The following is a 141,417-nucleotide window of genomic DNA, read 5'->3' on the forward strand; positions in this document are numbered from 1 at the left end:
TTTGGCCCTGTCCGGGGGTATCATCGGATGGGGCCACAGTGTCTCCTGACCCCTCCTGTCTCAGCCTCCAGTATTTATGCTGCAGTAGTTTATGCGTCGGGGGGCTAGGGTCAGTTTGTTATATCTGGAGTACTTCTCCTTTCTTATCCGGTGTCCTGTGTGAATTTAAGTATGCTCTCTCTAATTCTCTCTTTCTCTCTCTCGGAGGACCTGAGCCCAAGGACCATGCCTCAGGACTGCCTGGCATGATGACTCCTTGCTGTCCCCAGTCCACCTGGCCGTGCTGCTGCTCCAGTTTCAACTGTTCTGCCTGCGGCTATGGAACCCTGACTGTTCACCGGATGTGCTACCTGTCCCAGACCTGCTGTTTTCAACTCTCTAGAGACAGCAGGAGCGGTAGAGATACTCTCAATGATCGGCTTGAAAAGCCAACTGACATTTACTCCTGAGATTCTGACTTGTTGCACCCTCGACACTACTGTGATTATATTATTTGACATGCTGGTCATTATGAACATTTGAACATCTTGGCCATGTTCTGTTATAATCTCCACCCGGCACAAGCAGAAGAGGACTGGCCACCCCTCATAGCCTGGTTCCTCTCTAGGTTTCTTCCTAGGTTTTGGCCTTTCTAGGGAGTTTTTCCTTGCCACCGTGCTTCTTCACCTGCATTGCTTGCTGTTTGGGGTTTTAGGCTGGGTTTCTGTACAGCACTTTGAGATATCAGCTGATGTACGAAGGGCTATATAAATAAATTTGATTTGATTTGAATGGGAGTGGAGCAAGGCACTGCAGGGCCTGGATTAACCTCTACATCACCAGAGGAGGAGTAGGATAAGGGTACGGCTAAGGGCTATAAGAACTGGTCGTCTAGTACATTCGGAACAGAGAGTAAAAGGAGCAGGTTTCTGGGCGCGGTAGAATAGATTCAATACACAATGTACAGTCGTGGCCAAAAGTTTTAAAAATGACACAAATATAAATTTTCACAAAGTCTGCTGCCTCAGTTTGTATGATGGCAATTTGCATATACTTCAGAATGTTATGAAGAGTGATTAGATGAATTTCAATTAGTTGCAAAGTCCCTCTTTGCCATGCAAATGAACTGAATCCCCAAAAAACATTTCCACTGCATTTCAGCCCTGCCACAAAAGGACCAGCTGACATCATGTCAGTGATTCTCTCGTTAACACAGGTGTGAGTGTTGACGAGGACAAGGCTGGAGATCACTCTGTCATGCTGATTGAGTTCGAATAACAGACTGGAAGCTTCAAAAGGAGGGTGGTGCTTGGAATCACTGGTCTTCCTCTGTCAACCATGGATACCTGCAAGGAAACACGTGCCGTCATCATTGCTTTGCACAAAAATGGCTTCACAGGCAAGAATTTTGCTGCCAGTAAGATTGCACCTAAATCAACCATTTATCGGATCATCAAGAACTTCAAGGAGAGCGGTTTAATTGTTGTGAAGAAGGCTTCAGGGCGCCCAAGAAAGTCCAGCAAGCGCCAGGACCATCTCCTAAAGTTGATTCAGCTGCGGGATAGGGGCACCACCAGTACAGAGCTTGCTCAGGAATGGCAGCAGGCAGGTGTGAGTGCATTGGCACGCACAGTGAGGCGAAGACTTTTGGAGGATGGCCTGGTGTCAAGAAGGGCAGCAAAGAAGCCACTTCTCTCCAGGAAAAACATCAGGGACAGACTGATATTCTGCAAAAGGTACAGGGATTGGACTGTTGAGGACTGGGGTAAAGTCACTTTCTCTGATGAATCCCCTTTCCTTTTGTTTGGGGCATCTGGAAAAAATCTTGTTCCGGAGAATACAAGGTGAGCTCTACCATCAGTCCTGTGTCATGCCAACAGTAAAGCATCCTGAGACCATTCATGTGTGGGGTTGCTTCTCAGCCAAGGGAGTGGGCTCACTCACAATTTTGCCGAAGAACACAGCCATGAATAAAGAATGGTACCAACACATCCTCCGAGAGCAACTTTTCCCAACCATCCAGGAACAGTTTGGTGACGAACAATGCCTTTTCCAGCATGATGGAGCACCTTGCCCTAAGGCAAAAGTGATAACTAAGTGGCTCTGGGAACAAAACATCGATATTTTGGGTCCATGGCCAGGAAACTCCCCAGACCATAATCTCATTGAGAACTTGTGGTCAATCCTCAAGAGGCGGGTGGACCAAACAAAAACACACATATTATGACAAACTCCAAGCATTGATTATGCAAGAATGGGCTGCCATCAGTCAGGATGTGGCCCAGAAGTTAATTGACAGCATGCCAGGGCGGATTGCAGAGGTCTTGAAAATGAAGGGTCAACACTGCAAATATTGACTCTTTGCATCAACTTCATGTAATTGTCAATAAAAGCCTTTGACACTTATGAAATGCTTGTAATTTTACTTCAGTATTCCAAAGTAACATCTGACAAAAATATCTAAAGACACTGAAGCAGCAAACTTTGTGGAAATTAATATTTGTGTCATTCTAAACTTTTGGCCTCAACTGTACAGGTGTTTACTCTACATGACAGCTGCATCTCCACCCACTGTTGTGGTCTGAGGAGAGGGGTCAATGTGTTTTGGGTTACATACAGCTGTTCACCCACCATTGAACCACAGAGCTAGTAGGTAATGTTCAATTGAAGTGTGTGTGTGTGTGTGTGTGTGTGTGTAATTACTTCAGTATTCCATAGTAACATCTGACAAAAATATCTAAAGACACTGAAGCAGCACACTTTGTGGAAATTAATATTTGTGTCATTCTCAAGACTTTTGGCCACGACTGTGCAGACAAAGGTATGGTAGGATGTGAATACAGTTCAGGTAAACCTAGGCATTGAGTGACGATGAGAGAGGTATTGTCTCTAGAGACATCAATTTAACCAGGTGAGGTCACCGCATGTGTGGGAGGTGGGACAAGAGGGTTAGTTGAGGCATATTGAGCAGGGCTGGAGGCTCTACAGTGAAAAAATATAATAATCACTCACCAAAACAGCAATGGACAAGGCATATTGACATTAGTGAGAGGCATGCATAGCCGAGTGATCATAGGGTCCAATGAGTAGCTGGACGGGCTGGAGACACGGCGATTCAGACAGCTAGCGGGCCGGGGCTATCAGGCTAGCAGAAGGGCCTTAGAGGGACATCGCGACGGAAGAAGTCTGTTGTTGTAGCCCCCTCGTGCGATTACGCCGGCAGACCAGTCGTGATGGATCAGCAGGGGTCCGTGTAGTAAAAGGGTTCAGGCCAATTGGCAGAATAGGTATAGTAGTCGGAGACCTGGCCGGGTGGTGCCAGAATAATTCTCACAAGTATATTCCTATAGTTTGTCCACACAATCAGTTTAGCCTCGATATTAAATACTTTTTTCCAAGTGGAAATTAAGAAATGTCTATAGAAATTATGGGACAACTGCAATTAGAAAGAAAAATATATTAATTAGAAAAAAATCTAGGCACCTTATTGGGTGTCTATTAGGGCTCCCGAGTGGCGCAGCGGTCTAAGGCAAGCGATCTCAGTGCGAGGCGTCACTACAGACACCCTGGTTTGAATCCAGGCTGTGTCACAACCGGCCGTGATGGGGAGTCCCATAGGGCACAATTGGCCCAGCGTCGTCCGGGTTTGGCTGCTGTAGACCGTCATTGTAAATTAGAATTTGTTCTTAACTGACTTGCCTAGTTAAATAAAGGTTACAGTGTAATTTCAATGTAGATTCACTCCAGTTGTCAATGGTAAGCTAAAAAAAAATACTCTTCAGGATGCAGGCAGAGTTTTGAAAAACCTTTGCATTKTTTTTTTTTTACTCATTATGACATAATTGTGACGTCATATGGGGGACACCTGGTGCATTCAAAACAACTTGGGAACTTGGAAACCTCCAACTTCAGTGCATTCAAGACTGTGAAAAAACKGTGAAAAAACAAGCCCTGACTTTCTGACCTGAAGAGGTCATGATTTGACATCATATTTTTCAGAGTTCCTAGTTGTTTTGAAAGCACCAACTTTGCCTGAATTTGGAATTTCAGTAGATACTGTGCTGTGTGCAGTTCCCCCCCTTAGACATTTGATTCTAAAATAGCCTACATGTAGAAAACGAACACTTGAACAACTGTTGAGTGGTTGTTAATCATCATTGTGCATCCCTCCACATAATCATGGCATTTGATGCAGCTTATGATTGTTTCCATGAAAATGAAAATTATATTGGGCTCTCCCTGGTGGTCTTCTGTGAGTATTTTGTCCTTGCTATCTGGAATCCTTGAGACGTCCGTCCGTCCCACCGCCCCCCCCCCCGAGTTTATTTCCGCCTGCATCGATGCTTATCAGATATCCAGTAGACCTAAGCAATATAACATGATTATAACAGCTGAATGGTGGCCAATTGAATGGCAACATTACAGAATAAACACACTTAATTCGTTTCAAATGAGGACTCTTATTTGGACGTTTTTACAAACATTAGTTTTGCCCCAGGAAGTGCTTGGCCGTGTTCTCGCGTATTTACAAATATGAACGGGAACAGATTCTTGTTTTGGAAGGCAGCTGACTAGCAACAAAAGCGTGCTGTTTTTCGACAATTGACCCGACATGACTGCTGCCAGACCGCTCGAGATGGAGCGGCCAAGGCACCGTCCGTTTCTGATCGGTGTTAGCGGAGGAACTGCCAGTGGCAAGGTAGGTAACGTTAACTAGCTACACAATAATAGCTATCTAGCCTGCTGTCAGCTAGCTGTCGTTTCAACAATCAGTAAAGTAGCTAGCTAACGTTAGCTAGTTTTCGTTTTCCCAATGAACTGAAAGCAAACACTGAAAGCAGACACATCAGGATGTCACTTGAAACCAAGCCATCTATTAATTTATTGTCTTGTTTTCTGTCTGTCTGACAATTTTGAAATGTGCCAGCTACTTCACTCTGCTAAGGCTATGCCCCAACCTTATCATCAAACTGAAATTATGTTTCTGATTTTTAGTCAACAGTATGTGCAAAAATCATGGAGTTGCTGGGCCAGAACAAGGTGGACCATCGTCAGAGGAAAGTGGCCATCATCAGCCAAGACAGCTTCTACAAAGTCTTGACACCTGACCAGAAGGCCAGGGCACTCAAGGGCCAGTACAATTTTGACCACCCAGGTACTACAGGCCTGTATGGATATTGTAATAACATAAGTATAATTGTTGTAATAACATACGCTCTATCAGGCACTTATCACTCACTAGATTACATTAATTCAATTAATCAAGCAATGGCAAATGTTCTAACTAGCTGCAATGTGAAAAATGTAGGTTAACATAAGTAATCATTATTATAAACATAAAATAAATGCATATCTGGATGGAAAAAGTGAATAACGTTGAAATGTTTATTACAGATGCTTTCGACAACGAGTTGATGTACCAAACCCTGAAGGATATTGTGGAGGGGACAGTGGTGGAGGTGCCGACATATGACTTTGTCACGCATTCGAGGTGAGGGAAACATTCCATATGGAAACATACCATTTCAGTTGGAAATGCCCTTCTTGAATTCAGACAGACCGGGTCAAAAAGGCCCACCCTACACATTCCAGAGCTCAGATAGTTGACTCTTGAACTAAGACATGACCTTTGACCTAAGATGTCTCTAACCCAGCTCATCTGCAAACACACCGAACAAAAATATAAATGCAACATGTGAAGTGTTGGTCCCATGTTTCATGAGCGGAAAAAAATACATAAAAAAATTAATAAGCACATAAAGCTTATTTCTCCAAAATGTTGTGCACAAATTGGTTTACATCCCTGTTAGTGAGCATTTATCCTTTGTCAAGATAAAGAATCCACTTGACAGGTGTGGCATATCAAGAAGCTGATTAAACAGCATGATCATTACACAAGGGCACTCTAAAATGTGTTTTGCCACACAACAAAATGCCACAGATGTCTCAAGTTGGGGGAGCGTGCAATTGGCATGCTGAATGCAGGAATGTCGACCAGAGCTGTTTATTTATTTATTTAACCTTTATTTAACTAGGCAAGTCAGTTAAGAACAAATTCTTATTTACAATGACAGCCTACCAAAAGGCAAAAKACCTCCTGTGGTGACGGGGGCTGGGATTAAAAATAAATAAAAAACATATAAATATAGGACAAAACACACATCACGACAAGAGAGACAACACAACACTACATAAAGAGACCTAAGATGACAACATAGCAAGGCAGCAACACTTGAGAACAACATGGTAGCAAAACAACATGGTAGCAGCACAAAACATGGTACAAACATTGGGCACCGACAACAGCACAAAGGGCAAGAAGGTAGAGACAACAATTCATCACGCAAAGCAGCCACAACTGTCAGTTAGAGTGTCCATGATTGAGTCTTTGAATGAAGAGATTGAGATAAAACTGTCCAGTTTGAGTGTTTGTTGCAGCTCGTTCCAGTCGCTAGCTGCAGCGAACTGAAAAGACGAGCGACCCAGGGATGTGTGCTTTGGGGACCTTTAACAGAATGTGACTGGCAGAACGGGTTTTGTAACCAAGTCTAGATTTTAACTTTAGACTGCAGCTTTGATATGTGCTGAGAGAAGGACAGTGTACTATCTAGCCATACTCCCAAGTACTTGTATGAGGAGACTACCTCAAGCTCTAAACCCTCAGAGGTCGTAATCACACCTGTGGGGAGAGGGGCATTCTTCTTACCAAACCACATGACCTTTGTTTTGTTGGTGTTCAGAACAAGGTTAAGAGTAGAGAAAGCATTTATTACAAACCTGGGGAGGGTCCAGCTGAGTATAAGACTGTATCATTTGCATATAAATGGATGAGAGAGCTTCCTACTGCCTGAGCTATGTTGTTGATGTAAATTGAGAAGAGCGTGGGGCTTAGGATTGAGCCTTGGGGTACTCCCTTGGTGACAGGCAGTGGCTGAGACAGCAGATTTTCTGACATTATACACTGCACTCTGAGGTAGCTAGCAAACAAAGACCCCTCAGAGACACCAATACTCCTTAGCTGGCCCACAAGAATGGAATGGTCTACTGTATCAAAAGCTTTGGCCAAGTCAATAAAAATAGCAACACAACATTGCTCAGAATCAAGGGCAATGATGACATCATTGAGGCTCTTTAAGGTTTCACTGACACATCCATAACCTGAGCGGAAAACAGATTGCATATCAGAGAGAATACTATAGACATCTAGAAAGCCAGTCAGTGGATTATTGACAAGTTTTTCCAACACTTGATAAACAGGGCAAAATAGAAATGGGCCTAAAACAGTTAGGATCAGCTTGATCTCCCCCTTTAAATAAAGGACAAACTGTGGCTGCCTTCCAAGCAATGGGAACCTCCCCAGAAAGGAGAGACAGGTGAAAAAGATCAGAGATAGGCTTGGCGATGATAGGGGCTGCAACCTTAAAGAAGGGTCTAAACCATCTGACCCAGATGTTTTTTTGGGGTCAAGTTTCAGGAGCTCCTCTAGCACCTCGGACTCAGTGACTGCCTGCAGGGAGAAACTTTGTAGCGGGCAGGGGAAAAAGAGGGAGAAGCATCGGGGATAGTCGCATTAGAAGGGGTGGGAGATGAGGAAATGTTGGACGGGCAAGGAGGCATGGCTGAGTCAAATGGGAATCCTGACTTAATGAAGTGTTGCTTGAAGAGCTCAGCCATGTGCTTCTTGTCAGTAACAACCACATCATCAACTTTAAGGGACATGGGCAGCTGTGAGTAGGAGGGTCTATTCTCCAGGTCTTTAACCGTTTTCCAGAACTTCTTGGGGTTAGACCCACTGCTCCTTAAAGTAACTCACTTTGGCCTTCCAGATAGCCTGAGTGCACTTATTTCTCATTTGCCTGAACGAGAGCCAGTCAGCCTGAGTATGTGTGTGCCGAGCCTTTCGCCAAATGTAATTGTTTAGGTGGAGTAACTCTGCAAGATCACGGTCGAACCAGGGGCTGAACCTGTTTTTAATTCTCATTTTCTTGACGGGGGCGTGTTTGTTAACAATATAACTGAAAATATCAAGAAAGAATGTCCAAGCGTCTTCGACAGAGGGGATCAAGCTGATTCTATACCATTTTACAGAGGCCAGTTCATGAAGGAAGGCTTGCTCATTAAAGTGTTTTAGCAAGCGTCTATGACAAATCAGGACAGGTAATTTCACTGAGCAGCCATTACGAACACAGGCTGTAAAACAGTGATCACTAAGGTCATTACAGAAAACACCAGACTGATACCTATCAGGATTATTTGTGAGGATAACATCGAGGAGAGTAGCCTTTTCTGTGTGTTTGGAGTCATACCTTGTGGGATTGGGAATAATCGGAGAAAGATTTAAGGAGTCCCATTGCTTTAGGACTTGGGCAGGTGGTTTAAGCATGTCCCAGTTTAGGTCACCTAGCAGGACAAATTCAGACTTGGTGTAAGGGGCCAGGAGAGAGTTTAGGGCAGGTAGGGTACAGGCCGGTGCTGATGGAGGACAATAGCACCCAGCATCAGTCAACAAAGAGCTATTTGAAAGTTTAGTACTTAAAACCAGCAAATCAAATTGTTTGGGGACAGACTTGGAGACAACCGAGCACTGAAGGTGATCCTTGGTAAAGATTRCCAATCCCCCACCTATGGAAGTTCTGTCTTGCCGAAAAAGGTTATAACCATTAAGGTTAACATCATTATTCAAAACACTCCTCCTTAACCATGTCTCAGTAATGACCAACACATCTGGATTGGAGCTGTGAACCCACACTTTCAATTGTTCCATTTTAGGTAATAAGCTTTTAGTGTTAACGTGCAGAAAACCCAGGCTTTTACGAGAGCAGAAATCAGTGAAACAGATATCAGAGCACAAGTCAGAATTGGCGCTAGCAACTGTAAATGGGCCAGGGTGTTACATGCACATTTCCAGATATCATCAACAGTAATACAATACATCTGTTCCCAGAATTTAATGTTAATTTCTCTACCATAAGCTGCCTCCAACATCATTTTAGAGAATTTGGTAGTATGTCCATCCGGCCTAACAAATGCAGACCACGTGTATGGCGTCGTGTGGGCGAGCGGTTTGCTAATGTCAACTTTGTGAACAGAGTGCCCCATGGTCCGGGTGGGGTTATGCTATAAGCTACGGACAACGAACACAATTGCATTTTATCGATTGCAATTTTAATACACAGAGATACCGTGACGAGATCCTGAGGCCCATTGTTGAGCCCACTGCCGCCATCACCTCATGTTTCAGTATGATAATGCACGGCCCCATGTTGCAAGGATCTGTACACAGTTCATGGAAGCTGAAAATGTCCCAGTTCTTCCATTCTTCTTATACTCACCAGACACGTTACCCATTGAGCATGTTTGGGATGCTCTGGATCAATAACATGTTCTAGTTCCCGCCAATATCCAGCAACGTCACACTTCTTGAGGTGTATGGTGGTCACACCTACCTTTTATTTTTTTAAGGTATCTGTGACCAATGGCAGAATATCTGTATTCCCAGTCATGTGAAATCCATAGATTAGGGCCTAATGAATTTTTCAATTGACTGATTTCCATATTTGAACTGTAACTCTTTGAAATTGTTGCATGTTGCATTTATATTTTTGTTCAGTAAACATACCAATCATGCGAAAGTTATTCTGTCTATAGATGTGTCTTTGTGTGTACTAAATGTGTGTGTTCCAGGCTGCAGGACAGGATAACAGTGTACCCGGCTGACGTGGTTCTGTTTGAAGGGATCCTGGTTTTCTACTCTCAGGAAGTGAGGGATATGTTTCACATGAAGCTCTTTGTGGACACAGACTCTGATGTCAGACTGTCTCGCAGAGGTACTACTGACACACAAATTAAGAGGATGTACCATCTATAGATTGTCATATGCACTTCCATACTCATACTTTACTCTAGCATCTTTGATATACATATTTGTCACATCTTGGTCCTGATCTGCTTGTTGTGGATTTTACCTGCAGTTCTGCGGGATATGAAGAGAGGCAGAGACCTGGAGCAGATCCTCACCCAGTACACCACATTCGTTAAGCCAGCCTTCGAGGAGTTCTGTTTGCCTGTAAATGTCCAGTGCTGCCCCACTTACAATACACAAACAGATAATGGACACTAATTCATTATTAATAGGCCTAATTATGGACACAATATGACACATTTAACACATTCAGTCAGCTGATTTACATCAGTGAGACGTTTAAATGACTCAATTACAAATGTGCGCAAAGCTGTCAAGGCAAAGGGTGGCTACTTTGAAGAATCTAAAATGCATAATATATTTGGATATGTTTAACACATGATTCCATATGTGTTATTTCATAGTTTTAATGTATTCACTATTATTCTACAATGTAGAAAATAGTAAAAAATAAAAACCCTTGAATGAGGTGTCCAAATTGAGAATGGTCCTTTTTTTCCAGACCAAGAAATATGCAGATGTCATTATTCCTCGAGGAGTTGACAACATGGGTAATAATAACGCTCATGAATCATGAAGAATCTCCATCCCTCTCCTTTCCCCTCATTAATCTGCCTTTCTTTCTCTCCGCAGTGGCCATCAACCTCATTGTGCAGCACATCCAGGACATCTTGAATGGGGACCTCTGTAAGTGGCACCGTGGAGGAGCGGTCAACGGGCACAGCCGGGGCTTAAAGCGGGCCGCCTCGGAGCAGGGGGACCTGGCCAACTTCCCCCCAGGGAAGAGGGTCCTACTAGAGCCCAGCAGTCGCCCCCACTGAGACAAAAATCTGTGTTTACTGTCTGTCAGTCTACTATATATATATGTGTGTGTTTTGTAGTATGTATTTAGAATTGAGGGTTGATGCTTTTACTGACTAGGTCTGGGATGGGGGAGAGCTGGGGGGGGGACTAGCTCCTGTAACTCACCTGCAGAGCATCCAATCAGATAGGGAAGGCTTGAGAATACATCCAAAATAATTCATTAATATATCACAAACAGTTAGAGCAGGTATGACACAACTCTTTTTGAAAAATGACTGTCTTCCATGTGTAMATTTTTACCCTGCAGTGGTTTGACTACCTCCGGCTGACAGGAGTGAGATGGTGGAATAAAAACTTTTTTCTTTTAAATGTCTGTTTTGATTTTGGCTTTGTTTGCTGCTTAAAATGTGTTATATTGTATCTGAACATGTGAAAATCAGATAAGTATAACATTTATCACCTGATGTGTGCACTTCAGTAGGCTGTTTGGATTGTGAAATATCTGCTGGATCATCCCTTGATGCCATGGTAAATTCATGCCTTGTGAGTTTATTTTTTAAAGCATTTTCCTAATGACCATGATATTTAAGAAATAAAATATATTCACTATCAGAGGCTTGTGGTTATTTTCTACCCTAATGTGCGAGCACAACAAGCCTCCCATTGACATCAATGCATGATAATGTAAAAGTTACGAGTGCAGGTCTTGTTGGGATTTGGCCCATAAGGAGGAAGTAAGTAGCATAGTATGACAAACCTCTTCCATTCAGCAGACAGTGATGTATAGAAACTGAGCAGTTTTATTGGAGTTGGAAAGCACAGTGTGATGAGTTGGATGACACCATTATTCCAAAGGAATAATGACTAACTACAGCACACAATGGACTGACAAACACAGATCCCACCCAGACACACACCCCCTCTTTACTGGGACACACGCCTGGTTGCCTGACAGTTCTCTTACTCAAACATGGCACACGATGATTGAATATGACAGATAATAGATCACAGCATCTTTAGTACTTCTCTTTTTGAGTGCACATTTGTATGGCACTTCTCTTAATAGACAATCCTTTTTAAGAACAAAAGGAGCACTGTATATAATAAATCATAACCATATATGATTCATAATATTAATAATCTTGTTACAAGTCTAGTCCCTTTGTGGTCCTCCACCTCGCCTAACCCCTCAACTGACCATTTCCAAAACCACACTCCTGCCCAGTCAAGTCTGCATTGTGACAGAGTTCATGGCAGAATATAGTCCGGAACACTGAGGAGGATTCCATGGATACAAGGAAGTTCCTCTTCCTTCCATGTTTGAGGGAAGTTAAGTCAGGAGAGGGAGCAGTAGGGACTGACCCAAGGATGGCCCACACTCTGTAGGGTGAGGGAGGGAATATCTGAGCGTCTAGAGGAGCTTTCACCTCACACACTCGCTGACACACACATTTATACATTAAAATGGGAGAGGACAGGGAGCAGTCTCTTCCGTTGTTCGACATCTCCACCTCCTCTCCTTATATGAAGTTTTCCTCTTCTCCTTGGCACCAGTCTTTTTCCTCTCTCACCTCCCGTTGGTTAGGAATTTCTCTCCTGCCAACTGCAGTTCTGGGTGGGGAGAACCCAATGTAACTCCAATCATAACCTCCCCATAATCTCCCAGTGTCTCAGAGCAGCACAGTCACTGTAAACCATGGCAGTCTTTCCCCCCCCTACTAGCCTACTGTATATCCTCTGGTCTGGTCCAGCCCTAGTCAGTCTTTCTTCCCCTGTTAGTGAGGTCCAGTTGATTGTGTCCATCCATCTATCCATCTGTAGCACAGTGGAGGTCCCTCGGCGAGCCCTGGCTGTGGTCTCGGGGCCACGCCGCACCGCCAACCCCCCCCCCCCCCCCYMMSYCTTCTCCTCGCGCTCCGTCCGCCGCCGGGTGATGTTGCGAGGCTTGATCTTCAGTGAGAGCTCCCACAACGCCTCCTCGGCCAGATGGTCGCTGAAGTCGTTGAAGAAGCAGACTATGTCGTCGTTACGCTTCGGCTCGTAATGCCTGGGGTGGGTGGGAAAGACAGAACGAGTCGATCAACGAGATGCCTATATCTTTCCATGACAGACTGACCAGGTCAATTCGGATGAAAGCTACAGTGTAGATGAAGGGGAGGTGACAGGTTAAAGAAGGACTTTTAAGCCTTGAGACAATTGAGACATGGATTGAGTATGTGTGCCATTCAGATGTGTGCCATGTATGTGTGCCATCCCAACGCTGCTGTGTTTTTCATGTTCAACAGTTTCCTGTGTGTATCAAGAATGGTCCACCACCCAAAGGACATCCAGCCAACTTGACACAACTGTGGGAAGCACTGGAGTCAACATGCGCCAGCATCCCTGTGGAACGCTTTTGACACCTTGTAGAGTCCATGCCCCGACAAATTGAGGCTGTTCTAAGGGCAAAAGGGAGGGGGGGTGCAACTCAATATTAGGAAGGTGTTCCTAATGTTTGGTATCCTCAGTGTCAACCTTCTGTTGTATGGGGGTTAACATGGAGGTTGTAATGTACACTGTGGATAATTATTGTAGTCTTATTGAATTACATTAAATATAACATATTCATCTATCATAATGTGAGGTTACCACACTCTCAATCTGTTTGGAGATTTGTGGATGCTTTTCTCATGGGACAACAGTTCTACTCACACTTGGCCCCTCGTATCAATGGGTCTCAATGGGACTTACCTGCTTAAATAAAGGTTAAATAATATAAATACTCACACTTGCTGGAAGCGCCTCATACTGTCCAGGATGTTGAACTGCTGCCAGCGCTTGGAGAAGTTGACCTTCCCGTCGATGAGGTCGGGGTTCCCCAGGTGGACGAAGGTCAGGTCCTGCAGGATCAAACCGCTGGAAAAGGAGAGGAGAGAAATGGAAGAGAGAGAGATTAGGCTAAATATAGACAAACAGTCCTAGGAAGAATAGGCAAAACACACAACCACATACACACAAACACTTTCATTGAACATTACCTAGCTCAGTTGCACATGTACCGAAACACAGACATAAAAACAGACTTACAGGTATGGGATGCACGGAGGCTCCACGTCGGCCAGAGCCGCCCGGTACGCTCTGAAAGACGACGAGCTGTCAATCAACGTACAGTATTCCTCCAATCCCTGTGAGAGAACAAGTGTGTTACAATGTGTTACACCCATAACACACCCCGATACCTGAGTATATTAAAAGTGAGACTCCATAGAAAGAATTGAAACACGACTATGAATATCTAGATCTCTGTGTGTCAGACTTGACCCACTACTGTCTGACTGACCTCTGAGGTCTGTTTCTGCCACTCCAGCCTGCGGATGGGGGCCGAGTCCAGGGCAGACAGTATTGCCAAGTAYGAGTTGAAATTGTTCAACTTCCGTAAGTGCTACACGGGGAAAAGAAAAACAGGACAAGAACAGTCGTCCAGAGAGTTAACCATCAACTAAATATACTAGTTCAAATCAATTTATATAGCCCTTCTTACATCAGCTGATATCTCAAAGTGCTGTACAGAAACCCAGCCTAAAACCCCAAACAGCAAGCAATGCAGGTGTAGAAGCACGTTAAGAGGAAGAGCTGTGGTTGTATAAATGTCGAGATTGGTTACCTTCATGATCTTGATGAACTTGAGAAGCAGCTTCTCTCGGTCCTGGGCTTTCTCCTGCTGAATGATTAGAGAGCGCACCCTAGAGGACAAACAAACAGTGTTGCATGTGAGAGAAGTAGAATTAGGATCTGGCTGAAAATACTTGAATCAGTTATAGAACCCATTGCCCTTTATGGTTGTGAGGTCTAGGGTCCGCTCACCTACCAAGAATTCACAAAATGGGACAAACACCAAATTGAGACTCTGCATGCAGAATTCTGCAAAAACATCTATGTACAACGCAAAACACCACATAATGCATGCAGAGCAGAATTAAGCCGATACCCGCTAATTATCCAAATCCAGAACAGAACTGTTAAATTCTACAGCCACCTAAAAGGAAGCGATTCCCAAACCTTCCATAACAAAGCCATCACTTACAGAGAAATGAACCTGGAGAAAAGTCCCCTAAGCAAGCTGGTCCTGGGGCTCTGTTCACAAACACAAACATACCCCACAGAGCCCCAGGACAGCAACACAATTAGACCCAACCAAATCATGCGAAAACAAAAAGATAATTCCTTGACACATTGGAAAGAATTGACCAAAAAACAGATAAAACTGGAATGCTATTTGGCTCTTAATAGAGAGTACAGTGGCAGGCTACCTGGCCACTGTGACTGACCCAAAATTCAGGAAAGCTTTGACTATGTAAAGACTCAGTGAGCATAGCCTTGCTATTGAGAAAGGCCGCCGTAGGCAGACCTGGCTCTCAAGAGAATACATGTGCACACTGTCCACAAAATGAGGTGGAAACTGAGTTGCACTTCCTAACCTCTTGCCAAATGTATGACCATAGAGACACACATTTCCCTCAGATTACACAGACCCACAAAGAATTTGAAAACAAATCAAATTTTGATAAACTCCCATATCTATTGGGTGAAATACCACAGTGTGCCATCACAGCAGCAAGATTTGTGACCTGTTTACCACAAGAAAAGGGCAACCAGTGAAGAACACCACTGTAAATACAACCCGTATTTGTTTATTTATTTTCCCTTTTGTACTTTAACTATTTGCACATCGTTATAACACTGTACATAGCCATACTATGACATTTGAAATGTCTCTAATCCTTTGAAACTTTTGTGAGTGTAATGTTTACTGTTCCTTTTTTATTGTTTATTTCAGTTATTTTCATTATCCATTTCACTTGCTTTGGCAATGTTAACATACAGTACCAGCCAAAAGTTTGGACACACCTAATTTTTCTTTATTCTCATTATTTTTTTAAACTATTTTCTACAGTGTAGAATAATAGTGAAGACATCAAAATTATGCAATAACACATATGGAATCATGAAGGAGTTCCCATATATCTGCAGCTCAACTCATCCCAAACCATCTCAATTGGGTTGAGGTCGGGTGATTGTGGAGGGTCATCTGATGCAGCACCATCATTCTCCTTCTTGGTCAAATAGCCCTTACACAGCCTGGAGATGTGTTTAGGGTCATTGTCCTGTGGAAAAACAAATGATAGTCCCACTAAGCGCAAACCAGACGGGATGGCGTATCGCTGCAGAATGCTGTGGTAGCCATGCTGGTTAAGTGTGCCTTGAATTCTAAACAAATCACAGACAGCGTCACCAGCAAAGCACCATCAAACCTCTTCCTCCATGCTTCACGGTGGGAACCACACATGTGGAGATCATCTGTTCACCTACTCTGCGTCTCACAAAGACACAGCGGTTGGAACCAAAAATCTCAAATTTGGACAGATTTCCACCGGTCTAATGTCCACTGCTCATGTTTCTTGGCCCAAGCATGTCTCTTCTTATTATTGGTGTAATTTAGTAGTGGTTTCTTTGCAGTAATTCAACCATGAAGGCCTGATTCACACAGTCTCCTCTGAACAGTTGATGTTGAGATGTGTCTGTTACTTGAACTCTGTGAAGTATTTATTTGGGGTGCAATCTAAGGTGCACTTAACTAATGCACTTATCCTCTGCAGCAGAGGTAACTCTGGGTCTTCCTTTCCTTGTGGCGGTCGTCATGAGAGCCAGTTTCATCATAGCGCTTGATGGTTTTTGTGACTGCACTAGAAGAAACTTTCAACGTTTTTGAAATTTTCCGCATTGACCTTCATGTCTTAAAGTAATGATGGACTGTCGTTTCTCTTTGCTTATTTGAGCTGTTCTTGCCATAACATGGAATTTGTCTTTTACCAAATAGGGCTATCTTCTGTATACCACCCCTACCTTGTCACAACACAACTGATTGGCTCAAACGCATTAAGCAAAGAAATTCCACAAATTAACTTAATAACTGTTAATTGAAATGTGCATTCCAGGTGACTACCTCATGAAGCTGGTTGAGAGAATGCCAAGCGTGTGCAAAGCTGTCATCAAGGCAAAAGGTGGCTACTTTGAAGAATCTAAAATATATTTTGATTTGTTTAACACTTTCTTTGGTTACTACATGATTCCATATGTGTTATTCCATAGTGTTGATGTCTCCACTATTATTCTACAATGTAAAAAATACTAAAAATAAAGAAAAACCCTGGAAGAGTAGGTGTGTCCAAACCTTTGACTGCTACTGTATGTTTCCCATGCGAATAAAGCCCTTTGAATTGAACTGAAAGCGAGATGGTGTGTGTGACAAAGAGAAAATGTGCCATTGTGACTGATCATTACRAAGCTAGGTGATTTATATGGTGGGAGTTTGGTAATGCATTGACAGGCTGTACGTATAGGCTCAGGTCCAGCTCTCACCAGTAGCTCATGTTGTTAAAGTGCTCTGTGAACTGAGTCAGATTCGGACTCTTCTCCTCATTCTGCTCCTTGGCCCAAAGCAACACCTCAGGAATCTATCAAAAAAGAACAAATAAGGAGAGAGGAGAGATTGAGTTAAATCCGTCACTGGAGCAGAATGTCAATTTCTCTGCAGTGAAGGTGAAGAAAAGCAGAGATAGTTAGGGGCTCTCTGGTACCTCAATTTTGTAGAACAGTTCTGCATCCAGTAGTGTGAGCTGATCGGCAATCTCATGGCTGCGGAAGTCATGCAGCGTTCCGGGCCTGGAGTAACACACACAATCAATTTCCATTCAAAATCCTATTTTCCCTAACCCCTTACCTTAATTCTAACCCACTAAGCTTAGACTATAAAATACAAAAGTTCATGGACAACCCTTCAAACTAGTGAATTCGGCTATTTCAGCCACACCCGTTGCTGACAGGTGTATAACATCGAGCACATCGCCATGCCACCTCCATAGACAAACATTGGCAGCAGAATGGCCTTACTGAAGAGCTCATTGACTTTCAACGTGGCACCGTCAGAGGATGCCACCTTTCCAACAAGTCAGTTCGTCAAATTTCTGCCCTGCTCAACTGTAAGTGCTGTTATTGAAAAGTGGAAACGTCTAGCAGCAACATCGGCTCAGCCGCCAAGTGGTAAGCCACACAAGCTCACAAAACAGGACTGCCGAAGCGCGTAAAAATGGTCTTTCCTCGGTTGCAACACTCACTACCGAGTTCCAAACTGCCTCTGGAAGCAATGTCAGCACAATAACTGTTTGTAGGGAGCTTCACAAAATGGGTTTCCGTGACTGGGTAGACGCACACAAGCCTAAGATCCCAATGCGCAATGCCAAGTGTCGGCTGGAGTGGTGCAAAGCTAAGGCTCCTTAGTTCCAGTGAAGGGAAATCTTAAAAATACACCATACAATGACATTCTAGACGATTCTGTGCTTCCAATTTTTTGGCAACAGGTCCATACAGAAATAGTTTGTCGAGATCGGTGTGGAAGGACCTGGCTAGCCTGCATAGAGCCCTGAACTCAACCCCATCTAACACCTTTGGGATGAATTAGAACGCCGACTGTGAGCCACGCCTAATCACCCAACATCAGTGCCGACCTCACTAATGCTCTTGTGGCTGAATGGAAGCAAGTCCCCGCAGCAATGTTCAAACTAGAGGTCGACCGATTATGATTTTTCAACGCCGATACCGATTATTGGAGAACCAAAAAAGCCGATGCCGATTAATCGGCCGATTTTTAAAATGTATTTGTAATAATGACAATAACAACAATACTGAATGAACACTTATTTTAACTTAATATAATACATCAATAAAAATCTATTTAGCCTCAAATAATGAAACATGTTCAATTTGGTTGAAATAATGCAAAAACAAAGTGTTGGAGAAGAAAGTAAACGTGCAATATGTGCAATGTAAAAAAGCTAACGTTTAAGTTCCTTGCTCAGAACATGAGAACATATGAAAGCTGGTGGTTCCTTTTAACATGAAACTTCAATATTCCAAGGTAAGAGGTTTTAGGTTGTAGTTAATATAGTATTTATAGGACTATTTCTCTCTATACCATTTGTATTCCATATACCTTTGACCATTGGATGCTCTTATAGGCACTTTAGTATTGCCAGTGTAACAGTATAGCTTCCGTCCCTCTTCTCACTCCTACCTGGGCTCGAACGAGGAACACATCGACAACAGCCACCCTCGAAGCAGCGTTACCCATGCAGAGCAAGGGGAACAACTACTCCAAGTCTCAGAGCGAGTAACGTTTGAAACGCTATTAGCGCGCACCCCGCTAACTAGCTAACCATTTCACATCGGATACACCAGCCTAATCTCGTGAGTTGATAGGCTTGAATTCATAAACAGCAGAGCTGCTGGCAAAACGCACGAAAGTTCTGTTTGAATGAATGCTTACGAGCCTGCTGCTGCCTACCATCGCTCAGTCAGACTGCTCTATCAAATCATAGACTTAGTTATAACATAATAACACACAGAAATACGAGCCTTTGGTCATTAATATGGTCGAATCCGGAAACTATCATTTCGAAAACAAAACGTTTATTATTATCGCATATAACCTGACTCTGCGTGCAATGAACGCAAGAGAAGTGACACAATTTCACCTGGTTAATATTGCCTGCTAACCTGGATTTCTTTTAGCTAAATATGCAGGTTTAAAAATATATACTTCTGTGTATTGATTTTAAAAAGGCATTGATGTTTATGGTTAGGTACACATTGGAGCAACGACAGTCCTTTTTCCGCGAATACGCACCGCATCGATTATATGCAACGCAGGACACGCTAGATAAACTAGTAATATCATCAACCATGTGTAGTTAACTAGTGATTATGATTGATTGATTGATTGTTTTTTATAAGATAAGTTTAATGCTAGCTAGCAACTTACGCGAATGCCAAGGCTCCTCGTGGAGTGCAATGAGAGGCAGTTGGTTAGAGTGTTGGACTAGTTAACTGTAAGGTTGCAAGATTGAATCCCCGAGCTGACAAGGTAAAAATCTGTCGTTCTGCCACTGAACAAGGCAGTTAACCCACCGTTCCTAGGCCGTCATTGAAAATAAGAACGTGTTCTTAACTGACTTGCCTAGTTAAATAAAGGTGTAAAAAATAATAATAATAAAATCGGCCAAATCGGTGTCCAAAAATACCGATTTCCGATTGTTACGAAAACTTGAAATCGTCCCTAATTAAATCGGCCATTCCGATTAATCGGTCGACCTCTAGTTCAAACGTCTAGTGGAAAGCCTCCCCAGAAGAGTGGAGGCTGTCATAGCAGCAAAGGAGGGACCAACGCCATATTAACGCCCATGATTTTGCAATGAGATGTTCGACAAGCAGGTGTCCACACAGACTTTTAGTCATGTAGTATAGCCTTTGTCCTCCATGAGACGTGGGAAATGTTCCCCACGAGGGAGAATGTTCCTTGTTTTACTGTCCTTGTGGATAAAATAACCAACCCACCCACCCACACAAATGCTTAATGACAGAGAAAGCAAACATATCAATAGTACAAGCAAATGCGAGAAGAGGTTGCTCTAGCCCCCTCCAATACTCTCCTGACCCTTGACCCCATGTCGATCCCTACCTGGCGGACACGCCCCGGGCAGCCAGCGGCTTGAGGGAGTTGGTGCAGCGCAGCAGCTTCTTCTGCTCCACCTGGACGACAATACGTTTAGAATTGCGTTTCTATTTTATCTACAGTATATAGTATGGTGCTTTTCATTTCCAAACAAAATGTCAAACAGAAAACAGACCTTGTCCAGGATGTTCTTGCGGAGCACGCGGGCCAGGCTCAGCTCGCCGTTACACACCAGCCTGAACACCAGGTCCATCAGTTGCTTCAGGATGTCCTCCGTCAACTCCACCAGACTGGGCGGGAAGAAAGAGCGGGAGGAAAAGAGCAGGGGATAAGTGAGTCAACGCCTCCACATCTGGACATMGCCATCTATCACTGTCATATATATTTGTTTAATAATGTGTCAACTAATCCTGTAAGACCAACTTGACAGTTTGACAATAAATAAATAACTCCTTCAAAATGTCTTCAATCTGGCTACAGGCCAGACAAACTGTTGGCGACCCTTGGGACTTTCTTGGAGTAAAAAGCCATTTGTGTGGCTCTACGGAGAGAGAGGGTCACCCATACTCACCACAGCTCATCCACCACTCGAACCAGCACAAAGAAGGTGTTCTTGCTGACCCGCTTCTTAAATGTGTCTGGACTGTGACAGAACCTGGTGTATGTGCTTGGTGGTGAAGGAGAACACATATTTTGAACTCATTCTCCTCGTAGTAAATACACACGCACACATTTTCCACTGTCTTTCCAACACACACAGTATCGAGCCAGCGAGACACTCGAGGCGACCAACACATGTCCAGTGGGTTTTCAAAGGATATCTGTAGTGCAGCTTCTTAATGAGGTCCTCTGGGCTAATGAATGTCCTGTATGTGGTCAGGAAGGCTTCACAGTACAACACCAGATCTGTCGGGGAGCAGAGGAGAACACCGCCCCTTTAAGTCTGAGGTCGAGGAACTAATGATGGATCCTATGAACTTTAGAAAGCATGGAGAGAGGACATGAATAGATAGGCAATAGGTCATCTCCATTCTGACAGAGAAAAATTATCTGGAAAACAGGAATGTTCTATCTATCTATCGCGAGATAGATCTATTCTATCTGTTCACATGTCAGAGTGAAAAGAGAGAATATACTGACATCACTGTACTGTATAACAATTTGACAGAAAGTGTGATCGGATCCCGTCCAGTTTGAACACACACACACCCACCCTGTGCCACTGACCCAGAACCACACATTCTAACGGGGGCTGCTGTCAAACGGTGATAAACGCGACCTACCTTTGCGTTCCGTCTCTGTGGCGTGGACTAACAGAATATCCCCTGATCCAGCACGCACGTCAGGACCATCATCATTCTGAGAGAGAGAGAATGAGAAAGAGAGATGGAGGGAGAGATGAATAGATGGAGAAAAAGAGCACCAGGGGGCATAGAGGGATAGAGAGAGGAGGGGGGTGAGGTAGAGAGAAAGAGGGTTAGGTAGAGAATTGATGAGGATTAGGGCAAAAATGCAGTCTAGCCCAAAATGCAGCTCTCTCCTCTCTTGTCCATGCTCACCCTCCCTCCCTTCCAGCCCTGCACCAGCTCCACTGACGAGTGAGAGAGGTGGAGAGAGAGAGAGAGAAAGAGAGGACTGGCATACGCAGGACACAGGCTGATCACACAAGCTGACAGATCCCCAACAATAATACCCTTGTTTACCGCTACAGCTGTCCTTTGTTGTTTAATCAGACCTCCCTTCTCTTATCCCCTTTCCTCCCTCCCTCTCTTTCCCTCTTGCTACATCTGACCTTGCAGAGTGGGGACCACCATTTCACACAAATCACACACACGCACACACAGACTCTCCTGCCTGTCAGACTGCACCAAACAGAAAAAAGGAAAGGACATTTTAATGGAGAAACGTGCCCTGCAGTTCCTGAGAATTTATTCTAGAGGTCAGTAGTGGACAGAGTTTTCTGATTTGGAGTTTTCTGTTTCAGCGTCTCACTAACATTATGTAACATGAATACATGGGACCACGCATTCTTAAAATGCTTAAAACGGATGACTAACTAGTTTTGAATAAAAGTGTCCGCTAAATGGAATATATTATATTGTTATTATGAATAGAATCCCATTGAAAGAAAGCGCAGTAGCCAAAGACAAACACATACTTTTCTCTATACAATGCTTAGCCAATAGACATTGGTGGTAATACTGTTAGTGCCGTAACGAATGAGGGCTATGTTACCTCTTGTTTTAGTGTAATCCTGGACATGATCTCTTTGTGGTCAATGAGAGAGAGCTCGTCCACTTCCTCGTCACAAGGCGCAGAGTCTGTTGACTTCTGCCTCCTACTGACACAGACAGACGGACGGACGGAAGCACCATTAGATCAGTTTACCTGGATTTATATACATAGAAATAGAATGACTACCTATAATAGAATTGTCACCCATGAAAAATGTTCCATTCAAATTGATGAATGGACTTTGTCTCTTCAAATAATTCTCTCTATGCTTACATATAGAATTGGTCGTTAATCAGTATCCATTTCATTCAATTGGCGTTTAATCTTCGAGGATCACCGGATCAAGTAATGACGTAACGGCCGAAGGGGAGAGTGTTTATGCAATGTGACCCTAGTGGCCACTCAATCCCTTACCTGTCCTTGTCCAGAGCCTCCTTGCTATTGGAGGAGGGCATCTGTGGAGAGGGGTCTTGAAGGACGTTGTCAGCAGAGTTGGGCTCCTGTCGGGGAAGAGTAAGCTCTGTCAAGGTAGGATGAGGAGCAGGAAACAAGGGACACCACCACATCATGTACACAAATGGTGTCTTCATAAAATAACTGTTGGCACAGGTAGAAGATATTAACCACTGATACAGGATCAGATCTTTGATCATCCCCCCTAATGGTTACTGTTAGGATTGTGGGTAGAATGATTTGATCCTAGATCTGTGGTTAGGACATAAACTCAGCAAAAAAAGAAAAGTCCTCTCACTGTCAACTGCGTTTATTTTCAGCGTGTAAATATTGTAAATAAATGTGTAAATATTTGTATGAACATAACAAGATTCAACAACTGAGACATAAACTGAACAAGTTCCACAGACATGTGACTAACAGAAATAGAATAATGTGTCCCTGAACAAAGGGGGCACAAAATCAAAAGTAACAGTCAGTATCTGGTGTGGCCACCAGCTGCATTAAGTACGGCAGTGCATCTCCTCCTCATGGACTGCACCAGATTTGCCAGTTCTTGCTGTGAGATGTTACCCCACTCTTCCACCAAGGCACCTGCAAGTTCCCAGACATTTCTGCCCATAGCCCTCACCCTCCGATCTAACAGGTCCCAGACGTGCTCAATGGGATTGAGATCCGGGGCTCTTCGCTGGCCATGGCAGAACACTGAGATTCCTGTCTTGCAGGAAATTACACACAGAACGAGCAGTATGGCTGGTGGCATTGTCATGCTGGAGGGTCATGTCAGGATGAGCCTGCAGGAAGGGACCACATGAGGGAGGAGGATGTCTTCCCTGTAACGCACAGCGTTGAGATTGCCTGCAATGACAACAAGCTCAGTCCGATGATGCTGTGACACACCGCCCCAGACCATGATGGACCCTCCCTCCAAATCAATCCCACTCCACAGTACAGGCCTCGGTGTAACGCTCATTTCTTCGACGATAAACGCAAATCCGACCATCCCCCATGGTGAGACCAAACTGTGACTCGTCAGTGAAGAGCACTTTTTGCCAGTCCTGTCTAGTCCAGCGACGGTGGGTTTGTGCCCATAGGCGACGTTGTTGCCGGTGATGTCTGGTGAGGACCTGCCTTACAACAGGCCTACAAGCCCTCAGTGCAGCCTCTCTCAGCCTGTTGCGGACAGTCTGAGCACTGATGGAGGGATTGTGCGTTCCTGGTGTAACTCGGGCAGTTGTTGTTGCCATCCTGTACCTGTCCCRCAGGTGTGATGTTCGGATGTACCGATCCTGTGCAGGTGTTGTTACACGTGGTCTGCCACTGCGAGGACGATCAGCTGTCCGTCCTGTCTCCCTGTAGCGCTGTCTTAGGCGACTCACAGTACGAACATTGCAATTTCTTGCCCTGGCAACATCTGCAGTCCTCATGCCTCCTTGCAGCATGCCTAAGGCACGTTCACGCAGATGARCAGGGACCCTGGGCATCTTTCCTTTGGTGTTTTTCAGAGTCAGTAGAAAGGCCTCTTTAGTGTCCTAAGATTTCATAACTGTGACCTTAATTGCCTACCGTCTGTAAGCTGTTAGTGTCTGAACGACCGTTCCACAGGGGCATGTTCATTAATTATTTATGGTTCATTGAACAAGCATGGGAAACAGTGTTTAAACCCTTTACAATGAAGATCTGTGAAGTTATTTGGATTTTTACAAATGATCTTTGAAAGACAGGATCCTGAAAAAGGGACGTTTCTTTTATTGCCGAGTTTATGATCTAGGTTGAGTGTTACTTACTCTGAGGCAGAGTGGCAGCTCCAGCTCCCCGTTGGCCTGGCTGGATGAGTAGAGGTTGACATACTCACCCTCTCCACCCTCGTCCACACTCTACGTGAAGAGAAGAGGGACGACCATGGAATTAAATAGAACAGATTTTATCTCTATGAGGACAGCAAGCTCAGAGGTAAGATGAGGCTTGGAGAAGCACTTCCACTCAACTACATTGTGTTGTATGGTTTCTACTGTACGTAACTGTCAATAATTGGCCACCAGGTGGCACTGGTGATTAGTGTTTAGTCATGTACAGTATTTCAGTAAAATGTGTGTCTGTTACACATGATAGTGAATAGGAGAATAGAGTCACAAGTTAGGATAATAAAATAGCCAAAATATAAGGTCTGGGAGTTAGATTTGTCTGTCTGTCTGCCTGCCTGCCTTTCTGCCTGCAAGCTCACCACGGCCGAGGTGTGGAGGAGAGAGTCAGTGAGAAGAGAAGTGGTCTCAGAGGAAGGAAGACAGACGGCCACAGAGCCCAATAGGTCGGCCAGGGAACAGTCGGGCCCTTCCCCGCTGCCAGCCAATAGGGTGGCATTGGCCAAGGCGACCTGGTCCGAGCTCTGCGATTGGTGGAGAGTAGGAAGGGAAACCAGGAAGAAGGAGAAAAGAACAAGGTAAAGACAGCAGAGAGAATCAGGTCAAAGTTGAAAAGGAAGTGAACAGTTGAAAGTCTCCAGCACCTCCTAAGCTCCTACTAACTTGGACTAATGTCATTCAACATACTATAACAATACATGGAATGATATCACATCTTTCTATGCCTTTCACATAGCCAAGAACACACCTGAACATACAACACACCTGAAGCAATGATTTCACCATAAAAACATTTCACCATAAACACCACCGGATGAAGGTATATTTACAATGCACAAATGTGTGTCTGAGATTGTGTGTGTGAAACGTTGTGCATATCAATCCCGTCATGTTCCTGCATACATACCAGCACACACAGAGCAGCCAGCACATAGATCACTGATAAACACCACACACACTGGCATGCGTACCCCCCCCACACACTACACTTACAGCACCTAGGGTATGCAAAAGAGGAGGGAGAACGAACTATGATGTTTCCACTGAAAACTTAAGGACAGCTTATTTTCTTTCCATACCCAACATTTTCTACATACTATTCTCCACAAACATACAACCATAAAATATACTTGACAACACAGGTCTGCGCGCACACACAGACAGACACATAGAGACAGACAGACACACAGAGACACAGACATACAGACAGAGATACAGAGACAGACAGAGATACAGAGACAGACAGAGATACAGAGACAGAGAGACAGACAGAGACAGAGAGACAGACAGAGACAGAGAGACAGACACAGAGACAGGAACAACAGATTTACAGAGACAGACAAACACAGGAGACAGAGAGACAGACAGACAGACAGACAGACACAGATAGACACAACACAGAGACAGAGCACAGAGATAGAATACAGAGACAGAGATAACAGAGATAGATGAGATACAGAGACACAGAGATACAGACGCAGAGGACATACAGACAGACGCAGAGACAGACCAGACGCATAGACAGACAGACGCAGAGACAGACAGACGCAGGAGAGAGACGACGCCAGAGACAGACAGACGCAGAGAAGACAGACGCAGAGACAGACAGACGCAGAGACAGACAGACGCAGAGACAGACAGACAGCAGAGACAGACAGACGCAGAGACAGACAACAAACAGAGACACAAAGAGAGAGCGACAGACGCAGAGACAGACACAAACAGAACACAAAGAGAGAGAGAGAGACACAGAGACAGACACAAAACAGAGACACAAAGAGAGAGAGAGACACAGAGAGAGACACAGAGACAGACACACAAGAGAGAGAGAGACACAAGAGAGAGAGAGAGACACAAAGAGAGGAGAGAGAGACCACAAAGAGAGAGAGAGAGAGACACAAAGAAGAGAGAGAGGACACAAAGAGAGAGAGAGAGACAGAAGACAGAAGACAGGACAGACAGGACACAGACAGACAACAGACGAGACAGACAGAGACAGACAGGACACAGAGAGAGAGACAGACAGAAAGAGAGAGAGACAGACAGAAAGAGCAGAGAGACAGACAGAAAGAGAAAGACAGACAGACAGACAGAGACAGAACAGAGACAGACAGAAAGAGAGAGACAGACAGACAGACAGACAGACAGACCAGACAGACAGAGACAGAGAGAGAGAAGAGAGAAGAGAGACAGACAGACAGAGACAGGCAGGACAGAGACAGAGCAGGCAGACAGAGACAGGTCTGCGCGCACACACAGACAGACACATAGAGACAGACAGACACACAGAGACACAGACATACAGACAGAGATACAGAGACAGACAGAGATACAGAGACAGACAGAGATACAGAGACAGACAGAGACAGAGAGACAGACAGAGACAGAGAGACAGACACAGAGACAGAGAGACAGAACAGAGACAGACATAGAGACAGACACAGAGACAGACACAGAGACAGACACAGAGACAGACAACGAGACGACACAGATTTACAGAGACAGACAGAGACAGACAGATACAGACAGAGACAGAGACAGACAGATACAGACAGAGACAGAGAGACATACAGAGAGACATAGACACAGAGACAACGAGAGACATAGACACAGAGACAGACAGAGAGACATAGACACAGAGACAGACAGACAGACAGACACAGAGACACAGACATACAGACAGAGATACAGAGACAGACAGAGATACAGAGACGACAGAGATACAAGAGACAGAGAGACAGACAAGACAGAGAGCAGACAGAGACAGAGAGACAGACACAGAGACAGAGAGACAGACACAGAGACAGACATAGAGACAGACACAGAGACAGACACGAGAGACAGGACACAGATACGAGGACAGACAGAGACAGACAGTACAGACAGAGACAGAGAGACAGACAGATACAGACAGAGCAGAAGATACAGACAGAGACAGAGAGACATACAGAGAGACATAGACACAGAGACAGACAGAGAGACATAGACACAGAGACAGACAGAGAGACATAGACACAGAGACAGACAGACAGACAGACCACAGAGACAGACACAGAGATAGAGATACAGAGACAGAGATACAGGAGATAGAGATACAGAGACAGAGAGACAAGACAGACACAGAGAGACAGACACAGAGACAGACACAGAGATAGAGATACAGAGACGAGATAGAGATACAGAGACACAGAGAGTACAAGACAGAGCATACAGACAGACGCAGAGACAGACAGACGCAGAGACAGACAGACGCAGAACAGAACAGACGCAGAGAGAGACAGACGCAGAGACAGGACAGACGCAGAGACAGACAGACGCCAGAGACAGACCAGCGCAGAGACAGACAGACGCAGAGACAGACAGACACGCAGAGACAGACAGACGCAGAGACAGACACAAACAGAGACACAAAGAGAGAGCGACAGACGCAGAGACAGACACAAACAGAGACACAAAGAGAGAGAGAGAGACACAGAGAGAGCACAGAGACAGACACACAAAGAGAGGAGAGAGAGACACAGAGAGAGACACAGAGACAGACACACAAAGAGAGAGAGAGAGACACAAAGAGAGAGAGAGAGACACAAGAAGAGAGAGAGAGAGACACAAGAGAGAGAAGAGAGACACAAAGAGAGAGGAGAGACACAAAGAGAGGAAGAGAGCACAAAGAGAGAGAGAGAGACAGACAGAGAGACAGAGACAGACAGACAGAGACAGACAGAGACAGACAGACAGAGACAGACAGACAGGAGGACAGAGAGAGACAGAAAGAGAGAGAGACAGACAGAAAGAGAAGAAGACAGAAGAGAGAGAGGACAGACAGACAGACAGACAGAGAAGAGACAGACAGACAGAAGAGAGACAGACAGACAGAGAGACAGAGAGACAGAAAAGAAGAGAGAGACAGAAAGAGAGAGAGACAGACAGACAGGACAGACAGACAGACAGACAGCACAGCGACAGAGACAGAGAGAGAGAAAGAGAGAAGAGAGACAGCAGACAAGAGACAGGCAGACAGAGACAGGCAGACAGAGACAGGCAGACAGAGACAGGCAGACAGAGACAGGCAGACAGAGACAGGCAGACAGAGACAGGCAGAGAGACAGAGCATAGAATAACAATTTTCCACTGAAATGACATTGTTGGCAATAAATCAAATTCCTTTAAATGACTCCCATCTCAATGACATCGCCTCAAAACATCATGCCCCGAGGACTTGAGGAATGTGAACATTCCACTGGCAAACACACAGGGTGGGGGGGGAGGCAAGATATGTGTATCAGATAGAGGAGGGAGATGCTGTGATGTTGAAATGAAACTAGAAAAAATGTTGGATTTGATTTAAGGGGCAGAAGAGGGCAGAGGTCAGCAGGAAGGGAAAGAAAGGGGTAGAGCAGGAGGTGGTAGAAGAACGAGAGAGGACGAAGAGAAAGAAGAGTAGGACAGGAGGAGGAATCTGTTTTACATCAGGCCAGGTCCAAATGGCATGCATTCCTCTAGATTCCAGAGGAAGATACACACCACTTCTCTCTGAGAGGAGGGGGTCAAGCTCACCCCTCCCCGACCTCCTCAGTGTGCCCCTCACACCCAGGGGTCACACGGGGTCAGGCCACACCCTAAGACCAACATCATCCGCCTCCTATCGAATAGAGGTTTGAGGTTATGAGATGGAAAACAGTGTTAAGTGTTAACTCGGTCATGAGCTCAGCTACCCACCACAACCTCCTTCATCACCAGGTTTCTATCTGCTATAGAGGTCCCTGCTTTGTAAGATTGACATTTTGGGCCTCCTCTTTGACTCCACTTGTTCCACAGTACACATAACCAGTTCTGTGTCGGTTGTTTTCAGGAAAAATAAAAAATCCCATCAGAAATGCATTATTTTGCATCTTATGATACCAAACCTAAGTATTACAACACACGGCATTAAATGCACACGTAAGTGCACACACACACCATGTGTGTGACGATAGCACACCGCCATGGTCATCCATGTCGGAACCATGCCAGGGACAAACAACAACACACAGGGATCATGTGCCATTCAGTAGAATCACAACCACACCACGTGGATCCAGGGATATCATACAGGCAGTTCCACACAACACACAAGATCACAGCACCAAACGGAAACAGAACACACGGGAGGCCCAGCCTCTGGGCCACCGGGGMCAATCAGGTAGACTCACCATGGGCGTGGTCAGCGAGGAGTGTCCACTAAGGTAGGAGGAGCTAGAGAACGATAGGCCGAGCCCCAGGCCAGAGCCCACCTCCTCTGCTGCCGCCACCAACGAAGGCTGGAGGTGGCGCGGCAGAGAGGAGGATGAGGAAGAAGAGGGGGAGGAAGAGTGGGAGGCCTGAGGAAGAGAGAACGAATTAAAAAAAGGAGAGGGGATAGACAAATAAGAAGAGAGGGGCAGTGAGAATAGGAATTAAAGAGAAGATGAGAGAAAGGTAGAAGACACAGAAAAAATAAAGAAGACGGAACTTTATCACACTAAGAAGAGGAAGCAGAAGCAGTTTAAGATCAAATCCCGTTTCAGAATCAGAGCGATGAGAAAAAACAAGAAACCCCCACAGTGCTCTTGATAGTATCACCGCTCTTTAATAAGCTTTACGTATCGGCCTCACAGCCTTCATCAGAGCTATAAAAGACAGAGTTAAAGAGAGTTAAGTTGATAGCATTAGTACAAAATGAAGTATTGTGAATGTAGACATGCAGAAACTTCTACCACAGAAGAAGAAAAACACAGAAGACGCCTTGTTGCGGATACTGGACATGAAGCCAGCCACACGGTCAGAAAAGGTCATTGCTAAGTGTCATCTCTAAGGGTTAGAACACACAAAAGAGTCAAGACCTGTTTAGCCCATCGCTCAAACAGTGTTTGGATCTGACCATATTAAACCTAACGTCTTGCTCTCTGAACTGTTTTGCTTCAAAGAAACCAGGTCAAACTACACACCTCGAAACAGGAGAAATATGACTTTCGCTTTCTCTCTTTTTCTCTCGCCATCTTATTATCTGACTGGCAGACCATCTAAATTGCTTTTATTTTCTCAAAGCCGTGTAAAATCAGAGTTTTTAAAGCCTGTAACATGGTGGCTTACTGGAAGGCAGGACGAGGACTAGGAGATACAAACAGGCTTATCCAACCCAGGCCACAACCTCTTCAAGCCCCCTACACCACCAGCCAAGATTACCAGGAGAGACTGAGGAGGAGGAGCAAGGAGAGAAATACAGTTGGACTGTACAGTTGTGGCCAAAAGTCTTGAGAATGACACAAATATACATTTTCACAAAGTTTGCTGCTTCAGTGTCTTTAGATAATCTTGTCAGATGTTACTATGGAACACTGAAGTAAAATTACAAGCATTTCATAATTGTCAAAGGCTTTTATTGACAATTACATGACGTTGATGCAAAGAGTCAATATTTGCAGTGACCCTTCTTTTTCAAGACCTCTGCAATCCACCCTGGCATGCTGTCAATTAACTTCTGGGCCACATCCTGACTGATGGCAGCTCATTCTTGCATAAGCAATGCTTGGAGTTTGTGGGTTTTTGTTTGTCCACCCGCCTCTTGAGGATTGACCACAAGTTCTCAATGGGATTAAGGTCTGGAGGGTTTCCTGGCCATGGACCCAAAATATCGATGTTTTGTTCCCAGAGCCACTTAGTTATCACTTTTGCCTCATGGCAGGGTGTCATTCATGCTGGAAAAGGCATTGTTCATCACCAAACTGTTCCTGGATGGTTGGGAGAAGTTGCTCTCGGAGGATGTGTTGGTACCATTCGTTATTCATGGCTGTGTTCTTAGGCAAAATTGTCAGTGAGCCCACTCCCTTGGCTGAGAAGCAACCCCACACATGAATGGTCTCAGGATGCTTTACTGTTGGCATGACACAGGACTGATGGTAGCACTCACCTTGTCTTCTCAGTAAAGCTTTTTCCCGGATGCCCCAAACAATCGGAAAGGGGATTCATCAGAGAAAATGACTTTACCCCAGTCCTCAGTAGTCCAATCCCTGTACCTTTTGCAGAATAGCAGTCTGTCCCTGATGTTTTTCCTGGAGAGAAGTGGTTTCTTTGCTGCCCTTCTTGACACCAGGCTATCTTCCAAAATTCTTCGCCTCACTGTGCGTGCAGATGCACTCACACCTGCCTGCTGCCATTCCTGAGCAAGCTCTGTACTGGTGGTGCCCCGATCCCGCAGCTGAATCAACTTTAGGAGATGGTCCTGGCGCTTGCTGGACTTTCTTGGGCGCCCTGAAGCCTTCTTCACAACAATTGAACCGCTCTCCTTGAAGTTCTTGATGATCCGGTAAATGGTTGATTTAGGTGCAATCTTACTGGCAGCAGTATCCTTGCCTGTGAAGCCCTTTTTGTGCAACGCAATGATGACGGCACGTGTTTCCTTGCAGGTAACCATGGTGGAATGAGGAAGAACAATGATTCCAAGGACCACCCTCCTTTTGAAGCTTCCAGTCTGTTATTCAAACTCAATCAGCATGACAGTGATCTCCAGCCTTGTCAACACTCAAACCTGTGTTAACGAGAGAATCACTGACATGATGTCAGCTGGTCCTTTTGTGGCAGGGCTGAAATGTATATTTGTGTCATTCTCAAAACTTTTGGCCCTGACTGTACAGTATAGTAGAGTAAAGTGTACAACAGAAATCATCAAACTAAAAGGCTGTGAGTCTTAAAATGTGGTTGGCGGTTTGCAGAAGGAGAACAGCAGACCAGGCCACTAGAGGATTATGACCCCCTCCGTCTCTCAGTGGTAGGTTATGTATAGTATTGTACTGTAGTGAGTGAAATCCAGGCATGGAATTGGAATACATACACATATCTCCCACAGACATCCATGCATGATTTACATACGTCTAATCCAGCAGGGTAATTTCATTTTCTGGTTTTCTAGTTGTGGATAAATCAGGCACTAAGTGCAATATCCACTCAAGAGTGCACAATCCATTGCACCCCTACTGGCTCACAGTCAATAGCCCATGAGTCCATTGGGCAGTTCCAGTAGCCATCTAGTTTCTACCCATGTGTAGTCTTCAGCAAAATGGCTGACAAACCACATGACACCAGTGTGTAACTGGTTAAACAAAAAAAGTTCACCTCCACAGGTTAAAGCAGAATATAACCTCTTTTATACCTCAACCCTCAGCCAAGTTGAACCAATCCCCATTAACCTGAAGAAGTTTGGGCCAATCAAATCCATCTGACCTCCCCCTGACCTCATTAGCCCCTCCCCCTGGGTTCCCCCCTCCATTGACTGATTGACCGACCGGACTGTCAATTAGACAGACGTCTCAATTAACCTAGGGCAACCAGGATTAAGATAAGATGACTGGATTTAATAGAGAGAATGATATTGAGAAAGACAAGTCTCATCTTCTCTGGTAGGCGTTACCACTGACATACACCACTTAGAGCGAGAAAGAGAGAGACTAGGCAGACTGAAGAGGACTGGGGGTAGATGGAGAGATAGAAAGAGAAAAAAGAACGAACAAGAGACTTGTTAGACTGATCTGAACAGAAGAGGGGAGAGATAGAGAAAATTGATGAGGAATGGATTCCTGCAGGAAGGGAGCTCTGGAATTACTATCCTTCCCAGCCAACCCGCCTGCAACYACTACACTAGTGCAAGTTACCTCAGAGTTCTTATTCTGGCTCGTGTTCATCAGGCCTCAAACGGATTAAAAAGGACTATAACAGGATAGGGACTACCTAGAATTGTCCAATAAGAAATGCTCAATTTAATTGAACTGTTTTATGTTGCGTGCCCTCATGAACACAACCCTGCTTCACATTCACCTCCATAGGGGGTAGTTTTGTTTTATTAGTCGTACGGGATACACATGGCATATATCGTCCAACTAGAGGCTTACTTGCAGGTTCCTTCTCGGCGATGCAACAACAATAAGAAATAAAACATAAGAAAATGAACATAAAAGTAAATGACTCAGCAGAAAATAATAAATATTTTGGCTTAACTATAACACAGGAAGGCACAATTTGTAGTCCAACATTTACATGTTTTGGGGTAGGGGGATTTGGGGGCAAGTGTTTAAATAATTTATAGTTGACACATGTTCCACACCACTGGTTGCCAATGACCTATAGACAGGGGTCAACTGTCCTCTGGGGTGTCATCCAGCATATGACCACCGTGGGAATCGGACCTCTCACCTTTGACCTCCAGGAAATAACTACTGTTGTGATCTCCACAGCATGCAGCACCATGACCTCACTGTTTCACCACAGGGGGCTTAAACTGTCACCTTTAACATTTCCTCATTTAATTGTTGATTTAAAACTAAGTTAAAAGTGTTAAATCACCGACCTTAAACTCCTACAAGTAAAATATTTAATAATTCAGCACTCAGCCATGACTGCATGGATGTCCACCTGGAAAGGAGACCTTACACAAGAAACCTTTGGATCCAAATTCTCCATGCTTTCCCAGTGTGCACTTGCACGCTACACCATCATAACCAGTGCATCGATCTCTACGGAGGATTGCGAAATTCCACTGGTGAGGTCTGAGGCGGGGTGGTCAGTAAGGGTAAAATAATGTGTGATTGGGTGGTGAGGACTTGAGGAACACACACACACACACACACACACATAGACACTCACCAGCTGCCTCTGCTTGGGGGGCAGGGCGGGAGGTGGGAAGAGGGGTATGGGCAGGGGCTCGTGGACTGAGTCTGTGCTGCTGAAAGAGTCGTTGAAGCCGTAGACCTCCTGGAAGCGCTTGTTCCTCTGCTCGTAGATGCTCTCGCTCTGCGGCGTCTGGTAAAACACTGAGGGCTGGGGCTCCGAGTAGTCCTCCACAAACTGCATGTAAGCCAGGACTGGGGGGGCGGCGAGACATAAAAGTTATTTCAAGTGAAATGTTAATATGCACACTACCATGCATCAATCATATGTGATGCAGGGAATTATAACTGCAAGAATAAGCGTAATTATTGAAAAGATAACTCCCTTAAACACAATATTAGCTCTGCATGTTCCTAAGATAGGAGTGATGTAATGTTAAAAGGGGTCAGTTTGACAAGAAATGGCATAGCTTGACAGGAAGTGGCATCATAGTTCAACAGTCACGAGTGGATCAGTTGGTAGAGCATGTAGCTTGCAACGCCAGGCTTGTGGGCAATGTTCCCTCAAACATTTTTTGGCACTGAGCAAATTTTAGGTCTGCTGAGCGCAAAAATGATGTGCAACTTCCAGCGCACATTTACTGTGAACACTGAGGCTGTACCCGCTTTAAGTTACAGTTTTAACAGTGGCCAAGTAGGCTACTGTGGCTACTTGATCATAATGTAAGTCTACCAGAGTGGCCTACCATCAAAAACTATGGAGAAAATGCATCTCATAACATTTTAACATGGAAATAGCGGTTCTATAATTCAGCCTACGTGTGGTGTTCAATGTAGGCATGAGACTTTTGAAAAAAAATCATGCAGGGCTTGACATTAACCTGCTTATCCACTTGTCCTTCAGACAAGGAGGTGACTGAAAATGATATTGTGTTGTTTTGTTTGATGCAAGAAACCATTTTACAAAATAAAATGCATTATTATTCCCATACCATTATTAGAGAATCAGACAAATTATGCTACCCTATGCCTATTGGCAACTTAGCTTATGCAAGCCTGTCTCAGAATACAACACTGTCCCTTTTAAGACAAAAAATAAGCTCTTTACCTGATTCGCTTTTCAAAGATGTCAAGAAATGTATATGTTCTGTTCTCTTGTAGGAAGCAATCACTCCTCTATTACTGACTACAAATAATCTATAACTGGGCTAATAACTCACTAACTAGCAAAGGATATGAACAAAATATGCACACCTGGCTACATGCAGCTCTCGCTTTGACCTCAAAACAAGTGCATCTACCCACGACCGCTCATGCTGTTAACACAGTCCAGTTCAAAGTAAACGGCAGAGATCCATATATGTGTCACCGGTGTCACCGGCGCCGAAAAGAGATGGCCGCCTCGCTTCGCGTTCCTTGGAAAATATGCAGTATTTTGTTTTTTTATGTGTTATTTCTTACATCGGTACCCCAGGTAATCTTAGGTTTCATTACATACAGTCGGGAGGAACTACTGAATATACGATTAACGTCAACTCATCATCGTTCCTACCAGGAATATGACTTTCCCGAAACGGATCCAGTGTTTTGCCTCCACCCAATACAATGGATCTGATCCCAGCCGGCGACCCTGTGCGACGCCGAAAAAGGGGCAACGAGGCGGTCTCGTGGTCAGGCTTCGGAGACGGGCACATCGCGCTCCCACTCCCTAGCATACTACTCGCCAATGTCCAGTCTCTTGACAATAAGGTTGATGAAATCCGAGCACGGGTAGCATTCCAGAGAGACATCAGGGATTGCAACGTGCTCTGCTTCACGGAAACATGGCTAACTCAAGAGACGCTAACGGAGTCGGTGCAGCCAGCTGGTTTCTTCACGCATCGCGCCGACAGAAACAAACATCTTTCTGGTAAGAAGAGGGGCGGGGGTATGCCTTATGATAACGAGACGTGGTGTGATCATCATAACAACACACAGGAACTCAAGTCATTCTGTTCACCTGATCTAGAACTCCTCACAATCAAATGTCGACCGCATTATCTACCAAGGGAATTCTCTTCAATCATAATCACAGCCGTATATATTCCCCCAAGCAGACACATCGATGGCCCTGAACGAACTTTATCTGACTCTTTGTAAACTGGAAACCACACACCCTGAGGCTGCATTCATCGTAGCTGGGGATTTTAACAAGGCTAATCTAAAAACAAAACTCCCTAAATTCTATCAGCATATCGATTGTGCTACCAGGGCTGGGAAAACCCTAGATCATTGTTATACTAATTTCCGCGACGCATATAAGGCCTTCCCCCGCCCCCTTTCGGAAAAGCTGACCACGACTCCATTTTGTTGATTCCAGCCTACAAACAGAAACTCAAACAACAAGCTCCCGCGCTCAGGTCTGTTCAACGCTGGTCCGACCAATCTGAATCCACGCTTCAAGACTGCTTCGATCACGCGGATGGAATATGTTCCGCATCGCGTCCAACAACAATATTGACGAATATGCTGATTCGGTGAGCGAGTTCATTAGGAAGTGCATTGACGATGTCGTACCCACAGCAACGATTAAAACATTCCCAAACCAGAAACCGTGGATTGACGGCAGCATTCGCGTGAAACTGAAAGCGCGAACCACTGCTTTTAACCAGGGCAAGGTGACCGGAAGCATGACCGAATACAAACAGTGTAGCTATTCTCTCCGCAAGGCAATCAAACAGGCTAAGTCCCAGTACAGAGACAAAATCGAGTCGCAATTCAACAGCTCAGACACAAGAGGTATGTGCAGTCTACAGTCAATCACGGATTACAAAAAGAAAACCAGCCCCGTCGCGGACCAGGATGTCTTGCTCCCAGACAGGCTAAACAACTTTTTTGCCCGCTTTGAGGACAATACAGTGCCACTGACACGGCCCCCTACCAAAACCTGCGGGCTCTCCTTCACTGCAGCCGAGGTGAGTAAAACATTTAAACGTGTTAACCTTCGCAAGGCTGCAGGCCCAGACGGCACCCAGCCGCGTCCTCAGAGCATGCGCAGACCAGCTGGCTGGTGTGTTTACGGACATATTCAATCAATCCTTATCCCAGTCTGCTGTTCCCACATGCTTCAAGAGGGCCACCATTGTTCCTGTTCCCAAGAAAGCTAAGGTAACTAGCTAAACGACTACCGCCCCGTAGCACTCACTCCGTCATCATGAAGTGCTTTGAGAGACTAGTCAAGGACCATATCACCTCCACCCTACCGGACACCCTAGACCCACTCCAATTTGCTTACCGACCCAATAGGTCCACAGACGACGCAATCGCAACCACACTGCACACTGCCCTAACCCATCTGGACAAGAGGAATACCCATGTGAGAATGCTGTTCATCGATTACAGCTCAGCATTTAACACCATAGTACCCTCCAAACTCGTCATCAAGCTCGAGACCCTGGGTCTCGACCCCGCCTGTGCAACTGGGTCCTGGACTTCCTGACGGGCCGCCCCCAGGTGGTGAGGGTAGGTAACAACATCTCCACCCCGCTGATCCTCAACACTGGGGCCCCACAAGGGTGCGTTCTGAGCCCTCTCCTGTACTCCCTGTTCACCCACGACTGCGTGGCCATGCACGCCTCCAACTCAATCATCAAGTTTGCGGATGACACTACAGTGGTAGGCTTGATTACCAACAACGACAGAGGACGGCTCTACAGGGAGGAGGTGAGGCCCTCGGAGTGTGGTGTCAGGAAAATAACCTACACACTCAACGTCAACAAAAAAAGGAGAGATAATTGTGGGACTTCAGGAAACAACGCAGAAGGAGCAGGCCCCCCTATCCACATCGAGCGGAGAAGACAATGGAACAGCTTATCTTCCAGCTAAGAATGAAGGGTTAAGGAGGATAGGAAGTTTTTTAAGTTCCTCCTACTGGATGGACACATCACGAGACAGAACTGAATTGAGTCCAGCGCCCACAGACAGCGTTGTGAAGAAGGCGACAGCAGCCGGCCTGCTTCAACCTGCAGGAGGCTGACAGAAAGCGTGGCTTTAGTCATCATTAAAAGCACTCACTACCTAACTGTTTGTTACAGAATCTGCACCAATCGTAGAGCTATCCTGCGGTCGGGCTGTATCACGCCATGTCCGCATCCCGGAGCAAAGGCTGCCTACATAGCCCCACCAACCGTAAAGCTCTCCAGATGTGGTAGCTGAGTGAAGGTCATCAAACGCATCACCAGGAAGGCAAAACTAGCCGTGCCCTCCAGGGACACCTACACCACCCGATGTCACAGGAAGGCACTCAATAATAGAATTCACTCTGAAGGACAACCTGAACCACCCCAAACCCACTGCCTTGTTTCCATCCCACGCTATCCATCCCAGAAGGCGAGGAGCGCTCTCCTTGAGTGACAGGTGGTTGCATCAAAGCCTCCCCAGAGGACCGAGAGACTGAAAAAACAGCTTCTATCTCAAGGCCATCAGACTGTTAAACAGCCAACTAACATTTAGCGGCCGCTGCCAACTACTGACTCAACTCCAGCCACTTTAAAAATCGTGCAATCTGGGACAATAAACATTATCGTAATTGAGAGAATCTATAAAGAACAAAATAGTTACATTTTAGCCACTTTAACCCCAACAATGGATTGCCCATTCTTCTACCCACATTATGCCACTAATAAATGTTTACATACCCTACATTACCCATCTTCATATGTATATACTGTACTCTATATCATCTACTGCATCTTGCCATCTTTATGTAATACATGTACCACTAGCCACTTTAAACTATGCCACTTTATGTTTACATACCCTACAGTACTTCATCTCATCATATGTATTATGTACTCCTATACCATCTACTGCATCTGCCATGCCGTTCTGTACCACCACTCATTCATATATCTTTATGTACATATTCTTTATCCCTTTACACTTGTGTGTGATGTAAGGTAGGTAGTTGTGAGATATTGTTGTTTAGATTACTTGTTGGTTAGTGCCCCCATAAATGTCGGAACTAGAAGCACAAGCATTTCGCTACACTCGCATTAACATCTGCTAACCATGTGTATGTGACTAATAAAATTGGATTTGATTTGATTTGATATGGCAATGGTCTATTTGCATATAGGCTTACCGCAGCTCTGATTTTTTTTATACTTCACCGGTCTGTGTAGAGTATGGGCTGAGTAGAGCATGTCAATGCAATAGAAATCCTACTCCGATGCGTTTTGCCTGCGACAAAATCTCTTGCATAGTTTGTTTTGTTTCGGTATGTTGTATTGAAAGTGACTCATATTGCGTTGATTCGATCACTATTGCCACAGTAAAGGGAAACGTTGATAGTGTTAACAGGGAAAACTCAAGAACAGTGGTCACCAACCTTTGAGTCAAGATCACTTGGGAGTCAAAATGCAAACAGAGATCTACCACTCAGATTATTTTTTTTACATGACTTAAAAATGTAAACCTATGCAACATTAACCAATTAAAAACAGCAATGAGGTTTGTGCAGTGAGCTATAGGCCCAAAACATAATCACCGCACATTGGCTTTGCTTGAATAGCCCTGCCAATGCATTCTTGTTCGAGGACATTTTTTTTTATGATTTCAAAATTTGAGGTAGGCTATATGATCGCACTGGTAATTGATCTGTTGTATTACTTGTGAAGCACAGTGAGTGAGCATACATTTAAAGAATTGGCTTTTTATTTTATTGGGCTGATGGTGCCTGCATCGAAATGGTCAGTCTCAGAGGAGGGAGAGAGCAGCAGACCTCTCAACATCCCTCCGCTATACCTTACCAAAAAGGGACAGAGTCTACCAGATGATGGCAAAACTAGAGTCGCACGGCATTATTTCTGCCTCATGCACAAATTCATGTTGTTACTCCAATGAACTGAGAAAGGGAAATATTCCTCAATATTAAAAAAGACCCCGGCCGCTAATAATAACAACACAAGCCTATAGATACACTTTCCTACTCATTCATTATTGTTGTAGCGCTGAGTGAAAATAGGAAGAAAACGCATTTTATGGTTTAGAACTGTCAACACTTTTCTGAGTAACAACTTAAACATGAACTACCTCATAAAAACAGCATCTCTTTGCTGTATTCGTTGACAGTCTCTCCCCAGACATGGTTTTAAACGTTTTGAAATCTCACAGTATCAACTTTGCTGTAGCTTTCTTTTATGTCTGCTACATTACTGCAGACATGGTCATCTGAGCCATCTGATTGGCCAGCGGTAGGCCTATAGTGCACTTGATTTGCACTCTGGGCCCGCCGGGAAGGCAGAGTTAAAATGGGTCAAAATGGCAACAGTTCGCCTACCTGGCGTGCACGGCAGCTGAATCGGGTGCATCTACCGTTTTTTACAGAAATGTTTTGCGATCTACTAGGAATGCCTTGGAGATCGACCAGTCGACCGGTTGGTGACCACTGAACTTCACTCAACTTTCTGGAGCAATCTCGTGCTTCTCTCTGTGGGCTAATATTTCTGCGGGGCTACTGCGCCCACGCAGCTTATAGGGAACATTGGTTGTGGGTTCGATTTCCGCTCTGGAGCGTCCACTAAATGACAAAAATGTAAATATAAAAATATTCAACAGGAAATGACATCATAGCTTGGCAGGAAGTTACATAATTGCGACCTCTGTACCCAACTGCCAGTGGATCAGGAGTCCATTGTGCTTGTCCTGGAGTTAAACTTCCTCCCTCTATTCTCTGTGGCAGATTTCCTAAACATGAGTCATGCATGAATGACACTGCAGCTAAGTTAACACTCTAACCACCTCTCTCCCTCAGTCTTTATCCTTTCCTCCCTCAATCTTCCTCTTGTTTAATTTCTCTCTCTCACAGTGTTTTGCTCAATTATCTCCCTAAACCATCTCCTTCCCTTCCTCAATCATCCTCCTGCTCTTTTTCTTTCCTTCTCCATCTCAATTTTCCTGTAATTCTCTCTCTTCCACTCCTTCTATCCTTTTCTCCCCCACACCCCATTCTCCATCTCTCCATCACTCACCGTGCTTGTTCCTCTTCTCGGGCAGCGGCGGTGGACTAGAGGGAACGTCTGCGTTCTCGCTGGCCAGGTACTGGGCCACAAACACGCCCCCGTTGCTCTGGGGCATGGGTGAGATGGGCGTGAAGAGGGGGAAGGGGGGCGTGGGGTGCAGCAGCTCCTCTTCCGACAGGTTATCGTACTGCGAGGGGAACCTCTCGTACAGGGGCCCCCGCGAGGAACCACCCCAGCACCCGTCCGGATAGGGCGACACCTGAGCGCTGCGCCGCTTCTTCTGGGGTAACGCTGGAGGCGCGCTGAGGCGGCAAGGGTGCAAGGGGCTGATGTGAGAACCGGGCTGGGGGGTCCAGTATTCGGAGTGGGGAGCGGGTGGGGAGCTAAAGCGGGTGGGAGGAGGGACGGGGGAGGATGACTCGCTGTGGGACTCAGGGAGGGGCGACAGAGAGGTGACCCCTGAGGGGGCGAGGGGGTCCCCAGTGAAGACTGAGAGGTCCTGGTGGAGGAAGTCATAGTCCGGGTCGTAACTCTCAGTGTTGTCTGAAGAGAAACAGAGGAGAGATCGAGAGAAAGAGATAGAGGGAAACAGTCTTTGAAATGCAGTATTGGTGGTTACGGTTAAGCTGTTGACATTTGAAGTGAGTATTTGAAAAATAGAGTGCTCTCGTGTGTGAGAGAATATGCCTCTGGGTATGATAAGGGCACACGTTAAAAAAATGCCCCGCCCCCAGAATTTGGGGCAACCAAATCGCAGCGCTCCGTTAGATAGTAACTGTCTCTAACCAGGCTCGTGTCCGTCATCCTCGGACAAGCTCTCGTTTCAAATGCATGGAAGCCAAACAGCTGTTTGTGTGTGTGTGTATAACATATGCGTGTCCCTGACCAGTTAGTGTGTGTGTTTACATGGGTGTTTATATATATATTTATATATATATATCRGAAGTTTGCATACACCTTAGCCAAATACATTTAAACTCAGTTTTTCACAATTCCTGACATTTAATCCTAGTAAAAATTCCCCGTCTTAGATCAGTTAGGATCACCACTTTATTTTAAGAATATGAAATGAAAGAATAATAGTTGAGAGAATTATTTATTTCAGCTTTTATTTTTTTCATCACACTCCCAGTGGGTCAGAAGTTTACATACACTCAATTAGTATTTGGTAGCATTGCCGTTAAATTGTTTAACTTGGATCAAATGTTTTGGGTAGCCTTCCACAAGCTTCCCACAATAAGTTGGGTGAATTTTGGCGCAGGCCAGGGCTTTGTGATCTCATCTCTAGGAGGCAGAACGCGTCTCCTTCCTGAGCTGTATGACGGCTGCGTGTTCCCATGGTGTTTATACTTGCATACTATTGTTTGTACAGATGAATGTGGTACCTTCAGGCATTTGGAAATTGCTCCCAAGGATGAACCAGACTTGTGGAGGTCTACAATGTATTTTCTGAGGTCTTGGCTGATTTCTTTTGATTTTCCCATGATGTCAAGCAAAGAGGCACTGAGTTTGAAGGTAGGCCTTGAAATACATCCACAGGTACACCTCCAATTGATTCAAATGATGTCAATTACCTATCAGAAGCTTCTAAAGCCAAAACATTTTCTGGAATTTTCCAAGCTGTTTAAAGGCACAGTCAACATAGTGTATGTAACTTCTGACCCAATGGAATTGAGATACAGTGAATTATAAGTGAAATAATCTGTCTGTAAACAATTGTTGGAAAAATGACTTGTGTCCTGCACAAAGTAGATGTTCTAACCGACTTGCCAAAACTATAGTTTGTTAACAAGAAATTTGTGGAGTGGTTGAAAAACGAGTTTTAATGACTCCAACCTAAGTGTATGTAAACTTCTGACTTCAACTGTATGTATATATATATATATATAATATATATATTTATATATATATATATATATATATATATATATATATATATATATATATATATATATGCGTGTGTGCGTCCCTACCCAACGTCTCACAGCTAGTATTTTGGGAGCACTGTCCGCTGTCCTGTTCCATGGAGCAGAGATGCTCGTCAGACTTGCTGAGCTTTCCCATGCTGCTGCAGGGTGAGAGGCGCGGGGAGTTGCCCCTGTACGACTGGCTACCGCCTGAGAAACGCCTTTGGGGGAACTCCTGCTCATAGTCCTGCTGCTGCAAAGACACAGAGACGGAGACAGACATGCAGGTGGACAGACAAACACAATGAAAAACAGGCACAGATGTCAGCAACAGTTTCAGGAAATAATAGAGAACTTTGTGGAGCTAGAATCTGTTAATGGCTGGCCTAATCAAGTCTGATCACTAGTCTGTATCGGCCCATTATAGTCTGGTAATCCACCCTAATCAACAACATACTCTGACAGTTTCTCTAGACCACTGTACTACCATTACCATTGGACAAGTGGAATATGTGGGTGTTACTCAACAATAACCGTACAAAGTACTGGTATGTGTCTCTGGTGAGGTGTGTGTGTTGGTACCCGTCTATGGACGCTGCAGGGCAGGCTGGAGCCACGGCTCATGGGGGTCACTACTGCCACCCGGGTGGGCGACGGGGCCGACTGGCGCTTCTTTGGGGGCAGGGCCGGAGGAGGACTGGAGAGAGAGAAGTAGGATGTAGGACCATCAGTGAGAATGGAGCTTTTTCAGCAGGGTTGGGGTCAATTTGAATTTCAGTTACTTTATGAATTGACTGACTTCAATTCAAATTGACCACAACCCTGTTTTTCAGGCTTCTGATACACAACCAGCTCACAAATACAAGTAGGGGCATTGGTACACACACACAGTTTACTGCTCCTTGAGCTGGATGACAGTAGCTACATTTCCATCCAATTGGCGACAGATTTTCATGTGAATATACTACAATCCGCATAAAAACAATACGCTTCCATTAAAAACAATAAAAACAATACGTTTCCATTAAATTGACCTGTTGCGGATAAAATCCTCTGCGTAATTACCTAGTGCACATAAAAAGTTTAATGGGTTTCCATCGTATTTTCAACTCCACTGATGGTTTTGTCAAAAATAAATGTTGTGTATATGCCCACTCTGGTCTTGGCACGTGTGCTCTAGCCAACAGCTCACAGATACAGTGCGGGTGGGATAGCCTACACGATGAGATTATTATGGACAAAAGAGAGAGATAATTTTTATTTGTCAAAAGGCAGCCAAAGCATCGATCATCATGACACTAGAATAAGACCCTAGATATTTATTGGAAAGCAGCAATAATCACTGCATGCACTTTCACCACCTTGTGCAGTTCATAACTTATTGAATCTATAGCCTAATAAACTGCATTCTTTATCGAGTCGTAGTGGGAGCACCACACAACATATCATCGCGTGAATCCAATTTTACTTCGCTATGACGGTTATTATATCAATATTTGCACATAAAGGCATTTCCATCGCCATCTCTCGCGTAATACATTTTACAGACACAAAAGGATCCCACCTTGTCTAGCGTATTTTGTTTTGTCGACATATGGAAAGTTTACTAACAAATGTGCTGTTTCCAACATGTACTTTGCTCGCATATCGCATAAAAAGGTTGGATGGAAACCTAGTTACTGAGGGGTTATTATGGTAAAATCCAGAGGTGGGACCAATTCACTATTATTCGAGTCACAAGCAAGTCTCAAGGTCCAAGTCTCAAATCAAGTCCCAAGTAGAACCGGTCCAGTCTTGAGTAAAGTCCAAGTCGTGCATACTAAGAGCAAGTCAAGTCAAGTTTTTTCAAGTCAAGTAAAAAAATAAATAAAATCTATACAGACAATGACTTGTTCAACTACAAATCTTTGTCTATTTATTGAGGCTACCAAACAGCCCTTTCATTATTTTGTCTACAACACATTGATTATTAATTTAAACATATTCCAATTGCAAGCTTCATAAGTAAATTATACATTTCAAGCAATTTTGACATACCAAAAGACTAGTAAGCCTACGCTAGTAATTGTTGCTTGACGCCCCATTGCTGGTGAGCTTGCAAAGTAATGGGTTCATATTCTTGAGCACCTCATTTATTTGGAGCTGAATATTAATTTATGGCAAGTCTCTCTCCCTACAATTTTACGTTTGCGCCGTACCCGATCCTACAGATAGCTGTACAGCAAATCAGCAATCTGTTCGGTAGTTCAGTGGTTTTCAAACTTTTTGACCTGGGACCCCCAAAAAGCAGTGGTTCAAAGCTTGCGACACCCGCGCATGCACATGCATGCATGTGCACAATCACTGCCAAATGTAGCCTGTCATTTACAGCCATAAACGCAGATGCATTTTCAAAACGCAAGATACAGAAATAAACTGTGTTTTACACCTGCATTTTTTAGCTTAAAGTCATTCATGTTAGCAGTCAATATCAACTAGGGATATCCTGTCACATTGTCACTTCTCTGGAGTCCAGAGTAAAGCAGGATTATACGGCCTACCTGTAGACCTGCAACTCTTTGGTTCTAAAGCACAGATAAGATGTTTTTTTTAAATAAGAATTTGGTCCAATGCCGTAGGCCGATGTTAGTGACCAGATCGAATAAGCAAAGATATAAATATAAAATACAAATGGTAGTCTATATGTAGACGATTAAAATAACCTTCTCAATGCGCTAGCTTGTTGATGGACAATTTGCTGGTCAAATCAGAGAGCCGAGTATGCGTTTCACTAGCCAATACATTTTTCCCCCAAATGTGATACGGTCTCTGGCTGCGTGGAGAGTAATCCATGGAGACTCTGTGCCACAAAAAGAGTGACAAAACCTGGCCAGATCATTTAAAGCCATCAGTCTCAAGTCAAAGTCAAGTCCCGTGTCTTGACACTCCAAGTCAAGTCTCAAGTTAGTTTATTTTCTATCAGGTCAAGTCATCAAATGTAGCTCGAGTCAGACTTGAGTCCAAGTCATGTGACTCGAATCCACACCTCTGGTAAAAATCTGCATTACGTGCTTAATGCCTCGTTTTCAATGACATCTGGAATACCCCAACAGAAGTTGGTCCTTCCAAGTTATCACACTGCAATCACCACAAGTCAATGTCAGGTTAAAGGCACAGCATAAAATCAGCAAGCCATGGAGACATGGGGACCATGACAGGGAAAGTAACAGGGTTGGGGTCAGCTTCATTTAATTTCCAGTCAATTCAGGAAGTACACTGAAATTCCATTTGGTGTACCTTTTTAATGTTACACATAGGATTCGTTTGAAATTTTGTATTGTAATTTCAGAAAATGTCCATTATATATGTGGTGCTAATAGTGAAATGATAGTGTTTCACAGTATTATTTCCACACCAGTATTATGGGCATTCTCTGAAATGAAGAAAATCTTGTTTAACACCTTTAAATGGAATTGACCCCAACCCTGGAAATTGATGACGTGTACACACCATAGACATACATATATACAGTTGAAGTCGGAAGAACAACAGCAAATTACCTTGTGAAGATGCTGGAGGAAACGGGTACAAAAGTATCTATATCCACAGTAAAACGAGTCCTATATCAACATAACCTGAAAGGCCGCTCAGCAAGGAAGAAACGACTGCACCAAAACCGCAATAAAAAATCCGGACTACGGTTTGCAACTGCACATGTGGACAAAGATCGTACTTTTTGGAGAAATGTCCTCTGGTCTGATGAAACAAAAATAGGACTGTTTGGCCATAATGACCATCGTTATGTTTGGAGGAAAAAGGGCGGAGGGCTTGCGGCCGAAGGACACCATCCCAACCGTGAAGCACGGGGATGGCAGCATCATGTTGTGGGGATGCATTGCTGCAGGAGGAACTGGTGCACTTCACAAAATAGATGACATCATGAGGAAAATTATGTGGATATATTGAAGCAATATCTCAAGACATCAGTCAGGAAGTTACAGCTTGGTTGCAAATGGGTCTTCCAAAAAGGACAATGACCCCAAGCATACTTCCAAAGATGTGGGCAAAATGGCTTAAGGACAACAAAGTCAAGRTATTGGAGTGGCCATCACAAAGCTCTGACCTCAATCCTATAGAACATTTGTGGGCAGAACTGAAAACGCGTGTGCGAACAAGGAGGCCTACAAACCTGACTCAGTTACACCAGCTCTGTCAGGAGGAATGGGCCAAAATTCACCCAACTTATTGTGGGCAGCTTGTGGAAGGCTACCTGAAACGTTTGAACCAAAGTAAAAAAAAACTTAAGGCAATGCTACCAAATACTAAGTGTATGTAAACTTTTGATCCACTGGGAATGTGATGAAAGAAATAAAAGCTGAAATAAATCACTCTCTCTACTATTACTCTGACATTTCACATTCTTAAAATAAAGTGGTGATCTTAACTGACCTAAGACAGGGAATTTTTACTAGGATTAAATGTCAGGAACTGAGTTTAAACGTATTTGGCTAAGGTGTATGTAAACTTCCGACTTCAACTGTATGTATGATTACATGACATCATTGGTACACAATCATGCACCAAGCTTTCCCCTGATTGGACTTGGGCTTCATTGTATGCCATGAGGCAATTACGCATAATTAGGAACTCAAACGTGCAAGACACAGCACTCCACCAATCAGTTCCTCCAGCAATCAAGACACTTCCGGGATCCGGATTGGATAGTTATAAAGGGGGCGGGATTTCATGATGCAGGGGAATGACCCTATAGGCTAACATACGTGTTAGTCTTTGTGGATCTCCTTTGGGCTGCTACAAAGTGGTCAGTAGCCAAGTGTGCTCTGTTCCCCAACAGACATGGAGAGAGGGATGGAAAGCACAGATAGAAAAATATGAAGTGAGAGATAGGGAGGAAGAGGGAGAAAAAGAGAGACAGCAGTGCAATTCAAAATCATAGTTGTCATATTATCTGATCTTCTGGCTAAGCCCAATGTCTATGGATTTGTCAAAGCTCTGCTTCCTTACGCACACAGTGACTGAATAAGTGACTGCCTGCCTATAACCCTCAGTTTCCAACCTCTTATGACTATCCTTTTCAACTTGAGAGGAAGATCTTTTAAGCTTAAAAACTCTAGAGTATTAGAATTCCCCTTTGAGATAAAATGTTTTAAAAGTCTGAACATAGTCTGGTTTTTCCACTGACAGTGGATGTCCCAAATGGCACCCTAAATCCCTATGGGCACTGTTAAAAAATTGTGTACTACATAGTGAATACCCTATATAATGCTCTGATTTGAACTAGAACACTATGGGGCACTGGTCAAAAGTAGTACACTACATAGGGATTAGGGTGCTATTTGGAACACATCCTTAGCACTAGATGAGATACCATGAAAGTGAGTTTCACAGACTCAATTAGGCTTAGTTCATAAATAGACCCTCATGTCAATAAAAAATTATTCATGTTGACTTAGTCAACGTTTCAGTTGTATCTTCGCTTCACTTCCTCTTTGGTAGAATTCTATACTGAACAAAAATATAAACGCAAAATGAAACAATTTACTGAGTTACAGTTCATATAAGAAAATCAGTCAATTGAAATAAATTCGTTAGGCCCTAATCTATGGATTTCACATGACTGGGAATACAGATATGCATCTGTTGGTCAGATACCTTAAAAAAAAGTAGGGGTGTGGATCAGAAAACCAGTCAGTATCTGGTGTGACCACCATTTGCCTCGTGCAGCGTGACACATCTCCTTCGCATAGACTTGATCAGGCTGTCTGTGGCCTGTGGAATGTTGTCCCACTCTTCTTCAATGGCTGTGCGAAATTTCTGGATATTGGCATGAACTGGACCACGCTGTCGTACACGTCGATCCAGAGCATCCCAAACATGCTCAATGGGTGACATGTCTGGTGAGTATGCAGGCCATTGAAGGACTGGGACATTTTCAGCTTCCAGGAATTGTGTACAAATCCTTGCGACATGGGGCCATAATTATCATGCTGAAACATGAAGTGATGGCGGCGGATGAATGGCACGACAATGGGCCTCAGGATCTCGTCACAGTACCTCTGTGCATTCAAATTGCAAATCGAAAAAACGCAATAGTGTTCGTTGTCAGTAGCTTAGGCCTGTCTGCCACCATGGGACACTATGTTTACAATGTTGACATCAGCAAACCGCTCGCCCACACAACGCCATACACGCTGTCTGCCATCTGCCCGGTACAGTTGAAACCGGGATTCATCTGTGGAGAGCATACTTCTCCAGCGTGTCAGTGGCCATCGAAGGTGAGCATTTTCCCACTGAAGTCGGTTACGACGCCAAACCATAGTCAGGACGACGAGCACACAGATAAGCTTCCCTGAGACGGTTTCTGAGAGTTTATGCAGAAATTCTTTGGTTGTGCAAACCCACAGTTTCATCAGCTGACCAGCTGGCTTAAAACTTAAGACATCTGTGAAGTTGTGTGACAAAAACTGCACATTTTAAAGAGGAATTATATTGTCCCCAGCTCAAGGTGCACCTGTGTAATGATCATGCTATTTAATTAGCTTCTTGATATGCCCCACCTGTCAGGTGGATGGATTATCTTGGCAAAGGAGAAATGCTCACTAACAGGGATGTAAACACATTTGTACAGAAAATTTGAGAAATACACACTTTTTGTGGGTATGGAAATTTTATGGGATCTTTTGTTTAAGTTCATGAAACATGGGACTAACACTTTACATGTTGCCTTTATATTTTTGTTCAGTTTAAAAACATATTTGCCTACACTGAAGAACAAGTTCAGAAGTTCTAATGCTACAGGACCACAGAAGCAGTCGCTGACACAATGTGGTCTGCAGAACCGCTTCTGCTTTTTCTGACCGCAGACAGTCGAGAATGCAGAACCATGTCCGGTTCCTTCTTATAGACTGTGGGAAGGGGGGGGGGGAACTTCTCTTTCGACATAAGACCGTGACGGGGGAGGTTGCATGGGTCTACCGTACGCCGATAGATGGCAATATCCATCCGGACGTTCGACGGGGGGTGGAATGTTCCATAATGATGAAAAGTTTTTCATGAGTGAAAAAGTTGATCTACATGACCGCTTAAAGACCAACAGACCACTCTCACATGGGTGCATCACAATAGTCTAAAGTAGCTTCCTCGCCTTGTCTCCAGTGTTTTTTTGTTTTTTAAATATCTCAAAGCAAATTCAAATCATTGCAGATGAAGACAGGGGGATGAGAAGATGAAGCCCTATAAGATTATTTGAACATTTTGAATACACCATAAATAAAACCCTGAGTTTCTTCTTACCACCTGACTTGACCAGGAAAACTGTGGGCCCTAGTGTTAAAACTTTAGGCCCTAAAAGCAAAAGGCCCAAAGATTCGGTCTGGTGGGACCTGCTGCATACTATTGATAAGACTCTGTCGATTATATCTAAAGATGGCCTCCCAGTGTTCCTAACCTGAGCGCATCCATCTTCAGGCCAGGGAGGGGGGGTTTGGGCGGGGCTATATCCTCCTCTGCCATGTCCGTCATAGCCTCGGTGGGCGGGACAGTGGGCGTGGTCTTACTCAGGATTTCCCGCTCCCGTTCCGTCAGGGGCAACTCGGATGTGCTGGAGACATAACAGGAGAATGTGTCAGTGTGTGTGTGTGTGTGTGTGTGTGAGAGAGTGAGAGAAATGGTCAAGTCTGGTGTGTGTTGGGGTGTTTGTGTACACGCATGTCCACTTACCTCTCCGGTGTGGCAATAGGTGGTGGTGGTTTGTTGAGAGTGGTGGGCGAGGGTTGCTCCTGTTTCTCTATGGTGAGTTTGACCAGTTCCTTTAAGAAAAGCACACAACTCCAGTCAACAACTATTGATATTTATTTAAATGTACATTACACACTACAACTACTGTTATAAGTGGTGTCAATTTATTGTAAAGGACAGAGGTTAAAATAGTGTCCAATACACTATCATATTGAATGACTTGTTAAAGAATTTGACCAGGTTTCACTTGGGAAAGAGGTCTTCTGACCTCAATGGGACTACCTGGTTAAACAAAAATACATTTGAGATGCACTTGATTCAGCTTGGCATTTGTACTTTTTGGGACTTAAACAATGGTTCCATTGTACCAAGCAAACTAAATCAACTACAGCTTAAGTATTTGAAAGTAGGCATATTTGACAAATGTATTCAACCCAGGTCTGCAAGGGAGAAACAGGGAACATGACCCTCTGTGATCCCCGGAGAGCTGAAAACTATCGTTTCACATTCCCACGACCGTCTCTTCTCACCTTGACCCCGTCTAGCACAGCCTTGATAACGGTGGTGACCGCGACCACGTTGTCCTTGTCGTCCAGGTCGATGTCATCCAGCATGACCTGGTCGGACCAGCGGATCAGGTTGGCCAGGCTCTGGTACACACGGTTGTGACACGACGACACCGCCGAACTAAGGAGAGGGAAGGGGGAGGTCACGAGTGATAGGTGGGATTGCCATAGATTGAGAACACAGACAACTAGACTAAAGGACTACTAGGGTATCTTTTCACCAGCTCTGAGGCAGCCATATGTATCCACACATGGGGTTAACTCAATATTTCCCCTGTGGTGGTATTACATGCAGAATGTGTTTGTGTGCTGGAGGGATTTGTCTGGTTGGTAACTACAGTATAGTGCCTGTGCTGAATTGAGCATTGAGAAACAGTAGGGTGTGGTGAAGGTTCAGACAAGTCCCAACACSCTGCAGCTGATTCACAACTCTGGAATATCCCTCCATTGCCTCTACAGGAATCAGCTCATAGAAATATTATCTATAGAACGAGCCTCCCCATGAGTTTACTAGTCAAATTGTCAGGGTTAGAGGTTCCAAGCCCCGTCTATAGATTATATTTCTATGACACAGCTACATTTGGGCTGGGGGCTGTATGGGCAAAGTGGAGCCAAAGACTAGGGCTAAGGCTAGTAGCCAGGATGAACTAACTATACAGGCAAGAGGAGAGTCAAGCAAATGACTCAGCAATAACAACTGGCGCTGTATTCATAAGCATCTCAATCAGTTTTTCGCTTTTAAATCACAATAATAAAGATTACATGGACAGTGGGAACTTGATCCCAGATATGACTCTTTATGAAAATGGGCACTGGACCCAGGTTCTTCCAGAAGCAGAGGCGTAGGACTCGAGTCCCCGAGGCTGGGGTGTGATCGGTGATCTAGATCTGTATGGTTATTACGATAGGCCTGTTAACCTGGGGATTGTGAGTTTGACCTCTAGGGGCCTGAGAAGTAATATCAGGTTTGGGGTCTGCGGCTGGAATGGCACAAGGAGGCTGATGTGTGCGTATGTGTGTGTGAGTTGAGGAGGTCAGACCCCCAGAGACCCATTCCTCAACCACTGTAAGCACTTTGTCACTCAGCACTAAAAACAGGGTCCGGATACAAAACCTGTCACATCTGACCCCCTTCAACAATGACTGATGGTGCCGTGCTAGCAGTACGCAAGTTCTGGCAAGCACAGCCATTCCAGAGGAGAGAACTCCAAGTCTCTCTTTCAGGACTCTACAAAGACAGACTGTTCTATAAAATATACTGTTAAGTGAAGGATTTGTTGTGGACTGTATTCATTTGGCACCAAACAGAAGAAAATGGACTGAAACAGGCGGAGGGACTACCTGAACTTTATTTTCTGTTACAAAACATTTTGTTACGGTGTGCACTAATGCACCCAGTTCTCTTTCTAACCAGCTGTAGGTGTTCTAAACAGCTACGGTCGATTACATTTTCCCCCATTCTTTTCCACCACAGGGAGTCACATTCCAGATGAGGAGATTAGGGACAACATGAACATGATGGTATGAAATACCTGACCGCTCAAGATGTACACTGAATAGTCCAGGAAGGTTATTATGCCTCACTATTAGGCTTGGGCAATATACCATACACCACGGTATCTATACATACCTTTGGTATGATTTTCAATACTGGGGTGCATACTATGCCACTGTTTAACTATAAGTTAACTATCTAAGATGTGCCAAATAAATTATATCCAGCTCAGGGCTCCAGCTATGTATTTGGTTTGCTAACTTGCTAGATGGCAAGATCAAGCTTCTTGCCTACAGCAGAGACAACCAATCCCCTCCTGGAATCAAGACCCAAAATTGTTTTGTGTGCCCAAATGCATTTTTATTTTTTTTAAGAAATAGCGCCACTTGTATGCACTTCCTGAAATACCATATGCCCCGGTATGGTACACATATATGTCAAGTGTAGATCCTGATCATTTTGCAACATCCGTACCTTTTTTTTTAAATAGAGAAATGTTTACAACAGGACACGACACATTACTTCTAGCAGCCACAAGCAGCTAGCTAGCAGTTAGCGATCACACCATTGGATTTGTGCCACAAATGCTAAACATGTTGCATTTCAAACAGTGGCCAGGTAAACAAAACCAAAGCATGGATCGCTGTCATACCTTGTCCATAGACTGCTTACAGGGTAAGGAAACCAATAGATAAAGTGATATCTCACCCAAATCACAAAATTAAGTTACATCTTGGGGCCACCATTTGTTTATGTTATTTTGTGGCAAATCTGCAAGAATGCTTTGTGATGTAGCAAATCCCATATCCCTAAATTGCAACATGCCTAGGCTATAATATGAGAAATGACAGACTAAGATGCCACTAACCTATGCTAAATACTCACCTAAGCCCATATACTTTTACCTGCAAACTATTTTACATGCTAGCCCCCTATGATGTTGAAAATGCATATTTTTGAGTGAAAAGACATTTTAAACATCTTGTGCTCACTATAAGCCCTTCTAAATTCTCAGCCCACATACCTGTGTGTTATGCGGGCCTCCACCTGCACCAGGGGTAGAATGGCCTCCAGGACCTTGCTGGCCGAGCCAGGCAACATCTCCAGCACCTTCTTCTCCACCATAATCTTGTCAACTATGGTCTTGAAGTAGCGCAGAGCGCTCACCACCTCTTTCTCCTGCTCCTCCAGCCGACTCACCTTCTACAGAACAGAATTAATGAAAATCATGGTCAGCTTAGAGGAAATCTGAGTCGTTTTCAGTAGGCAACAAAAGGATGGAAACAGTGAATCGGGGAGGTACTATTTGAACCTGTTGTCATTTTCTATCGCAATAATCTATCGCCATTGGCGTCGACTAATAGGGATCCTAATAAATCTAATCAAATAATGGCCCCAATGAACACAATGAAACATGGTAACTTGGAGGAAACCATCTTCCTATGATATAATAATTGATAGATGGAAAAAATTAGCATTTTCAAAGGAAGCTTAATCCAGCCCTTAAAGCAGGGTTGTCGAAACTAATTTTGCCCATTGCTTGTGGAATGTAATGCTCCCTGACTGTCTAGTGATTATTAGCGAGCTGCACAGCCATTAAACTATATGAATACAGGTCCATTATAATTTCTACACAGTTTTGATTTGGTTTTACTCAAACCACCCGCGGGCCGGATTGGGCAGTAAGTCTGTCACTCCAGCCTTAAAGGGATGGTTTGGGATTTTGGCAATAACGCCCTTTCTCTACTTCCCTGGAGTCGGATGAACTCATGGATACCATTTTTATGTACCTGTGTCCAGTATGAAGGAAATTTTAGGTAGTTTCGCAAGCCCCTGCTAACTAGCATTAGCGCAATGACTGGAATTCTACAGGCACGGCTAGCATGCTAGGTCATTGCGTTAACGCTGTTATCAATTGCGCTAACGCAAGTTAGCAAATTTCTTCAAACTGAACACAGACATAAAAATGCTATCCATGAGTTCATCTGACTCTTGGGAAGTAGAGAAAATCCCAATTGCCAAAATCCCAATCTCTCTCTTTAAAATGACAGCACACATTTTGACAAAAACAATGCGAAATGTAGCATTGTCCAAAGAGACAGATTCCACATACAGTGGTTCCTCCTTTAAAAGTTGTGTCATACTGCGGACACTGCGTGCTGCTGCAGCATTCTGTGGCACGTCATTTAATTCTCAGCCATTTCTTATGTTACTGCAAGTTATTTCTAGTTTGACCACCAGAGGGCATCTTTGAGAAGCATTTGATGGCATTACCAGAGAATTTAAAACCTTTTTTGTAATAACATAGTATATGGGATTGATTTGAAGAAATTTGGCTTAATTAATTTGATTAATATTATGGTGTTTCCATTCAGAGAAAAACGAAACCCTAAGGGTTTCCGTTAGGATGGAGTGGAAAATATGGCGCTGTACAACGTGATGATTGGGAGTAGGCTACAGGATTGGAGATTCTAAATTGTTTGCCTTCATTAGACAACTTTGTTCCAATATTTCTGTTAATCAGTGATATTTATTCCCATACATTCATTATGGATCAATAACTAAATCAACATCTGCATTTTTCACCCTGCCAGCTCCTATTAGTTCTATTGAGCACCGTGGCACCAACTCGCCTTCCGAACGTTCTATTCCCAGCTTATCGTTCAACGTCACAACGCCTGCTTCGCTATTGTTGGCAATGAGACCTGCTCACGTTGTTTTATAGTTAAAATGTAAACAAAAATAAATATTGGAACTCTGTGGTGTTCCCATTGTTGCCTATGGGGGAAATATAGGCATGTCTGTCTATTTGGCCAAATATCTTGCAATGTGTATATATTTAGATTTTTTTCAAGTCGGACTCGATTTTTAAATCATGAGAATCTCCTCTTTCTAATTATGTAAGCCTAGGCAGCTAGCTCGGTTGTCATCAAATGCTCGTATGGAGGCATGCCGGTCTATTTCGCCAAATATCTCACTGTGTATATTTAGTTTTTTTCGAGTCGGGTGTAACCGGTGTGAAATGGCTAGCTAGTTAGCGGGGCGCGCGCGCTAACTAGCTAGAGGGTCCCTGGTTTGAACCCAGGTAGGGGCGAGGAGAGGGACGGAAACAAAACTGTTACATTGATGCTGTTGACCCAGATCACTGGTTGCTGCGGAAAAGGAGGTCAAAAGGGGGGTGAGTGTAACCGATGTGAAATGGTTAGCGGGGTGCGCTCTAATAGCGTTTCAATCGGTGACGTCACTCGCTCCGAGACCTTGAAGTAGTTGTTCCCCTTGCTCTGCAAGGGCTGCGGCTTTTGTGGAGCGATGGGTAACGATTCTTCGAGGATGGCTGTTGTCTATGTGTGCAGAGGGTCCCTGGTTCGAGCCCAGGTAGGGGCTAGGAATGGAAGCAAAACTGTTACATGGGCACCATTTTAAAATCAGGAGAATCTCCTCTTTGACATCTATGTAAGTCTGGGCAACGAGCTCGTTTGTCATCGATCACTAGACCAGAAATAGTCAGGTCATATTTTCCCCCTACTTTTTCATTACGCAGACATAAGCACAGTTGACACCATCGAGGTGCGAATGTTTACTTTCTACACAAGTTTTTTTTTCTTCCAATTTCGTCCGACAAACAGATTGTAGTGGTAAAATAAAAAGAGAATTCCATTAAAAATGTATCCAAGCATCACTCCAGTCAAAACAGGCTCTGTGAACATTCAATTCCATTAATTTGCTATGGGCTCGTGCTAGTACTCCAGTTTAGCCAACGTCCTTAAGCCGTTTTTCAGCCTTGGGTGAATTTTGACTCATTCTATTGTCGTAAGGACAGCGTAGCTAACAAATTGTCAGCCAACATAACGTGTAAGGTAACTTATTTGAAAAGTCATTACTTTATTACATTGAGTAGCAAGCTACACTTGGTTGTGCAAGCTGCTAAGGTAGCTAGTGGTTAGAACGTTGGACTAGTAACCGAAAGGTTGCAAAAAAAGGCATAATTATGCTCTCTCTATCCATCTGTCACTCGTCTGCAGGTATGTTTTGATGTGAGAGAGGAAGCCAGTCCCGTCATCGCCACCTCACCCGCACTTAAGATAACCAGCCTTGGGCCCCAGTTGGCCCGAAGGTTAGGAGACACAGCAAATGTGATGAACTGAGAGAATATTAGGGTAGCACTGTATTCAAGAATCATATGCTGTCTGCCGCTGTTCTTACTCTTTCCCTTTCTGTCTTTTACACCTCTCTCCCACATCGTTTTTCTCTCTCGTTTTATAAAGCACACCATATGTGATTGTACAGATTGAACTTGTATTTATAATACATATTCAATGATCATAATTATAATGCATTTATGTATTTATAACACCTGGATAATGAACTTATTTCAATAAAAGCGTTTCACATTCTCCACTGGTTGAAATTAAGTATCTCATTGAAATACTATCCTGTGTCCTCAGATAATGAGGACGAAGGGAGTTAGATATGCGTCGTTTTTCCCCCTGTATACAGTGGGGAGAACAAGTATTTGATACACTGCCGATTTTGCAGGTTTTCCTACTTACAAAGCATGTAGAGGTCTGTAATTTTTATCATAGGTACACTTCAACTGTGGGAGACGGAATCTAAAACAAAAATCCAGAAAATCACATTGTATGATTTTTAAGTAATTAATTTGCATTTTATTGCATGACATAAGTATTTGATACATCAGAAAGCAGAACTTAATATTTGGTACAGAAACCTTTGTTTGCAATTACAGAGATCATACGTTTCCTGTAGTTTTGACTAGGTTTGCACACACTGCAGCAGGGATTTTGGCCCACTCCTCTACAGATCTTCTCCAGATCCTTCAGGTTTCGGGGCTGTCGCTGGGCAATACGGAGTTTCAGCTCCCTCCAAAGATTTTCTATTGGGTTCAGGTCTGGAGACTGGCTAGGCCTGCAGGATTTTAATCCATGACGGCGTAGTGTGTTCTAATGGTTTTCTTTGAGACTGTGGTCCCAGCTCTCTTCAGGTCATTGACCAGGTCCTGCCGTGTAGTTCTGGGGTGATCCCTCACCTTCCTCATGATCATTGATGCCCCACGAGGTGAAATCTTGCATGGAGCCCCAGACCGAGGGTGATTGACCGTCATTCTTGAACTTCTTCCTTTTTTCTAATAATTGCGCCAACAGTTGTTTCCTTCTCACCAAGCTGCTTGCCTATTGTCCTGTAGCCATCCCAGCCTTGTGCAGGTCTACAATTTTATCCCTGATGTCCTTACACACAGCTCTCTGGTCTTGGCCATTGTGGAGAGGTTGGAATCTGTTTGATTGAGTGTGTGGACAGGTGTCTTTTATACAGGTAACGAGTTCAAACAGGTGCAGTTTATCAGGTAATGAGTGGAGAACAGGAGGGCTTCTTAAAGAAAAACTACAAGGTCTGTGAGAGCCGGAATTCTTACTGGTTGGTAGGTGATCAAATACTTAGGTCATGCAATAAAATGCAAATTAATTTTTTAAAAATCATACATGTGATTTTCTGGATTTTTGTTTTAGATTCCGTCTCTCACAGTTGAAGTGTACCTATGATAACAATTACAGACCTCTACATGCTTTGTAAGTAGGAAAACCTGCAAAATCGGCAGTGTATCAAATACTTGTTCTCCCACTGTATATGAATTACAAATCAATCATGTTTCTAGTCCATTGCATAGTTACAATGTGTAATCATTGATGTCAGGAGCAGGAGTGGTAAACACTGTTGAAGTGTCTAATTGTAATACATACAGTACATGCAGACAGACACTCATTCAAATAATGGAGTTTGATATGACTGAAAAAGAATGTCTCAGATTCATACTTGAACCGCACCTTTATTTGCCAAAGGAAGAGTTTTTATTTTTTTATTTATTTCACCTTTATTTAACCAGGTAGGCTAGTTGAGAACAAGTTCTCATTTGCAACTGCGACCTGGCCAAGATAAAGCATAGCAGTGTGAACAGACAACAAGAGTTACACATGGAGTAAACAATAACAAGTCAATAACATGGTAGAAAAAAAGAGAATCTATATACAATGTGTGCAAAGGCATGAGGTAGGCAATAAATCGAATAATTACAATTTAGCAGATTAACACTGGAGTGATAAATCATCATGATGAATAATGTGCAAGAAGAGTATTGGTACTGGTGTGCAAAAGAGCAGAAAAGTAAATATAATAAAAGCAGTATGGGGGGTGAGGTAGGTAAATTGGGTGGTAGTTTACAGATGGACTATGTACAGCTGCAGCGATCGGTTAGCTGCTCAGATAGCAGATTTTTAAAGTTGTTGAGGGGATAAAAGTCTCCACTTCAGAGATTTTTGCAATTCGTTCCAGTCGCAGGCAGCAGAGAACTGGAAGGAAAGGCGTCCAAATGAGGTTTTAGCTTTAGGGATGATCAGTGAGAATAACCTGCTGGAGGCGCGTGCTGCGGGTGGGTGTAGCCATCGTGACCAGTGAACTGAGATAAGCGGCACTTTACCTAGCATAGCCTTGTAGATGACCTGGAGCCAGTGGGTCTGACGACGAACATGTAGCGAGGGCCAGCCGACTAGGCATACAGGTCGCAGTGGTGGGTCGTATAAGGTGCTTTAGTAACAAAACGAATGGCACTGTGATAAACTGCATCCAGTTTGCTGAGTAGAGTGTTGGAAGCTATTTTTGTAGATGACATCGCGAAGTCGAGGATCGGCAGGATAGTCAGTTTACTAGGGTAAGTTTGGCGGCGTGAGTGAAGGAGGCTTTGTTGCGGAATAGAAAGCCGATCTTGATTTGATTTTGGATTGGAGATGTTTGATATGAGTCTGGAAGGAGAGTTTGCAGTCTAGCCAGACACCTAGGTACTTATAGATGTCCACATATTCTAGGTCGGAACCGTCCAGGGTGGTGATGCTAGTCGGGCGTGCGGGTGCAGGCAGACGAACGGTTGAAAAGCTGCATTTGGTTTTACTAGCGTTTAAGAGCAGTTGGAGGCAACGGAGAGTGTTGTATGGCATTGAAGCTCGTTTGGAGGTTAGATAGCACAGTGGTCCAAGGAAGGGCCGGAAGTATATAGAATGGTGTCGTCTGCGTAGAGGTGGATCAGGGAATCGCCCGCAGCAAGAGCAATCATTGATGTATACAGAGAAAAGAGTCGGCCGAGAATTGAACCCTGTGGTACCATAGAGACTGCCAGAGGACCGGACAACATGCCTCGATTTGACACACTGAACTCTGTCTGCAAAGTAGTTGGTGAACCAGGCAAGGCAGTCATTAGAAAAACCGAGGCTACTGAGTCTGCCGATAAGAATATGGTGATTGACAGAGTCGAAAGCCTTGGCAGGTCGATGAAGACGGCTGCACAGTAATGTCTTTTATCGATGGCGGTTATGATGTCGTTTAGTACCTTGAGCGTGGCTGAGGTGCATCCGTGACCGGCTCGGAAACCGGATTGGCACAGCGGAGAAGGTACGTGGGATTCGAGATGGTCAGTGATCTGTTTGTTGACTTGGCTTTCGAAGACCTTAGATAGGCAGGGCAGGATGGATATAAGGTCTGTAACAGTTTGGGGTCCAGGGTGTCCTCCCCTTTGAAGAGGGGGATGACCGCGGCAGCTTTCCAATCCTTGGGATCTCAGATGATACGAAGGAGAGGTTGAACAGGCTGGTAAAGGGGGTGCGACAATGGCGGCGGACAGTTTCAGAAATAGGGGTCAGTTGTCAAGCCCAGCTGATTTGTATGGGTCCAGGTTTTCCAGTCTTTCAGAACATCTGCTATCTGGATTTGGGTAAAGGAGAAAGCTGGGGAGGCTTGGGCGAGTAGCAGCGGGGGGGCGGGTTGTTGGCAAGGTTGGAGTCGCCAGGAAGAAGCATGGCCAGCCTTGAGAAATGCTTGTTGAAGTCTTCGATTATCACGGATTTATCGTGGTGACCGTGTTACCTAGCCTCAGTGCAGTGGGCAGCTGGGAGGAGGTGCTCTTGTTCTCCATGGACTTTACAGTATCCCAAATTTCTTGGAGTTAGAGCTACAGGATGGATTTCTGCTTGAAAAAGCTGGCCTTTGCTTTCCTGACTGACTGCGTGTATTGGTTCCTGACTTCCCTGAACCGTTGCATATCGCGGGGGCTCTTCGATGCTATTGCAGTTCGCCACAGGATGTTTTTGTGCTGGTCGAGGGCAGTCAGGTCTGGAGTGAACCAAGGGCTATATCTGTTCTTGGTTCTGCATTTTTTGAACGGAGCATGCTTGTCTAATATGGTGAGGAAGTAACATGATCAGTGAATATATTCAAATGTACAGGCTACAATGTGGGAATCTCATGCGTGGTATAACTATAATAATAATAATAACTACAGTGCATGTGTAATTAAGGACTTGCATCCTTGGCACAATAAAGCTATTATATTTTACTCTATCCATATGTAAAATTATAGCTTCCGTCCCTCTCCTCGCCCCTACATAGGCTCGAACCAGGGACCCTCTGCACACATAGACAACAGCCACCCTCAAAGCATCGTTACCCATCGCTCCACAAAAGCCGCAGCCCTTGCAGAGCAAGGGGAACAACTACTTCAAGGTCTCAGAGCGAGTGACGTCACCGATTGAAACGCTATTAGAGCGCACCCCGCTAACTAGCTAACCATTTCACACCGGTTACACATAGGCTTCATTAATGCCATTCAGACTTTAAGTTGATACAACAACTATGATAGCTGAGGTTTACAGATTGGTATTAATATTAGTTCAGAACCTAACGTTGTAGGGTCCATTCACAGATCGGCTACATACTGTAGCTAGCTACACATCCATAGGCATACAGTTATTTTCATCCTCCAATACACAATAAGCAAGTTAATCGTTAGTTATGTTACTTAAGCTGCATTGCAAGGCAAGCTTACACAATTGTACATTCAATTTGCAGTAAATGCTTTAGCTAGCTAGATTCTTTACATCCACTGTTCCACAAGACGACAGCCTGGTTTGCTGGTATTCTCAGGAGTCCCTAAAACATTAAACACGAATTACAAATTCATTCTCCATTAGCTAGATGGCTAGCTGGCTAATGTTAGCTAGTCAGAAAACTTGCTAAATAGCGATTTTCGTAAATTAACTTTGACAAAAAAATATGCACAATCGTTTGTCTCGACATTAACATATTCCTCTCAATTGTAAATGTTTTGATTGACTCATTATGACGTTATAACAACTTACATTTGGTTCCACCGTAATGTTTTGTCAGCAATCTTTGTTGAAGAACACCAGCAGGCACGGGTGGCTGGCGTCAAAATTCGTCCTATGATTGGTCATATAAAAACCTTGGGAACCAAATGCATAATGAGTGCTCTAACTCCCCCTTGTGGTGGTCTGGAGTAATGAAGCCGTGACGCTGGGTACCTCTAAGTCCCGCGGTGCAAGCTCGCAACTTTGCCCCAAATACCCTAACTAGGTTTAGGCAATGTCAACATTTGATCTATCGCGATTATGTGCCCATAAAACATTGTGATACACGATGCTATCGTCCCTATTGGCCTATTTTTAAAACATTTATTTGTATTTTTTAGGAAAAAATCAGCTAAAACAACAGTAGGGACATAGAGCAAAATCAAATGCAACTGGACGAATCATGACAAAAGATAATGTTGAAAGCCTGGGCAGAGGTTAAGCGCAGGCAATGGCAAATCCTTTCTGGTGGAAGAGCAGAACAGGTTTGTGTGTCTGTGTGGCGTGATGGAGCAGTGACTGTGATGAGGAACAGGCAGGTTTATCGTAGTGAGCTAGGTTATAGGCCTACATCATGGGCTGGATAGAGGCAGTCTTCAGAACTGGATAATTGCTTTGTTTGCCACATAAAAATAATAGAAAAATAAAATGTTTGTTCTATCCCTCAAAGATGTGATTGAGAATAGCCTAGGCTTAGCTATAAACTTTTACTCTTGAAAGCCATCAAATACTTTAGGACAACACCTTCGGCTAGAATATTTGGGAAATAAGCTACTTTTCATAACTTTAAATTGTCTTAAAGCAGGGATGTCAAACCCGTTCTATGGAGGGCCTAGTGTTTGCGGGATTTTGTTAATTTCCTTTCAATTAAGACATGGACAACCAGATAAGGGGAGTTCATTACTAATTWGTGAACTTATTTCAATCAAGTACAAGGGAGGAGCGAAAACCCGCAGACACTTGCCATCTGTGGAATTAGTTTTTGACACATCTTACAGTTTTTAAACCCTGGATTGCGGATGCTATGTATTGGACAGTGAGAGGCTTTGAAGAGACCGGTTGACCATATTGGCACTCCCCAGAAGTTGTCCTCCATAGGAATGTATGGAATGCTACAGTTTTTCAATTAGAATGTTTCAAGGACAAAATTACAAGTATACAAGTCTTTTTTTGTTGTAGTGGGGACAGTAATATAAGAATGTTCAAAAACATTATACTTTAAGGATTTTTTTTTATTTGATTTGTTATGAATGGGGCGGCATGTAGCTAGTGGTTAGCGTATTGGGCCAGTAACCGAAAGGTTGCAAGATCGAATCCCCGAGCTGACAAAGCTGTCATTGTAAATAAGAATTTGTTCTTAACAAACTTCTCTTGTTAAATAAAGGTAAAAAAAATAATTCGTAAAATAATGTTTATGTTTAGCTCAAATAATATTACTTAAAAGTATGCATTAAGGTGTCTGTAATAGAATAAACAAAAATACATTAATAAAAGCATTTCTATAGTTTCCTAAATAAAATAAAAATTACAATGGTGGGGGAGTGCCAAGATGGAGACCCGGTGACTTTAAAACAGCACCCTGTCAGTCAACTAGTGTATATAAATCATTGATTATTGGCCATTTGGTTTTCAACCTCGCAAGGAGGGATTTTCCTTGTTCTCTCTTATTACTAGGGACTGCACATTGTTTATAACGAGGGATACCTGGAGAAAATTGGACCTTGGAAATAAAAATGGATGGCCCCCCTTCAGTAAAAATAAAACATTTCCTGAACCGCCCTGAACGCTTGAAAAAAAACAAAATCCACATTAAAACAATGTGGATAGCAGAGAACATGCTTAAGCTTTTTGTGCTAATTGAACATTTCTGGGATGTTTAATTTCAGTTTATGAAACATGGGACCAACATGCTGCATGTATATTTTTGTTCAGTGTAGTTGATTTCCTACTAAGTACATTTTTGGGCGGAATATTGTTGAATTCCGTTTTAATCTCTGGATTCCGTGATTCCGTCCGTATAGCCCGCAAAGCAGATTTTATAGGGCCCTACATTCATTGTTTGATGATGAGAAACCCTGCATGAAACGATCATATATGATCATATATGACCTTCAGTCATATTCATGGTCTATCGAATGGCGAGAAGGGAATATAGGCAGTTTTTTTTAAAAACAGCTAAACACAAGATTGTCATATATATAATATAAATATATATATATCTTTATTTTTTAATTTCTTCTTAATCTTTTTTTTTAAACCTTTATTTAACTTGGCAAGTCAGTTAACAATGACGACCTACCCCGGCCAAACCCGGACGATGCTGGGCCAATTGTGCGCCGCCCTATGGGACTCCCAATCAYGGCTGGATGTGATACAGCCTRGATTCGAACCAGGGACTGTACGGATGCCTCTTGTACTGAGATGCAGTGCCTTAGACCGCTGAGCCACTCGGGAGCCGAAATGCTATAGCCTAATGCTCGACAGAGAGCGAAACAATATTTTCTGACTGGACATTTCGTGCTGCTTTGGTGGAATTCTCCACTCTGTCTGGCCTACATTCCTCTCTTGCGTTCTGTAGGCTATATAATATATTTATTGAAATAGGATATAGCAAATAGGAACAGGCAAATTACTCAGAATGTCACTTGCTCCCCTGCTGTGCGCTGCAAGATTCAGCTATTTTATGCGCATCGCCAGTCAATCTCAAGTAGGCTAAACAATTGTCTGTCACATCACAATGTCGTCACCATCAACGATGGCAGTCAATCATCGTTGATAGACGATGCTATCGTAATATCACCCAACCCGAAATCAAACCCACAACTCCAGTGTTAACACGCACCACCATGAGAATCCCTATCTAATATGGCACTAAGCCATATACAATACTGTTGGGGAAGTGAAGTCACTATCCTAATAGCCTTGGGAATGAGTGTTCATTCATGAAACTGGCCAGCTCCAGCTCCATTCATGTCTGTATGGGTGTCTCCACCAAATGGCACCCTATCCTCTATATAGTGCACTAGTTTTGACCAGGGCTTTATGGGTAATAGTGCACTATGTAGGGTATTGGGTGCCATTTGGTAAGCAGCCTGGGTCTCACGCTTCGAGGCAGGCACCAACACCCAGCAACACAGAGAACCCACGGGAACCTCTCACACACAAACACACAATATGGCAGAGCAATAGAAAGGCACTGGATGGAAAACAACACACACACACACAGGTAAACAAGAGCATGGAATAGGTGGGAGAGCTTGCTTTCCCACGACATGCGAGTACACACACTAGCACCCCTCCCACTAGAGCTGGAACGATAAACCGAAAATGAAAGACTCCGACATGCCCTCTTACCACAATGTCCTCTTCCCGAAGCCATCGGTAATTTCGGTGGTTAGGCTACACAATGTTCCTGATGATTATTTGGTTATAAAATAATTATTTGGTCAACAGTAACGTGCATGAACCTGTGTGAAGGGAGAGATGCATTCTGATAAGCGCAAGCATACCGTGCTTTCAGAAAGTATTCACACCTGGACTTTTTCCAAATGTTGTTGTGTTACAGCCTGAATTTAAAATTGATTACATATTTTTTTATGTCACTGGCCTACACACAATACCSCATGATGTCAAAGTGGAAATATGTTTTTCAGAATTTTTACAAATTCTCAAATGTCTTAAGTGAATAAGTATTCAACCCCTTTGTTATGACAAGCCAAGTTCAGAAGTAAACATTTGCTTAACACGTAACATAATGAGTTGCATTGACTGTGTGCAATAATAGTGTTTAACATGATTTTTGAATGACTACCTCATCTCCGTACTCCAGACATGCAATTATCTGTAAGGTCGCTCAGTCGAGCAGTGAATTTCATACACAGATTAACCACAAAGACCAGGGAGGCTTTCCAATGCTTTGAGCATGGTGAAGTCATTAATTACACTATGGATGGTGTATCAATACACCTAGTCACTTCAAAGATGCAGGCGTCCTTCCTAACTCAGTTGCCCGAGAGGAACGAAACGGCTCAGGGATTTCACCATTAGGGCAATGGTGACTTTAAAACAGTTAGAGTTTTAATAGCTGTGACAGGAGAAAACTGAGGATGGATCAAAAACATTGTAATTACACCACAATACTAACCTAGTTGACAGAGTGAAAAGAAGGAAGCCTGTACAGAATAAAAATATTCCAAAACATGCATCTTGTTTGCAACAAGGCACTAAAGCAAAAAAGTGGCAAAGCAATTCACTTTTGTTCCTGAATAAAAAGTGTTATGTCTGGGGCAAATCTAATACAACACATTACTGAGTAACACACTCCATATTATCAAGAATAGTGGTGGCAGCATCATGTTATGTGTAGGCTTGTAATTGTTATGGACTGGGGAGTTTTTCAGGATAAAAATACACGGAATTGAGAAAATTACAGAAAAAAATCCTACAGGAAAACCTGGTTCAGTCTGCTTTCCAGCAGATACTGGGAGATCAATTCACCTTTCAGCAGGCCAAGAAGACAGTGAATGTTCCTGAGTGTCCGAGTTACAGTTTTGACCTAAATCCAATTGAAAATCTATGGCAAGACCTGAAAATGGTTGTCTCGCAATGATCAACAACCAATTTGAAAGAGCTTAAGGAATTTTGAAAGAATAATGGGCAAATGTTGCAAAATCCAGGTGTGGAAAGCTCTTTGAGACTWATCCAGAAAAGACTCACAGTTGTAATCGCTGCAAAAGGTGTTTCTACAAAAGTATTGACTCATGGGTGTGAATACTTATGTAAATTAGCCATCTGCATTTCATTTTCAATAAATTTGCAAACATTTCTTAAAACACTTTGTCATTATGTGGTATTGTGTGTAGATGGGTAACAAAAAATATATTTAATGCATTTTGAATTCAGGCTGTAACAATATAAAAGTGGAATTAGTCAAGGGGTATGAGTACTTTCTGGAGGCATTGTAGGTCAGTTGAGCAACATTTCAAAATTGAATTGCTACTGTAACTGCTGTTAAAAAAGAGGATAGACTCAGCTTAATGCGAGTATAACAATTAACAATTATTTCTCAACTCTCAATATTTAGGAAATAACGGAGTATGTAATTCAGATGACGCGCTGGCGGAACAGAGAGAAGTGTGCCATTTGCGGTGAAATTACTGTTAGATCAATTGCATGACTATCTAGCAACAATATCATACTTAGCCAATGTGTTTTGAGTTCCTACTTCCTCAGGTGGTGAATAATTGTAGCATAGCCTAGGCCAAAATGCACAAAAGAGATGCCGGCAAATTCATCTATAAAGAGGCAAAAAGAGAAATCTGATAATTCTGGATCCTATTTTGACATGTTTGCACATCAAAATATCCATCATGCATTCCCTGACCATGTTAGATGAAATAGTCAACTCCTTTTATGTCCCACTTGGCACTGGAAAAGGTCAGTCTAAAGCCCTAATGGAAAGTAACTGTGCATAAAAAAAGGTCAATTTATCACAATATAACTTTTTGTATTGCCTAGCTCTACCTCCCACCCACCCACCTTGTTGACAGGTTTCTCTTGGCTCTTGACGGCTGGCTCGACCTGCAGCTGCTTGCCCTTCTTCGATGGGGTCCTCTTGATCTTTGGAGAGTGGAACCTGTCCTTCAGCTTCATGGTGAAGGAGGAAAGGTGGGAGCGCTGCGAGTCTGAGGAGGAGGAGAGGAAGACAGGGAAGATACGTCAGTCAGAGGAGAAGGAATGGCAGAGAGGGGAAGATTGAAGTAGCCTATTAGATATGTAGGACTTTGGCACCATAGTAAATGTCAGAGAAGTAGGCTAAAGCACAGACCAGGGTCGTGTTCAGCAGGCACAAAACGGTCTGAAACTGGGAGTTACTATCTGATCTTGTCCAAGAGAAAACACACATTTTTGTTTTCTGTTGCAAAGCGTTTTGCTACGGTGCCTTAATGAACACCACCCAGGCTAAAATATAAGGCAGAGATAAATAATATAATTAGAAGCAGATCAATAAGAGAGTGCCAATCAATGATCATAGCCCTGACAAAATACCATTGCAGTAGGTGTGTGTTTGTATCAGTGCAGCAGGGCCCAACAGTATCAGCCCAGCAGCAGCCAGGCCGGTGTAGTCCTATCTGTCTGTGTCCAGCTGAGTGTACAACAGAGATGCTATCAGGTCTAATCATGTTCACATTTCCACGCTGTCCACAGCGTCCCCTAGTCGATAACACTGCTGCTGGTTGCAGTCTGGTCGACTCACTGCCAGGCTCGGCTCCTATCTTGAAGAAGCCAGGCTGATAGTGAGTGTGCGGACACACGCAGCCACGCACGCATACAGCAGCTCACAGGCACTCAAGCATCTGCACGCACACATGGAAAAAAGGTGTTGTCCTTGACCAAATGTATGAATAATTGTTAAGCACGAGGCAGGTAATATTATAATAAAATGGCTTTTTTTATCTAGGTTTAATGAAATTACTGAATCTTACTAAAAATATAATAGCGAGACAATTGGTTATCATCATTATACAAGGAAATTGGTGTTTTTCATTTGAAATGACAGAATATGATTATTGATTTAAAGACAGAACTAAATAGTGGGTATCATTAAAGCTAGACTCAGAGAGTCTCATTTACTCTAAATGGCTATTCTAGACCCAATTCAGGAAACTAGGCGTATGCCGCAAGTCACGATATCACAGGAGAGCCTTTTGAACGGACATTTTTTTAAATCAAAATGCGTTTGTCAGAAATCCCTTCTCGAACTTTCATGTGCCTTAATATCAAACTTGTATGTCATCTGTAAATACAAATAAAATTGTTAAAATTACAAGCCTAGTTGGTTTAGCCACAAAAAAAGTCAACCTTCTCGCTAGCCATGATTGGCTGAGATAATGAGTGGGCTGGACATGCCAAAAGATGAGTTTGGATTGGTCTGCGGTGTTGCATCTTGTGTCTACAAAATTAGCTGCTCGTAAAGCGTAGATAACTTTACTGCAGTTTTTTTCGAAAGATATTATGTTAGCCATGGAGAACTGCAAATACGTTGCTACTGCTCTCAATAACATTGCTGCCCTGAATTTATCAGGAGCTATCGACAAAGGTCAGTGGGAAGAATGATGTGATGGACAACTTTCTGGAGATCATCGTGCCATGCAATGCGGACTCTCTCATTTCATAACACATTTTGAAATCAGTGGAACACAATGGGCCCTGTCAACTGTGGGACCTTATATAGACAGGTGTATGCCTTTACAAATCATGGCCAATCAATTGAATGTATCACGTGGGCTCCAATCAAGTTGTAGAAACATCTCAAGGCTGATCAGTGTAAACAGGATGCACCTGAGCTCAATTTAGAGTCTCATAGCAAAGGGTCTGTTAATTTACAGCCTTATCTTTTTTTTTTTTTTCACATGGGAACATGGCCAAAGACGTGACTGAAAGAGGAACCAACTTTGCCACGAGTCTAAAGCTACAGGGGATACAAATGACAATTATATTTGAGACCTCTCTAACCAATTAATTGTACACACATTATGTTTTCATTTTGTGTGATATTGGGTATAGAAACGTTTATTTTTTTTATCAATAGCAGCTATGTTGACACTGCCATGTTGATTTGAGCCTTGCTGTTGGAAAACCACTACAGTCTGACTTTCGGCTGTTGCAGATGCAYCTACCCCGACTTCACCTGCCGACTTTTGTCTGTAGTCAGCTACGTTAGGCTTACCGCTCGAACACACTCGATATTAATACCCGTTACATTGCATTTGTCAGCTAAAATACACTTTTATTCTGTAACACTCAACTCTCATTCATAATGAGTATTGTTTTGTAATAAGAGGGATATAGCTAGATACATGTATTGTTGATGTGTTGCTGTAGTCATGGATGGGTCAGCAGAACAGATAGAGCGTGCACAAGAAAAATTATCAATTGGCCTAAGTGTCATAATTAACTGGAGAAATCTGATCTGCAATTTGTAAACAAAGCTGCTTCACTAACAAAACCTACATTTTTTTATCACTGAAGTGGGGGCGTAAAGGTTCACCAAACCCACGCTTCGGTACGTATTGCGGTTTTGGGGTCACGGTTCGGTTTTGGTACGGAGGGAAAATTAAATGCCATTCACAATGTTCCTGTCATTGTCTGTTTCTACTCTGATGCTGCGTTTGCAACTATGTGAGGTTGGAGGTGGAAATTTACCAGTTGTGAAGTCGTAAATGGATGCATTCATGTGATTTGAACTCGTCGAGAAACACTGATTGGCTAATGGCCAACAAGCTACGTCAACCATAAACTAAAAATACATCATTGTAAACAAATTATAGAGTAAAAAAACAGATTGCTTTTCATTAGGGGTGTAACAGTACATGTACTCGTACAGAACAGTCCACAATTTGAACCCTAATGTATACATACAAAACCATATTTAAACCAAAAAATATATAGCAGGGTTAATCAACTATATTTAGCCGTGGGACAATTTTTTTCTTGAGCGGATGGCCGGAACATAACAAATAATTAACAAATTGTCCACCAAAACAGATATATTTGACTAAAACAATCATTTTAAACCCTGCTTACATTTGTATCATATCATGTGTCTTCTATTATGCGTTGGAATACTTGGGAACAGATTTCCAAAATTATAAATCACTGGAGCTGATTTCCTGGTGCTTTACAGTCTTATGTTCAACAATGAAAATGTAACAAAAAAAATCTAATATAGAGCGGGTAGTAGGCGTTTGCTGAAATGGGTGCAAGAGGGAAGTTCGTAACGTGGCTCCAGAAATTTCACTAAGTGCTGAAATCCCCTATTCTCAACCCCCGAGAATGGGCGCATATCCGTAGCTATAAACCAAAGACTGTAAAACATAGCCTACATATTGCTCTTGTAATTTCTTTGGCCCAACCAGAATCAGCTGCCAAGGGCTGCTTGAATGCTGCCAAGGGCTGCTTGAATGCAGAGGGGCAGCTCGCAAACAAGGACCTCCGTGGCGGAAATGAGTAAAACATTTAAACGTGTTAACCCTCACAAGGCTGCTGGCCCAGACGGCATCCCTAGCTGTGTCCTCAGAGCATGCGCAGACCAGCTGGCTGGTGTATTTACGGACATATTCAGTCACTCCCTATCCCAGTCTGTTGTCCCCACATGCTTCAAGATGGCCACCATTGTTCCTGTACCCAAGAAGGCAAAGATAACAGAACTAAATGACTACCGCCCCGTAGTACTCACTTCTGCCGTCATGAAGTGCTTTGAGAGACTAGTCAAGGATTATATCACCTCCACCTTACCAGCCACGCTAGACCCACCTCAGTTTGAATACCGCCCCAACAGGTCCCCAAATGATGCAATCGCCATCACACTACACAATCCCATCTGGACAAAATTAAAAAAATAATGTAAGAATGCTGTTCACTGACTACAGCTCAGCATTCAACACCATAGTACCCTCCAAGCTCATCATCAAGCTGGAGGCCCTGAGTCTCAACCCCACTCTGTGCAATTGGGTCTTGGACTTTGACAGGCCGTCCCTAGGGGGTGAAGGTAGGAAACATAATTTCGCTGACCCTCAACACTGGGGCCCCACAAGGGTGCGTGCTCAGCCCTCTCCTGTACTCCCACGACTGCGTGGCCATGCACGCCTCCAACTCAATCATCAAGTTGGCAGACGACACAACAGTAGTGGGCTTGATTACCAACAACGACGAGACAGCCTACAGGGAGGAGGAGAGGGCACTCAGTGTGGTGTCAGGAAAACAACCTCTCACTCGACAACAAAACAAAGGAGATGATTGCGGACTTCAGGAAACAGCAGAGGGAGCTCCCCCCTATCCACATTGAAGGGACAGCAGTGGAGAAGGTGAAAAGTTAAGTTCCTCTGGATACACATTACAGACAAACTGAAATGGTCCACCCACACAGACAGCATTGTGAAGAAGGCGCAACAGCGCCTTCTTCACAATGCTGTCTGTGTGGGTGGACCAAACTTTTACAGATGCACAATCAAGAGCATCCTTTCGAGCTGTATCACAGCCTGGTACGGTAACTGCATCGCCCTTAACCGCAAGGCTCTCCAGAGGATGGTGCGGTCTGCACAATGCATCACCGGGGGCAAACTACCTGCCCTCCAGGACACCTACACCACCCGATGTCACAGGAAGGCCAAAAAGATCATCAAGGACAACAACCACCCAAGCCACTACCTGTCCACACCGCTATCATCCAGAAGGCGAGGTCAGTACAGGTGCATCAAAGCTGGGACCGAGAGATTGAAAAATGGCTTCTATCTCAAAGCCATCAGACTGCTAAACAGAAATCACTAACTCAGAAAGGCTGCTGCCTACATTGAGACCCAATCACTGGCCACTTTAATAAATGATCACTAGTCACTTATACAATGCCACTTTAATAATGTTTACATATATCTTACATTACTCATGTCACATGTATATACTGTATTTTATACCATCTATTGCACCTAGCCTATGCCGCTCAGTCATCGCTCATCCATATATTTATATGTACATATTCTCATTCACGCCTTTAGATTTGTGTGTATTAGGTAGTTGTTGGGAATTGTTAGATTATTTGTTAGATATTAATGCACTGTCGGAACTACAAGCACAAGAATTTAGCTACACTAACATTAACATCTGCTAACCATGTCTATGTGACTAATTATATTTGATATTTTGTTTATTTGCGTTTGTGTCTTCCTCCGGGTATACTGGGGGATGTCGGTGTAAATGTGTCAACATATTTTAGATGTTGGCAGCTGCATACGCTAATTTCATTGAGCGTGACGATATACCGTTTTATCCACTATGGTCTGTCCATCGGCATTGTAACCTACAAGGAAGCCAAAATGCTCCCAACCTGGAGAATTAAAAAATTATGGCGGATCCTCCAATTCTGGTTTATCGACCCCACGACTCGCCATCGAACGGTTTGGTAAAAATACGTGTGTCATTACACCCTTATTTTGAAGTGACCCAAATGGCAAATTAATCTTTCGTCTCTAAATTTTTAGATAATTTAAACCAGAAAAAAAAAGATACATTTTATTTGGGACTGAGTCTGGCTTTAAACCTTTATATTAACATGAATTATGTCATCACACCTGAGGACACATTCAAAGCACTAATGCATGAAATGCTTCATTAATTGGAYATAAAATCTAAATTGAAGGTAGCCATATAACATTGAGTTGTTTAGACAGTTTATTTACTTTAATTTTTAGAATTAATACTTTTTTTGGGTCATTATTTAGCTGAGTTTCCCCAAGCCGCTGAAGTTTGTTAGAGATTTGGGAGAGACGGGAGTGATCCATGCGTCTCTCCTCCCGGGTGAATTCCCCCCCTCCCCCACAACACACACAGACTGACAGAGGCAGGAGATAAATACTAAACAGCACTATTGTAAGCCACCAGGAAAGAGAGGTTAAAGAGAAAGAAAGACACAAATAGATGTCCCCCTCTTCACACTATTTATCTGGCCAATATGTCTGCGTATTATGCATGTTTGTAACATTGTGTTATATGTGAAAATGTGACTGTATTATAAATTGTATTTTAATGTTTAAGAACTCTTGGAAGATTAGTCCAAATGAGGACTAAAAGAGAGATCCTAATAAAATAAAATCCCTCTCTTCCTCCATCTCCTCATAACCAGCACATGAATGCAGCCATAGATCAGCAGGCTTCTATCTAGAACAAATAGCACGTGTTTGGTGTGGTTATGAGACATCCATCAAGTATGACTCGTGGACACACCTTCATTACAGTGAGATGACGTCACTCACCCCTAGGAGGAGAGCTAGTAATAATATTGAGATATCCATCCAGTTATAGCCAATCGTGAACTGCATGAACCCATTTGACCTTTAATTCAGTCTATTTCTCAGAAATATGATTGAGCAGTGTATTGCTATTTGATCCAACATTTAGCCTGATATCAACATGATTGGCTGCCCCCAAACTACAATGCTCAGATAATGTCCGACTCATTTTCATACAGAATCATACTGACTATTTGGATTAGAAACGCTTCAAAAGACTTGACATTCATTCAAGAGATAAAAACGGCATCACTCGTTATCAATTCTAAGGGCARCGAAACGATCTAAAGGATTTTATTTTGCCTGCTCTTTTTGCTTTACTCCATTTGTGGTACCTAATACACATGAAATGGCCTAAAATCACAATGGCTGAAAGACCGTAGAGCTTCAGATAGGCAGCTATTAGCTAGTGTTCTCTTTAGAGGGGATAGCCTATAAATAGTGTGAGTGTTCGGTCTATGTCGGTCTCTTTTAGTGCCAGCAGCAGTAAGTGGAACAGAGAGAGGGGGGGGGGGCACTGTCTAGACACATGCAGTACAAACCCCGCGGGAAGAGAGACAACGCAACACATTGCTGCTCCTGTCTCTCTCTGGCTGGATCAATAGTCTCTTAGACTAGGTGCTCCTTTTAGAGCAGTGGTCGCCAACCTTTTTTGAGTCAAGATCACTTTGAGTCAAAACGCAAGCCGAGATCTACCATTCAGATTTTATATATATWTTTTTTWAAACGTAAGCCTGTAACATTGACATATTTAAAAACAAAATGGTAGTAATTAAGTTTGTACAGTAGGCTATAGGCTTAAAACATTATCACTGCATATTGGCTTTGCTTGAATTGCCCTGCCAATGCATTGCTGTTCTTCTCAGACCATTTAAAAATATATATTTCAACATCTGAGGTAGGCTAAATGATCACACTGGTAACAGATCAGTTTTTGTATTACTTGTGAGGCACAGCAGAGTGAGCATAGCTTTTAATAATTTGCTTTTTATTTTACTGGGCTGATGGAGCCTGGTCAGTCTCAGCGTAGGGAGAGGGCAGCAGCCTCAGAGGGTCTGCCTCTCAACCAGTGAGAGGCAGAGGAGTTAGGGGAGGACCATCCGCCTCAGCGAAAAGAAGAAAAAAAAGTGAAATATAAAAAAGTTATCCTATTTAGATAAAACTACACTAAATATATTCACGTCACCAAATAATTTATTAAAAACACACTGTTTTGCAATGAAGGTCTACAGAAGCCACAACAGCACTCTGTAGGCTAGCGTCATGGTGTATTCGGAGGACAGATGTCCGTCCACTTCTGGTTACATTGACTTCAATACAAAACCTAGGAGGCTCATGGTTCTCACCCCCTTACATAGACAGTCATTATGACAACTTCCGGAGGACGTCCCCTCCAACCTATTTATGGAACGCAGTATGGGTCGTTACGTGTCAAAAAAGATACGTCAAATAACACTATTTGACGTGTTAAATAAGCTTTTAATTTGAGACGTCAAATAACACAGTTATAAAGGTTAAAAAAATATATATTAGTGTTGTAGCTCTTATTTGAGGGACTGTGACTGTGCGAAATCGCCTCCCCAGTCAGCCTATTGTGTGTATTGACATTCATATTGCAATGTACAGCTTTACCTAAGGATTGGGGATCAATGAAATGGGGTATCAGTCTACTCAAGACCCAACGTCCTCCTCAGAGTTATCAGACTCCAAAACATCCACGCAGTATTGTTTTTCCTCGGGAATGGTGTTCAATACACATGGGTTGACAAGAAATGCGGCTCAATTAAGAGCTATGACGCTAATGTTTCTATGGGTGTCGCTGAGTAGACTGATACCCCATGTCATTGATCCACAATCCATAGGTAAGGCTGTACAGTGAAATAAGTATGCCCCCAATGCAATTCTAAAGTCTAATACAACCAGTGTGATTTCAACAGCTTTTCGTCAAATGAACAAATTGTTGTCTTTTGTTGATTTTATATAACAACATTTCAACCTCGTTTAGCATGATCTATTCAATTATGGCATCATTCTATTTGTATTAATTTGCATCACTGTCAATTATATACTTTTATTTTGAAGGATAACCGCAAAGTCCACTATTCTTGCTAGCTTCACATAGATGGGTCCAACCACCATTAATCAAATAAGAACTGTCTTATAAATTAGGGTTATTTTAGATGACACCTAGCTATATAGTTAGATAGCTATAGTTAGCTACTGAAACAAATGTTGTTTTGCTGTGTTTTTGGGGAAGGACATTGTTCGCATTCATGAGCTAGCTAGCTTTTTATGACCAGCACTGTTGGTGCGCGGGACAACCTTACCAGCATCATAGCATGCGTATCGATGAATCGTTGTGACATATGAAATACGAGTGAGTGTAATCAATGTGTAATAACTACGTAAAAAAATAGTGAACGGATTAAATTATGTGATATTCAGGTCCTGATTAAATTATGTGATATTCAGGTCCTGATTGGTCAACAAACTTATTTGACACGTCAAATAACGTTATTTGACGTGTATCTTTTTTGACACGCAAAGACCCCTAACGGCGTTCCATACCTATCAGAGCTTTTGCAGCATGAAATTACGTTGTCCACCCAATCTTAGGATCAGAGAATGAATCTAGTACTAGGGATGCACAATATAAAAAGGTAAGCATATCAGAAACAGGTGATAGTAGTTAAAAATGCCAACATCGGCATTGGCCCGATGTCTAGTTTAACGCCGATGTGCATACCTATATAGCGTAGGTAGATGACGTAATGACGCCACGAAAAATACAGCCCTACACAGAACAAAAGCAGAAAAATACTAAGCGCACACTTCCAACAACTAAACAAGTTGAAGTCGAGCAGTCATTTGAAAGAGTAAGAACATTTGAGCGAGACAACTCAAAGGCTAAAAACATTAACGCCAAGATAATGGAATTCATTGCCCTTGACAATCAACCGTTCTGTCATGGATGATGTTGGCTTTCGCCGACTGCTCGAGCACCTAATGTGAATAAAGAGTTACTTGTCTAACAGAACCCAGAGGGTGTTCTTTAATGGAAGCCTATCAAATATAATCCAGTTAGAGTCAAGAATTCCCCAGGGTAGCTGTTTAGGCCCCTTGCTTTTCTCATTTTTACTAACAACATGCCACTGACTGAGTAAAGCCAGAGTTTCTATGTATGTGGATGACTCAACACAATACACGTCAGCTACTACAGTGACTGAAATGACTGCAACACTCAACAAAGAGCTGCAGTTCGTTTCAGTGGGTGGCAAGGAATAATTTAGACCTAAATATTTTTTTAACTAAAAGCTTTGTATTTGGAACAAAACACTCACTAAACCCTAAACGTCAACTAAATCTTGTAATAAATAATGTGGAAATTGAGTAAGTTGAGATGAATAAACTGCTTGGAGTAACACTAGATTGTAAACTGTCATGGTCAAAACTTATTGATGCAGTAGTAGCTAAGACGGGGAGAAGTTTGTCTATAATAAAGCGATGCTCTGCCTTCTTAACAACACTATCAACAAGGCAGGTCCTACAGGCACCTAGTTTAGTCGCACCTTGACTACTGTTCAGTCGTGTGGTCAGGAACCACACAAAAGGACTTAGAAAAATTGCAATTGGCTCAGAACAGGGCAGCACGGCTGGCCCTTGGATGTACACAGAGCTAATATTAATAATATGCATGTCAATCTCTCCTGGCTGAAAGTGGAGGAGAGATYGACTTCATCACTACTTTTATTTATGAGAGGTATTGACATTTTGAATGCACTAAACATGTTGAATGTCTAAACTACTGGCACACAGGTTGGACACCCATGCATACACCACAAGACATGCCACAAGAGGTCTCTTCAGTCCCCAAGTCCAGAACAGACAATGGGAGGCACACAGTACTACATAGAGCCATGACTACATGGAACTCTATTCCACATCAAGTAAATGACACAAGCAGTAAAATTTGATTTAAAAAACAGAAAAAAACACCTTATGGAACAGCGGGGCCTGTGAAGCAACACAAACATTGGCACAGACACATGCATACACACACACGATAACATATGCACTATACATACACATGGATTTAGTACAGTAGTTGTAGTAGTGGTGGAGTAGGGACCTGAGGGCACACAGTGAGTTGTGAAATCTGTGAATGTATTGTAATGTTTTAAAATTGTATAAACTGCCTTAATTTTGCTGGACCCCAGGAAGAGTAGCCAAAGCAGCAGCTAATGGGGATGCATAATAAATACAAATACCTCTAGCCCCGGTACACACTACCAAGTAGGAGCTATTTTTCAGATGTTGCCCTACCGGAGTTACACAGTATTGTTGAAACGCACATCTATGGGCGTCACTGCTATTACCTTCACAACTGACATTTGGACCAGCGATGTCAGCCCCATGAGCATGCTGAGTATGACAGCAGTGGGTCGACAAGGATTTCGTACTGAGGAAAGCCGTATTGCATGCTCAAGAATGTGCTGGTTCTCATACTGCTGCTGCCATTTCAATGGCATTTGAGAACATTTGAAACATGAACACACTCCTAGCGCCATTCGAACAACTGACTCGAGAAATAAGCTAATCAACTGCGTCTGCAGCAGACGTGATACCCTCTGTCATGGCATTGAAATGCCTGCTCAACAAAACTGCCAACACAGACCGTGGGGTTAAAACTTGCAAAAGTACTCAAGGCTGTGAACAAGCGATTCGGTGGCATTGTCTCTGAGCCACTTTACGGTGTCACCACCATGCTCAATGCTAGGTACAAGGACCGCTACTTTCGATGCAGACAAGAAACAGGGTTTACGTGAAGAGTGTTACAGACACAGCTGGATAAGATGGAAACGGACAGTGACTGCTTGACATGTATGATGAAATCCTGGTTGAGACTGAACAAATTAACAAAACAGCACAACAAGTGAAAGAAGTAGGTTTTGATGATGTTTTACTGTTAATGGGGACATTTGTAAATGCCAATAAAATAACTTTTTGGTCAGTGTGTGTGTGTTTCTCAACTATTTAACTCTACTAGATTGCTTAATAGCAGCTAAAATTGTAAATAAATATCGGTATCGTTTTTCTTTGGCAAGGAAAATATCAGATATCAGTATCGGCCAAAAATGTCATATCGGTGCATCCCTATCTTGTACTGAAAGCATAAGCTACAGCTAGCTAGCTAGCTAGCGCTGCATAAAATATGGTGAGTAATTGACTCAGAAAGACAATATTTACAGTTTAACAAATATATTTATTTAAAAATGGAGAAGAAAAAGAGGGAGAACTAGCTATATTTCGTAGCATTTTTTTCACTTAGCTAGCGAATGCAGCTAACTAGTTTAGCTTACTCGATAACACCCGGTTGAAACAGAGGGATGCTATGTTCGCTAGCTGGCTATGGATATCCAACACTGGAACTCTTACAAGTCAAGGTAAGCTTTTGGTTTTATGAAATGTATTGCCACAGGGGCCCGCCAGTGTAACTGCTAAACTGCTTGTTTATTGCACTGCATGATTGTAGCGGGTTTACTAACGTGTTAGTTCTAGTCGCTATGAACACAGATACAACAATGAGCCAGATATTTCACTGGATGTATAAATGTGAAGCATCCAGTTGTTTGCACTCACTACCAAATATGGTGAAGAGAGGAAGCCCAGTGGCCGGCAGTGGGAGAAGATGGAGCGAGATTAATTTTGTCAGACATTATGCAAATTTAGTCATTGATTAAACATTTTATTTCCATACAGTTTTCTGTTTCCAAAGCTAGAATCTTTAAGAGTGGACTGTGTTTTGTAGACTTTACCCTTTGTTTCTAAAAACTGCATTGTTTAGGAGGGCAAATTGAGTTGCTGCATACGCACACTAAACAGAGTAGGCGTTTCCTAGAGGAAATAGGCAAATAAATATTCGAACGTGCCAATAGGATCTCACTTGCTCGTCCTTGGCTCTGCCCACCTCCTTGCTTGTTCTGCCCACTAGGATTAATTTGCTCCCATTGGAAACGACAGGCTCTGGTCTATCTTGGGTTAGTTATAAAAATCATTGGTATGACTTTAGCTAATATGGTGACAGCGATGTAGGTTGTGTGTAGCGGGTAAGAGATGAAGGTTTGGCTTGGAAAGGTTTTTTCGCATGGTCACAGACAGCTGGAAGATTCTCTCATCTCCATAGAGGAACTCTGGAGCTCTGTCAGAGTGACCATCGGGTTCTTGGTCACCTCCCTGAACAAGGCCCTTCTCTCCCGATTGCTCAGTTTGGCCGGGCGTTCAAAACTTCTTCCATTTAAGAATGATGGCGGCCACTGTGTTCTCGGGGACCTTCAATGCTGCAGAATAGTTTTGCAAAGCTGTTATCAAGGCAAAGGGTGGCTATTTTGAAGAATCTAAAATATATTTTAATTTGTTTAACACTTTTTACTACATTATTCCATATGTGTTATTTCATAGTTGTGATGTCTTCACTATTATTCTACAATGTAGAAAATAGTAAAAATAAAGGAAAATCCTTGAATGAGTAGGTGTCCAAACTTTTGACTGGTACTGTATGTAAAGAAGGTATCAGTTGTCTAAAAACCTGTTTTCGCTTTGTCATTATGGGGTATTGTGTGTATAGAGTGATGAGGAACATTTTTTATTTAATCCATTTTAGAATAAGGCTGTAACGTAACAAAATGTATAAAAAGTCAAGGGGGCTGAATAATTTCCAAATGCACTAACGGTGTCTCATCTCAAGCAGAGAGTAAACGGATGAATTTAAAGATTGAATTGCCATGTCAGGTGTTTACCACACACTGTGCTGCTGTGAGTGTGAATCACCAGGTCTGTCAGTTAACAGATTGACCCGGTCAGTCATACTGTATGTACAGTCGTGGCCAAAAGTTGAGAATGACACAAATATACATTTTCAAAGTCTGCTGCCTCAGTTTGTATGATGGTAATTTGCATATACTCCAGAATGTTATGGAGAGTGATCAGATGAATTGCAATTAATTGCAAAGTCTCTCTTTGCCATGCAAATGAACTGAATCCCCCAAAAACATTTCCACTGCATTTCAGCCCTGCCACAAAAGGACCAGCTGACATGTCAGTGATTCTCTCGTTAACACGAGTGTTGACGAGGACAAGGCTGGAGATCACTCTGTGTCATGCTGATTGAGTTTGAATAACAGACTGGAAGCTTCAAAAGGAGGGTGGTGCTTGGAATCATTGTTCTTCCTCTGTCAAACATGGTTACCTGCAAGGAAACACGTGCCGTCATCATTGCTTTGCACAAAAAGGGCTTCACAGGCAAGGATATTGCTGCCAGTAAGATTGCACCTAAATCAACCATTTATCGGATCATCAAGAACTTCAAGGAGAGCGGTTCAATTGTTGTGAAGAAGGCTTCAGGCGCCCAAGAAAATCCAGCAAGCGCCAGGACCGTCTACTAAAGTTGATTCAGCTGCGGGATCGGGGCACCACCAGTACAGAGCTTGGTCGAGAATGGCAGCAGGCAGGTGTGAGGCATCTGCACACACAGTGAGGCGAAGACTTTTGAGGATGGCCTGGTGTCAAGAAGGGCAGCAAAGAAACCACTTCTCTCAGGAAAAACATCACGGACAGACTGATATTCTGCAAAAGTTACAGGGATTGGACTGCTGAGGACTGGGGTAAAGTCATTTTCTCTGATGAACCCCTTTCCGATTGTTTGGGGCATCCGGAAAAATCTTGTCCGGAGAAGACAAGTGAGAGCGAGCGCTACCATCAGCCCTGTGTCATGCCAACAGTAAAGCATCCTGAGACCATTCATGTGTGGGGTTGCTTCTCAGCCAAGGGAGTGGGCTCACTCACAATTTTGCCTAAAAACACAGCCATGAATAAAGAATGGTACCAACACATCCCCGAGAGCAACTCTCTCCCAACCATCCAGGAACAGTTTGGTGACGAACAATGCCTTTTCCAGCATGATGGAGCACCTTCCCATAAGGCAAAAGTGATAACTAAGTGGCTCTGGGAACAAAACATCGATATTTTGGGTCCATGGCCGGGAAACTCCCCAGACCTTAATCCCATTGAGAACTTGTGGTCAATCCTCAAGAGGAGGGTGGACAAACAAAAACCCATAAATTCTGACCAACTCCAAGCATTGATTACGCAAGAATGGGCTGCCATCAGTCAGGATGTGGCCCAGAAGTTAATTGACAGCATGCCAGGGCGGATTGCAGAGGTCTTGAAAAAGAAGGGTCAACACTGCAAATATTGACTCTTTGCATCAACTTCATGTAATTGTCAATAAAACCCTTTGACACTTATGAAATGCTTGTAATTTTACTTCAGTATTCCATAGTAACATCTGACAAAAATATCTAAAGACACTGAAGCAGCAAACTTTGTGGAAATTAATATTTGTGTCATTCTAAACTTTTGGCCACGACTGTACAGGTGTTTACATGACAGCTGCATCTCCACCCACTGTTGTGGTCTGAGGGGTCACTGTGTTTTGGGTTACTTACAGCTGTTCACCCACCATTGAACCACAGAGCTAGTAGGTAATGTTCAATTGAAGTGTGTGTGTGTGTGTGTGTGTGTGTGTGTGTGTGTGTGTGTGTGTGTGTAATTGGAGGCTGCTAGGCTAAATGATGACAGAGGGAGAAACATAGGTCCCGGTGCCAGATGTTAAGTAATGGGAAGAGTTCAATGTGACTGCCAGTAAGAGCGGGAGAGAGAAAGGGGAACAGAAAGAGGGTGAGAGAGAGCGAGAGAATATCAGCTAAAAGTAGCGCAGGGATGATTAAATGAGTGAATCATCCGCTTAACAAAGCAAGACTCCCCCCATTTCATCAAAGCACATCATCAGAAATTGGTGTGTGGAGAATGACTAAATGAGAGTTAGCAATCACTTCCCTGTTCTGTTCTCTTCGTAGTGAGACACAGTACAATGGGAGGCTGGGCGCTACGGACTGTGTGTGTGCATGCGTGCGACACTATGAAAACACCAGTGATGTAGAAACATGTATAGTTAAAGGCACACGATAAGAAGCATTACAAACAGCTTCACTAAGTGGTTGACATGAAGACTAGACACACACCACGCTTACCAGCGCACGCAGTCTCAATAGTCTAAAATAACTCAGCTGTTGTAATCGTACCCCCAGATCGGAAACGTTGCATTCGTGACGCCGAAGGAGAGAAAGTATGTCAGCTGCAAAAAAAAACAAGCTAGATGTAGATGTGGCTACGAGAGCAGCTTCTGCTATTACCACAACCACGGTACATACACACGCTAAGTCTTCGCATAAATGAATACTTATATACTGGAACTACATAATGGCAAAACGAATTATAATACAGGAGATATATATAGTGTATTACTGAAAAAGTGCCGTGAGACCTCGCAGAACAGAGGCTAGTGCTAGCAGGGCTCTAAAGTGTAACCAATTTGGTCGCATATGCGAGAAAATATTTTTCTGAGTGACTAGTTGTTTTATTTTGGGAGCACTGTGCGACAAGGAAAGACAACTCCTAGATAATAATAGTAGTAATAATGAGGCTTCGCTGTACCATAGTTTCCGTTACTACAGCGAAAACGGCTTCCTTATAGCCCAAACAGGTCAAAATATCTGACCCATATTACCAGTGCAACATTCTTATCTTCCTATAGAGGATCGCAGGAATCGCATTTTACATTCATAAACCATTCTAAAACTACTTGCGCGTCGTTAACCATTTGTTACACTTTGTTCAGTCATGTTACCTCATTGGCTAGCTAACAATCTGGTAACTTTACCAGTATATCCAAACATTTGGGGGCAAAGAAAGGAAAAGGCACAGTTTCTTCAGAAGATCAATGAACATAGCAATGAATGAATGACCGCTCTCTTGTATGTTGTCATCACAAACCTGACGTTTTTAAAAGAGACAGTGTACAATTTAATGTAATGCATCTCAATAGGAAAAGTGTGCTTTTACACAATGTAGTTAACCTACAATTCCACAAATGACCTTGTAAATACAATGACAGGTATTCGAATCAACATTTTAGCCTTTATAATAAACAAATGTCTTTACAGTGTTAAATATCAGTTTCTAGGGCACAACATTCAAAAGCATCTAGAACTCATATAGCCTGTATCTCAATCAATAAAAAAAATACTCATTTTCTGGTGCTCCTAAATTTCATGTGGTTCTCCAAACTTACAAAAAAGAAAAATTGGGAGCACCCTTTAGAGCCCTGAGTGCTAGACTATCTGCAATGCATCTCAAGCAGTCTCAGTCACTTATGAAGACCCCACTAAGAAACAGCTGTTAGCCTACGTTTTAAACGAAGACCACAGAAACCTGTGAGGTGAAACTAGGTTCAACCACAATGAGGCCGCAACCAAGTATAATCTCTATGCAAGAACATGGCTCTAACCCTGACATTTTTTACAAGTAGCAGAAAAGAAGGAGCACAATTAAAGTATTTAAGGAATAGTGTTTATGATAAGAAATAACTAAAAGTTCATGAATGAAAAGGTTTTTGGAGTGTTCCATGCTCAAATCAAGCACTATGTACCCTCAAATATTTGAGTCACTTAGGTGAGACCAAAATGTTCTGCTGCCCCTTTAAGGGTGGGATGTAACCATGGTAAAGGGGGAACTCACATGTCTGTCTGTGAGACATGAGATTCTACTACATCTCTTCACTAGCAGTTGAGCAAGCGCAAACTAAAATGGAAAAAAAACGAATCTAGTGTGTGAATAAAAGTAAAATAGCCAAGAAAACACGAGGACAAAGTCACAGACTTCCGGGTCAATTCGACCAACACTTAAAAAATATATATTTCAACACTTCACAAAATGCACTAACGATTAGGGTTCTGGACGATACAGCAGATTTTGAAGGACCAAAGAGTTTTGTCTGCTTCGTGTTTTCATTATTGCCATGGAAAAATATTGCGATACTGGTATCATCACAGCCCTAGGTAGTATTTATGGGACTCTACGTAGTTCTTTGTATGATAAATTACCAGTTAGGAAAACACGGCAGAAATACTTTGAAAATAGCTACAGCAACACATTTTTCAAAATCACAACTCGCCCATGTGCTCATACTAGGCTTGAGTGTTATACAGTATATACCGTATACCAGGGTATTTGGAAATAGCCACGGTATGATTTTAAATACTGTCAATACCAAAATAAATAAATATACTTATTTTTGAATAAATACCTGCAGGCAACTTGTGCACTAGGCTAATAGATACAGAAGATTGTGTTCTTAATTTCACCTATTGCATTATTTTTTCATTACAAAGCCGTTCCCCAAAGCAACTGATGAAGCTAGTCACATGGTATGTTTGTTTACAAAGAGCTCACGGAGAAAACGGAAGATTTCGTGAAGTGCCTATCCACTGTTGTGCAGCGCAAGAGAGACAAAGTTACACTTGAATTTCACTGCTAAAGCTCGCTAAACTCAGCAAAAAAAGAAACGTCCTCTCACTGTCAACTGCGTTTACTTTCAGCAAACTTAACATGTGTAAATATGTGTATGAACATAACAAGATTCAACAACAGACATAAATTGAAAAAGTTCCACAGACATGTGACTAACAGAAATGGAATAATGTATCCCTGAACAAAGGGGGGGTCAAAATCAAAAGTAACAGTCAGTATCTGGTGTGGCCACCAGCTGCATTAAGTACTGCAGTGCATCCTCCTCATGGAATGCATCAGATTTTCCAGTTCTTGCTGTGAGATGTTAACCCATTCTTCCACCAAGGCACCTGCAAGTTCCCGGACATTTCTGGGGGGGAATGGCCCTAGCCCTCACCATCCGATCCAACAGTTCCCAGACGTGCTCAATGGGATTGAGATCGGGCTCTTCGCTGGCCATGGCAGAACACTGACATTCCTGTCTTTCAGGAAATCAGCCATACTGCTCGTTCTGTGTGTGGTGGCATTGTCATGCTGGAGGGTCATGTCAGTATGCGCCTGCAGGAAGGGTACCACATGAGGGAGGAGGATGTCTACCCTGTAACGCACAGCGTTGAGATTGCCTGCAATGACAACAAGCTCAGTCCGATGATGCTGTGGACACACCGCCCCAGACCATGACAGACCCTCCACCTCCAAATCGATCCCGCTCCAGAGTACAGGCCTGGGTGTAACGCTCATTCCTTCGACGATAAACACAAATCCGACCATCACCCCTGGTGAGACAAAACCACGACTCGTCAGTGAAGAGCACTTTTTGCCAGTCCTATCTGGTCCAGCGACAGTGTTGCCGGTGATGTCTGGTGAGGACCTGCCTTACAACAGACCTACAAAGCCCTCAGTCCAGCCTCTCTCAGCCTATTGCGGACAGTCTGAGCTCTGATGTAGAAATTGTGCATTCCTAGTGTAACTCAGGCAGTTGTTGCCATCCTGTACCTGTCCCGCAGGTGTGATGTTCGGATGTACCGATCCTGTGCAAGTGTTGTTACACGTGGTCTGCCACAGCGAGGACGATCAGCTGTCTGTCCTGTCTCCCTGTAGCGCTGTCTTAGGCTTCTCACAGTACGGACATCGCAATTTATTGCCCTGGCCACATCTGCAGTCCTCATGCCTCCTTGCAGCATACCTAAGGCACGTTCACGCAGATGAGCAGGGACCCTGGGCATCTTTCTTTTTGTGTTTTAAAGAGTCAGTAGAAAGGCATCTTTAGTGTCCTAAGTTTTCATAACTGTGACCGTAATTGCCTACCGTCTGTAAGCTGTTAGTGTCTGAACGACCGTTCCAGAGGTGCATGTTCATTAATTGTTTATGGTTCATTGAACAAGCATGGGAAACAGTGTTTAAACCCTTTACAATGAAGATCTGTGAAGTTATTTGGATTTTTACGAATTATCTTTGAAAGACAGGGTCCTGAAAAAGGGACCTTTCTTTTTTTGCTGAGTTTAGTTACATATCTTAGACCTATAAAAGTTTAACCATATAAAATATGTGCCAAATAATTTATCTCGAACTCAGGGCCCCAGCTATGCATTTGGTTTGCTAACTTGCATGCTAATGTAGTACTTTGTTAGACTTATTTAGCATATCCCTTGATCATAATTCACTTTTTCAGTTCGCACATCTATTTTTAGATGCAAATGTGAGTAAATGGTCACACTGTAGAGCACTGAGCAAGAGACCTACAGAGAAATGGAATGAAGGAATGGAATGCTAGACTACTCTAGGCACGTGAGATGAGAAGTCATGGAGGACTGGGTCCAGTCCAGCGATTGGTGGGGTTGTTCCTGGTGGGTTTCCGGTCTGAGCCGTGCTCCAGAACAATGAGCCACAGGAAGGAGTGCTGGGGCGGAGAGGAAGTCAGACTGTGTAAAGGGGAGCGGTGTCGGTGCACACCCCTGTGGGACTCCAGTGACCAACCACTCTCCATCTACTCCCATATAGAGTGGTTGACTAGTGTGACTACGCCACATGTCAACTCAATGACTAGTAGGCATGGGGGGGGGGAAGCTTCCTTCCTCCGGTGTGTCTACCCATTCTTCTAGGAATGAAGAGCTCTTTTTGAACAGATCATTTAGGTGAAAGGGACCAAATCGCATCAGTGAGAGTCAATCATTTGGCTCTCTAATGAGCATACTGCTTTTTGGCGATTATATGCAGATAAATTATAAACATTCGATGAAGAATCCTCACTGCAGGAACAATAGGTAGTGGAGAAAGGGAACAATTCTGGTCTAAAATATGCTAAAAGAAAACAGATTGAAGGTTATTAAAGCTAAAAATATTTATATGCTATTATTAAAAGATAGATATAGGCCTACTGATTTGATTAAAGTGTTGACAATGGAGTAGTCAATTGCTGCTTTCTGTGTAGTAAAGCCCATGTTTAACACCTGCTTCATTCTTCAATCATACCTGTAGGACTACTCATGGGCGCTTGACTTTGTATAAAAGTGCACAATCTGGCGGGGGGGGGGGGTCTGTTTTTTTGTTGCATTTTTAAAACCATTTTCCTGCAATTCTATATTGTTTCATAAATCCATGTCCACTTGACAGAATCCTTTTTAAAATAATTTTTCCACAATAAACAGAAATTTAAAGAGTAGATTAGACAAATTTCTCTGACTAGATTACTAATCTATGGTGATATCACCATATTTTTGTAATTGCTTATGGTATGACGGTATGTTTTTTAATAATAAAAGTTTTAAATATGCTTTATGAGTAGTTCATGACCATAGGGTGGCAACACAAATAAGTGATTTCAATAGGGCTTTCTCCATTTATACTGTTCATTCCAACTCCAAACAAAAATAATATCCAGCATTTATGAATTTCCTGCAGTTGTATCATGTCCACACTGTGCCAAGCAGCATGATATGAGCAAAAAATATAGGCCTAGTTAATTGGTGAACTGTTGGAATTATGTAAATATAATGATTATTCTAATTCTATAGTTGGAATATAGTGGGCAGCACCTTGTGATACATTGTTGTTTGACGTGACAACGAATTAAAAAACCAGGGTATTACTGACAGGGTAGGAATCAAAGTGTTTGTCAGTGTTTCCAGGCGACCCTAATTTAGATGTTACATTACATGTTTTTTTATATCATGTTGCTAGCTAGCTAGACAACATATTCATTACTTGTCTATTCCTCTCTGATAAGATACCGTTGCAAAAATATGCTTATCTAGGCCTACACCAGCACCAGGCAGTATTAGCTAGCTAGCTACGTTTGCTCAGACTCTTAGTACATTTAGCAAGCTAGCTGGCCAGCTAACTAGCAATTAGCATTAGCGGCTAACAAATTATTTTATCACACCTTGCTAAGAAAAGACAAACTAGCAGATAGTAGTTTGCAGACAGTAAGATGCAAACTAATAGTGTATAAAACGCTTATGGAAAGCAGCATGTCACCAACATTGTTGCATCCATCTGACCATGTAGAGCAGGGGTGTCAAAGTCAAATGGACGGAGGGCCAAATAAAAAATTTAGCTACAAGCCGAGGGCCGGACTGTTCGAATGTTCATTGAAAAATTTTTAAATGACGCATATAGTCTAGTGAACCTAATTGAACCTACTGAAAACCTACGGCAATGGTGTTTCTGCTCAGACTCACATTTAAAAAGAGTTGCCTTTTTTCTGGGCAAACTTCGTCACAAACTTTAATCATGCAGTTTTTGATGAAATCCCCCTCCGTAAATGGCCGGGCTGATTTAGCGATCTCTTCTGCCAAAATAAAACTGGCCTTGACAGCAGCCTGGCCTTGTGATTTGTTTGAAGCAGAGCCCATGTCGAGATTTGAGGCCTCGTTTTAATTCCTCTGCCTTTTGTAGCCTTTGTTCCATGTCCATATTCTTGTTTTTGTCCGCGTGTTTCGCTTTCATAATGTCGTCTCAGATTATACTCTTTCAGTACCGCCACACTTTCTCCACACAGAAGACACACAGGTTTTCCAGCTACCTCCGTGAAATCCGACTCCCACCTTGTTTGAAACCCCCGGTTCTCAGTGTCCACCTTCCGTTTTGCCATTTTTGATGGGTATCTGAAAGTTAATTTTACTGTGATGCTGACGACTGCTGTGCCAATAAATATTGAAATGAAGCAGCCTACTGCTCGGTGCGTCACCGTTGCATTGTGGGAAATGTAGTATTGGTGCGTGTAAAAGATCTGCGGGCTGCCGGCTTGCTGCGGTCTGCGGGCCGGTTCTAATAATAAATCAAGATCATCCCAGGGGCCGTAAAAAACCTTCTCGCGGGCCGGATGTGGCCCGCGGGCCTTGACTCTGACACCCCTGATGTAGAGTGAACAGCAAGAAAGTGCTCTCTACTTGAGTGACAGGGCGCAGGGCTTGGTGTGGTTAGTAGTATGCAGCAGCAGGAGGAGAGGGAGAGAGATGACACAAGTATCAAATGGAGTTAACTATAAAAACTGACATACGCTCCAGAGTTGCATATCACATTTAACAAACCAAATATTGCAATACCATTATAGAAGGTAAAGTAAAAACTCAAAACGGCACATGCATCAATACCGATATATAGTAAAATACAGTTTTACCGCCCAGCCCTACTACCGCCTTCCCTCAAAGTCCCTCAAGGTCTGAAACCCTACCAACTCACTCACAAACATCCTGCCCCCCTCCCATGTCAATCCCACCCACAGTGATTGATAGGCCAAACTATTAAAGGGCTAGTTCACCCAAATAACAAAATGACATTGTTTCCCTTACCCTAAGTGTCCACAGCAGCAGAAACAATAAAATACATAATTTGAAGAACAAAATTGTCACAAGTCATATCTTTCAGTAAAACTGAAAATATGACTTTAATCTCAAGAGAAGACAGGTTTAATGTTAAAAAAGGTTATCTTACTTTAAAAAAAGTCCTAATCATATAGGCATTTTAACATTTTAGTCATTTAGCAGACACTCTTATCCAGAGCGACTTATACTAGTGAGTGCATACATTTTCGTACTGGTCGGGAATCGAATGGGAATCGAACCCACAACCCTGGCGTTGCAAGCACCATGCTCTACCAACTGAGCCACACGGGACCCTAGGCCAAGACGATATCTAAAACTACTAACACTGAATTCATACATTTTCAGTCATTTTAATTGTAATGTCTTTCTACTCAATACCACAACTAATTTTACCAATCAGGTAAAAGTATTCAATAATTTAGCTGTGTATTTTTGGGATGGAATCAAAGCATTAGATATGTATTAGAGGCCACCAAAATAAAGCTCGTTCTGCATGCCCCCTGGACAAACTCCCAGCCCGGAACTCCCAAGATTTACAGAAAACACTGGAGTTAATGGGAACTGATGGACTGGTGGACCATGTCTAACAGAGCATAGTGAGAATGCAATGTACAGACAGATCTATATCAGCACTCTATAATAGACAGTACTAGTAGATCTATAGTACTATTACAACAGACACCTTGGAATGTGTTTTGATGTCCCTCTATGGCTGTGACACCACTAGAAAATCTATTTTTGACAAACTTGATATTCGCGCAGGCTCTAAACTATTATGCCTGCATATGTCTACATCTAAGTCTGATAGGCTGATGAGGAAGTATGCCTATCATGCCACTATCTGGGGGAAATCCAGTTCAGTCTTATTTATCACTGCCAAAATAGTCACGATCACACCTTTAGAAAGAGAAGAAAACTAGTCAAAATAACAGCAGCCGTGATGATGTTGTATACAGCGATCACTGACACAAACTGTGACTCCAAACAGGACATTAGAAGCTCTTTGGTGACGAGATTTAAAGATATCTATATGTGGGGGTGTTAAAGCTTATAAAAAGGTAGCCTAACTTAAGATACATGTTGTTTAAACAATACTGAATGAGCCATAGCCCACTAATTCCATTCCAATACACTGCGTCGGGACTACAATGATACCACTTAGTCGTAAAGTCTTCCTTCGAAGACTAGAACTACGAGAAACATGCTCCAACACCTACTCAGAGAAGCCATTGTGTCAAATGTAAGACAGTAGCACTTTGACAGTAAGGAAATGGCTGGGATAAGGGTTTGTGTGTACATTGTGGGGAGAACACAAACACTGACCGAGTCTTGTCTCAATGCCCCTCTGTTCAACTAAGTACGGAGCCAACAAGGCCCCATCACACCCTCTCTCTCTCTCGTTCTGCCTTGGGGAGTGACATTTCTCACTAATGGCGTGTTGATTATATGGGTGAGTGGTGCAAGGCACAAGCCGTATTAGGGCCGGCGCTAAAACACAATGCTACACCATAAGGGCCCCGAGGAGAGGAAAAAAAAACAAACACACAAAACCCATTAAATCTATGAGTCTCTCCTGTCGCACACACGCTGCATCAAAGAGAATAGCCTAGTGGTACAAACTAAAGGCCTGTGTGTGTGTCCGATATAGCCTATCCAGCATATTCAAACAGCCCAGCAACTAGCAGAAAGCCTCCTGGGCTTATAACTAATCCATATGCAAAAGGCTGGAAAAAGGCTAGGTCAACTATTTCGATTCCATAGTAAGGCTGAAACTGAAGTACTCCCTCTCCCCTTTCCAGCGTGTTCCCAATAAAGTCTAATTATTGGATTGAATGTTTCCAAGTGCAGTGGGCGTACCAGGCATACACATGTGTACGCCTACATAGAATCCATGTAAAAACGTTATTTTGACGACAGTTCTTTGAGGGCATGCCACCAGCTCAGGTCAGCCAGTAGGGTAAGATGAGCGATTTTGTACATTCAACATCACTCCATCAAGGGAAATATGGTATTCTTTCTGACAAAGATATCTACATGTATTTCAGGATATTGCGTATCCCTGGAAATAAATTAGAATTCATGTAATCATAACAGTTTTGAAAACATAGCTTGTCTAAAAAAAATGTTTTTTTAAAAAGTGGTTGCCACTACCGTTTTAAAACCATGTTCACATTTGTTAGACTTGGTGTAAAACTTTGGGGATCTGTTTCTTCTTTCCATGAAATGATGACCTCTTCCTAAATATTTGGTCAAATTATTCATTTTGTGTATGGTTTCCTAAAAAAAATGGTGGCTCAACTTACCCCTTTGGGTCAAATCACCCCACTCTCCCCTATGGGTGTCCATGGGGTGCAGCACAGTGCCTGGGGGCTGGGTCATTCAATTGTCCTGTATATGCACACACACTCATGGAACAAAAACGCAGGCACACACTCATGGAACACACACAGACACGAAGCTTGGGCGGTACCCAGATTGTCATCACGACCTTGTGCCATACCGGGATATTCGGCAACACAGACACTGAACACATGGGATACTACTTGCAAATAACAACTGAGCATGTGCTATCTGTAGGTTAGCAATGCTAACAAGCATTTGTAATCCGGAGGTTCGCAATGCTAACAAGTTCATGTCAAATACCATAGAGAATGCTCACTAAATGCTAACGAGTGCATTACGAAAATGTTACAGTCCCTGACCTAATGCATTTGCAGGAAAGACATCCCAGCTGATTAAGTTATACAAGTACACACAAAACTATATTAGACAGCAAGGCTCTTGATCCAGGAGGGTATTGTCTGCTGTTATGAAGATTGATTTTGAAAGAAGCTAACCACTACTCAAATGTATACATAAAATAATCGAATACATCGTTTCAACAGTATTGAAAAACCCTCCCGTGGCTATTTCCAAATACCCCGGTATACGGTATACCGCCCAAACCTAAAAACACGGACAAACACACACAGGCACACACACGGACCCAAAAACACACACTCAGTGCTCACGCACACACACAAAGACGACTCTAGGCTATTCTTGAGGCTATTCATCCGAACCGTATAGCTGAGAGGATGCAACAGGCCCTGCCAACGACAAAAATAACACCAACAAGAGAAAAACAGACTGACTCAACATAGAGACTCAAATATAGGGGCAAATCCTCTAATGGAATTCCGCTGATATTTTTATTAAGATTTTATGCCAAACAAAAACCATTGATTTCAAAATTTAACAAACCATACAACTCTATTGTGGCTAACACCTAACTCTCGAAGTCCTCTTGATTTCAGATTCTGCAATGGCTCTTTAATGTTGGCACAATCTGTCGATAATGAAGGGGGTTATACTTTTACTTGTTGGCTCTCTGTGTCTTTCTCACTCAAACACTCACAGCCCACGAGCACCGCCCCATTCCAAACAACGAGAGGTTTCAACTCCCAAGGGGAAAAAACATTTGAGAGAACCAATCAAAGCCCTCGCACAATTTCTGAGCGAATGTTGCATTAACAAACGGCCTCCTTTCCAGACCAGTGTGGTCACAGCTCTCCCTGCGTCACGTCAGCCATGCCAATTACTTCAGCTGGCTGGTGTGCGACCGTGGCAAAGTTGGTTTGACATTGGATAGCCTATCTCTGCCGCTAGTAGGGACCATCAATAATGTACACAACAAAACTGGGACAATACTTTTACATTGCATAACTTTGTTGTCAATATCCATCTATACTGAACAAAAATATAAATGTAACAATTTCTAAGATTTTGCTGAGTTAGTTCATATAAAGAAATTAGTCAATATAAATAAATTCATTAGGCCCTAATCTAATCTATGGATTTCACATGACTGGGCAGGGGCACAGAAATAGGTGGGCATAAGCATGTTGAGTTTATATTTTTGTTCAGCATAGTTCAGTACAGTACATTCGTGAACTCAACACTAGTGTGCTCTACTGTGTACTGTACTCTATTCCACTCTACTGTACAGTACAGTATAACAAGATGGCGCCGACAGACACGTCCATCCTGTTTCAAGCTCCTAGCCAACTTTCCAGTATTTTTTTATTTTCTTAAATTATCTGCTCAGAACATTTGTAGTATTATTACCTACCGCCGAAAATAACTTTTGGAAATAAGGTATTTTTCTGCCATTGAAATCCAGCATTTTTTCGAGAAGTCCATGTCCAAACAGTGTAGTTTTCCATTTTTGGGATGGAAAAATGTTCAGTGTACACTTAAATGACTGAAACCATGTAGACAAGATAATGGACAAATATATATTTTTATAATATAATCTTTGAGAACTATCAATCACCAAAACAAAAAGCTAGACAGTAGCTTGGTTTCCATCCAATTTACGACAGATTTTCATGCGAATATTCATAAAAACTGCACATTTTCTTACCAGAGAAGTGTTTCTGTCAAAAATGACTAACAGATAAAAGGCTGGCTTAATGACATAGTGCATATAAAAATAGCTTTTGCGGTTAAGTTCCCATGTACCGAATAAAAAATACAAGTTGGGGCAAAAAAGTATTTAGTCAGCCACCAATTGTGCAAGTTCTCCCACTTAAAAAGATGAGAGAGGCCTGTAATTTTCATCATAGGTACACTTCAACTATGACAGACAAAATGAGAAGAAAAAAAATCCAGAAAATCACATTGTAGGATTTTTAATGAATTTATTTGCAAATTATGGTCGAGGCACAGATCTGGGGAAAGGTCCCAAAACATTTCTGCAGCATTGAAGGTCCCCAAGAACACAGTGGCCTCCATCATTCTTAAATGGAAGAAGTTTGGAACCACCAAGACTCTTCCTCGAGCTGGCCGCCCGTCCATACTAAGCAATCGGGGAGAATGGTGGTCATTCTGCAGAGCTCTAGAATTCTTCTGTGGAGATGGGAGAACCTTCCAGAAGGACAACAATCTCTGCAGCACTCCACCAATCAGGTCTTTATGGAAGTGGCCAGACGGAAGCCACTCTTCAGTAAAAGGCACGTGACAGCCCACTTGGAGTTTGCCTAAAGGCACCCATAGGATTCTCAGACCATGAGAAACAAGAGTCTCTGGTCTGATGAAACCAAGATTGAACTCCAAACGTCACGTCTGGAGGAAACCTGGCACCATCCCTACGATGAGGTGTGTTGGTGGCAGCATCATGCTGTGGGGATGTTTTTCAGCGGCAGAGACTGGGAGACTAGTCAGGATCGAGGGAAAGATGAACGGAGCAAAGTAGAGAAAGATCCTTGATGAAAACCTGCTCCAGACGTCTAAGGACCTCAGACTGGGTCGAAGATTCACCTTCCAACAGGACAACGACCCTAAGCACGCAGCCAAGACAAAGCAGGAGTGGCTTCGGGACAGGTCTCTGAATGTCCTTGAGTGGCCCAGCCAGAGCCAGGACTTGAACTCAATCGAACATCTCTGGAGAGACCTGAAAATAGCTGTGCAGCAACGCTCACCATCCCACCTGACAGAGCTTGAGAGGATCTGCAAATAAGAATGGGATAAACTCCCCAAATACAGGTTTACCAAGCTTGTAGCATCATACCAAAGAAGACTTGAGGCTGTAATCGCTGGCAAAGTTCCTTCAACAAAGTACTGACTAAAGGATCTGAATACTTATGTAAATGTTATATTATGTTTTAATACATTTGCAAAAATGTCTGTTTTAGAATAAGGCTGTATTGTAACAAAATGTGGATAAAGTCAAGGGGTCTGAATACTTTCCGAATGCACTACATCTAGGCCTATACACCTTAACACCATTGTGTCCAAAGAGCCTATCCTACTATGGATAATGATTTTATGGATATTTCTATCACATCCCCTCCAGTCAGTAAGACCAAAACCTGGTCACGGTAGTCCTGTTTTCTACTGTTCTGTGGGAGAGCTAGACGACACACACACAAGATAGAGCCACACACACACGAGATGCACGCCACACACACACACCAGCCAGGCCTTTCAAGTGACCTTTTGTAGTTTGGTGCATTTCTCAGCATTTATTTTGGCCGCCAGCCCTGCTGTGTGTTTCAGCGTACTGTTGTGAGAGGCTGGGCTGGCTGGCTGTCAGCAGGTCACCTGAGGTGAAACAAGCAGGCTAACTAAATAATCACAAACTGATAGAAATGTGCATCAGTCAGCTAGCTACATGCAGTGACAATGAGATTAACTCTGGTCTTTGTCTCTTATATACTGAAATTGTGCCAATTGTTTTGCCATCTTTCCTCCAGTCTTGTCTAGAGCCTTTTCTGTATTGATATAAACGCAGTCAATAGCTCTAACACCAGCTGAGAGCAGCAAGCCACCTAAAATCTGATCCAGGGAGACAAACACTATGGGTCACTTCCATGTAAAAGGACCCATGAGCACCAACGTGAAGTTTATAGGAGCATGTCAAATTGGTTGTGACATGAAAGCTAAGAGTCTATATTTTTTTAATTAAGGGATGGCTACATGGCAAAAGTATGCGGATACCTGCTCCTCGAACATCTCTTTCCAAAATCATGTGTATTAATATGGAGTTGGTTCCCCCTTTGCGGCTTCAACAGCTTCCACTCTTCTGAGAAGGCTTTCCACTAGATGTTGGAACATTTCTGCTTGGGACTTGCTTCCATTTAGGCACAAGGGCATTAGTGAGGTCGGACACAGATGTTGGACGATTAGGCCTGCATTGCAGTCAGCATTCCAAAGGTGTTAGATGGGGTTGAGGTCAGAGCTCTGTGCAGTCCAGTCAAGTTATTCCACACCAATCTCAAACCATTTCTGCATGGACCTCGCTTTCTGCACAGGAGCATTGTCATGCTGAAACAGGAAAGGGCTTCCCCAAACTGTTTCCACAAAGTTGGAAGCACAGAATCGTCTAGAATGTCATTGTATGCTGTAGCATTAAGATTTCCCTTCCCTGGAACTAAGGGGCCTAGCCCGAACCATGAAAAACAGCCACAGACCATTATTCCTCCTCCACCAAACTTGACAGTTACCACTATGCATTCAAGCAGGTAGCGATCTCCCGACATTCGCCAAACCCAGATAAGTACGTCAGACTGCCAGATTGTGAAGCGTGATTCATCACTCCAGAGAACGTGTTTCCACCACGCCAGAGTCCAATGGCGGCGAGCTTTACACCACTCCAGCCGACGCTTGGCATTGCAAATGGTGATCTTAGGCTTGTGTGTTGCTGCTCGTCCATGGAAAAACATTTCATGAAGCTCCAGACGAACAGTTCTAGTGCTGAAGTTTCTTCCAGAGGCAGTTTGGAACTTAGTAGTGAGTGTTGCAACCGAGGGCAGACAATTTTTACGCACTATGCTTTTAGCACTAGGCAGTACCGTTCTGTGAACTTGTACGGCCTACCACTTCGCGGCTGAGCCTTTGTTGCTCCTAGACGTTTTCACTTCACAATAACAGTACTTACAGTTTGACGTACTGACTTGTTGGAAAGTTGGCATCCTATGATGGTGCCACATTGAAAGTCACTGAGCTCTGCAGTAGGGGTCCTTCTACTGCCAATGTTTGTCTATGGAAATTACATGGCTGCGTGCTCGATTTTATACACCTGTCAGCAACGGGTGTGGATGAAATCGGCGAATCCACTAATTTGAAGGGGTGTCCACATACTTAGTGTATATGTACAGTGCATTCGGAAAGTATTCAGAACCCTTTACTTTTTACACATTTTGTTTCGTTACAGCCTTATTCTAAAATAAATTTCTCTCAATCTACACACAATACCCCATAATGACAAAGCAAAAACAGGTTTTTAGAAATATCTTAGAAATTGAGCTCAGATTCATCCGGTTTCCATTGATCATCCTTGAGATGTTTCTACAACTTGATCGGATTCAACTTGTGGTAAATTCAATTGATTGGACATGATTTGGAAAGGCACACACCTGTCTATATAAGGTCCCACAGTTGACAGTGCATGTCTGAGAAAAAAACAAGCCATAAGGTCGAAGGAATTGTCCGTAGAGCTCAGAGTGGCCTCCATCATTCATAATTAGAAGAAGTTTGGAACCACCAAGAGTCTTCCTAGAGCTGGCCACCAGGCCAAACTGAGCAATCGGGGGAGAAGGGCCTTTGTCAGAGGTGTGACCAAGAACCTGATGGTCACTCTGACAGAGCTCCAGAGAGTTCCTCTGTGGAGAAGGGAGAACGTTTGAGAAGGACAACTCTGTAGCAAGCCATAAAAATCAGGCCTTTATGGTAGATCGGCCAGACTGAAGCCACTCCTTAGTAAAAGGCACGACAGCCCACTTGCAGTTTGACAAAAGGCACCTAAAGGACTCAGACCATGAGAAACAAGATTATCTGGATGCCAGGCGTACTTTCTGGAGGAAACCTGGCAGCATCCCTACGGTGAAGCATTGTGGTGGCAGCATCATGCTGTGGGATGTTTGTCAGGGGCAGGGACTAGTCAGGATCGAGGGAGAGTAAGGGTGTTCGAGCGGCTACATGTTCTTTACCATTCAGCCATCAGATTTGCCACCAATGTTCCTTACAGGACACATCACTGCACTCTATACTCCTCTGTAAACTGGTCATCTCTGTATACCCTTCGCAAGACTCACTGGTTGATGCATATTTATAGTGATGCACCGATATCGGACATCGGTATCGGCCAAAAATGTCATATTTTCAAAGCCCCCCAAAAATTATACCGATAACCGATATTTAAAATGTTATCTGCCTTTTAAGCATTCTAGTACAGTTAAATAGTTAACACACACACACACACATGGAAGCAGCGGTCTAAGGCACTGCATCTCAGTGCAAGAAGCGTCACTACAGTCTTGGTGTTCTCTGGCAAATGCCAAACGTCCTGCACGGTGTTGGGCTGTAAGCACAACCCCCACCTGTGGACGTCGGGCCCTCATACCACCCTCATGGAGTCTGTTTCTGACCGTTTGAGCAGACACATGCACATTTGTGGCCTGCTGGAGGTCATTTTGCAGGGCTCTGACATCAGCCAGGAAGCATAGGAACTGAGAAGTGGTCTGTGGTCACCACCTGCAGAACCACTCCTTTATTGGGGGTGTCTTGCTAATTGCCTATAATTTCCACCTTTTGTCTATTCCATTTGCACAACAGCATGTGAAATTTATTGTCAATCAGTGTTGCTTCCTAAGTGGACAGTTTGATTTCACAGAAGTGTGATTGACTTGGAGTTACATTGTGTTGTTTAAGTGTTCCCTTTATTTTTTTGAGCAGTGTATATATATATATATATATATATATATATATGCCTTTCCAGCTACTATAGTCATTTACAACATTAACAATGTCTACACTGTATTTCTGATCGATTTTATGTTATTTTAGAATGGACAACAAATGTAGCTTTTCTTTCAAAAACAAGAACATTTCTAAGTGACCCAAACTTTTGAACGGTAGTAATATATATAGCGTAGTAGAATTGCATAAGTATTGCTCTCCAATTTCTGGAGGACCGAGTTTTGAAATCAGTGGAATAAGAGTATGATAGCTAAGGAGATGGAGAAAACACCTGTCTCCGGATTACATCGTCAAACTAAGTAATTGCAACCATGGCATCCGTGACAGGGAGAAGCGCCCATTGCATGTATACGATAGTCTAGCTAGCTACATTTCCAGATATTACACGTTTCTAATTTTGACAAAGTCGTTTTCCTTTCAAGTTAAAGTGTAAGTTAGCTAGATAGCGTTAGCTGGCTGCTCGCTAGCTAACGTTACATGTATGATCTGTGTAGTATTATTATTTGCTTTGCTAGTTATAGCCTAATGTTAGCTAGCTAGCATTGACCCTGGTTGGTTAACTACTTGCAGATTCATGCAGGGTAGTAACGTCATGAGTTGGGATTATGGTTCATTGTTTACCTAGCTACATGTCTTAAAAGACTCCTCTATGCAAGTAACAATTTCAATGGAATGTCACTGCGAAACAATTTTACGCTTTTTTGCCAATGTTTACTGACACCGGCCATATTCAACAGGTGTTGTGCGTTCATAAATTTGTCAGTTATCCTGCGCTCTAGCGCACTCCGACGAGAGCGCTATGGAGAGCGCTACAGAGTAGATAGCCAGAGCGAATTTCTGTGCAACTGGGTCCTGGACTTTCTGACGGGCCGTCCCCAGGTGGTGAGGGTAGGAAACAACATCTCCACCCCGCTGATCCTCAACACTGGGGTCCCACAAGGGTGCGTGCTCAGCCCTTTCCTGTACTCCCTGTTCACCCATGACTGCGTGACCATGCACGCCTCCAACTCAATCATCAAGTTTGCAGACGACACTACTGTGGTAGGCTTGATTACCAACAACGGCGAGACTGCCTACAGGGAGGAGGTGAGGGCCCTCGGAGTGTGGTGTCAGGAAAATAACCTCACACTCAACAATACAAAGGAGATGATCGTGGACTTCAGGAAACAGCAGAGGGAGCACCCCCCTATCCACATCGACGGGACAGTAGTAGAGAAGGTGGAAAGCTAAGTTCCTCGGTGTACACATCACGGACAAACTGAAATGGTCCACCCACACAGACAGCGTGGTGAAAAAGGCGCAACAGCATCTCTTCAACCTCAGGAGGCTGAAGAAATTTGGCTTGTCACCTAAAACACTCACACTTTTACAGATGCACAATCGAGAGCATCCTGTCGTGCTGTATCACCGCCTGGTACGGCAACTGCTCCGCCCACAACCGTAAGACTCTCCAGAGGGTAGTGAGGTCTGCACAACGCATCACCGGGGGCAAAGTACCTGTCCTCCAGGACACCTACAGCACCCGATGTCACAGGAAGGCCAAAAAGATCATCAAGGACAACACCCACCCGAGCCACTGCGTGTTCACCCTGCTATCATCCAGAAGGCCAGGTCAGTACAGGTGCATCAAAGCTGGGACCGAGAGACTGAAAAACAGCTTCTCTCCCTCTCTCTCATTTGTGTATACTGTACTCTATACCATCTACTGCATCTTGCCTATGCCGTTCGGCCATCGCTCATCCATATATTTATATGTACATATTCTTATTCATTCCTTTACACTTGTGTGTATAAGGTAGTTGTTGTGAAATTGTTAGATTACTTGTTAGATATTACTGCACAGTCGGAACTAGAAGCACAAGCATTTCTCTACAATCGCATTAACATCAGCTAACCAGGGTGTATGTAACCTATAAAATTTCATTTGATCAAAGCACGTCTGGACAACCCCTCCCTCTCTCTCCAATTAATGTCACCTCTCCTGGCTCTTACTGATACCTACCCATAATCCCCCGCTTTCTATTTACTGTAACCACCATCCTCACATTGAAAAGTAGCCGAAATTTGGTCAGGCCACGCTGGCCTTGATTTCAACGTCGACATGTCGTTTTTTGGTCTGTTCCGGACCAGCCTTGATTTCAATGTACACAGACATCTGGACCGGTCTTCATTTGGCCTAAACATAGATGTCCATGATAGATTAAGATTTAGTCCAGACGAAACCGAACCAATAATGGACGTCTACGTTTCACAAGTTTGGACAGTACAGTAAAGGTAGAGTATAGTACTCTACTGTAGAGCGGCATATAATTCAGTACACAGTAGAACACACGAGTTGAGTACACTAATATCCTGTACTGGGGGGCGGCAGATAGCCTAGGCGTTAGAGCATTGGCCCAGTAACCAAACGGTCGCTAGTTCGAATCCCTAAACCAACAAGGTAGGGGAAAAAACAATAATCTATGTGCCCTCGAGCAAGACACACCAGGTGTGAATCCACTTCACTTACTGTAGTTCAATAACCGAAATAGATTTTTTGAAACTGCTCCACAAACATAGAGACAGACCAGCTAGAGAGAGAGAGAGATAGATGGATAGAGAAAGGCCGCCAGCCACTGTAAAGCTCTTCAGCCAGACACTCTTGAGCACACAGTCCCCAAAAGAGCCAATTACACTTAAGCAGCGGAGTACTACTAGCCTCTCCCTCGCTCTGCCTCTCCCTCGCTCTGCCTCTCCCTCGCTCTGCCTCTCCCGCCACACAATCCTCCTGTTCATTCAGCTCTCTGTCAGTGCTGAAGATGATATCTCATTGCTGGCGAGAGGTGAGGACGATGGCGGGCATCAGCTGGGAAACATTTCACACACAGGAAAGGCTCTGAGTGGGGCAGGACTTGCCAGGTTAGGTCCCTGCCTCGGTCTGGCTTCCAGACGGCCTGTTGCAGGGGGAGGGGAGAGGAGAGTTTTGGGCATTATTACAATAGCATCGCCTATCGATGATGATTGACAGCCATCGTCAATGGTGACGACATTGTGATGTGACAGAAGATGGTTTAGCCCAGGGGTATTCAACTCTTACCCTACTAGGTCCGGAGCTTGCTGGTTCTGTTCTACCTGATAATTAATTGCACACACCAGATCTAAAATCTGTCCATAATTACAGGGGAACAATGACAAAAAGCAGTGGAACTGGCTTCGAGGTACAGAGTTGAGTTTGAGGAGTTTGGACTTGATTGGCACGGAGTCTCACAGCGCACAACAGGGCAGCAAGTGACATTCCGAGTAATTTAACTATTCGCTATAGCCTATTTCAATAAATATGTGACACAGAATGCAAGAGAGGAACGTAGGCCAGACAGAGCGGAAAATTCGACCAAAGCAGCACAAAATGTTCAGTCAGAAGATCTTGTTCTCTCTGTCGGATGGCATGGGCTATAGCCTAAACCTGTTCATTTTTTTATATATAGAAACAGATACTCCTTAAATATCTTGTGTTTAGCGATTTAAAAAAGGCGTTGCCTATATCCCATCTCTCCACAATCGATAGGCTATATAAATAGGCTAAAAACGTAAGGTAGTCAGGAGACTAATAATGAGCGAGAGCAAACAATATCAACAGCCTATAGAAAAATAAAATGACAAGGTGAATCAAGTTTAAGCTTATTAAGAAATGATCCATACAGGCCGGGAAAATCCCTCCGAGCGAGGTTGAAAACCAAAGGCCAATAACATATCATAAAAGTTATTAACAACAGCTTCCCAAATATTCTAGCCTACGAAGGTGCTGTCCTAAAGTTGGGTCTTTCAAAAATAACAAGAACGAAAGTCTATAGCCTAAGCTATTCTCAATCACAGCTTTATGATAGAAATTTTATTTATTTATTTTTCTATAATTTTACGAGGCAAATAAAGAAATGATCCAGTTCTGAAGACAGTAGAATGCTTCTATCTCGCCCATGACGTCACTATGGTAAGACTGTTTCTCAATAGACAATCACTGTTCCATCACAGCGCGCCACACACACACACACACACACACAAAACTGCTCCATGCTGAATCTCTACCAGAAAGGAATATTAGAAAAGACTTGCCTGCACTTAGCCTCTACCCAGGCTTTAGACGACAGTATATTTCACCATCATTTGTCCAATTTCATTCTATTGGAGGGGGGGGGGGGGGGGGAAATAGCGTTAAATCGAATGCAACTGGGCGAATCATGACGAAAGATACGGTTTGGATAGCAGGGCTGGGAATTGCCATGGACCTCACGATACGATATTATCACGATGCTTTGGTGCCAATACGCAGAAATATTGCGATATTGTCAAAATAATATCCAGATATGTAACTATTAGTGGTGCAACAGATCACAAAACTCATGGTTCGGATCACGGTTTTGAGCCAGATGTCTAAGGGATTGGTGAGAGGGCAAACCCTGCCATGGGGTTGGGAAGAGAGGGAATGAGGTATCACACCCCCCTCTCTGCTTCCTATTTCAACTGGGTTCAGAAATGGGAAAATGGTAATGTGATACTCAGCTGCCATGGAGTGAAGGAATATCCCCCTTCTTTCAAATACCCCTCCATTCTGTCTTTTGATACAGCCCTGCCCCGCCCGTTTCCCAGCTCTCTCTCACACACCTAAAAAGGGAGCCCTGGAGTTCCACATTCCCCACATGCCTCGTCCCATCCCCTAGTCAGCCTGGGCTGCTGCCATTTATGCTGCCCTGCTCTGCTGAGGCTACAGAAACATAATATTACGCAACACAGCAGAGGTTGAGTCCACATTACATACACAGACTGCTACAGGACAGGCACAGGGTGTTTTTCTGTGATGCATCCATCTTAAGTATATTATCGATTACCCAATATCCAGAGTGTGCATTTGTGTTGGAAAAGGTCAAGAGTTGGTTCTGTCGTGGCACGAAGAAAATAAGTGGACATGACATATCAGCATGACATTTTTAGGCAGGGACCCACCTCCACTGCCGCATGGCTCAGCTGTGGTTGCAGTGTCTAACCACTATAGCTAGCTGGTCTTTAGATCTCACACCAGTCTGCTGCTTGTCGGACACAGAGTCTATTACTCACACACACTGCTCAGCTGAGGTGACTGAACAGGCCACGGTGGACTCTCTCACACACACACAAAAACAAGGCATTACCCCACTCTGCGCTGTGTAATTAAACAATGATGGACTCAACCACCTCAATTATGGAGCCTCTCTCTCTATGCGAAGCTAGCAGCACACCAGGGTATCTCGGTTCACACACTGCTAACAGGCTGAGCCAAAGAGGCAGTTATTACGAAGTCACAAATGAACAGGGCTAACGTGGCTAATGCTAAATATTGCAAGTAAATGTTGCCGCTACTTTTCACATGGCACAGACAATCAAGGCCACTGACTAGTTTGAAACAAAACTGACCTAGAATAAGCGAAATCAATGTTTTTCAGTTATTTTCTACAATTGAATATCCTGACCTAAGTTTAAGCCTAACATGCAAACCTCACCGGCCACATTGCACGAACATCTACGTAGTAAAGAGCTAAAATAGAACTTGGTTCTATTTGAGACGCTCCATGCGCTGCAAGTCCCCTCCTTATTGGATATCAAGAAGATACAAACCCACGTAGATGCTTGAAGGACAAACGAGGAGAGAATAGAGATAAGAAACTAAATATACAGCACGTTTTCAAATCAAACTTTATTTGCCACATGCGCCGAATACAACAAGTGTAGACTTTACCGTGAAATGCTTACTTACAAGCCCTTAACCAACAGCGCAGTTCAAGAAGAAAATATTTACCAAGTAGACTAAAATAAAAAGTAATAATAGAAAGTAACACAATAAGAATAACGAGGCTATATACAGGGGGCACCGGTACCGAGTCAGTGTGCAGGGGTACAGGCTAGTTGAGGTAATTTCTACATGTAGGTTGGGGCGAAGTGACTATGCATAGGTAACAAACAAACTGCGAGTAGTTGCAGTGTACAAGAGAGGGGGGGGGGGGGTTCAATGTAAATTGTCCGGTGGCGATTTTTATGAATTGTTCAGAAGTCTAATGGCTTGGGTGTAGAAGCTGTTAAGGAGCCTTTTGGTCCTAGACTTGGCGCTCCGGTACCACTTGCCGGGTGGTAGCAGAGAAAACAGTCTATAACTTGGGTGACTGGAATCTCTGACAATTTTATGGGCTTTCCTCTGACACCACCTATTATATAGGTCCTGGATGGCAGGAAGCTTGGCCACAGTGATGTACTAGGCCATTTGCACTACCCTCTGTAGTGCCGAGCAGTTGCCATACCAGGCGGTGATGCAACCGGCAGGATGCTCTTGATGGTGCAGCTGTAGAACTCTGAGGATCTGAGGCTCATGCCAAATCTTTTCAGTCTCCTGAGTCTCGTGCCCTCATCACGACTGTCTTGGTGTTTCTGGACCATGATAGTTCGTTGGTGATGTGGACACCAAGGAACTTGAAACTCTCGACCCACTCCACTACAGCCCTGTCGATGTTAATGGGGACCTGTTCAGCCCGCCTTTTCCTGTGGTCCACGATCAGCTCCTTTGTCTTGCTCACATTGAGGGAGAGGTTGTTGTCCTGGATCCAGTTGCAGAGGGAGGTGTTTAGTCCCAGAGTCCTTAGCTCAGTAATGAGCTTCGTGGGCACTATGGTGTTGAATGCTGAGCTGTAATCAATGAACAGCATTCTCACATAGGTGTTCCTTTTATCCAGGTGAGAAAGGGCAGTGTGGAGTGCGATTGAGGTTGCGTCATCTGTGGATCTGTTGGGGCGGTATGCAAATTGGAGTGGGTCTAGGGTGTCCGGGAGGATGCTGTTGATGTGAGCCATGACCAGCCTTTCAAAGCACTTCATGGCTACCGACGAAAGTGTCACGGGGCGGTAATCATTTAGGCAGGTTACCTTCGCTTCCTTGAGCACAGGGACTATGGTGGTTTGCTTGAAACATGTAGGTATTACAGACCCGGACAGGGAGAGGTTGAAAATGTCAGTGAAGACACTTGCCAGTTGGTCCGCGCATGCTTTGAGTACACATCCTGGTAATCCGTCTGGCCCAGCTTCTTTGTGAATGTTGACCTGTTTAAAGGTTCTGTTCACATCGGCTACCGAGATCGTTATATCACAGTCATCCAGAACAGCTGGTGCTCTCGTGCATGCTTCAGTGTTGCTTGCCTCGAAGCATAAAAAGCATTTAGCTCGTCTGGTAGGCTCTCGTCTGGGTTTCCCTTTGTAGTCTAATAGTTTTCAAGCCCTGCCACATCCAACGAGCATCAGAGCTGGTGTAGTAGGATTCAATCTTAATCCTGTATTGACCGCTTTGCTTGTTTGTTGGTTCGTCTGAGGGCATAGCGGGATTTCTTCTAAGTGTCTGGATTAGTCTCCCACTCCTTGAAAGCGGCTCGCTCTAGCCTTTAGCTCGATGCGGATGTTGCCTGTAATCCATGGCTTCTGGTTGGGATATGTACGTACAGTCACATCATCGATGCACTTATTGATGAAGCCGATGACTGAGGTGGTGTATTCCTCAATGCCATTGGATGAATCCCGGAACATATTCCAGTCTGTGTTAGCAAAACAGTCCAGTAGTGTAGCATTCGCGTCATCTGACCACTTCCGTATTGAGCGAGTCACTGGTACTTCCTGCTTTAGTTTTTGCTTGCAAGTGGGAATCAGGAGGATAGAATTGTCAGATTTGCCAAATGGAGGGCGGGGGAGAACTTTGTATGCATCTCCGTGTGTGGAGTAAATGTGGTCTAGGATCCCCCCCCCCCCCTGGTTGCACATGTGACAGGCTGTTAATTTGGTAAAACTGATTTAAGTTTGCCTGCATTAAAGTCCCAGGCCACTAGGAGCGCCGCTTCTGGGTGAGCATTTTCTTCTTTGCTTATGGCCTTATAGAGTTGGTTGAGAGCGGTCTTAGTGCCAGCTTCACTTTGTGGTATTAAATAGACGGCTATGAATAATACAAATGAGAACTCTTCGTAGATAGTGTGGTCGACAGCTTATGATAAGGTACTCTACATCAGGCGAGCAATACCTCGAGACTTTAATATTAGACATCGTGCACCAGCTGTTATTGACAAAAAGACAGACACACCCCTTGTCTTACCAGAGGTAGCTTCTGTTCTGCCGGTGGAATGGAAAATCCAAGCAGCTCTAGATTGTCAGTTTCTTCGTTCAGCCACATCTCGGTGAAACATTAACTGTAACATCTTATGTCCCGTTGGTAGGATACTCTTAATAGTAGGTCATCAATATTATTTTCCAACGATTGCACGTTAGCAAGGACAACGGAAGGCATTGGGAGATTGCTTGCTCGCCTCCGGATTCTCAGAAGGATCCCCGATCTGCGACCCCTTTCCCGGTGTCTTTTCTTCATGCAAAAGGTGTGGATCTGTGCCTGTTCCAGTGAAAGCAGGATATCCTTCTCATCAAACTCGTTCAAGGAAAACGTGTTTTCCAGTCCGTGGTGAGTAATCTCTTTTCTGATGTCCAGAAGTTATTTTCGGTGATAAGAGACGATAGCAGCAACATTATGTACACAATAAGTAAAAAAATAAGTTACACAAAACACACACAAAAAAAAAAAAATGTAACAATTGTTTGGGAGAAAACGTCAGCCATGTTCATCGGCGCCATCTTTTCAGTTGGTCAGTTGTAATAACAGTGTGCAAACACATTTCCTCATTGAGGCTAATACTGTTTTCAATCCATCTGAAGCTGGTGGATGTAACGAGATGGATCAGATGGATGAAACAGTGAGACGACTCAGGGTTGAGAGCCCAGGCCCATGCAGTCTACTCTGCACAGGCCAGACTGTGGAGAGCTGTTGCTAGTGTACTCCTCTGGCTGGCTGGGTCCACCCTAAACTGCAGTACAGCAAATGAGCACCTTTACAAATGCCACAATACACAAAAATCCCAGGGAGGAATGTCCCCGGTGCTTCATTCCTGCCAGCACTTCTATTTTTCTTTACATAAAAGCTCTAAAAACAGGATGGCTTTGAATGGCTTGACTTTGAGAAGAAAATAAGAGTTTTTTCCATCCATCCCAAAAGAAGAACAAATACAAGTGTGGATGCATTTAGCGCAAGAAAAAAAAAATAGGCCTACTGAGGTGCAAGAGTGAAACAAACTGACAAATACTTCCATTGGTCTTCATCTAATCAACAGATCAGGTCAAATAAAACTGGTCAACCAACGACCACTGTAAAGAGAAATTCCTCATCTAGTTCTCCATGTAAAGAATCTGCATCTTCAGAAACGCCTTGGCTCCTCCAGCTTGTGTTTCCTATCTAGGAGTCCTGCAGTCCTCCGTTCAGACACTTGGTCCCGGTTGTCCAATTTGACTCAACCTTGAGTTACTGTCCAACCACTGTTTACAGTCAGCTCAGGGGAATGTAAGCTAGGCTACCTAGATAATGATCACCGACAAATTCACAGAGTAGAAGTCATTTCACAACTGTTGTTGACAGTCAAGCTGCTGCTATGATGAACTCCACACGTCAAGTAGACAGAAGATTGGCAAATTCAGAGTCTACGTGTGTCCATGTTAGTCACTCACTGAACTGCTGTCCTTAGACCACAAAACATGGGCAGAAAGATCATAGAAATAGAATATCCTTAACGATGAGCTGGCTCAAAACTTTCCCTGACTCACGAGAGGTTGAAGAAAAATCCCGTATAAGTATTGAGAAATAGGCTTCAGGAGTAACATACTCCAGTCTCCTTTAGCAGAGGTTCTTAGCAAACAAGTCCAGGCCAGTCATCAAGGGAAGCTAGTCCATGACTGTCTGAATCAGTGACATCCAGAGAAGGATTAATTGAATATTGATTGGCATTTAGACCTAAGGGGTCGGAGGTCGGATCCATGATGTAAGTACAGGGATCAAATCACTTGGTTCTACTGCATCAAATGACCGAACACCACAGATAACCCGGAATTCATTGGAACCGGGGTGGAGGCTGCACAACCCCTGAGAGAATCACTTCAGTGCTAAAAGGATCTGTACAAGAGGGGTTTCATAAAAGAGTACAGGGTTGCAACTCCTAGCACAATTTTTACTGGGCTCCCCAACTGATGCCAAAAGTGCAACAGTGTCCTCAGTAGCTACTGTAAAGCACTCTGACCATGAACATCTTCTGTTGGAAGAAGATTGCGTTCCTCCAATGTAGTATTCAGCTCTGCATTGCTCTCCTCCATCTACGTGTTTATCCCATCCTTGGTTCCTCCAGATAGGACAGTACTCAGTAACTCCATTCCAACCAAGCCTCCAGTCGGTTTCCGCCCTCTCTGGCTCCCCCCCACACACTTGTGCGCTCCCAAACACAATTAAAGCACATCTAAAGCTCTACAGAGTAAGTGCAAGTCTCTCATTCCAAGGGACCGCTAAAATACTCTAAATTGCAGCACCACGGCTGAGCACTCTTTCAGTCACCAAAACCTTATGAGCCCTGTGAGACACCCTGTTGTCATAATCAAAGCTACTTTGTATCGTTTGTTTGTAGCACACTGGAGAAGGGAGACTATCTCTAGTCTATACAGTGCAGCAGAGGCAAAATATATTTATTTTTTATGCCGCCAGTGCCGCTGTGCTACCTGCTCATCCAGACGACTTGTGGTCTGGCCTGTAAGGCGTATGCATGCATGCACACAAAGCTAGGGGTAGGGCAGGCAGAGGGGCTAAAATAAGGAAATGAATGGATCAGTTACGCTGTGGCCAGCTGCTCCGTTGGCTCTGTCCGGTCAGACAGAAGTCACTGAGCTAATTATAAAGCCTGTGTTTCTACACTGACACTATTACTAACAGTGACATGACATACCACCACTGCCCACGTACATCAGCTATCTCTATGTGGGGAAATAGCCTCAAAACATCATCATACTCCTAGATAGAGTCATATGAATAGCTCAGCCCAAGCAGCAGGACCCAAAACAGTCAGTCAGACAGTCTGTTTACTGTGGAGGATGTTGATGTTACCCAATGTGCCTTTCTTAATTGCCCCAGAGAGGGCAAATAAAGTTGTATTGAATCCAAAGTGTTTCTATATAAAGGGAAAATGTCTGTCCCTACCTATGAGAGATACTTCCTAAATCCCTCCAAAGTTGAATTTTGTACCAAGACAACACGAAACAGAATACTTAAAGCTACATTCGATGTGTCAGAATTGTATCGCTGCTGATCCTACAGTTAAAAGTACTCCCTTGCTGGCCCATTTACACAGTTCCCCCTCCCCCAGGGATAGAAGTTATGTTGAGATTCCATTAACTAAAAACATAGCCTCAAGAACAACTGTCAAAGCAACAAACATTTACAGGCACAAAAAGGACAATTTAACAGGCAAACACACTGCGTGTAGTAGTAAAATGGATTCCCATTAATCAAACGCACTTCAAAACAGCCTTGAGGAACCTATATTCTTCTGAGTAATAAGACAAGCAGCACACACACACGCGTGTTTAAAAGCGGGAACCGGGTTACCGAGATTTCCCGCCCAAACCCACACCCGTTTCCCGGGATAAATAACTGCGAGATAACAGTCAATTATTTATACAAACAGCATGACGTGAACTGTTAAATTATATGCAATGTCTAAAATCTGGCTCCTCGATGGCCTTATCTGCATGATCAATCCTCAACGCTTAGTATGTGTCTGTGAGTGTGTGCACTTTCGTAACAGTCTATCATAAACTCAGCAAAAAAGAAACATCCCTTTTTCAGGACCCTGTCTTTCAAAGATAATTCGTAAAAATCCAAATAACTTCACAGATCTTCATTGTAAAGGGTTTAAACACTGTTTCCTATGCTTGTTCAATGAACCATAAACAATTAATGAACATGCACCTGTGGAACAGTCGTTCAGACACTAACAGCTTACAGACGGAAGGCAATTACGGTCACAGTTATGAAAACTTAGGACACTAAAGAGGCTTTTCTACTGACTTTGAAAAACACCAAAAGACATATGCCCAGGGTCCCTGCTCATCTGCGTGAACGTGCCTTAGGTATGCTGCAAGGAGGCATGAGGACTGCAGATGTGGCCAGGGCAATAAATTGCAATGTCCGTCCTGTGAGACAGCTAAGACAGCACTACAGGGAGACAGGACGGACAGCTGAACGTCCTTGCAGTAGCAGGCCATGTGTAACAACACCTGCACAGGATCGGTACATCCGAACATCACACCTGCGGGACAGGATGGCAACAAACAACAACTGCCCGAGTTACACCAGGAACGCACAATCCCTCCGTCAGTGCTCAGACTGTACGCAATAGGCTGAGAGAAGCTGGACTGAGGGCTTGTAGGCCTGTTGTAAGACCGGCAACAAAGTCGCCTATGGGCACAAACCCACCGTCGCTGGACCAGACAGGACTGGCAAAAAGTGCTCTTCCCTTACGAGTCGCGGTTTTGTCTCACCAAGGGTGATGGTCGGATTTGCATTTATCGTCGAAGGAATGAGCGTTACACAGAGGCCTGTACTCTGGAGCGGGATCGATTTGGAGGGAGGGTCCATCATGGTCTGGGGCGGTGTGTCACAGCATCATCGGACTGAGCTTGTTGTCATTGCAGGCAAACTCAACGCTGTGCGTTACAGGGAAGACATCCTCCTCCCTCATGTGGTACCCTTCCTGCAGGCCCATCCTGACATGACCCTCCAGCATGACACTGACACCAGCCATACTGCTCATTCTGTGCATGATTTCCTGCAAGACAGGAATGTCAGTGTTTTGCCATGGCCAGCGAAGAGCCCGGATCTCAATCCCATTGAGCACGTCTGGGACCTGTTGGATCGGAGGGTGAGGGCAAGGGCCATTGCCCCCCAGAAATGTCCGGGAACTTGCAGATGCCTTGGTGGTAGAGTGGGGTAACATCTCACAGCAAGAACTGGCAAATCTGGTGCAGTCCATGAGGAGATGCACTGCAGTACTTAATGCAGCTGGTGGCCACACCAGATACTGACTATTACTTTTGATTTTGACCCCCCCTTTGTCAGGGACACATTATTCTATTTTGGTTAGTCACATGTCTGTGGAACTTGTTCAGTTCATGTCTCAGTTGTTGAATCTTATGTTCATACAAATATTACACATGTTAAGTTTGCTGAAAATAAATGTAGTTGACAGTTATAGGCAAATAAAAATAGCTGAGTTTATTTACTATATTGTTCATGCATATTGTTTGTGTTGAAACTGTACACCTTCAAATGCAGCTAGGTCTACAAAATTGGCTCCAACTTTTGAGCTACCGGTAGGGTAGGCCCATCTACTTTTATTAATTCAAAAAATGTTGGCTGTGTAGCAGAACTTCACTTAAAGTAATCCCCCCGAGGCAGGCAGAATGCAAAATCTGCACGCGCAGAATAAAATGTAGCCTGGAGGTCGTTCGACAAGTGGATTGATCGGACAAGCAGGTCTACACCCCAACACTTGCAGGCAAGGGCAGAGACGGGGCTTCAGAAAGTGCAGAGGGGGCTTTAGCAATCACCGGGCGATATATATCGAAGTAATTCGAATTTGTTATAACGTGATGTTCCAAATGCCTGTATCGCAAGAATCAAGTTTTGTTTTTCTTTACAGTTTTTATGAGGCAGCAGGTAGCCTAGTGGTTAGAGCATTGGGCCAGTAACCGAAAGGTTGCTAGATCAAATCTCCGAGCTGACAATTTAAAATATGTCGTTCTGCCCCTGAACAAGGCAGTTAACCCACTGTTCCCCGTCACTGTAAATAAGATTATTATTTTTTTACTGCCTTGCCTTGTTAAAAAATGAGCGTTTGTCTTTTTGGTCTCATCTCCTTCAGTGCTGTGTGCACTTTCACTCGCAAGCAGAGACCAAGCCCCTCCCCCTCACAATAACAAAGACGAAATGAAATGTCTTCCTCTGACAACAAGCAGTTTCAACATGCTATTTGCATTTGAGGCTTGGTCCAACAGAATCAGTCACATGGACACTGAAACACATCGAGACATTATTTTACTGTAATAGAGTAACATTTAAAAAAAGTTCTCTATCTGTTAACACCCCCAAAAAACAGAGCAGACCCTACTAAAACGGGTGTATCAACGAACACGAATGTAGAAAATGTTCTGCCGCGGGCGGAATTGCGGGTGCAACATACCGCTAGCAGCATTTTAGACTTGTGTTCAGGGCTCTAAACCCCCCTAATTTAAAAAAGTAAGGAGCACCAAACAAAATGTGGGAGAACCAGAAAAATAAATATGTTTTTACTGCAAATTAATGTCTTATTCTTAATTGTCATCAGTTGTTACCTTGATGTAGAACGCATCACTAGAGAGTGGGCAAGACAGAATTAAAACAACTATGGTTAATTGTATTCAAAAGCGCAACTGCAAACACATTTACATAGGTGATTAGAATTGGACAAACAAATTTAGAAAAACAGAACATTGATTGTATTCAAAAGTGCAACAGTAAACATATTTACAGTGCATTCGGAAAGTATTCAAACCCCTAGACTTCTTCCATATTTTGTGACATTACAGCCTTACTTTTAAAATGGATTAAATCATATTTTCCCCTCATCAATCTACACACAATACCCCATAATGACAAAGCAAAAACAGGTTTTCAGAAATCTTTAAAAATGTATTTAGAAAAACAAAAATATGCCATTAACACAAGTACTCATATCCTTTACTCAGTACTTTAACTTCTTTGGGCTGCAGGGCAGTATTGAGTAGCTTGGATGAAAGGTGCCCATTTCAAACAGCCTCTCTCGCCATAACGTAAGCTGCATGTCGTAATGAAGTTATTTTTAGAATTCTAACACGGCGATTGCATTAAGAACTAAGCTATCTTTAACTTGCTGTCCAACATGTATTTTTTAGTAAAGTCTATGAATAGTTATTTGATTAGAATAGGTGAGTGTCAGAAATATATCCGGACATTCTGGGAAAAAGATGCTAAGTTTTCCCAATGTATAACCACGATTTGTGCCGCTAAATATGCACATTTTCGAACAAACCATATATGTATTGTGTAATATGTTATAGGACTGTCATCTGATGAAGGTTAGTGAAAAAATTAATATCTTTTGCTGGTTTATTCGTTATCGCTACTGTTGGCTTGAATCAATGCGGTTGTGTGGTTGGCTATTGTAGTAAGCTAATATAATGCTATATTGTGTTTTCGCTGTAAAACACTTAAAGAATCGGAAATATTGGCTGGATTCACAAGATGTTTGTCTTTAATTTGCTGTACACCATGTATTTTTCATAAATGTTTTATGATGAGTATTTAGGTATTTCAATTTGGTCTCTGTAATTGTTCTAGCTGCTTCGGTGCTATTTCCGATTGTAGCTGCAATGTAAAACTATGATTTATACCTCAAATATGCACATTTTTCGAACAAAACAGATTTATTGTGTATAACATGTTATAAGACTGTCATCTGATGGTTAGTTTGGTTGGTTTTGTGCATGCTACCTGTGCTTTTTTGTATTTGGTGGTGAGCTAACATAAAATATACGTGGTGTTTTCGCTGTAAAACATTTAAAAAATCGGACATGTTGGCTGGATTCACAAGATGTGTATCTTTCATTTGCTGTATTGGACTTGTTAATGTGTGAAAGTTAAATATTTCAAAAATATATATTTTGAATTTCGCGCCCTGCACTTGGACGGGCTGTTGTCATAAGTGTACCGGCACCGCCCTGCAGCCATAAGAAGTTAAGTACCTTTAGCAGTGATTACAGCATCAATTCTTCTTGGGTATGACGCTACAATCTTGGCACACCTGTATTTGGGGAGTTTCTACCATTCTTCTCTGCAGATCCTCTCAAGCTCTGTCAGGTTGGATGGGGAGCTTCGCTGCCCAGCTATTAATCAGGTCTCTCCAGAGATGCTCGACCGGGTTCAAGTCAGGGCTCTGGCTGGACATTGAGACTTGTCCAGAAGCCACTCCTGCATTGTCTTGGCTGTGTGCTTAGGGTTGTTGTCCTGTTGGAAGGGGAACCTTTACCCCAGTCTGAGGTCCTGAGCATTCTGGAGAAGGTTTTTGTCAAGGAGCTCTCTGTAAGTGATGATTGTCCTTCTAGAAGGTTCTCCCATCTCCACAGAGGAACTCTGGAGCTCTGTCAGAGTCACCATCGGGTTCTTGTTCACCTCCCTGACCAAGCCCTTCTCCCCGATTGCTCAGTTTGGCCAGGCGGCCAGCTCTAGGAAGAGTCTTGGTGGTTCTAAACTTTTTCCATTTAAGAATGATGGAGGTCACTGTGTTCTTGGGGACCTTCAACGTTACAAAAATGTTTTGGTAGCCTTTCCCAGATCTGTGCATTGACGCAATCCGGTCTCAGAGCTCTACAAGACAATTCCTCCTTATGGCTTGGTTTTTGCTCTGACATGCACTGTCAACTGTTGGACCTTATATAAACAGGTGTGTGCCTTTCCATCATGTCCAATCAATTGAATTTATCACAGGTAGAGTCCAATTATCATCAAGGATGATCAATGGAAACAGCATGCAACTGAGCTCATTTTCGAGTCTCATGGCAAAGGGTCTGAATTAGAGGTCGACCGATTATGATTTCATTTTATTTCACCTTTATTTAACCAGGTAGGCTAGTTGAGAACAAGTTCTCATTTACAACTGGCCAAGATAAAGCAAAGCAGTTTGACACATACAACAACACAGTGTTACACATGGAATAAACAAACACACAGTCAATAATACAGTAGAAAAAAGTCTATAAACATTGTGTGCAAATGAGGTAAGATAAGGGAGGTAATAATAGGTAATAGGTAATAAATAGGCCATGGTGGCGAAGCAATTACAATATAACAATTTAACACTGGAGTGATAGATGTGCAAGTAGAGATACTGGGGTGCAAAGGAGCAAGATAAATAAATAAATAAATACAGTATGGGGATGAGGTAGTTGGATGGGCTATGTACAGGTGCAGTGATCTGTGAGCTGCTCTGACAGCTTGTGCTTAAAGCTAGTGAGGGAGATAAGAGCTTCAGTGATTTTTGCAGTTTGTTCCAGTCATTGGCAGCAGAGAACTGGAAGGAAAGGCAGCCAAAGGAGGAAAGGGCTTTGGGGGGGGGGGTGACCAGTGAAATAGGTCAGGCCCTCCGATTTGACACACTGAACTCGATCAGAGAAGTAGTTGGTGAACCAGGCGATACCGATTATTGGAGGACCAAAAAAAGCTGATACGGATTAAAATTGGCCGATTTTTATATATTTGTAATAATGACAATTACAACAATACTGAATGAACACTTACTTTAACTTAATATAATACATATATCAAATCTATTTAGTCTCCAATAAATAAAGAAACATGTTCAATTTGGTTTAAATAATGCAAAAACACAGTGATGGAGAAGTAAAAGTGCAATATGTGCCATGTAAAAAAGCTAACGTTTAAGTTCCTTGCTCAGAACATGAGAACATATGAAAGCTGGTGGTTCAATATTCCCAGTTAAGAAGTTTTAGGTTGTAGTTATTATTATTCCTATTATTATAGGAATTACGACACGTAGACTATTTCTCTCTATACCATATTCATATTCATGTTCTTATAGGCACTTTAGTATTGCCAGCCTAATCTCGGGAGTTGATAGGCTTGAAGTCATAAACAACACTGTGCTTCAAGCATTGCTAAGAGCTGCAGGCAAACACAGTAAAGTTCTGTTTGAATGAATACTTAGAAGCTTGCTGCTGCCTACCACCGCTCAGTCAGACTGCTCTATCAAATCATAGACTTAATTATATAATAAACACAGAAATATGAGCCTTCGGTCATTAATATGGTCAAATTCGGAAACTATAATTTTGAAAACAAAACGTTTATTCTTTCAGTGAAATACGGAACCGTTATGTATTTTATTGAACGGGTGGCAACCCTAAGTCTAAATATTGCTGTTACATTGCACAACCTTTAATGTTATGTCATAATTATGTACAATTCAGGCAAATTAATTATGGTCTTTGTTAGGAAGAAATGGTCTTCACACAGTTCGCAACGAGCCCGGCGGCCCAAACTGTTGCATATACCCTGACTCTGCTTGGACTGAACGCAAGAGAAGTGACACAATTTCCCTAGTTAATATTGCCTGCTAACATTAATCGGTCGACATCTAGTCTGAATACTTATGCAAATAAGGAATCTGTTTATTTGTAATACAGTTGCAAACATTTCTAAAAACCTGTTTTCACTTTGTCATTATGGGGTATTGTGTGTAGATTGATGATAAAATAATAATATGCAATCCATTTTAGAATAAGGCTGTAACGTAACAAAATGTGGAAAAAGTCAAGCGGTCTGAATACTTTCCGAAAGCACTGTGCATACACTCTCCCCCTTTAGTTCAAGTATTGCCCGGTGTCAAGGAATTGGACAAATGATCTCTTCCTGACCATAAGACCAAGCGCTCTGAAGATTCCTCTTACAGCCCACACAGACACTCTTTTATCTTTCCTTCATTCCCTTGCTCTCTGGGGAACAAAACATGTGCTTTTCTCCAGCTCTCCTGCAGTAGCTACACATCCAGTCCTTGTGCCACTGGTGTGCCTCAGCTTAGTTTGTTTCCATGGCGCCCACGCCGTGCCTAGTCCCTCTTTCCAGCTTACTTGCATCCAACATAGTGTGTCTGTTTGCCCTGCCCTGGGGGGACAGATCTGGAATTGATGGACACATATAGAACAGAGCGGCAAAGACAGCAGACTGAACAGGTGACCTGGTAAACATGCGCAGGCGGACAAACCCCAAGGGACCAGCCAGGCAGCCACACATGCCATTCAGTCGTTCTCATAGCGCAGAAAACATCTACTATAATCGGAAAGTATTCAGACCCCTTGACTTTTCCCAACCTTATTCTAAAGTGTATGAAGTAGTTTTTTTCTCATCAATCTAAACACAATACCCCACAATGACAATGTGAAAACAGGTGTTAAGAAACTTTTGCAAATGTATTATATATAAAAAAAACAGAAATACCTAATTTACATAAGTATTTAGACCCTTTGCTATGACACTAAAAACTGAGCTTAGGTGCATCCTGTTTCCATTGATCATCCTTGAGATGTTTCTAAAACTTGAGAGTCCACCTGTGATAAATGTAATTGATTGGATATGATTTGGAAAGGCACACACCTGTCTATATAAGGTTGACAGTGCATGTCAGCACGAAAACCAACCATGAGGTCAAAGGAATTGTCTGTAGAGCTCAGAGACAGGATTGTGTGAATCTTTATTTGTGGACCCAACGCAGCCTTTAATGTCATATCACTCTGTCATACATATGCACACATCCAAGGCAGCTCAGACAATCAACCTGATCTCAGAGCATTTAGTATTATTCTGTATGTAACGGATGTGAAATGGCTAGCTAGTTAGCGGGTACGCGCTAGTAGCGTTTCAATCAGTTACGTCACTTGCTCTGAAACCTAGAAGTAGTGTTGCACCTTGCTCTGCAAGGGCCGCGGCTTTTGTGGAGCGATGGGTAACGACGCTCAGTGGGTGACTGTTGTTGATGTGTGCAGAAGGTCCCTGGTTCGCGCCTGTGTCGGGGCGAGGGGACGTACTAAAGGTATACTGTTACATTGATGCTGTTGACCCGGATCACTGGTTGCTGCGGAAAAGGAGGAGGTTGAAAGGGGGGTGAGTGTAACGGATGTGAAATGGCTAGCTAGTTAGCGGGTACGCGCTAGTAGCGTTTCAATCAGTTACGTCACTTGCTCTGAAACCTAGAAGTAGTATTGCACCTTGCTCTGCAAGGGCCGCGGCTTTTGTGGAGCGATGGGTAACGACGCTTCGTGGGTGWCWGTTGTTGATGTGTGCAGAGGGTCCCTGGTTCGCGCCCGTGTCGGGGCGAGGGGACGGTACTAAAGTTAAACTGTTACATGTACGTAAATCTGTGTTGCTCCATATAGTATGATTTTTTTGCATCGAACGGTATGTTATTTTGTGGATGTCCATCACTCATTTAATATGATGTTACAAATTACAATTTGTATTGTGTTACAAATTTGAACAACATACTAGATGTTACGAATTTGCTAAACGTAAATGTCACGAATTCTAGCTAACTAGCTTGCTGACATTAGCGAGGCTAGGGGTAAAGTTTAGGAGTTATGTTAAAGGGTTAAGGTTAGCTAACATGCTAAGTAGTTGCTAAAAAGTAGTATGAAGTTAAAGTGGCTAAAAAGCTACAGCTGTCCATAATGAGATTCGAACTGCTACCTTTGGGTTGCTAGATGTTTGTGATATACACCCACCCAGCCTTAAGTAACCATACCAAACATACTAAATTCTGTCTTGGATTTACGTACAGAATAATACGAAATGATCTTAGACCAGGTTGCAACAATCCAATGGCTCAGCTACTGCCATAAGAACTAATAGACATACAGTCAGAAACTTTACGTCTGTTTGGTGGGCCGTCTCTCTGTGGACAACACACTCCCACCACTGCCCAATGTGTATTGTGTGCAACCGTGAGCTGCAGGCATCACCGCCCAGGTCAAGAGGCGAAACGGAAAGACAGCTGGAAGGGTGGGCTACTAGCGGAGATAGTTCCCTTCACAAGGCGATGTAGTCAGGCCTCCCATTGTACTGAACGCCATATTCATAGATAAGGATGCCTTCACTTTATATTACACACATTTAACTTTTGTATCACAGCGTGGACACTGTAAATATTGTGTCAGACACTGCTGCAACAAATGTCATTGCAAAGCAGATATGCCACGTGCACAATGGAAAGTCAATTTGACAACACAGGGAGGACGGGTGTGACATTAGTCCGATGTGATTGCAACCTCAGTTATTAAAGCTGGAGGTCAGATAGAGTTACTTAGCTTGCAAATAAGTTGTCTAGCACAGAAGATATGCTTGTTTGCTGTGTGGCGTTGTCCCACTGGTTTAAAACTTAGCCAGCACAGCTGGTTAAGCTAACATTAACTAGCAAACATCTGCAAAGGAGAAAGGTATCTAGATAAAGTTGAGCTAGCTTATATTTGGTCGTTCGAGTACTAGCAACATTTGTAAGTTAGTAACATTACTATCTAACAAGCTAAGGAAAAGCGCTAACGTTAGTTAGCTAGAATGTTGTTGGTCAACATAGGCTAACTAGCGAGCTTTTCTACACCGTTATCCCGACACAGCCATGGTGTGGAAAACCCGTTTACTCTACTGGGTAAGAGAGAGAAAAACATGATCCCCTGGCTGCACACCAACACGGCTAGCAAAAAAAGCGTGTCCTATGGAAAATATGTGAAGACTCCCGGACGCAACGAGACTCCCAAGCCGGGCCTACCCGTCCCCAATGTGTGTGATATCCCAGTCCCCGGCATGGAGCAGTGGTATGAGGAGCCAGTCGGCTGGACTGCTTACCTTGCTTGCTCTCTATTTTCCCCGACATTTCGTCGCCAGCAGTGATTTCACTCGCAATAAAAAACAAGAAACCGTCGCGCCGTGTCTCCCTCAATTATTTCCGCATTGTTGGTTCACACGTGTCCGTGAGATGAATTTGCTGGAGGTACGAGACCAGATTTGTGGCACACACATGTACATGAAACGATGTATTAAACTGTTTCTTGTCGGTCTCCAAGCAATTTTCACTGAGCGAGGAGCGGAGACCAACACAGCACTACCGTGAACCGTGCGTCCTCGACATGGACAGCAGCGCCTCCTTGCGCCTGGAATTAGCTACGTAATTTTGTCAACAAGCGGGTGGGTTTCAATTTCAGTGGAAAGTGCCCCCTGTGGCTACTACTATCTGTGAAGACTTTTGGGCTGCTCATATGTAGAGGGAGCAATACAATTAAACCATTTATATAACAATACTCTGACCAAATAATATAGGTCTGTATAATTGTTGACAGAGTGCCCTATACTGGAGAGAGTGCCCTTTACAAACTAAGTATTGTATATGTTTTTTATATTATATGCCTTATAAAGTATAATACTATATGAGGTCTCTGTCTGTCAACCCCAGTGGGCCTAACAAACCAGGCTAGCCTACATGATCTTGGTTTAGTGCCGAAATAAATTAACTCACAAAGCAGCATGTCTAGCATGAAAAAGTCTGTGTGAGAATGCCCTTATCTTCTTGTCCTGAATAATTGAACTGACTGGCAGAGTGGATCTGCATTCCCTTCTGTCAGTGTTTAGTGATCTGGATCATCCTTTATCCTTTATCCACCCACTGCTTTCCCGAGGGGCCATGGGAGAAGCCATAGAATTAGGAATTAGAATACCAATACTAGTAATTTAGGAGAAGCATGGGGTGGAATCTTGGACCTCAAGTGAAGAGGTTGACATTGACCTGACTCAAGCTTTTCAAAAAAATCTAAGCATACCTTTGTTGTATATCCCCGTTGAGTATAGTACCTTGTCCTTCAATGTGTGGAGTCAATCTTAATTGCAGCAGAAATATTCATAGTGTGAGTGTGTAACATGTCACAGGAAGCAGGTCTGCCCTCTGACTTTAGGGAATGTATGTCTCGAGGCTATGCTGAATGTTGGTGCATGTATGTGTGTGGGTGTGTACACTGTGTGTGTGGAATGCATTTGCTGGGGCTATGGTGAAATCACAGAGGAAAAACAGAACAATGAGTTCCTGAGCAGAGACAGGCCTGTCAGGACAGGATAGAACTCTGCTCACTGACAGAATAACTGGCCTCTAGTTGTAGTTGCTTTTCTATGGGTGCCTCAACATACAGCAAAGCCAATGCCTCTGTCAGTTTCTTCACTGTAGCTGTAAGCTCCGCTGTTTACTCCATATCACTGATTAGGCAATGCAATTTCATAAAAATGTTTCATTGGCTGCACGTTAGTTTTGTTTGATAGTGTCAACCACAGAATCCCAAAGCCTAGGACCAAGAGGTATTGAGAGGTAGCCTTTAGTTACTATGCCCCCAGCCTCTGGAATAGCCTGACAGAGAACCTGACAGGGGTCGAAACAGTGGACATATTTGAAAGAGATCTTAACACTCCTTTTTAGCTCTGCTTTTCCTTGGGGTGGTTTATAGTCTCAGTTTTTATTGTTATTCTTTAGTTTTTTATCTTCTGATGTTTGTTGTATAGTAGATATTTCTGTTTTAATTTACATAGTTATTTTTTTATCCAGTGAAGCGCATTGCATCTATGTCTGAATTGTGCTATATAAATAAAGCTTGATTTGATTTGAATGTGATGTAGAGAACTTAGTGTACTTTGTACAGTGGTGAGTAAAATGACCAACTTTGCCCGGGGAAAGTTTAGTTGGAAAGTGAGAAAAAAGGAAGGGAAAGTGGAATGTTGATAATGTTGATGCAGCTATCTATTTCTATGAGGGTAGTCAACTCAAGGGTTTGTCACTTTATTGATATGTTACATAGAGCATCCCAATCTTAGTCCTGAGGACCCAAAGGAGTGCATATTTTTGTTTTTGCCCTAGCACAATTTAACTAATCAACCCATCAGTCCTTTGATTATTTGAATCAGGTGTGTTTGTGCTAGGGCAAAAACAAAAATGTGCACCCCTTTCGGTCCCCAGAACCATTATTGGGAGGATTGGGAAAAATTTCACATAGTGCTACAGCCACTGCTTATATTTAATCCAAACAGTGACAATGTAACCTATTTCATTACCTTTCTACTATAGTGATTACCTGGAAGGTGTGTTGCTTTGTCACCATTCTCGGTAGAATCTAAGATTGTGCAGTCAGTTTTCCAGTTTCCACTCCTCTGCTCGAATCAGAACCAGGCTAGAATAGCTACTGGCTGACACCTAGGGGCCATACGTTGACAACACACCCTGAGTGCCAAAAAAGAAAAGACAGAGTGTGCTGCGTTAGTGGAGTTCCGCTCTAAACACACGTTTCTGTCTCAATTGAACAAAATGTGGAATTGGATTGAGTATAAAGGAAGGGAAAGGAGGATACCTTGTCAGTTGTACAATTGAATGCGACTCCGGGATGCTGGCATTCTAGGCAGAGTTCCTCAGTCCAGTGTCTGTGTTCTTTTGCCCATCTTAATCTTAATTATTTTTATTGGCCAGTCTGAGATGTCTTGTCTTTTTCTTTGCAACTCTGCCTAGAAGGCCAGCATCCCGGAATCGCCTCTTCACTGTTGACATTGAGACTGGTGTTTTGCAAGTACTGTTTGATGAAGCTGCCAGTTGAGGACTTGTGAGGCGTCTGTACCTTCACTTTCTCGGTCCCTGTGCCCAAGAAAGTGAAGGTAACCTGCCTAAATGACTACCGCCCAGTAGCACTCACGTAGGTAGCCACGAAGTGCTTTGAAAGGCTGGTCATGGCTTACATCAACAACATCATCCCGGAAACACTAGACCCACTCCAATTCGCATACCGCCCCAACAGATCTATAGATGATGCAATCTCAAACGCATTCCACACTGCCCTTTCCCACCTGGACAAAAGGAACACCTATGTGAGAATGCTGTTGATTAACTACAGCTCAGCGTTCAACACCATAGTGCCCTCAAAGCTCATCACTAAGCAACTGGATCCTGAACCTTCTGACGGGCCGCCCCCCAGTTGGTAAGGGTAGGCAATAACACATCTGCCACGCTGATCCTCAACACGGGGGCCCCTCAGGGGTGCGTGTGCTTAGTCCCCTCCTGTAATCCCTGTTCACCCATGACTGTATGTTCAAGAACGACTCCAAAACCATCGTTAAGTTTGCTAACAACACAACGGTGGTAGGCCTGATCACTGACAATGATGAGACAGCCTATAGGGAGGAGGTCAGAAACCTGGCAGTGTGGTGCCAGGACAACAACCTCTCCCTCAACGTGAGCAAGACAAAGGAGATGATCATGGACTAAAGAAGAAGTAGGGCCGAATACGCCCCCATTAACATCGACAGGGCTGTAGTGGAGCAGGTCGAGAGTTTCAAATTCCTTGGTGTCCACATCACCACCAAACTATCATGGTCAAAACACACCAAGAAAGTTGTGAAGACAGCACAACAATGCCTTTCCCCCCCCCCAGGAGACTTGAGATTTGGCATGGGTCCTCAGATGCTCAAAAAGTTCTACAGCTGCACAATTGAGAGCATCCTGACCGGTTGCATCACCACCTGATATGGCAACTGCTCGGCATCCGAGAGAAAGGCATTACAGAGGTTAGTGCGTAAAGCCCAGTACATCACTGGGGCCAAGCTTCCTGCCATCCAGGACCTACAGTACCAGTCAAAAGTTTGGACACACCTACTCATTCAAGGGTTTTTCTTTATTTTCTACTATTTTCTACATTGAAGAATAATAGTAAAGACTTCAAAACTATGAAATTATCAGGTTTGAAGGTAAGACCCAGAGGCAGAATGTGTCAAAGTAACAATGTTTATTACAGCAACAGAGGCAGGCAAACAACAGGTCAAGGCAGGCAGGGGTCGATAATCCAGAGGTGTGGCAAAGGTACAGGACGGCAGGCAGGGTCAGGGTCAGGCAGAGTGGTCAGGCAGGTGGGCTCAGTGACAGGAAAGGTAAGGGTCAAAACCAGGAGGGCGAGAAAAAGAGAGACTGGGGAAAAGTAGGAGCTGAGACAAAATGCTGGTTGACTTGACAAACAAGACGAACTGGCAACAGACAAACAGAGAGCACAGGTATAAATACACAGGGGATAATGGGGAAGATGGGTGACGCCTGGAGGGGAGTGGAGACAATCCCAAAGACAGGTGAAACAGATCAGGGTGTGACAGAAATAACACATATGGAATCATGTAGTAACCAAAAAAGTGTTTGCCTTGATGACAGCTTTGCACACTCTTGGGATTCTCTCAACCAGCTTCACCTGGAATGCTTTTCCAACAGTCTTGAAGGAGTTCCCACATATGCTGAGCATTTCTTGGCTGCTTTTCCGTCACTCTACGGTCCAAATCAACCCAAACCATTTCAATTGGGTTGAGGCTGGGAGGATTGTGGAGGCCAGATCATCTGATGCAGCACTCCATCACCCTCCTTCTTGGTCAAACAGCCCTTACACAGCCTGGAGGTATGTTGGGTCATTGTACTGTTGAAAAACAAATTATAGTCCCACTAAGCGCAAACCAGATGGGATGGCGTATACCCGCAGAATGCTGTGGTGGCCATGCTGGTTAAGTGTGCCTTGAATTCTAAATAAATCACTGACAGTGTCACCAGCAAAGCACCCCCACACCATCACACCTCCATGCTTCACATTGGGAACCACACATGCGGAGATCATCCGTTCACCTACTCTGCATCTCACAAAGACATGGCGATTGGAACCAAAAATCTCAAAATTGGACTAATCAGACCAAAGGACAGATTTCCACCGGTCTAATGTCCATTGCTCGTGTTTCTTGGCCCAAGCAGTTCTCTTCTCATTATTAGTGTCCTTTAGTATTGTTTTTTGCAGCAATTCGACCATGAAGGCCTGATTCATGCAGTCTCATCTGAACAGTTGAAATGTGTCTGTTAAGCATTTATTTGGGCTGCAATTTCTGAGGCTGGTAACTCTAATGAGTCCTCTCCAGCAGAGGTAACCCTGGATCTTCCGTTCCTGTGGCGGTCCTCATGAGAGCCAGTTTCATCACAGTGCTTGATGATTTTTGCGACTGCACTTGAAGAAACTTTCAAAGTCCGAAATGTTCCGTATTGACTGACCTTCATGTTTTAAAGTAATGAAACACTGTCGTTTCTCTTTGCATATTTGAGCTGTTCTTGCCATAATATGGACTTGGTCTTTTACCAAATAGGGCTATCTTCTGTATACCACCCTTACTATGTCACAAGACAACTGACTTTTTTGGTTACTACATGATTCATATGTGTTTTTTCATAGTTTAGATGTCTTCACTATTATTCTGCATTGTAGAAAATATAAACAAATAAAATAAAACCCTTGAATGGGTAGGTGTGTCCAAACTTTTGGTCCCCCCTGGTTTTTACACTGTTGCTACTCGCTGTTTATTATCTATGCATAGTCACTTTACTCCTACCTACATTTATAAATTACCTTGACTAACCTGTACCCCCGCACATTGACTTGGTACCGGTACCCCCTGTATATAGCCTCGTTATTGTTATTTTATTGTGTTACTTTCCATTGAATTTTTTACTTTAGTTTATTTAGTAAATATTTTCTTAACTCGATGTCTTGAACTGCATTGTGGGTTAAGGGCTTGTAAATAAGCTTTTCACAGTAAGGTTGTATTCGGTGCATGTGACAAATTTGATTTGATATGATGATTCTAGAATCTTTCCATACACCAAAAAACATATTTCTTTCAGCTTTTGTACACACATTTGTTTACATCACTGTGAGTAAACATTTCTCCTTTGCCTATATAATCCATCCACCTGACAGGTGTGGCATATCAAGAAGCTGATTAAACAGCATGATCATTACACAGGGGCATCTTGTGCTGGGGACAATAAAAGGCCACTTTAAAATGTGCAGTTTTGTCACACAACACAATGTTACAGATGTCTCAAGTTTTGAAGGAGCTTGCAATTGGCATGCTGACTGCAGGAATGTCAACCAGAGCTGTTGCCAGATAATTTAATGTTAATTTCTCTACAATAAGCCGCCTCCAATGTCATTTTAAAGAATTTGGCAGTACGTCTAACCGGCCTCACAACCGCAGACCACGTGTAACCACACCAGCACAGGACCTCCACATCCGGCTTATTCACCTGTGGGATTGTCTGAGACCAGCCGTCCGGACAGCTGATGAAACTAAGGAGTATTTCTGTCTGTAATAAAGCCCTTTTGTGGGGAAAAACTCATTCTGATTGGCTGGGCATGGTTCCCTAGTGGGTAGGCCTATACACTCCCAAGCCCACCTATGGATGCACCCCTGCCTAGTCATGTGAAATACATAATTAGGGCCTAATGAATTCATTTCAATTGACTGATTTCCTTATATGAACTGAAACTCTTTAAAATCATTGAAATTGTTGCTTGTTACGTTTATATTTTTGTTCAGTATATTTGACATTTGTGTAATTGAGAAATAATGCATTGAAGTTGGAACATTTGTTGGCCTTACCCATGCCTCCTTTAAGACTTGCTAATGTTTCATCTGTTGGTGCTAAAAAGCTACATTTGTGTTCAAACCCAGGCTTCCATTAACCTTGGGCCGGCCACCGGGACTCTCCGTCCCTCACACGTCACAGAGCCGCGGAGAGAGGGAGGGATCAATGGGGCTTATGAAGACTGAATACATTTTAGGAGGACACAAAAATAGAACAACCAACAACAAATTAAGTCCTCTGTCTTTGGCCCCTCTGCAATGACACAACCATGGATTGCATTTCTCAGAAGCGTTTTGTTCAATGGCGGAATTAAGATGTATGGCCCGAGACAGAGTCGAGGTGGGGGTTTGAACCGCGGGCAATACATTCTGGAGGTCTTAATTCAACGGCTCAGACACAAGAAGTATGTGCCAGGGATGCCATACGATCATGGATTATAAAGGGAAAACCAGCCATGTCTTGTACCGGACAAGCTAAACACCTTCTTTGCTCGCTACAAGGAAAACACATCCCCCGCCGCTCCCGAAGACTGTGCACTCTCGTGAGTTAGACATTTAAGCAAAGGTAGGCAACAACACCACTACGCTGATCTTCAACACAGGGGCCCCACAAGGGTGCGTGCTCAGCCCTCTCCTGTACTTCCTGTTCACCCATGACTGCGTGGCCACACGTCTCCAACTTAATCATCAAGTTTGCAGACGACACAACAGTGGTAGGCCTGATTACCAACAACGATGAGACTGCCTACAGAGTGGAAGTGAGGGTCCTAGCAGAGTGGTGCCAGGAAAATAGCCTCTCCCTCAACATCAACAAAATTAAGGAGCTGATTGTGGACTTCAGGAGACAGCAGAGGTAGCACGCCCCCATCCACATCGACAGGGCAGCAGTGGAGAAGGTGAAAAGCTTCAAGTTCGTCGGTGTACACATCACTGACAATCTGAAATGGTCCACCCACACAGGCAATGTGGTGAAGAAGGCGCAACAGCTTCTTCAGGAGGCTGAAGAAATTCAGCATGGATCCTCACAAACTTTTACAGATGCACCATTAAGCACATCTTCCTGGGCTGTATAACGTATAACCAACTGATATGGCAACTGCAACGTCCGCAACCGCAGGGCTCTCAAGAGGGTGGTGTGGTCTGCCCAACGCATCACTGGGGGCACACTGCCTGCCTTCTAGGACATCTACAGCACCCGGTGTCACAGGAAGGCCAAGAAAATCATCAAGGACCTCAGCCACCCGAGCCACGGCCTGTTCACCCATCCGAAAGGTATGGCCAGTACATGTGCATCAAAGCTGGTACCGAGAGACTGAAAAACAACTTCTATCTCAAGGCCATCAGCCTGTTAAATAGTCACCACTAGCCAGCCTCCACCCAGTACCTTGCACTGAACTTTAGTCACTGTCACTAGCCGGCTACCAGCCGGTTACTCAACCTTGCTGTCACGATCGTCTATGGGTGAATGAGTGGATCAAGGCGCAGCGTGAAAGAAAGCCATCTTCTTTTAATGAAGAAAAAACAAACACTTATAAACGAACAACAAACAAACGATCGTGAAGCTAAAACGAACTAAGTGCACACATGCAACATAGAACATAGACAATTACCCACAATCACCTAAAGCCTATGGCTGCCTTAAATATGGCTCCCAATTAGAGACAACAATAACCAGCTGTCTCTGATTGAGAACCAAACCAGGCAACCATAGACTTTCCTAGACCTCTCTCCTGAACACAACCCCATACACTATACAAAACCCCCTAAACAATACACACACCCTAAACTAGACAAAACACACAAACTTCCCATGTCACACCCTGACCTAACTAAAATAATAAAGAAAACAAAGAATACTAAGGCCAGGGCGTGACACTTGCACCTTAGAGTCTGATGCCTATGTACATAGTGTAGGAAAAAGGAAACCGCACACTGCTCTTGATAGTATCACCGATACAAAAAAAAAAGCTCGGGCTTGTGGCCGATACGTAAGCTTATTAAATATCGGTGATACTATCAAGAGCAGTGTGTGGTTTCCTTTTTCCTTCATCTTGTTCAATTGTTGCCATACACCTGCAAATAAGATTGCTCAGATGTGCGAGTGCCTTTTGAATTTTATGTACATAGTGTAGACATGCAACACTGGTCAGTTTAATCATGTTTACATCCTGTTTTACCCACTTCATATGTATATACTAGTCAAGGCCTAACCTATTTAACTATTGCTGTACATATACATACATACACAGATACACACGGAGACAAGATCAGGGGACAAGGCGAGCCATAGAACGACACTTACACACACATAAACAGACAGACGTGCAAGGCTATATGCATGCACGCATGCACACACTGTAAGAAATATAATTTTTACACACCTATTCACAGACAGACACATAAAGGTTTAAAAAATCTCAATATTTTTTGTCTTTTTTGTTGTTGTTGTTGTTGCAATAAACAAACACATACATAGACAAAAGCAATAGACAACCTAACATTTACATACATACATTTCCACAAACATTAATGATATAACACTTACTCAGACCCACACGTATCCACACCCTGTTTCCAATCTAAAATTGTGTTATGTTGTTTGTCTGTTTTTTTTCAATATTTAGATCATAAAACATTTGATTTTTTTCCGTTTTCTCTTAACGTTGGAGTATGATTTTAATTCCAGTATTAAAGTAATAGCTTCTTCAATATAAGTGACAAAAATAATATTGTTCAACCCATTGGGTATCTCACCACACCCCCATATACTATGTCTTCAAATATGCAGATAGACGGATTAAAAGTACATGTACATTGTAAAACTTCTGATAGCCAGCTTTCTTACTCTGCCCATCACTTTTGGACTTTATAGCACTCCCAGAAGGCATGAATTATTGAGTCTGTAGTATATATATATATCAGGTTTGCCCCTGGGTGGATATACAGTAGATGGCAGCATAGGCCTCTCCAACCCAGCTACTCTTTAAATATCCATTTCTCCTTTTGTGAAGTGTAGCTCTTGAAGGAAAACCACATCTGCTGATGATCTCTTTAAATTTTCAAGAGCCTTATGCTTATTTTTTGCCATCATGAAGCCTACGCACATTATTTTTTGTGTGAATATTTTTGTATTTAACAAAAAATTAAATTATACAAATTTATACGAACAACAACTTACAGACAGACACACACAAACAATGACTACATATGTCATAGGGTGGTAGACATTCCATGGATATGGAAGAGTCATAGTATGAATACATAGTTGTCAGTGGCTGTCGGTGCCGTTTAAGATGAGGAAGGACAATTATTTTCATGAGCATGGCCTTATTTCTATTACAGTATATTGGATGACTGTCATTCATATTCCATTCATCCAGTTCAATGTAACAGCGATAGGTTTAGGCTACTACACAATACAAACATTTTCCCTACACCCATCATGAGGTTGCTACATCCTAGCCTATGAATAAAAGTTTACAACGTACATTAAGTGCACATAGGTTGAGAGAAAAATTTGGCGTGACAGACAGTAACACATGGACAGAGAGTGACACATTCTATACCACCTTGCACACTCTTGCCTGCATCTAGCTGGTCTAAGGTGTAATCATTAGTCCAACAGTTGCAAATGAGTGTTTCTATTGGACATATTCAGGTATGTTTATCCCCATTCCCTTACATTTGCTTCAGTTTAAGAAACATTTTTCAACAGAATAGGTGGAATGAATACACCCCTGATCACGCGTAAACACAGTTCACTTTCATAGCAGCCACGTTGTATTCCTTCTCGCATCTAGGCAGTCTCCTCCTCTCACCTTTTCTCTTCGCTTGTGGACTTCAATGCACACTACATCAGCTGTATGTGACCAGGTGAAAAAACCTTTCCAAGCCAAACCATATCATAACCGCTACACACAGCCTACATCGTTGTCACCATTTTAGCTAAAGTAATGTCATAGTCAACATAGAGAATAGAACTAATGTGTTAGTAAACCTGCTACAATCATGCAGTAACGTTACAGTGTACAGTCAGTAAGCAGTTTAGCACTTACACCAGCGGGCCCCGGTGGCAATAAATGGGTAAAACCAAAAGCTTACCTTGACTTGGAATAGTTCCAGTGGTGTGTTGGAGCCAGCTACAATGCATTGCAAAAGTATTCATCCCCCTTGGCATTTTTCCTATTTTGTTGAATTATAACCTGTAATTGAAATGGATTTTTATTTGGATTCCATGTAATGGACATTCACAAAATAGTCAAAATTGTTGAAGTGAAATGAAAAAAATGAAAAACGGAAATAAAAAACGGAAAAGTGGTGCGTGCATATGTGTTCCCCCCCTTTGCTATGAAGCCCCTAAATAAGATCTGGTGCAACCAATTACCTTCAGAAGACACATAATTAGTTAAATAAAGTCCACTTGTGTGCAATCTAATTGTCACATGATCTGAGTATATATACACCTGTTCTGAAAGGCCCCAGAGTCTGTAACACCACTAAGCAAGGGCCACCACCAAGCAAGCGGCACCATGAAGACCAAGGAGCTCTCCAAACAGGTCAGGGACAAAGTTGCGGAGAAGTACAGATCAGGGTTGGGTTATAAAAAAATATTAGAAACTTTGAACATCCCACAGAGCACCATTAAATCCATTATTAAAAAATGGAAAGAATATAGCACCACAACAAACCTGCCAAGAGAGTGCCGCCCACCAAAACTCACAGACCAGGCAAGGAGGGCATTAATCAGAGAGGCAACAAAGAGACCAAAGATAACCCTGAAGGAGCTACAAAGGTCCACAGCGGAGATTGGAGTATCTGTCCATAAGACCACTTTAAGCCGTACACTCCACAGAGCTGGGCTTTACGGAAGAGTGGCCAGAAAAAAAGCCATTGCTTAAAGAAAAAAATAAGCAAACTCATTTGGTGTTCGCCGAAAGGCATGTGGGAGACTCCCCAAACATATGGAAGAAGGTACTCTGGTCAGATGAGACTAAAATAGAGCTTTTTGGCCATAAAGAAAAACACTATGTCTAGCATAAACCCAACACCTCTCATCACCCCGAGAACACCATCCCCACAGTGAAGCATGGTGGTGGGGATGTTTTTCATCAGCCGGGATTGGGAAACTGGTCAGAATTGAAGGAATGATGGATGGGAAATCTGGGAAATACAGGGAAATTCTTGAGGGAAATCTGTTTCAGTCTTCCAGAGATTTGAGACTGGGACTTCCAGCAGGACAATGACCCTAATCATACTGCTAAAGCAACACTCAAGTGGTTAAAATGTCTTGGAATGGCCTAGTCAAAGCCCAGACCTCAATCCAATTGAGAATATGTGGTATGACTTAAAGATTGCTGTACACCAGCAGAAGCCATCCAATTTGAAGGAGCTGGAGCTGTTTTGCCTTGAAGAATTGGCAAAAATCCCAGTGGCTAGATGTGCCAAGCTCATAGAGACATACCCCAAGAGACTTGCAGCTGTAATTGCTGCAAAAGGTGACTCTACAAAGTATTGACTTTGGGGGGGTGAATAGTTATGCACGCTCAAATGTCTTATTTCTTATTTGCTTCACAAGAAAAATATTTTGCATCTTCAAAGTGGTAGGCATGTTGTGTAAATCAAATGATACAAACCCCCCAAAAATCGATTTTAATTCCCGGTTGTAAGGCAACAAAATAGGAAAAATGCCAAGGTGGTGAATAGTTTCGCAAGCCACTGTAGCTACTATAGCATCCCTCTGTTTGAGCCTGGTATTTGAGTAGGCTAAGCCAGCTAGTTGCATTTGCTAGTTGCATTTGAAACTGATGAAAAAAATTCAATAATAATCTCTCTCTTGCTTCTCCTTCATTTTGGAATAAATGAATTTGTACAAAGCAGTTCAACTATTGTCTTTCTATCTCTTTGAGTCAACTACTCACCACATTTTAGGCACTTCAGTGCAAGCTAGCTGTAGCTTATGCTTTCAGTACTATATTCATTATCTGATCCTTTGATTGGGTGGACAACATATCAGTTCATGCTGCAAGAGCTCTGATAAGTTGAAACACATCCTCCGGAAGTTGTCATAATTACTTTGTAAGTCTATGGAAGGGGGTGAGAACCATGTGCCTCCTAGGTTTTGTATTGAAGTCAATGTACCCATAGATGGAAGCTAGCTGTCCTCCAGCTACACCATGGTGCACCCTACACCCTAGTGCTGTTGAGGCTACTGTAGAACGTAATTGCAAAACAGTGTGGCATGAATACATTTAGTATAGTTTTATAAAAAAATATATAACTTCTCATGTTTAAAATATATATTTTAATGAAATTCACTGAGGAGGATGGTCCTCCCCTTCCTCCTCTGAGGATCCTTCACTGATAGTTATTGTATACATTACATATATAAAACTTGTGAACATGTAGGCTGAGAATTTTTTTTACAGAGAACACAAAAAAACCTGTGAAATATGTCATTGTAAATATATTGGAGAAAGAATGAATAATATAATATCTTACACTCAGCCTCTCTCGCACACACACACACACCACACACACACACACAGAACACACACGCACACACACACACAACACAACACACACACACAAACACACACACCACACACACTACACCACACACACACACACCCCACACACACACACACACACCACAGCACAACGTACACCACACAAATGATTTATGTGCTCGGCCAGGCATTATTGTGCTCCTAATCTTTACAGCGCTATGGGGCGGTGGCCCTGGCTGGTTTTTGGAGAGCAGAGTTGCCTTTTCAGGATCTCCCTGTCCTATCGCCCTGTCAGTGGGTTATTCTCTCCGTCCCTCGCTTCCCCACTCTTTTTTCAAAAAGGGTTCAAACAGAGGGGTTCACCTGCACTCTTTATCTCTCTCTGTCTTTCTATCTCTGTGGAAGGTTCAAATGGTGGGGTCAACCCCTCTCCGCAGTCTTCCTCACCAGAGACCTGACCATCTCACACCTTCAGCCAGGCCAAGCCCCTAGGCCCCATGGGAACCCTCAGTCTCAGAGGTTAATAGAAGACCCTGGGTGGGATACAGACAAAGAGACAGAGGTGAATAGGCCATGGCAAAAGAATGGCAATGGCCCCAAGACACATCCCTGTGTTACACCCCCACTTAACTCTCTCCACTTGTTTAGTAAATGTCATCCATTCATCCTGTCCTCTATTTAGCTCTGCAGATTTGGGTTGTTCCCAGGTGGTGAAGGTAGGCAACATTACCTCCTCCACACTAATCCACAAGGGTGCGTTCTCAGTCCCCTCCTGTACTCCCTGTATACCCACGACTGCATGGCCTCACACAGTTTCAACTCCATCAAGTTCACTGAAAACACGACAGTAGTAGGCCTGATTACCAACAGCAACAAGACGGCCTACAGAGAGGAGGTAGACACTCTGAAGGTGTGGTGTCAGGTAAACAACGTTTCCCTCAACATCAGCAAAACAAAGGAGCTGATTATGGACTTCAGGAGGAACCAGGCTGGGCACATCAACGGGGCCGCCATGGAGATTGTAAAAAACGCCAAGTTCCTCTGCGTAAACATCTCTGACGAGCTGAAATGGTCAAACCACACATACACCGTGGTAAAGAAGGCACAACAGTGACTCTTCAACCTCAGGAGGCTGAAGAAATTAGGCTTGACCCCGAGGGTCCTCACAGTGACCAACAAAAGCACCATCGAGAGCATATTGTCGGGCTGCATCACAGCCTGGTACGGCAACTCCACTGACGCTGACCGCAAGGCTCAACAGAGGTTGGTACGCTCATTGTCTCACGGGAAGCCAAGAAGACCTTCAGGCTGCTGAATAGCCCCCCCACGGACTTCCTACCCACCCCACCGCCGCCACCCCCGCCTAATGGACATTTATCATTGTCACAGTTGAAAATAGGTATATGTTATTTTTATTATTGTTTTATTCCCTTCCCCGTCTGCTGTGCCCACCCAGTTGTAAATATATAGATATAATTACTATTATGAGGATTTTTATTGTTTCATTCAATTCTCTTTTTGGCCTGCACTGTTGGAGCTCGCTTAAGAATTTCACTGTACTCTGCAATTACATCTGCAACCCTGTGCAAGTGACTAATAAACCCATCGAATCTAAAGGCGACCTCTGCCCTACTGTGCATCCCCCTAGGTGACCACAGCTCCTGCAGTATCAGATTCATGGTAATACTGTAATATCTATTGGTATTATTTAACACAACATGTCGAGCGGTATTATTCACACAACAGAGAGAGCTTTTGTTTGGAACTCAATGAAACGATATGCTTTGGGTGAGTGACAATGGCATAAAACAGCAAGCACACCAGGTTGCATTGCTTTCCAAAAACAGTGTTTTCTTTTACAGGGGCAGGTGGTGAAAATACAGTCTGTAGGGAAGGGGGGGGTCTGTGAGTCTGGGGAAGGTGGTGGTTTATTCATCGATTTTGCAAAAGGTGAAGAGCCTAAGCTAAGCAGTTGCCTACGGTCCTGCTGTGGATGAGTGCATTTATGAATTAATTAAGTGTTACAGTGGAAAAATGAGAGCAGAGCTTTTTCTTTGACGTATTTCATGTGTTGCTCAGACTGTCACATGCAGAGCAAGTCAGACCCAATCGCTCTCACTGCCAGGCGAACACACAGACTGACAGGCCATTATTAATGTAGAGCTGACACACACACACACACCCACCAGAGACACCAAACTCCAGGGAACACGTACAGTACATTTGTTTTTATTAAACTTTTTTTTAACTAGGCAAGTCAGTTAAGAACAAATTCTTATTTACAATGACGTCCTACTTGTAATGCCCCCCCGGCCAAACCCTCCTCTAACCAGGACGACGCTGTGCCAATTGTGCGCCACCCAATGGGACTCCCGATCACAGCCGGTTGTGATACAGCCCGGAATCAAACCCAGGTCTGTAGTGACACCTATAGCTCTGTGATACAGTGCTTTAGACCTCTGCTCCACTCAGGAGGCCTATGTCTGGAACAGTAGGAGTCAGTCTGGCAGGCAGCGCTGTGTTGACAATTTTCCAGGAGCTGATTTTGCAATGATTTTTGAGCCATGACAGACTGTGACAACCACTGTGTCATTCGGGCGGCTTTTTCACTGTGATAGTCTAGTGTGRCCCCYCCCCCCCCCCCCSAGGTTTTTTATATGCACACTGAGTAACCCAGTTCACTCTGTAGGAGAAGGGCCCCCAATGTTTCACATAACAGCCAAGGTATTGAACTGGATACTGTTGTTTGTTAAATTGTCAAAAACAAATCCTGCTATAAGAAACATGACACCGGGGATCCAACCAAAGCTATACTCATAGACAAACACACACATACTGGTAGACATCGGAGGCTCTGTCTCTTTCTGTCTCCGTCTCTACAGTGTTAAAGAACCTGTCATAAATATCCCAAAGTCCAGGGCTGAAGGAAGATCTGTGCTAGCTTGTGTGTGTACGTTCGCTCGTTTGCGGTTTACTTGGGTTGAGGTCCCACATTTAAAAACCATGACCTGCTGCTTCATGCCTGCATGCCTGTGGTCATACAAATGCTCTCTCATATTCTTCACACTACCGAGTCAAGCCGAGCTGGGCTGCACTGGCCTGGTTCTTTACGTCAAGATAAATGATCCGAGCCAGCACAGTATGGTTCAGGTCAACACAATAGTGTGAAAAGGGTATTACAGAATGAATCTAGGCTAGATAGTAGCAGAGGTTCAAAGTAATCTACCGTTAATCCGGTGAACACTCCATCCACCCACTGGAACAAAGGCAGATTATCACCAGGATGTGATAGAAAACAGGATTAGAGAAGGATGAACAGCTGGAATATAAAATGTGCAGTAATCGTAATGCCGGTATTTTGAATCATCTTGGTAAGTCTACAAATAACACAGTGGGAGTTGTGATATTTCTGGGGTGTTCAGCTAAAGAGACAACAGGGTGACAGTTACTGTATCAGTAGTAGCCAACACAAAGCGCATGTTTCTGAGTTGGTGTCACGATCGTCGTAATGTGGAAGAGAGGAGGACCAAGGCACAGTGTGAAGTGAATACATTCTTCTATTTATTAAAGAAGAAACAAAGAACACTTGACAAACTTACAAAACAACAAACGAACGNTTCTATTTATTAAAGAAGAAACAAAGAACACTTGACAAACTTACAAAACAACAAACGAACGTGACGCTATATATAAACAGTGCAGACACAAGCAACTAACATATAGACAATAACCGACAACCCACAATACAAAACAGGCTACCTAAATATGGTTCCCAATCAGAGACAACGCAAAACACCTGTCTCTGATTGAGAACCATATCAGGCCAAACACATAGAAATAGACAAACCAGACATACAACATAGAATGCCCACTCAGATCACACCCTGACCAAACAAAACATAAAACATACAAAGCAAACTATGGTCAGGGCGTGACAGTTGGTCATGATTTGTTTTAGACCAGGGGCTCTAGTGTCATTTCATTATTCACTGATATTGATTTATTCCTGAAACTGGTTGGAACTAAACACTGCAGAACTTACGGCAGCAACACTCTAGGAACACAGTTGCTTATACCACTGGACTATATGCATATCTTCACAGTGGGAGCATCCCTATTTTCATCTTTTAACACATCAACCCAACTTTACAGCAATATACAAATAACCCACCACAGGCAATACCCACTATGGTTTCACCAGTCTCACCCAGTCAGGATGGTGAGTGCCAGCAACTGAGTTTTTTGTGGCCCCAAATGGCAGGTCAACTCAATGTCCAGCCCAGCATCCCATCAAAATGGACATTGAATCAATGAAAACACTCACCGCAACCGGACAGTGCCACTACTGCAGGCCTTCCCCAAAATGGCAGCCTCACAGAGAGAGCAGGGGAGATTAAATATGGAGCCAAAATGGTAGCCGTAAGTGATAAATAGATGGAAATAGCTTGATTCTGGGGGAAGAGCTGGGGTACCTTATTACAAGACAATGCCTCTACTATGAACATTAGTATTCCCAAGAACTGGCCTATCGAATCCTCTGACTGAACCAAGTTCACTTTAATCATTATGAAATTAAATACAAAGTATACGCAAGCACACGCTTACACATGGGTAAGAAGTTAAAAGGCTTGTTGTGTGCTGTAAACACATAACCTAATTACCAAGCCACAAGGTGAGACACAGATGCAGACACAGGAGGCAGATGGTTGGAGTCTTACAATGTTTATTAATCCAAAGGTATAGGCAAATAGGTCAAAACCAGATCAGAGTCCAATAGGATCGAAGGGCAGGCAGGGGTCAGAACAGGGAGGACTATAAAAAGAGAATAGAAAAGGAGTACAGGAAAAACATGCTGGTTGACTTGACTAAACGTACAATACAAACTGGTACAGAGAGACAGGAAACACAGGGATAAATACACTGGGGAAAATAAGGGACACCTGTAGGGGGTGGAGACAATCACAGGAACAGGTGAAACAGATCAGGGCTTGACACTAACAATGTCAATAATTCTATTTGTAGCAAAATGCCGCTCCGCAACCTGGATATGCAGGGATTGGATTAAGTGGTAAACCACCGGTGGGCTGAGACAACATATTTCTTCAGCCCACCAAAGTCAAATCCCTCTGTATGAAAATATGTGGCTGGAGTTCCACTCAAAAGGAATATTTAATGCGTTCCGCTTCGTTCGGATTCCGAGTAAGGCGCTCCATATAATGCTTCTGTGTGCGTGTGTGCTCTCCTCTACCAGATGTCAAATACTTTTGTAGTCCCGTCAATATACAGTGCTAAGATACCTAGAAAATGGATGACTGTACAGTACATCACATCACAGGCGTGACACAGCATTCTCCAACTAAACGGGACACAGTATGGTGTTACAGACCAATCAAAGACTCATCTTAGGTCACTAATGGACAAATGAATGAATTAAAAACAAACGGAACTCAACTTCCCTGGGAAAGAGTGGACAGCCAGATCTCTTATAAACTGGAAATGAAAAAGAAGAGGATCTGTCTTCGTCACGGGTGACTCGTTGAAAGTCCTCAATGATGATACTCCGATTCAAACCCCCTCAAAGGCTGCAGAAGCAGCAGGACATCAAATAACATCTTGACAGAGAAACAGACATAGCATGTTAACTAAGCCCACTCCTCTTTATAAGTGTATGTATTAAAAAAGTTATCATTCCTCATATGGGAGACCTGTGGACATGCACAATTTCATACATTTACATTATTCTTATCCAGAATGACTTAGAGTATTGAGTGCACACATTTTCAAATGTGTTTATACTGGTCCCCCATGGGAATTGAACTCACATCCCAGATAGTGTTTGTGCCATGCTCTACCAACTGAGCCACACAGGACCTCAAATCCTCCTTCAAACACTCCATACACTCAGTCAAATATATTTTTTTTTCTTGGTCTTCAAATGACTCAGGCAGTTTGTGTGTGTGTGTGTGTGTGTGTGTGTTGTGTGTGTGTGTGTGTGTGTGTGTGTGTGTGTGTGTGTGTGTGTGTGTGTGTGTGTGTGTGTGTGTGTGTATATGAAAACTCAGCAAAAAAGGAAACGGACCTTTTTCAGGACAATATCTTTCAAAGATAATTAGCAAAAATCCAAATAACTTCACAGATCTTCATTATAAAGGGTTTAAACACTGTTTCCATTGCTTGTTCAATAAAACATAAACAATGAATGAACATGCACCTGTGGAACGGTCGTTCAGAAACTAACAGCATACAATAAAGACGGTAGGCAATTAAGGTCACAGTTATGAAAACTTAGGACACTAAAGAGGCCTTTCTACTGACTCTTTAAAACACAAAAAGAAAGATGCCCAGGGTCCCTGCTCATCTGTGTGAACGTGCCTTAGGCATGCTGCACGAGGCATGAGGACTGCAGATGTGGCCAGGGCAATAAATTGCAATGTCCGTCCTGTGAGAGACGCCTAAGACAGCCCTACAGGGAGACAGGACAGACAGCTGATCGTCTTCGCAGTGGCAGACCACGTGTAACAACACATGCACAGGATCGGTACATCCGAACATCACACCTGCGGGACAGGTACAGGATGCAACAACAACCGCCCGAGTTACACCAGGAACGCACAATCAGTGCTCAGACTGTCCGCAATAGGATGAGAGAGGCTGGACTGAGGCTTGTAGGCCTGTTGTAAGGCAGGTCCTCACCAGACATCACCGGCATCAAGTCACCATGGGCACAAACCCACCATCGCTGGACCAGACAGGACTGGCAAAAAGTGCTCTTCACTAACGAGTCGCAGTTTTGTCTCATCTGGGGTGATGGTCAGATTCGTGTTTATCGTCGAAGGAGTGAGCATACACAGAGGCCTGTACTCTGGAGCGGGATCGATTTGGAGGTGGAGGGTCCGTCATGGTCCGGGGGGGTGTGTCACAGCATCATCGGACTGAGCTTGTTGTCTTGCAGGCAATCTCAATGCTGTGCCATTACAGGGAAGACATCCTCCTCCCTCATGTGGTACCCTTCCTGCAGGCTCATCCTGACATGACCCTCCAGCATGACAATGCCACCAGCCATACTGCCGTCGTCTGTGCGTGATTTCTGCAAGACAGGAATGTCAGTGTTCTGCCATGGCCAGCGACGAGCCCGGATCTCACTACCTCCAGAAATATCTGGGAACTTGCAGGTGCCTTGGTGGAGAGTGGGGTAACATCTCACAGCAAGAAATCAAACAAATCTATACAGTCCATGAGGAGGAGATGCACTGCAGTACTTAATGCAGTGGGGCC

General features: G+C 43.3%; 2 protein-coding genes across 6 annotated transcripts; one reads left to right on the top strand and one right to left on the bottom strand.

The window, feature by feature from the left end:
* Window positions 1-4,375: 4,375 nt before the first annotated feature.
* On the top strand, window positions 4,376-11,317 carry uck1 (uridine-cytidine kinase 1). The gene is made up of 7 exons (XM_023987300.2): window positions 4,376-4,678; window positions 4,975-5,134; window positions 5,374-5,470; window positions 9,664-9,806; window positions 9,951-10,045; window positions 10,404-10,452; window positions 10,535-11,317. The coding sequence occupies exons 1-7, from the start codon at window positions 4,592-4,594 to the stop codon at window positions 10,720-10,722; spliced, it is 819 nt and encodes a 272-aa protein (XP_023843068.1). The 5' UTR covers window positions 4,376-4,591; the 3' UTR covers window positions 10,723-11,317.
* Window positions 11,318-11,485: 168 nt separating this feature from the next.
* LOC111964466 (rap guanine nucleotide exchange factor 1) lies at window positions 11,486-121,305 on the bottom strand. Of its 5 annotated transcripts, none has more exons than XM_070443518.1 (28): window positions 121,022-121,305; window positions 67,867-68,012; window positions 54,147-54,325; window positions 51,592-51,748; window positions 51,044-51,132; window positions 50,772-50,924; window positions 48,085-48,144; window positions 43,907-44,021; window positions 43,391-43,577; window positions 41,427-41,960; window positions 34,454-34,671; window positions 29,992-30,159; window positions 25,165-25,326; window positions 24,728-24,817; window positions 22,902-22,987; window positions 22,488-22,590; window positions 21,536-21,611; window positions 21,071-21,158; window positions 20,824-20,913; window positions 20,428-20,542; window positions 20,259-20,329; window positions 17,323-17,407; window positions 17,105-17,199; window positions 14,349-14,427; window positions 14,025-14,126; window positions 13,772-13,869; window positions 13,472-13,600; window positions 11,486-12,752 (listed from the first exon to the last, which is right to left on the bottom strand). In XM_070443518.1, the coding sequence occupies exons 1-28, from the start codon at window positions 121,047-121,049 to the stop codon at window positions 12,347-12,349; spliced, it is 3,909 nt and encodes a 1,302-aa protein (XP_070299619.1). In that variant the 5' UTR covers window positions 121,050-121,305; the 3' UTR covers window positions 11,486-12,346. The 5 variants fall into 5 exon arrangements, with proteins under 5 accessions (XP_070299619.1, XP_070299618.1, XP_070299620.1 ...); XM_070443517.1 differs by having other exon boundaries at window positions 22,488-22,593; XM_070443519.1 differs by lacking the exon at window positions 48,085-48,144 and having other exon boundaries at window positions 22,488-22,593.
* Window positions 121,306-141,417: the final 20,112 nt, after the last annotated feature.

This window comes from Salvelinus sp. IW2-2015, linkage group LG5 (assembly GCF_002910315.2).
Source record: "Salvelinus sp. IW2-2015 linkage group LG5, ASM291031v2, whole genome shotgun sequence".
In the NCBI taxonomy this organism is placed as follows: domain Eukaryota; kingdom Metazoa; phylum Chordata; class Actinopteri; order Salmoniformes; family Salmonidae; genus Salvelinus; species Salvelinus sp. IW2-2015.

Excerpts from the sequence above, each read along its gene's own strand:
- uck1 (XM_023987300.2), top strand. The coding sequence starts at position 4,592 with ATGACTGCTGCCAGACCGCTCGAGATGGAGCGGCCAAGGCACCGTCCG. Across the intron at positions 5,135-5,373 it reads GTACAATTTTGACCACCCAG|ATGCTTTCGACAACGAGTTG; the intron begins GTACTACAGGCC and ends TGTTTATTACAG. Across the intron at positions 10,453-10,534 it reads TCGAGGAGTTGACAACATGG|TGGCCATCAACCTCATTGTG; the intron begins GTAATAATAACG and ends TTCTCTCCGCAG.